The following is a 144179-nucleotide window of genomic DNA, read 5'->3' as shown; positions in this document are numbered from 1 at the left end:
TTCATATTCATAACTTCTAGCTTCCTTCCAAGAATGTTGCTCATTCCACCACCCTCCTGACAGCACATTTCACCAGTTTTCCATCTGACTGTATAATTTCTCACCAAAATTCCATTTTCAAGGCATCCTGCCACTGAGATCCAGCAGTTCTCCACGGGTTTTTGGTTTATCTGTTTGAGAATTTAAATTCTTAGTTTGTTTGACTGTTTTTAAAATGTTTGTTTGTTTGTTTTCCCATTCTGTTCTTGTGTTTGTTATGACTAAAGCCAGTCAAATGCCATTTCTAATGTTTTTAATATGTCAGCTGTGGCTTTCTGAACACAGTGTTTGTGCCACCACATATTTTGTAATATATTTCCAAGTAATATGCTGGTATTTTGCTAAAATTCTCCTAGGTAGTAATGCTTACATTAACAGAGAACTGTTACTTAACATGCTGTGCAAGATAAACATTTCATGCAACTGAATTATCAATCTTGGGGCTATTTCATTACCTAAGCAGTTAAGTAGGAAATTTGGATTTTGTAATATGAGGTTCATATATACTTTTGCACTGAAAAAACCGAGGCATTTTGTGATATATTGTGCAGAGACAAGCCTTGAGCAGCAGAAATGCTCTCTTACTACCTGACACAAATATTTGTGATATGTTTTTATTATGCTTTTCAAAATGAAAATGACTGTAGAGGTTATTGGTCTCTTCTGCAATCTTGAACTTCTTGGCATGACACAGTAGTTACTTGTAACTCACTACTCTCCCTGACTGGAGATTTTCAGAGCTCATCAGGGCTCATTTACATTGTGACATCCCTCTGAGACTTGACCCTCACTCCTGTTTTACATCTTGTTCAGCCTTTGAGGACCCTTGTTCATTCTGCATGCAATTCTGATGCCAAAATCAAGGAACTTCTTAGACATATAAGAAGTAACATTTCTTTAATTAGTGTGTGGCTAGATGGAGGGATCATTTCCAAAGTCCATCTGCCCCAATGGAAAGCTTTTGTGACTATTTATACATGAGCTTTCACACCTACCTAATGCAATTATTTCTTCTGTCTGTCTCGTGTTCATGCGCTATGACTCCTTGAAATATTTATGTACTTGTACCTGTACAAATAGTCTGGGGTCTTTCAAACCCCCTCTTCAAATTATCTTTTATGGGCAACAAGGCCACTCACACCTGTAATCCTAGCTTGCTTTCTTATCTATGTTCATTTTACATACTTAGTGAAGGAAAAGTTTGAAAACAACCTGTAAGAAGAACAATATGACCTGTGACAAAACCACTATGCCTTGTCACAAAACCAATATAATCCACACTGTGAGAGATTCATGAGAACTAACTGATATGTGAGAAAAACAAAGCCTGGATGTAGAAATGCTAGGCTGAGGTAATAAAACAGGCTCAAGGCCTGATTTTTAAGGTGACAGTTCCACAGGTCAGGTATCACTCTGTGGTTCTGTTTGTGAGAGAAACTTTTTTGTTGTGAAGTAGACATCACACTTGTCATACCCCATAGCTGCCAATGCATTTTTCACTTTATTGAGGATTTAAGTGAGTTTGGGTATGTGTCTTCCTTAATGTTTGTAGACCATCAAAAAAATTAGAGTCTTTAGAAAGTAGTTCTGGTAGACATTTCAAACACTAACCAAGCCATCTAACCCATGAGGAGGATGGCTGAGTATATGTAACTTCTGGAAGAGGTATGTCTAACTTACTGTGATAAGAATAATAAAGGAAATTCAGATTCATCTCACTTTCTGAAGTCCTTCAGAAGTGGTATTTGTTGTTTTAATCTGTTACCTGGAATTTTGTCTTCATATGCAGGAGGTGAGCAGCAGTGCTGAGCAATTTTTCCTTTGTGATTTCATTTAGCAGTACTCTACCCATAGCTCCTTCCCATTCTTGTAATATAGGTAATGGTCAGCTACAACTCACTTAAACCCCCATTTTGTTCAAGATGTTATTAAGTCCTAAACCATAACAAACTGCAATACTTCTCTCCTATACCAGTGTAACATTTAGTGCAAAGGCTAATCTGCCTGCTCCCCCAACACAAAAGTGAGGGGAACAGTAACATACACAACTCAGGGCTGAGACAGAGAGAGAGGAGTTTAATACAACATGAGATATTATAAGCACAATGTATAATAACTTTAGCTAATAATCTAATTAATCTATAATACAACGCAGTTCTAATAAGCTAATAATACAATGCATGATTACCTTAGCTTAGCCTATTTCCAGAAGCAGCAGAGTAAAATACAGGAAGACCCCAGAACAAACCAGAAAGCCAAATCTAGCACCTACCTGACTCCCACTCCATGCCTGCAGAAAGGAGCCCCCAGACAAGAATCCAGAACCCAGAAGCAGCAACCATAACAGGAAGCCTTCCATGTTGCAATCTAAACTTCAGCCCCATAATACTTTGCTCCAGTTAGCGCTTTCATTTTTGCAGCTGGCATGACTGCAGCATGGTATGAATAACAGCAGCAGATTCAACTCAGTCCATGACAACCAGTGACAGATGCTTTAATTTCAGTAAGGGTTATGTGTGCACTGATGGCATAGAAGGAATAAAAGTATGTCTTGGCCAAGGCCGTTTGGGAAGTCAAGGACAGAGATAGGAGCTTTATTCTGTGCTGTGGTAGACTCTTACATGGTCACATAAATAATAATAATCTAAATATTCAATATTACTGGTTTATTTTCTTGTCTCATTCACTGAATCTCTAGCTTTAACTGACTTTAGATACTGGTATTAGATATTTCATCCTTTATCAGCAGTTGGCTTCCTCAGAGAAACTTTTGTTTGTTTTTCCAAATTCAAAGCCTGGAATTCTTGTGGGACCACAGAGAGCAATAGTTCCTTCTTCCTCTCCTGGGCAGTAGCTATTTGGATTTAGGGCTCTCCTCTTTGGTTGCAGTATGTCAAAACAATGTGTCACCACATGTGATACCTGGTCTAACTACACAAGGCAAAGTTTTTTGATGGCCCTTGATGGTTCTCAATAGCTTCCTTTCTTGAGCTCCACCAGAACTGTTCTTGGCAGATGGGAGGAGATAAGTTCTACAGAGGTGGAATTCTTTATTTTCTTGCTTTAAGCCTGCAAATCATCATCAGAGGCCAGCCCACACCCAAAGGGCCCATAGCATTACATCTGCTACAGAAACCTTTTGTGAGTGCACACCAACCACCAAAGAACTTGGACTAACCCCATGAAAACACTGCTGGATCCCAGGGTGGTGATAAGTTTCCCTCTTCTCTTCTCTCCTTTTCCTTCCTATTTCTCTCTTCTCTTGTCTAATGAAGCATCTTTCACATAATGCTGCTTGGATCAAGTAAACATAACTCATCTGCTGTTTGGTGTCAGTTCAGCTTAATTTACTCCAAGAGAATTTCCAAATGCAGCACTATCTGCAAGGGTTGCCTCATGAAATTGGGTTGTGACACTGCATACATCCATGCTTTTGTCAACTTCCTCTGCCCTACTTCGATCTTAACCCATTAGACACATTTGATGTTACTAGGCTAGGACTTGTAATTGGAAAATCCTTGTAAATCATAATTTTTGCACATCTACTGGACCTTCTCCTATTGTACAAATAATCTTGGAAGCTGACTATGTATGCCTGGAAAATTGCAAAGTGAATATGAAAACTTAATTTCAAAGAGTCTGCCAATATCAGCAGATACTTCCTCCACTACTGTGCTGTGAAACCTGCTTTATACTGCTTACCCTGTAGGTCAAAAAAGAACTGGAAAAGATCCAAAGGGGCCAGGCAATTTCTAGGCAAAATGTAATAACATATCTGGAGAAAAGTTATTAACTGATGTTCAGAAATACCTGCTCTCTGTTTCAGTGCTTCCACCAAAAAAAGTGCTTTAGTTGGGGTTTTATACATGTGATTTTTGAGGGATTAAAAAGGTTTTTATTAGGATGTTTCATTCTGAGAGTTTTTTCTTACTAGGATGAGAACTTTTCAGGTATTGTACCGAAATATTGATCAGATTCTTATTACCATTCTGTGTTACTTTCATCATCTGGGGGAGGATTTGTGTGGAAAGGAAAGAAAAAATGAAAAATGAACTTGGTCCATTGATGTACTTTGTATGTTCTGCATTGAAATGGAAGCAGTCCCAGATGGGCTTCTAAAATTATTCTGGTACCAGCATCAAACTGGTACCAGATTAGGTTCCAATCATTTCACTAGGCAGCACATTTCATTGGACATCAGGACCTACTTGCATTAGAAAAGAACAGAAATATAAAAACGTTAAAGTAGAAACTAATAACAAAATATGGCAATCTTCATTATCGATATAGACAGTGAGATTGAGTGTACTCCCTGCAAATTTGCAGATCACATCAATATGAGTGGTGCAGTTGATTTGCTTGAGAGACCGTATGGACAAACTTGAGGAGTGGGCAATTGTGAAGCTCATGAAGTTCAACAAGGCCAAATGCAAGGTCTTGCACATGGTCAGGGAAATCTCCAATATCAATAGACAATGGAGAATAAAGATATTGAGAGTAGCCCTATGGAGAAGGACTTGAGGGTATTTGTGGATGAATAACTGGATATGAGCTGCCAATGTGCACTTGCAGCCCAGAAGGCCAACCATATCCTTGGCTGCATCAAAAGTAGCCTGGCCAGCAGGTTGAGGACAAGGTTTCCACCCCTCTGCTTCAGATGAGACTCCACATGGACTATTGTGTCCAGCTTTGATAGCTTCAGCACAGGAAAAACATGGACCTATTGAAGCAGGTGTAGAGAAGGGCCATGGAAATGATCAGAGGGATAGAATACCTCCAATGAAGAAAGGCTGAGAGGGCTGGGATTGTTCAGCCACAAGAAGAGAAGGCTCCACGAAGACCATATTTCAGTCTTCTGGTACTTAAAGAAGGCTTTTATGATAGGGACAGATGTTTTAGCAGGGCCTGGGGAAATGGTTTTACACTGAGAAATACTGGAACAGGTTGCCCAGATAGTTCTGGTAGATAGTTCATCTCTGGAAACATTCAAGGTCAGGACTCTGAGCAGCCTGAGCTAGTTCAAGGTGTCCCTGCATGTGGCAAGGAGGTTGCACTAGATGATCTTCTCAAGGAGACCCAAACTGTTGGTTTTTGGTATAAGAGGTATAACGACTATGCATACCCAACTAGATGTTTACTTTTAACAATTCCTAATTAATTTAACAGAAGTTTAAGCATTAAGCACATCAGAGGATTATTCCTGCAAATTCAATACCAGCTGCTCTATATTTTCCCTTTGATATTCTGAAAACAACATGATTTGTCATTTTTAGTGGCTTATTATTTTAGAAGATCCATATTTTTCATTAATCAGTGTTAGAGCAAGACACTAATCAAAAAAGTATCTGAGATTAATATAAGAAAAATGGAAATAAGCATCTCTGTGATAAAGACCTCAAAATGTCTTGGGATGCAAATAAAACAAAACATAAGAAGAATCTGCATAATCTCCTGCAAGCATTATCCAGGCAGAGAAAACCCATTGTTCTCACATAATCTGACATGATGAGTTTTAAAACAGTTCAAGAGATGACAAGATAGCTGGACATTTAAAAACACGGCTCCAGTCTACAAATAACCATGTTTATTTTATATCATTGTTTGCCAAGCAATTGAATGAAAAGGCCTTCATTAGACAGTAGAAGAAATGTGAAATTTTAATTAATGGGAAAATCTTCTATGTATATGAAACAGAAACCTGTTGAAAGAACCTCTGCCAGTTAACAGTTGCAGGAACTCTTGTCTCTCAGAGATTCCTAAATTCTTTCTCTCAGAGATTCCTAAATTCTTTCTTTCATTTGAAATTGTTACCTGATTGTAGTAGCTTATATTGAAATCTAGTCTGTCAGTGTGAATGAAACTTTGGTGTGCAAGAAGGCATTTTGATCTGCATAAACATGGCAAGAAACCAATGCAACAGTAACCAAGTAACTCTCACAATGCAATTAAAAAAAAAAAAATCTTTCAATCATGTTTTGAGCCACACAAATAAACTTGTCTTTATGGTTAAAAAGGAAAAAAAAACCCCACACTACTTTTTTTCTTTTGTAGCTAAACCCATTTTTTAAAAGAAATAATTATTAGGCTCTTTCTTAAATAGCTCAATACTATATATATCTATATAGCTATATATCTATGTCTATACCTATCTATCTATCTATCTATCTATAAACAAATATATAAAGTAAGCCTCTCCACTGCAAGCAGCAATATTTTCTTATTCAGAAAAGCTTGTTTTGCAATCTTGGATTCGTGAAGTGGTGGATAGAAGAGCACCATTTTCAATAAGCAAAATAATCAGGAGTTATTAATGTAGCTTCAGACATGCAGCATGTAGATAGAGACATCAAGAGTACAAATAACCATCTTCTCAGAATTTTCTGGAAATTACCATGTTGTGTTGGGGGTTTCACCACTATCTTTAGGCAGACATTCATCTGAATTTTCATGCAGGCTCATAAAACTTGAAGTTAATAAAATTTCTTGTACACTAGTGATTTAGTCCTTAGCTACAATCTCATCACACAGTGTAAATGAAGAATAGCAGGATTTGTGATGTGACTGGAAGACGTCCAAAAACCGTTGTTCCTGAGGATCCAGCGGCTGGCATTCAGTCTACTCTGGGTCTCTGTTGTACAAATAATACCCTAGTGGGGCAATAGGGAAAGCTCCACTGCTGGACACAAGCCATTCTAAATACATACTGAATTCTGGGACTCTAATTAAATATCCCATAATGGTATTGGTAGCAGCAAAATGTTAATTTCCACATTCTGGCTATCCAATCCTCTTTCATACCTTTTTCTCAAAAGGTTGGATCAGCTGCTCACATTGTTTGCTTCATTAGTTTGAGGGTAAAATTTATTCCTCTTTTAGTTATCAGCTATATTTTTAAGTGATGATTTATGAGAAAGGTTAATGTAAGAACAAGTAAATTACTGCCAGAGGAAAACAGAGTCCTTCCAGAGATGGAGCTCGATGTCTTTGTCAGTTGTTGTTTGGTTTGGTTTGTTTGTTTTTCATTTTGTTTGTTTGTTTTAACTGAAGCTAGAAGCATACATAGATGTAAACACACAATCTAAACTCATTGGAAAAGATCAGGATTAAGTGCTCAGAATTTAGGAAACACCTTTGGGAGTGTCTGTGCAACAAGCCCTAGGTGCACATGCAGTATGATTACAAAGGGTTGATAATTTTCCAGGATATAATTAGCAACATAGTGTCAGAAAGTGCTGATGCTTCAAAATTAAAAAGCTTTGTAGAGCCCTGTCAGACTGAATACAATTAAGGCAAAATGCTGTCAGAAAAGTTTCTGCCCTCTTCACAGACAGTCTTATAGGAGCCTGGGATCAAACTTCTGAAAAATCTATGACTGGCACACTGTGCAGTTTGTCTCAGTGCCTACATCCCCAGGCCTGTCTGTCATTTCCTTGTTTCTTCATACCAGACACAAGGGTCCCATGGTTGCACTGCAGGGCACCCTGAGCCCATACCTACAAAAGCTTTAGCTTAAATGGGAGGGTATAGGACTGTCTCTATATGAAAACAAGAGTCTTAACAGCTCAGGCTTCCAGTGCTTAGAATTCTAGGGGTCATCTTCGTATCTCTCTTGGGATCAATATATTTCCAAATGTCTTTTAAGCTTTGACATTAAATGCTATTTTCTTGCCTCTTAGATCTTCTCATTCTTTGGAATTCTGAAAATTCTCATTTTTTTAGAAAGAAGCAGTTATTTTGTTGTTTTAAAGACTGATTCTTCACCATCTTCAAATATGACAATCTTAAATCATGTTATCCTTTACTATTTTTTTCAGTCTTATTTAGTGCAAAGGATAGATGGCAAGTACTTATTGAAATAGTACTTGATATTTGTTTCATGCTCAGTCATTTGGTTATGGCCCCTTAGATATTTACTGCATGTTACAGTGAAGAAAGAATTAGTATGCTCAGAGGTTTTTCATCACTGAATCTAAATGTTTCTCAGAGTGATTTTTTTTTTATTATTATGTAAACATCGAATAGTTGATACAAGCATGGCCCTTTCCTGTCTTTCATGTGTCTGGCTTCCTAATCCTTTTTTAATATATATGGTGCATGTGCTTCAGAATTCAAATGCAGAATAGATGTACTTTTCTTGCTTTGCAGAATGTCATTAGAGTAGACTAATCAGCATAAAATACTAAATAGGCTATCAGACTACCCAAAATTAATGGTAAGGTTTTTACTTATGTAAATACAGATCAAATACTGCTGGAAATCTAAATATTTTCAAGCAAATAGGAAATACAAGCTCCTACTGGGCCTAGAAAAAATATACATTATTAAAAAAGTTCCCCAATAGGCCTTACAAAAAAGGTATTTTAATTTTCCTTTTCTCTGTTAGTCCCCTTCACTGTAGAGAACAGAATTGTTGTTAAGGTACAGGTGGGCCAGCCCATAATTCAAAAGCTGGTATGGCTCTGATGAGATTAATTTATATTTCTATATGTTGGCGCAATGTTAGGTAATGTATCTTAGAAGGCAGGTGATTGTCCTTGGAGGAACTTTTTATAGAGCAATGCAATGGAAACCAGAATATATAAAATGGCCTTTGTAACTAAAAGACTTTTAATTTTTTTTTGACTATTTTTTCCTCCAGATTCTCAAAAATGTTGGGAAAATAATTTTCATAGGGAAAAAAACAATTCATATGTAAGAAGATACAACATCATCCAAGTAAAGACAAATATAGAAATGCAGGTTCCTTTCATTCTTCTGTTAGGCTTCAATTCCAAATTTAGGTAAGGAAAGGAGTAGAGTGAAGATACGAAGTTAACAGAAAACAGTCTCAGATATTCAAGGTAGAATCAAGCCTGCTATTCACTGGTGCTTTAATCTGTCTTTAAGAAATTCATGTTCCTGTTTTGGTAATACACATTACCAACTTCCAAACTTTTCAGTCCAGTGGGATGGTCTTTAGCCATGTGTCTGTAATGGATAGGCAGACAGGGCATATAAACACACAATTTGTGACACATTAGTGTCTCATTTTCAGATATGATGAAATATGCTACTGTCATTGGCTCCTATTTGGCACTGCTGAAGCTTAGCACCCCTCTGTCCAGTCATCATTTTGGGTGTTCCAAGTCATCTCTGTGGTAATGTTGGTAAGAGTATCTGCCTATAAGCACCCAACCATTCTCCCCTTGAAACTTCTAGCTAGTCCCTGTACCTGTCCTTCAGGATGATTATTTTCTTGCTTTTATTTTTTGGTACTTTAGGTTACCTTAGGTTCTAGTTTCAAGCTTTAGATAAAAATGAAATACCTCAGCATGGTATTCCCATTTCTTAGCAGATTTTGGAATATTACAGTAAGTTCTTTTCTTAATACAGTCTTGCATATGTGTGCATATACTTATTGCAGCATATCAATGAGTTAACTGAAAGCATCTTTCCTGAGTGTTTGAAGTCAAAATCCAGCTCTATATATGAATCTTCATGAACTGCATTTGTCTTCACTGGGATTCTTTTGATATTGTCTTCCATTTTCTTAGCTGTGTTGAGTCGTTCTGGTAGTCTTCATTTTCCCTATTAGATTTGCATGATTAGACTCAATTAGTCTAAATATTATTGCATTTTTTACCTGCTCTTACAAGTCAGCAGTAAACATTCACCATTGTGATTCCCCTGAGAGTCATGGGCTTCTGCATTTTAACCTGCTTATCTTGCTTTCTCCTGACCTGTCATGGCTCTTTTTGTGTCGCCTAGTATCTGCAGTATCTTCCCTGCTACCTCTCAAGCAGAATGATCATTAAACTATGTAGACTACTGAACGTGCAACATGCTTTGCAGTTTATAACCCCAGAGACCGTGATGTTCAGATCTGGTAGCAGCAAATCTCCAAGGCCCATGTTTCTGAATTTAAGAGCAGATAATATAGGTACAAGATGGTGCAAGAAGATGACGCATTACACAGCCTTCTGCAAAAGCAAATAAACAAACACATATGACAACCCCTCCAGCATTCCATGTCCCCAGTTCCTAAGTGACATGGAAAAAAGATTTAGTGGTTCTTCAAACTAAGCAGCTTCAAAGACTGCCAGGAACTCATTAAAATCAGGGAACTGTGGCAGTGAGAAGTGACAGAGGTGAACGCAGCAAGGGGTAAGAGCCTGTAGAAATGAATTTACAGGTGGGTGAAGTATGAACTATTAATAGACCTCTGAGAGAGGGAGATGTGATCTTTGAAATTAATTCTTTCAGAAAAAAAAAAAAAAAGGAGAGAGCTGGTATAAATATGTATATAACATTTGACTTTAAAACATGCTTTGTCAGCACTAGATATCAAACTGCTTCAGGTGTTTAGTGTTTCTTTAGAAATTTTTTTTGTCGCTATAAGGTTCATTTTAAAATTATGTTGTATTTTTTTCTTACAAAACATTTGCACTTTCAGTTAAGGAGGGAATTTAAATTGCTGACAATTAGCTTAATTAAAGTGAAACCCTGAAAATTTCCCTGTTGAGCCTTGTGAAACACAGATGGGTTTAAAAGACAGGATTAGAAACAAGTACTCAAAACACCCAGAAAATGTGACTGTCAAGGGAACCTCTGTAGCCCAGCAAGACAAAGTCCTGCACAGGCTACAGCTCATGTTTTAAAGTGCTGCAAATCTTTGAAGCACATTCAAAGTAGCTACAGAGCAAATCAGGCTTATCAAACCTAAAGGAGAGATCTTTGTTAGAAAGAAATAGTGAATCTATCCTGGGAAGGCCGAAAGGGGACTTACATTTGTGATGTGAAGAATAGTTCTGTAAAATACCAGATCTCTAAGTTTTGTAGACTTAAATATCATAGTATTTTAATTTTTCCATTCATGTTCTCCCATTAAAGGGAGGTGATGTTAAAAAAAAAAAAGACTAAGCAGTTGAATGGACAAAGAAATTTTCAAAAGGATTACAGCTGAGATCATCAGTAAGAATTGAAACCAGCAAATGGTTTGAGGTTAAAATGAGACAAACTGGGCTTAGAAGTCACAAAAAGGTGCTTGTCAAATATGCAATTATTGAACTGCCAAAGCTGTGGGTTTCCTCATTGCAGGTGGACAGCCAGCCATTGCAGAAGTGATTAAAAAACTCCAGAAAACCAGGTGTCCAAGAGCAGTCTATAAACAAAAGCTGTGTCATGGGCTTTGTGAGGAAGCAATGTCCTCATACTGCTGACGTTATGACAGCTGTACTGGGATAATAAAATGAACTGAATTAAAAAATTCTACCCACAAAGTATGGCCAGCATAGATTGACCAGCCACAAGGAGGCAGCTAATTGTTTTCTTTTTCTCAGCATGTTAATTATTTTCTTCACTATTTGGGCTACAGAATAAGACTTGAATTGAAATTCAGCTTTCCAACACTTCCATTTCAGGGATTTTCTACGGAGTTAGTAGGGCATGCATCTTTTTGTAGTATTTTCTCAGTTTTTTTCATTTTTTGACTCACAGAAGTACTCACTTCAGATAAACAAATTGTGAAATCTAGCTTGCATTCTCATCTAAAAGCAGTTGAGAATGCTGTTCCAGCCAGGTTCATCAAGAACTTGGATAGCAAGATGTAAGTAGATTATTTGCAGCTAACCTTTGGCAGAAAATGAAATGAGCTTTGGTGGCCAACACTCAAAACGTTAACTGGGATGTAGTTGAGACTGCAGCAATTACTCATCACCTTCATTAGTTCATCTACCAAGAGGTAAAATCTTACTGATATGTAAGAGTGAGAACTGTAGTTTGGCTCATGTGATATTGCAGATGGATTTGACACATGCAGCTACTACTACTGTAGTTTTACAATGCAAAATACAATCTCTTTGGAGACGGAGTTTTAGACATAAATGTTTTGACTAATTAAGTCTAATTGTGTCAGCCTGAGATGGCTGATTAGTATAATATGCACAACTGTAAGCAGAAGACTGTACAGGATCTCCAAGGGTTCACAGTAATTAAGTGTAAAGTATGAATGAGAGGACTTTCAGGCAGGGGAGGGAATGCAAGTTACTATAATAAAAATCTGAGGCAAGGCAATTCAAATTCATTACCTCTGTAAGAGCTGGTGGCATGCTGGGCCTATATAGTCTCTGTGTGTACTGATTATGAGATACAAAGAAATCTTTTCGGTCTGAAACCAAACATTGTCAAGCATACACGGAACAAGGAAGCAGTACCTGGCAGATGACGAGAGGGAAAAGGACCATAGCTTCTCCTGTTTATAATCTATGTTAATGAAGAAATCACCTTGCAGTTGGAGTAATTAGGAAATACTGTTATACAACTGGACTAAATTTGCTGAGACTGGTGAGGTTTCTCTTTCTGCTCCCCACAGTGCAGCTTGTGCCTCAACCGGGCATCAGATACAGAGGACTAAAGTGGCTGTGGTACAGAGTAAGGGTAATGTTTCACATAGTTGCTCATTTATATTCTGGCTTTTAACAAATTTAAGAATATGCTTACTGAAGGTATATGTGTCAGATTTCAGAATTATTCCTGTAGCTGACAAAATAATCTGTTTGTAAAGGGGGAGGCAATTTCTCCTGAGCAGAGAAGGAATGAAAAAGAATCCAACCCATGATTGCCTCCAACTCCCAAGTATGGTGTTATTCAATCTGATTAATACAAGCATTGTAGTTCACTGCACAGAGGTTTGACACCCAGACAAGCTGCCTTGCTTTGTTGAAGGCTGTGCTATTTTGTTTTGTTGATTTTAACTTGATACTGAGGCTAATAGACAGATGGCCAAATGGCAATGCTAATGAGCCATTGCTCTGAAAAGTCAGTGAGAATTAATTACAGAAGTTTTCTTTGGTTTGAATATACAAAAACAGATTCTGCTGCTTGATATGTCTGGTGCAAGTGTCATGTATCTGCATAAATTATTATATTTTGAAGTGATCTTTAAATGCAAGCCTACAGGTGAACTCTTTACAAAATATTTTTGTTTTCTAGGGTGATATAGAACAAAAAAGCTCTGAGAACTGTCTCTCTCAAAAAATCCTGATGTACAAACACACTTGTTTTGGTCTCTGCGTGAGTCTATATAAACTGTTCAGACTTTTCTAAGGGCTCTTGTGTCTAACCATTATGTCATCTTTCATCCTCTACTACGAACTCTGCACACCTTCTATTTTAGTTTGTCTTGTAAGCTCTGAAGACATGGTAGCTTTCAAAAAAGAAGCAATGCTAATGGAAGGCACTTTGGGGGACTGCATTTATTCCAATAACCTTCATGTTTTCCACATCATGCTGTAAAATGTACATCACCTGTAATATATTTCTAAATGTTAGACTGTGAGAATTTTTGCATGCAAACAGTGAGATCAGCCTGGACCACCTCCAGAAAAACTGGTGTTTCTCAGTGTGAAGAATTCTCTATTTCAGAGCTAAGATGGACTAGCTAAAGTTGCACAGGTTTGGCTCATTCCATGAAAAATGTGAGTGGAAGTGTAACAGTGTGAGAGCTGAAATCCCCTCCCACACTGACATTAAAACCATCACAGGGAAACAAGCAACTCTGCTATATTTCCTGAAAAGGAATTAAAGACTGTCAAGAGTATTAACGAAAAATTTTAACACAACAAACCAACCCACCAGCCAAACAAAAAAACAACCCCCCCCACCGAACAAACAAACAAAACCACAGAGGAATTCTTGTTCTCAATGTATATGAAATATCACCTCAAGTCAGCAATTGATAACCTTTCTCAATATAAATACATAAAAAGAAGTCATGGCAGATGATTCAGATCTTAGCAAAAAGTGATAGGCATAAGAAAAAAAAATTATTTAAACTTTGATCCTCTTAGTTTTCCACTTCTGTTTTTATAACAAAATCTGAGGAGAAAAGGTATTGAAAGGATGAAGTGTTTCTTTTGGCCACCTAATTTTTTAAGGAAAGACCAACATCTTAAAGCATCACCTATTTCTCTGTAGCTGACAAGAGTCTTCAACAACTGGAACTTGAATAAGTTCACCTACATTTCCACTCCAATGTTTTGCTTGTACCCTGGGTTTGCAATATGCTGGGCAGAACATCATGGACTTGATATTAATTAATGCGTCAGGGCCCTGCTTCAGAGAATAACATCTCACTTAAATATCTACATGTCCAATTCCTTTATTTATTAGTTCATTTAACTGAAGTATAGAAGTAATGTATATTTTACTTGCATCATTTCACCACTGAGCATCTGATGGCTGTGCATACTCACAAATACAATATTTGTCACTCAGTGGCATTATACTCACTACACAGTGTAACAGAAAACATTCATGTAAAACTTTCCAGTTGTCTTTATACAAGGTTTATAGTCAGGTTGGCTTCTGTTACAAGAAATAATTCATATAATGGCGAGCTCCTTCTAGATAAAAATTATTAAACAAAGTTTCTCAGAGACAGGATGCTAGGGCTTGAGTATTTTGGTAGAAGAGAATGAATATGACATCAATAGACCAGGATATATGCAGTTGTATTATGTGGCTTGTTGTATATATGCAGGGCTTATGTGGCAAGGTTTTGGTAGAAGTGAGGCTGCAGATGTGGATTTTGGGAGAATGTGCTAGAAGTTGCCCCCACGTCAGACAGAGCCAGTTTCAGCTAACTCCAAGACTAACCTGCCACTAGCCAAGGCTGAGAACGTCAACATATTTGATAATGCCTCTGAGGTCACGTATTTAAGAAAGGATAAATAATGCTGTACAGCAGCAGCCAGGAGAGAGGAGTAAGAATATGTGAGAGAAACAATGTTGCACCAAGGTCAGTAAAGAAGGAGGGGGAAGGGGTGCTCCAGGTACTGGAGAAGGAGTTACCCTGCGGCCCTTGGTGAAGACCATGCTGAGGCAGATTGTTCCCCTGCAACTCATGGAGGTTCAGAGTGGAGCAAATATTCACACTGCAGCCCTTGGAAGATACTGCACCAGATCAGATGGATGAGACCTGAAGGAAGGTGCAGCAGGGGAGAGCCTGCACTGAAGCAGTGCAGGCTGTGAACTGTGCTTTATGGAGAAGAGCACAGCAGAGCAGGCTTACTGGCAAGACTTGTGACCCCATGGGGGATGCACACTGGAGTAGTCCATTCAAGGAACTACTGAAGAGAGTCCAATGGAGGACCACAAGAATAACTAGGGGACTGGACCATCTCTTTTACAAGGAGAGGCTGAGAGCCCTGGAAAAGAAAAGACTGAGAAGGGATCTTATAGATGTGTATAAATAGCTAAAGTGTCATGAGAATGGAGCTGGGCTCTTTTCAGTGGTGGCTAGTGATAGGACAAGGGGCAACAACTACAAACTAGAAGGTTTCACTTGAATGTAACGAGAAACTTCTTTATTTTGAGGATGATGGAGCACTGGACAGGCTGCCCAGAGAAGTTACAGCGTCTTCTCTAGAAACTTGCAAAATCCACCTGGATGCATTCCTGTGCAACCTGATCTAGGTATACCTACAATAGCAGGGGAGTTGGACTAGATAATCTTCAGAGGTCCTTTCCAACCCCTACCCTTCTGTAATTCTATGGCTCTATGATTCCTGGAGAGCTGTATACTTTGTAAAAAGACCCATGCTGTACCAATTCTTGATGAACTGCAGCGATGAGAAAGACCCATGCTAAACAAGGTAATGAAAGACCATTTCTATTGAAGGACCACATGTTGAAGGAGGGGAAGAATGTGAGGAGAAAGGAGCATCAGATACAAAGTATTATGAACTGAATACAACTGCCATTCCCTGTTCCCATGCACTGCCTGGTGCAGAAGGAAGTAGAAGAGTTGGGACTAAAGTTGAGTCTGGGAAAACGGAGGGGTGGACGGAAGGTGATTTTATATTTGTTCTTATTTCTCATTATCCTACTCTGATTAATTGGCAAGAAATCAAATTAATTTCCCTACTCTGAGTCTATTTTGTACTTGATGGTGAGTGATCTCCTTGTCCTTATCTTGACCAACAAGCTTTTTGTTATGTTTTCCTCTCCCTGTCAGGTTGAGAAGGTGAAGTGATAGAGTGGCTTGGTGGGCACCTGGGGTGTACTTAATGGTGGGAGTGAGGGTAAATCTTAGCACTATGCAGCTGGAAGTGTCTGAGTTGTTATGGAATGGGCTGTGCTGTCTCATTTTCTGATGAAAAGTTTGCTAGAAATATTTTTACTGTTGTAAAATAAGGGGAATTTAGAACATATTACCAGTTATACTTCAGAGAAACTATCTGCTTCATTGCCTCCTGGATGAATATATTTTCCCTGTAGTAGTTTCCAGAGACCTGATTCTGACTAAGAGGCTATTGTATTACATTGTGTTATGAAGGGTGACATTTCCTACTGGGAGGAAGTGACATTTAAAGATCCCAGTCCTGCAGAAATCTACACTTGTGCTTTATTTTTTAGACCACTTAAGTGAGACTGACTTCATAAAGTTAAAAAGGTGGAGAAGTCCCTGAGGACCACAGTGTACTTCAGCAATTATTGAATAAAAGTTCAAAAGGCATTAACAGGCCATAACCTAGGCAACAGTAGTGGTAAAGTAATTGTGGTGTGCCTGGCTCATCTGAAAGTTTTGGAAGCCCATGCTTCTGGCAACAGCTTCTGCTGAGAGAAGACTTTGAGTGCTGGGATCATAAGCAATGTTGTAACTGTCGCATGGCAGCATGTGAGAATCACTGACTGATGCAAAAAGTTCTAAGGATATAAAAGTTAAAATTGACCTTGGGAATGATATGTGTCTTCACAGGAAGATGCCAACCAGACCTTTTCTACATCGTCATTGTAAGGGATTTTCTATAATTAGAATAAAGCTGCCACAAAAATATTTTTAAAGCTGTTTCAAAATACTTGTTATATACCCTTTATTCTGCATCTCTCTCAGGCTTCCTTATCATTTAATCAGTCACAGCAAGCACAAGAAAGACAGATAAACTTTATCTATGAATGCATTTTGGTGATCTACAATATGTAATTTTTCTTCATATATGTAAGTGTCAACATCTCCTGTCTGTTACCTTAGGATCCACTGAGCCCAGAAGAATTTTCAGATTTGCAAGGGTTTGGTACATCTACATTTATCCCTGATCATTCATGAGATACTAGATGTGAAGTCTGTCATTCATCCAAGTGTTTAGTATTTCCTATGTTGCAATGTCTGTTAGTAATCTGTAATTAAATGAGTTATTGAGACTACTTGGATGTCCAAAAACAGTGTCTGGAAGAATGCCAGCACACTGCTTCTGTCCTCTCTGTCCTGGATTAAGAGACTGAAGTGAATGATTTAGACTTAATTTCTTCCTGAGGCAAGTGTCTTCCGAAGTGTAAAATTGATGCAGCTACCAGCTCAGTATGTTGAACCAGGCATGCCTGAGGCTAACCCATCTTCTAGCCAATCTCAGATTTAGTGAACACAAAGGTGTCTGTAAGTCAGCTTCTTTCCATTGGCTAGACGGAGATAAAGATATAGCTCCAAATATGTGGTGGTCATGTCAGGAAGTTATGCCTTTTTCTGTGATATGAATATAATGGACACGGTGCCACCTATGCTAGGTCTAGAGTATATCCCAGACAAATATGGCAGAGAGGCCATGTGACCGTGGTGAAACTGTTGGAGATCCTCTTCATCTGCTCAACACATTTTAGTTCTTCCAATGAATGTGTTGAAACAACATTTCACAGAACTGTCACTGCCAAATGTGTGGACAGAAGGTATTCATAAAGCGTGTGGCAGCTGAATATAGTTCAAGAATCACTGACTATTCCTTAACAGGTATTTCATACAGACACTTCCAGGACCTCTGCTATTGAGGAGGTAAATATCAATGAGGTGAAAGTGCAATTATCATTCATTTGATAGAAAGTCTTATGTTACATATACTTTAAACCAATGGCCCCTTGGGCTGCTCAAGGCAAAATTGTAAACGCTATTTAGAAGATAAGAGGGAACTTCGTAACCATGAAGGAAGGATTATTTTGGTCTGTCTGGAGCAGATGGAGGTTTAGATTTCTTACAAAATCAGTGAGGGGCAGTTGATATATGAGGGGCATATGATATATGATATATGAGTTGATATATTTGCATGCCTTTTCCGTGGATTTAGGGTGTACCTGAATGCTAACATGCCTGATTTGCGTGGAACAATATCTGAGACTTCTTCAAGGAAAAGCATTTACTTTATTAATAATATTACTGTTAAACTGCTGTATCTCCAGTGGCAAGTATGTGTATCAAAAATGCTACTGGATATTTGACTGCATAAATGCAATTAATGCAAGATCATCTTAAATAATTTGGGGGAAAACTGATAAAATTCAGACTGCAGCTAAATGTGCAACAGTTGAAGGGAGTCCGAACATCATAGCTGCTGTCTGTGTTATTGACATACAAGAAGTGAAAGCGTGAAATACCTGTCATTGAGTTTCCAGCAATTGCAGATAACTGCATGAGAGTGTAGTCCAGTATAGTTTCTGAAACATTCGTTCCAAGTCACAGACTTGTCTTCACATGCTAGGACATGTAAGACATACCTAGAAAACTATGTTAAAAATTAAGATGCATTCCCAGGATGTTAGGGTCACTACAACTATAATAAGTAGAAGAGTGAACATGTGTCATGGATTATTTAAAAATGGGAACTGAAGGGGGGGTGAGACAAGTCTGCAAGGATTCTACATGCAATCTAAAGGTTTTGATGAGAGAAAAACAACAATCTTATCTCAGTATTAATTATATTAAATAAATCTTCATTGGAATTGTTTTTAAGGAACTTTTCATTAAAGAGTCATCAAGCTTTAATTTTGTGGGAATGTTCTTTAACACAGTGCTTTTGTAGAAGGAATTATTGGAAAGGGAAATCTAAGGGAGTAATAGCCAAGCTTGTTCTTTGTCATGGTTCTGTAAGAAATAATTGCTAATTAGCTATCTTTTTCATTCTAGAATGTATATCAGGATGCAAAGAAAATACATTTAATTCACTGTATTCTGATTTAATCTTTATCAGTGCATGTTGACATTTTCATCTCCCAAATCCTCTGAAAATTCTTGATGCATAAAAAGGTGATCATACAAATAAGATGCTTTTACATGGCATTGAAAACTACTTGGTAATTTATTTTAGTCACATCTACTCTTTGTTACTGTGAACTTATATATTATCAGGGAAAAAGGTTTCCTTATAAAGCAGGTAATTCCCACCTGAAATCATGGAAAAAAGCTTGTGAAACTCATGTTGGTTTATCTTCTCATAAAAAGCGGAACAAGAAGAATTTTCTTAGGTCAGGTAAACATTCATTGTGACCCATTGGTTATTCACTCTTTATGATTGTTCTCTGAGCAAAAAAACTAAAATGAGTTTGAAAAAAAATGTTGAGCCTCAAATAGAAGCAGATCCAAACATCAAAATTCTGATCAAAGGAAATACCACTGATACATCACTTTCCAACCTCAATCGGAAATTATCTAGATCTGAATCTGTATTCACTAAATATTGGAAGTAATTATTTAATTGAGTAGTTTAAAGACATATCTAAAAAGCACTACTGTGGACACTGTTCTCAGTAAACATCCAGTGAACAAGTTTTGGTAAGGTAGTCTGCCTTGTGACTTACCATTGAGACATGACACTTTTATATATCTCTTATTTTCAGAACTTTTGAAAAACTAAGGCTTTAATTTATTCTCTGGTACAAGAAATATCCTATACTCATGGCACTTGCAATTCTTTCTGAAGCCTTTGCTGTTCTCTTATATGTGCTGGTGCTGCTTTTTACAGCTCCATTAGGCCTTTTGAGGAAGTGTAACACAGGATGAACTGTAGTAGCAGCATGAGTCAATAGTAGAGATGTATTTGAAGACAAGATTTATTGACAATCAGAACAAATGGCCACATCAGTCTTGGCATTTTATATCATATCAACCACACTTAATTCCAAAGCCTTAGAAATTGAGCAAAGGCAAGTATATTTGTTGTCATGACCACCATCTCAGGCAATGTTGGCTGTTCCCTGACAGACACTGGTAAAGTAGCAGGAGACTATCTTATTATCATTAATGTTTTCCACATCTCAGCACACCTTGTGCAGTGTTGTAGAGACCAGGCATTATATGTTGAACTCAATCTTGCTCTTGTTAAAGCCCACATAAGAAAGGAGAGTGGCTTTGGAGATTGACACACTATTAAAGATTAAATGAAAAGTGCAGAAATACACCTAATGGATCATATCATAGAAAGGGGGAGGGAAGGACAGGAAAGGAGGAAACAATGGTTCAGCTTCCCAACTAATTGCAGTTAGCAGGCAAAACATCAGGAGTTTGCTGCTTCTATACTTGTACAGAGAAAGAAGATATAGAACAGGGAAGGGAAAAAATGCCAAAGGAATTACCTGTAAAGGAGAGGAAGGATGCAAATGCAGATTTCATAGGTTACAAGGGAGTGAGAGAAAGAGGGGGAGTTGAGAGGTAGAGGGAAAGAAGAGGGAGAGGGAAAAGAAGAGGGAGGAAGGGAGGAATTCATCTGCTGCATCAGCTGTTTAAAACAGTGCAGGAAGAAAGCTTTGGAAAGGGATGACTAGAGGTAGAGATCTTGAAGTAATTACGTGCCCTCCCTACCCATATATGTAAACACCTTCCTTTCAGAAAGTGACATTTATATACAGGTTCTTTTGCTTGGCTTATTATTAAGTAAGCCACTGGTGCATGCTGATATACCACAGTGATGTGACTTGTAATTAGCACAAGAGATCATCTCCTTAGTTTTCTCTAAAGGCTGTTTTGAAAGTAGAACACTATTATTAAAATTTATTATAGTATTTCTAACGATGCTTACCTTTTTTGAAAAATTCCTGGCATGTCTCTCCTATCCTAGTTGTTATGCCTTTTTTGTTGGATGGACTTTTCATTCATTTTACCTATCTTTCCTCCTTGATAATGTGAAGAAGAGGTAATTTTTAAAGTCATTAGATGCCTTAGGACTAATTATTTGGGAGAAGTTCCCCTCTTGGTGTTGACAATAATGCTTAGAAGCTTGTTTTTTTCCCAGAATTAATAATTCCTGAAGAATGTCCAAGTACAGTAGATTTTACAGCCTTATCCTTATGCTTAGGATAGTAACATACCTCTTTCTCCAGATACCATTAGGATAGTAACATGCCATTTCTCCAGATAAAATTCCTAACTTCAGTCATTCTCCAGTTTTAGATTCCTGGCTGATGACAATGCAGTTTCAACTGAAAACAGGTCATGTCCTACATGAGATGAGTGCTCCAGCCAGTCAGCACGTACGGGAAAGGTGAACAGTACCAGTAGCATCTAGCACTTCTGTTACTCCTATCACATCATTAGGTGCCTTGACATTTTCATACCATACACACGTCATACCTTAAGGATTCAGTGAGGGGCATCTGAGCTCCAGGTACAGCAACATTTGAACCCTGTGCTTGGTGTTACCTGCTGGCTAGCAGTGCAGAGATGTCTGATTTTCTACACTGGCTGAAAGAGGCCTGATTTATCAGTTCAGAACTCCCAAATTGTTTTTTAGGCACTGAATTATTTGTTGGGCACATTTTGTCTCCTATATCTGGCTTTACAAGCCATTTAGAGAAGATGGATATTTGTGGAAAAAAAAGTTATATGAGAAATTCAAGGTTTTTGAGGTTCAGTGGAACAGTGCCCAGAGACCAAGCAGTATACAGATGCAGAAATTTCTAATATGAAAGAAAACAAATGAAATGAGGTCATTCCCTGTAAAGAGCTTTTTTTGTAGGTAAACTAGTTAATCACAGACCATAAAAGAATCCCTTCTGCACTCATTAACCAGGCCCAGGCCTAGATAAACCTTTATATTTCATTTTATTGAAACCTACTGATTTTTCCATTTCTTCCTGCTGTCAATGACATCTATGCCCTCTTATAACCTTGTTTACTTCTTCTGACAAGTGCTCTCTGCTTTGCCAATCAGCTTCTTTTTAACTGTCTGCTTTTTCAGTTCTAGCAGAAAGTCAGCCTGTGTATGGAAATCATTAAATGAGTTCTTTCTTTTGTTTCCTTTTTTTTCCCCTGCTCTTTCTTTGACATGAAGAAGGCTCTAGCAAAAATGTCAAAACTTCAACCAATTTATTTACTCATTTATAAAAATTCAAATACAAAGAATACATTATATGAAGTAGCTAAAATTACCATAATAATAAAGAAATATATACAGACATCTCCCCCTTGCAGGTTTCTTTCAAGGTTCTGTAGTCTGTGGAGCTGATTGTTGCCAAGGCAAAGGTTTGTCACCTTCTATGTAATTTTTTCCTATGTTTGATTTTGTACAGTAATTGCAGCTGTTGAATTTCTGTATCTTCTCTATCATAGGCTTCTTGGGAATCAATATAATATATTGCTGCATTTCTGCCAGCTCTTAAAAATTTTGATCTATTTTTATTTTCAATGCTAAATTTTATTTCTCAAGTGACTGTGAACATGAAGGTATGTGACAAGTCATTTTTGAGAACAGCTACATTAATCCAGTTTTATGCCTTTGTTTACTTCTTAAGTGGTCTTTTTTTGTTAGTTTGTTTTTTCTCCCTCTCTCTCTGAACTCTTTAATAAAATTACATGTTCAAGGCAAGGACTGTTGTGGACTCAACCTTGAGGGCTCTGGCATCTCAGTTTGTGTTTACCCCAACAGAAGCTGAGAGTGCAAGTTGTCGTTTAAGATTACAGTTGAACAGCCCAGGCAGTTTAAGAGATCTACTGACTGTTCCTGTTATTCGAGACAACACATGCACCAGGGAGACAACAGGGAAGTAATGTAACTCGAGTACCTAGAGATGTAGAAGTAAGCCTGTGTAGAAGGATAAACTAGGATTAGAGTGCTGCAAGTGTGCAAAGGAGATTTTTGAGTATATATTAAATTCTATTTTGCTTGGCTTTCTTGTTTGCTCATTTCCCCATGATTTACTTAAAATGATGTTGCCACAGTATACACATCTGCAAGCTAAAACTTCTCCAGGAAAGTGTAGTTTAGATGAAAATGGAGTCCTCCAATATCTTACAATTTATTGTTTTAATCGATAGCATTTACGTATCATACAAAACTTAATCAGCAGGCTGGGTTGATTAAAATATGGTCTTTTGTAATATTAAATCTAAATCATTCCTTTTGAGACAGGGGTCTTCCTTGAAATATATTTTCCTGATTAATTTCACTGAGATACAGGTTTGAAATTCACTTTATCACATCTAAGTAAAGTAGTCCTAACTCTGGAGCTCTTGGCTGCTCCAGGTCAAGGGAAGAATTGTATCTTTCTTCTCTCTACTTTGACCTTCATTTCTATTCTTGTTGAAGACAGACTATTATTGCCATAGAGATTTTCCATTTTGAGAAACTGGCATTTTCCATTTGTCAGGAAATTTCTGACAAACACTGAGTGATATATCTTTCTCACATGCCTGAACTCTTCATGAAATTCACTGGTGGCTTTGGCTACTATGCGAGGAATGCAACTTGGAGTTAAGTCTTAGATTTTTTTCCAGGGAACATCAGCATTCAGTTTCAGCTTGACTGTGCCAGCTTTTGAGTTGGCAGCACATATGAAAGCCTTCCCACTGAAATTAAGTGTGTAGGTTCAGGTAATATTTATTCACCATAAACCTTATTTCTTCTTTCTCTTCTGGTAGTTATATGAATAGAAATAAATGCAGTGCCTTCTGATAATGTCAGAATAGACTTTTATTTTACAATTCTGTCATCATAAAAAAAGAAGTTGTGATTTTTTGTTTGTTTGGGATTTTTGCTTATTTGTCTGTCCATATAGTGAAGCAGAAATTTGTTAACAACTTGGTGGGGTTTTGGGGTTTGGTTGGTTGGTTTGTTTTTTAATTGAGGAATTTGTCCCATACCTTTTTTATGGCTATAAGAAGAAGACAAGTACTGGAACCGCAAAGTCCCGATAGCATAAACAATAATGAAGATTTAACTCAATTCTGATTCTTATTGTGCATGTTCATCTGCAATATGCCTGATGAACACAGCACCTTCGAGAAAGCCTATGCCTGTAGTGCTTTTTACCTACAATGCAAGGGTACATAATAGTGATTTGAGATGGTCTTACAGGATTTTGAGCCCCACATCCGTTACCCCAAAATTTCCAAGAATAAAAAGGATACAATGGAGAGCAAGAGAACTTTTGTGTGGTAAAAATCATGCCTCTATGTATGAGACATTCTGATTACCCAGGTCTTTTTCTTCCACAATCTTTCAGTCTACAGAAGGTTAAATAACAAAGGATTATGTCTCTCTTCTTCATCTAACAGTCTGTTACTCTTTCTCTTTCGTTACTTTCTGAAGCAGAAGGGAAAATATTTCTTTTCTATCTTGAAATGTTTTTCTTGTTCTTCTGAACTTTGATTTCTTGAGATAAATGATAAATGAAGAAATCACTGCTAAGTTTTTCAGAAACAGATTGAGGTGCATGTAAAAGGACTTTCTAAAGTCAGGTTCCTCTCTATGTAAATAATGCTACACCTTCTAAAAGCCTATCTTTTCAAATTAGAGAAAGCTGAACACAATTGCTTAGGAGATATTGTAAAATGTAAAGGTACAATTTATGCTGGGAAAAGTTACTGTACTGATCTGGGACAAAGAGAGTACCAGTTGACTGAACAGGCGAATGACCTACTGCAACAATGGACAGCACTGAATTCTTTGTGCCTTATGTTAAGCAAGATTCATCACTAATAGAAAATAATCATGGCAACCAGGAGAGAGATCATTCTAAACTATGCAAGAAGCGAGCAAAAGGAGGAGCTGGAATGAAAACGATTGATCACAAATCAATATTTTGCAGTCAACTCTTTCCAAAGAATATGTCTTCATGAATGCCAAAACTATGACCCCCGTTGTGGGGGACTCACAGAATTCACTGCCAATGATTCCAACTCCTGAAAAGAAATCTCAAAACATCCCTGTGGTTACCAGACACAGCTTGAGAAACAGCACAAGTAAACAGGCAAGTCTGTGTATGCTGCCATCCATGCCTGCAGGCACAAATGAAATTTTCAGTATGAATTACCAATAGGCCTTTTTTTTCGCTTTTAATTGGGAATATGTATGGCATTCTTCCAAGTCTGCAGATGATAAGATTTGTCCTTCTACTTTGATTATTTAATTTGTAATGTGCTCATGCCAGTCTCTTCCTGACTCCCACTTAGTACTGAAGAATTTGAGATACAGGAAATTGTGTGCTTGTTTATTTAAATGTTCCACTGCAAGTACAGACTTTAGTCCAATGAGATTCTGACCTTCCAGTGTAAAAGGGGAATTTATTTGGCTTAATTTAGAGTTACGTTTGCTTAATCCTCTGAAAATCATTATGATTTCAATATCCAAGAGAGAGAGAAAAAAAAAAAAGGGAAAAATTATTTCTGAAAGTGCCATATGTACTTGCATCACTAACTTGTCCTGTAGCCTTTTCTGAGATGGATATTTAGTGTAACTCATTAGAGCTACTCTAAATGTTGTTTGCTAAGGATCTGTGTTGGTGGAGAACTTCTCCTCCAAACAGGAAATTAATTGCTAGGAGCAGGAATGAACTGAACAAGGAGGGAGACAGCTTAAGAGAACAGAATCTTCTCCCCTGTTTACACAGCCTGATGTGGAGCATGTTTTGTCTGGTGAGAAGAGGGAAGAAAAGCTGTTCTTGAAGTGGTTCCCTAACAGCATCATGATCACACACTGTTTTTGGATGGGGGTGGACACTGACAGCTCTTGATACCCCAATATCCCCCCGATAGAACTCCAGATGAAATAGCAAGGGTTATACATCGGTGGTTCAGCACAGAACATGAGCTGTCAAAGTATATGCACTCTAACTTAGTGGCTGTTTCAAATGTTCTCATCACAGGCTAACAGAATGTACCACACATCGGAGCCTGGTTTAGTCTGAGCACCTCTGTGGTTTGAAGACAAAGCCTAAATTGCTTGTATTTCATACTTAGAATTATCCCTGCAGCAATACTGAAGGTGATAGTAAGGTAGATAATTCAGAAGCATTTAAAAATCAAAAGTCATAATCTAAGAAATCATTATTCTATGGTTTATCAATAATAACACAAAAACTAACACAACTTTACATTATGACTCTGAGTCTTTAACATTGTTTCTTTTAATGCGTTTGAACTCTTTCCCTCCTTGAGACTGTATATGAAAATTTCCTCTTTATTTTTAATTGAACTTGAGATTTCAGCTAATAGCCCACCTCTTGCAGTAATGTGAGAAGCATTTTCAAGTGTCATTTGACTTAAAACGAACATGATGTTTGGGAAAAAAGCAAAACAAAACCAAACCAAACACAAACAAGACAAACTACTTGAAGAAAAGTCTAGCTGTCTTCTGAAATTCCAACTCTGTGTTCTAGCAGGAACAGTGGGAGCACAAGAGCACCCTAATTACTAAAAAAGAAAAAATAATTTGATAATTTCTGAATAATACTGGTTTGTATAGAGTGTCAGTTAGGTTATTTCTTGTTCCGTGCAGTAGCGGATTTACATGAAATAGTGCAGAAATATTCTTTATTTTCTGCAGAAAATTTGAAAAAGTGTTAAAAGGCAGCTTAAAAGAAATCTGCATATTGAAACCAGTAAATGGTCTAAGAGCCTGACCCAGGGTTCTGGAGTCCCTGCTTATGGGAGGGAGCAGCTGGGAAGGAAGGATTCTTTGTCATTCATCTGGGGAAGAGATTTGTCTTAGAAAAGTTTCTATGATCTATACACCACTGATATCTGTCATGTATGAAAACATCCTCAGCAATGTGGTCTGGCAGAGAAATGCTTAATGAAAGGCATGAAACTAAACAACCTACTTATATGAATAAGTGCTATTCAGAGACATAGTTGTTGAACTCTGGGAGGCAGAAGTCATAGCATGAAAGTTAATGATGCTCTGTGCATTTGCTTTCTTGTGGTTGCAGGACAAATACTCCATATGTTTCTCAGGAAACGTGCTACCCATGGTGACTGAATCCTGGCTTCAGCTGATTTGTCACCATGCTGAAATACAAACATACTGAAGACAGAACTGCTCCCATCACGTATGAAGCATTGTAATTCATCAGAGAAGATTAGTCATGCAGGTTCTGTATTCCAGTTACCTTACAAAAAGAAACAAAAAGGATAAGAGCCCAATGCCTGTACTTTCCTGTGTGTTCTGATTGAATCAGAAATCGCAATGTGAGGGCAACAGATCTACTTTTCAAGCTAATGTTCTACTGATGTGATAGCTAGAAGTTTTGAGATAAGTTATCTCTCCCCAGCATCTAAATGTTTGCAGAACCTGAATGTCTAAGCACTTGTATAAAATGTACAAAACTCCTGGTCAGTTCTTGAGCCAAAAAGCTCAGAGTTGCCTAGTTTCCACTGGAGGCTTCAGCATGACATTAAAAGCATCCCACAAGTTTTCTCCAGCAATTTGATCTGGACCAACCAGCACAAGCACTGGCCAGCTCTTACTGTCAGGTTCTCAATGAATTCAGAAATCAGACTGGGGTTTTTTGTTGTTGTTGTTTTGGGGTTTTTTTTGGTGGTCTGAAGATCTGGATGCTTGAAACTTTGGCTTAAAATTAAGATGCAAACTAAAGTTTTGTTACCTGTGCAAAAATAGCTAAAAGACTATTTTATGTATGGTTCTCCAGGGAGCCTTTAGTTTATAAAAGCCAGGTCCCCATAAGTAACTCAACTCAACTCAAACTCTAGCTTACTGTATCTAAGCAGAAGCTACCACTACTATACTACATTGAAAAATCAATCACAGCAGCCAAATAAAATGTTTTTTTTGAGATCCTTCCTTTCCATAGGGAAAAAAAAACCAAACAAACAAACAAAAAAAAAAAAACAACCCAAGAAGTGAAAACTAATTGGGTATTATTTCCCTTACAAGAGAATTTAAAATAAATGTTACATATATAATGCAAGAAAAAGTGTTAAGCTAAAATAGAAAAAAACTGTAACAAAGGACCATCTTCAAGATGATACATCCAGTGGATCATACATCCAGTGTGAGGCACACCAGTCCTAGACTAATTTCGTGTATCCCTGATTTTTCCCAGCAACATCTCAATATATTAAGTGTATCTATGTGATTGAGAGTCAAAAATGGCTTATGTTATGTGCATGAGTATTGGACATGTACGACATTTGTGTGCAACTGGCCCTGGAAACCTTCACAGGCGGTTGTCAAGCAATTCAGTATAATCTAGGATACTGAAAATGCACTTGTGTAAAAAGGCTTTTAAGGAGACAAGTACAAGACAGAAAAAAACTTAGCTATTTAAATATATATGGTAATGTGTTCAGATAGTCAGATAATGAGAATTTGGATATTAGTGGTACTTCTGGGTAGCATGTAAGACATACATGCCCTTACAAAGAAGGAGCTGGAGGGCAGGAAAGCTAACTGAGGGTCTCTAATGACTAAGTTTAGGGAACTAAATAACAATAAAAGTCTGTCAGGACCCTCTTCATGGCATTTATGTGTAAATTCTTTTTGTAGTGATCCATATACTAAAGGTCTTTTTAAACATGTTTTTCTTTTCATACAACACCATATCATAACAACACATAGGTCTACAGAGAAAAGGATGGTTCTATATATTTTTAATTACATCATACTTACTGGATTATGTTTAGCCAGAAAGTGAAGAAGTAATTTTCAGTTTGACAAAGTAAAATACTTTGTTATGTGATTTGCTTTAATATTATTTTCACATATTGTTCTCTTCTTAGGATATTTAAATTAGCCTAGGAAGTATGAAGCCTCAGAGTTTAAATTTAGTTAGTTTAGTTGGTTTTCCCCCTGTTTTAAAATTCTAAATTCTTTGACAATTTATATGAATAATCTGTAATGTTTACAGTTCAGCATTGAAATGGCAACCAAATAATTAAGGGAAAGAAACAGAAGGAATATGAATGAAAATCAAAATACAGATCCTGAATTCTTGGAATGCACTATTCCATTGAGCTGCTGGGGAAGATGTGATTTCTGGATGGATCCAACAGTTCAATATTAGTTGAACCAAGAATTTACATCTTATGAGAAGACACACATGGGGAGGTGATATTGCACCATTCTGAAAAAGGAAAAGATGGCTTTGCCTAGAATAGGCTCAAAAAGAGGACGTGACAGACATCACTAGAAATGTAAGCTTGAGAGTTCACTTCTGAGTAGCAGGGAACTCGAGCAAGCTCCTTGTGACTGACCAGTTATAGAATACATGTGATATGCATAATGACACCAAAACCACAGAATGATAAGATGAAATACTTCCTTGCAATTTAATGAGTGAAGGCTATCTTTATACACTTGAGATAAAGAAAAGCTCAAAAAAGGTGTGTAATATACAGCACAATTAGTATAAAATCCTAACATCTAGGAGTGTGCCATCAAAACAAAAAGTCTTTCCACAAAAAGTGAGTTTTCAAATTTTTCAGCTGTCTGAAGAGAGCTATATGAAACAATCAGTAACTCAGTCACACGATTGATTAATTCCATGTTTAACAAGTGGACCTGTTAAAACAAATATTAACAACTCCTTATTAATCAATTCTTTATTGCAATATTTTTATTTGGTAGGACAAAATACTTAGATCTCAAAGGAAAAAGTCAATGGATATCCATTTCTGAGAATGGCTGTATTGCAGTTCTGTGACAGTGGTTAAAGAAATTATATAAATAATTTTCCATAAAAATGTTTATGTTCACATTCTGTCATGGCAAAACTGCATTTTTCACTGCAGAAAAAAGAAAAGTCAAGAACTCGTTTTGAATTTCAAAATTTAAAGTAATCTGTGAAGGAAAAAGTATGTTTTCTTCTTTAAAAAACATAAGATTCATGAAGGGAGGAAACCTACTCTTGGAGAACTGCTTCGGAAAATGTGTCTTTACTATTCAGAGAATATTGTTTCTTGCTTTTAAATATTTATTGAAGTGCTGAACTTCCGAATTGTTCAAGCTTCACTGAAAATATTATTATAGATAGTACTTATTTTAGTGCTGTCTAATTTTTCAGTGGTTTTGTGAAGAGTTTGTAGACTTTTGTCCATATTTTTCAAAATTGTGCAGAATCCCAGATAAAAAAACCTTATGTAAACACGTTTAATTATTTTTAGGAATACCTTTTCTCCCCTAGGAATGGAGTTGCAATTATAGTTTAACCCAAAATATTGGGTTAAATGAGGGCTTATTCAGGCATTTACTCTGCACCTCTTCACCTTTGTGTGTAGCCCACAGTAGTTAAATACAGAACTTCAGTAGCTACTGGTGTTATCTGATTTTTTGCTAACAAAGAAACTAATGTAATTTAAGTTTTTAATCCAAATATGTCTAGTGCCTTCTTAAATGAATTAATTGCAGGACTCCATGTAGATCCATGTATTCTGATCATGAGGTTTGTTTGATAGCCTATCTGTATATTTGTACGAGGGGGTCACTTTTGTAGGTTCACTTGCATGGACATGAGCTTGCACTTCCATCAATAGATGGAAATAATTCCAGAGTATATCAAAGCAGGATTTTTTCCCCCCACTATTGGCACTTATTTGTAGATTGATGCAGGAAAAACAGAAAAGGAAAGAGAAGAGAAGAGAAGAGAAGAGAAGAGAAGAGAAGAGAAGAGAAGAGAAGAGAAGAGAAGAGAAGAGAAGAGAAGAGAAGAGAAGAGAAGAGAAGAGAAGAGAAAGAAAAGAGAAGAAAAAGAGAAAAGAAAAAAGAAAAGAGAAGAAAAGAGAAGAAAAGAAAAGAAAAGAAAAGAAAAGAAAAGAAAAGAAAAGAAAAGAAAAGAAAAGAAAAGAAAAGAAAAGAAAAGAAAAGAGAAAGAGAAGAGAAAGAGAAGAGAAGAGAAGAAAAGAAAAGAAAAGAAAAGAAAAGAAAAGAAAAGAAAAGAAAAGAAAAGAAAAGAAAAGAAAAGAAAAGAAAAGAAAAGAAAAGAAAAGAAAAGAAAAGAAAAGAAAAGAAAAGAAAAGAAAAGAAAAGAAAAGAAAGAAAAGAAAAGAAGAAAAGAGAAAAGAAAAGAAAAGAAAAGAAAAGAAAAGAAAAGAAAAGAAAAGAAAAGAAAAGAAAAGAAAAGAAAAGAAAAGAAAAGAAAAGAAAAGAAAAGAAAAGAAAAGAAAAGAAAAGAAAAGAAAAGAAAAGAGAAAAGAAAAAAAAGAAAAGAAAAGAAAAGAGAAGATAAAAGAGAAAAGAAAAGAAGGATGGAACTTTTAATGGGACTTTACTTTTTTAATTACTGTCTGTTGCTCCTTGGAAAATATTTTGTCATTTGCTAGGGACTGCAAGATGTAAAAACACATTGCCTCTTCTTGGGTAAATTCATCAGAGTTTTGCAAATGAGCATCAGGTTCACTATTGAACAGAAATTGAAGTTGTCAGAGCAATGCACTTAGGAATTGGTTATGGAAAGTAAGACAATTTTATCTTTAATGAATATTATGCCATCATTGGCTTTGTTGTCGTGGGACAGAGAAATCACCTTTAGCAGATTACACAGTTAAACCAATTTACATAATAACATCATATGCATTAAAAATACATTGCCCTTGTGGAAGCAGGGTTCAACTGTTGGAGAGATAAAAATAACTACTACTAACTGGCATTTCCAATCTACACAGATCAGCAGGGATCACAGAATGCTCTTGGACATCAGCTTTAGTAGATTTCAGCACTAAGCCAATTTTCTGAAACACATTATACACTTTGAAAGAGTTTGCTTTTTGAACCGCGCATGTCTTTCTCAGGAGGCGAGTTCAAATATGTTTTATTCTGTTAAAACTTTTCCTCCTAGCTCAGATCACAAGGGATCATGTAATCCTATGAAAAATGGTCATTATGGGGGAAACCTGATCAGTAAACTCATATTCCTAAATAGGCTTGTACGTTTGACTTGGGGCGTGTGTATGCACTTCTCTGTAGGAAGTTGTGACTTGTTTCAAGTGTTTAAGTGAGTCAGCATAAAGGACACTACAATGGCCTTGCATTAAACACTTTAAAGATGTGTTTTGGTTGATGACCATCTTTCTCAAAGAAGGATTTTCTTTCACTTGTGGATCATTGCTCTCCCAACACCAAGAGAAACGGATCCTGGAGTAAGTTAAGGACTGACTTCATTAAGTTATTTGGAATTCTTTATGGTTTCGTTTTTTTTCTTTTTTTATGACGATTGGAAATTATATGATTCCATTCCTCTATAAGAACCCCTAAGAATAGAATTCAAAGTGGTCTGCCCAGTTACCAGCAGAGGGGCTAGAGGAGCAAACACATGCAAGGATTTAGTCAATACATTTCTAAGAGGAGTTACCCAGAAGCATCTCACCTCAGCCTACTTTGCGAATAGATTTCAGTAGCCCATGGCAACATTTTTACATAGATTCTTATAATGAAAAATTGTCAATTAGACTAGAATAAGTGATAGGTGTTTTCAGGATTTGGGCTGTGTTACATATCTCCCAGAATACTGAGCAGGAAAAAATTTGGAAAGCTTTAAAAAATTACTGACAGATAAGAGCTAACAGAAAACGTGCTGCTTGGAGTCTATTTTAACCTTATGTTATTGAGTTAATACTGAAATTGTTGCCTAATGGAGACAGGTAGGGAACACACTTTCTCACAGAGACAGCAATAGACCCTCTCACCCAAGGAGGGATATGAAAATGTTCCATAATTTTGCAGGCTCTTCTGAAATAAAGCTTATATATCCAGCAACAGATTTTAATAGCTTTCTTCTGTACAGTCTTTGTTTTGCTTTTGCCAGTCCTTGATGCTTAAGGCTCTTCATTACTATAGACCTGGCTGTGTAGACCCTCAGGGTGTTACCACTTTTCCCATTCTGTTACCGTTCCTTCTATGGGGTCCCCATCCTTCCACTATTTTTGCGCACTTTTGCCTTAAACCACTTCACCAGGCTGTGAATGTGACATAAATTCTCACCTGACCTGGGACTGGTGAGCTCCGACACAAGGATGTCATAGAAGTTAATGAGCAAGCTTCCCATTAAGAGAAGAATCAATCAGGAAAAAATCACAGCATTGTCACAGGTGCTGGCAGGCAAGCTCTCTTGGACCTTGTTGAAATGCTATGGAAAGTAACATTTCTAATGTTATGTAGTACTTCAAGACAAGATTGTTTATTATGAAGTTCAGGTCAGTTTACTAATCTCTCTACCATGAATCAATGATGGTTAGAAAATAATCTCTATCTGTAGTAATATACACTAAAATGTGGGAAAAAATTTAATGTCTTGTTTCAAACATTATTTTAATTGAAAAAAAATGGAAAATTTGTATTCAAGGAGGTGTCTGCTTTTTCAGATGAGGAGTCTTTTGTGTATTTTTTTAAAAAATTATGGCATGTACAAAGGAATTGTGACTGTTAGCTCATTTGTTTAAAAATTCGTAAACTAGAATTTATTTCTTTTTGCTTACCAACAATCACATTATGTAGGTAGAGTATTTTATACCTTGCAACAGAAATGGAAAATAAAACATAGAAGCTTACATTTATCAAAAAAGTCAGTGGAAAAGAATTGGCTAGCTCAACTACATATCAAGGTCAGAAGTAATTTCTTCATTTTAAGCATGATTCTGTGATTGCATCACCTGACCACACAACAGTATGTATGTGTAATTATTTGCATTTAATTACCTTCTTTCTAGTAGGATTGCAAGCACAAAACTATCCTGTGAAATCTGATTCCAAAGTTTTTTACATGGTATTTATTCTAGTCTGGCTATTGAAGTATGTGGATTTCAGGATTTAGCTTCTTCAAATTCATCAGCAGGTTTAATTTTGTATTTATTTTTTTTAACCATAATGTTTGAACAAGCTGGTCACCTGCCATTCCTACACTATCAAAAAGACTGTAGTCAAACCTTGAATGCTCTCAGCCCTCTTGTACAAGAGAAGAATTTTGAATTAAATTTGCAGTGAGTTGTAAATTCATAACATCATTTTCTACTGCTCAGACTCAGTCTGTCTTGCAAAATGCTTTTGTGAAAGAAATGTTATCTGAAGTGAAGCAAATGAATTATTTCCTTCAGATTTGTCCTGGCTAAGAAGTTTAAAAGAGTTTGGGGGTATTCCTTTGAAATAGTATTCTAAGTGTACTAACTATTTATACATGTCCTAGATTTTTCTAGCAGTGTTCCTGGTACAGAAATATATAGAAATTGTGAGAGCTAAATGTTCATTAATCAAAGAAATCTGATGAAGCTCTTTATCTTTCAAATCAGAAGATGGAAATGTGAGCTCTAGAAAGTAAACTTCAGAAAATGAAAGACTATACAAAATGAACAGTGGTGAAAGAGTTTGTTGTAAGCTTAATGTTGTATTTGAAAGCAGCCTGGTCATACAAAGTGTGATGGATTACTGGACTCAGCTTCTACTTTAATGTCTTACTGTTTGATACTTATGATTGGTGAAACTGCTGAGAAACTGAAGACCTTTTTAATTAGATAAAAGGAGTCGCACACTATGATCTATACCTATAATATTATACTCTGTAGGGTTGCATAAGAAGCCTCTTTGTTATTTTTTGAAATCAGACTTCTGAATTTGTTTGTGTTTTCATTCAGGCTCCAGAGAATTGCACAATTTTTCATTGTTTCAATCAGGTGCTGTGTGATTCTTGCAACATGAAAACATGGCACAGCTTATAGCAGCTTTCCTGTCTTTGAAAATGTGGTGGCCCATGTTCAGCAGACAATACTTGGTTAAATATTTTAAATACATTTAAATAAATAAATACATCAAGGGTGATTTTTCATAAAGGCAGAGACAGATAGTCTCTGTCTAACAAGCCTGCCCTAGATTTTCCACCTGCTATATTAGTCCAAGTTGTGACGTCCTTTATTTTCTTTGAGCTCCCCAACTGAAGAGGGTTTTGTGCCAAGATCCTCTCTTGACCCAGAGCCCTATTAGAGGACTAAGGAAAATAATTGGATCAAAGACATAGCCAAGAAGAATTAAGACATCAGCTTGTGAGCCCATTAAAATGTCAGGCATTATCTCACCCAAATGATAAGAGAAGGCTGAAATGCAACCTTTAATCTGTTAATCATTAATTTCAGAAAATGAGTCAACAGTTTCCAGCATGTCTGCTTGGAAACAAACCTACTTGATTGGCCCTAGGCAAACCATTTTAGTGGAGTACATCTTTCCTGTATGATGTAGCTCTCTACCAATTTAGCTGGTGATCACATTGCCCTCTAATTGCTTCAATCAGCAACATAAACACCAGTTCACCATTGCTCACTCAGGGTTACCCATTACTCCCATCCAGGCACTGCAGCAGCTGAGTGTGTCCCTTTTGTCCTAAATCAGGTTGCTATAGGAAGAATGGTTTCTGAGAGGCATGTTTGCTTCAACAGGAGGGAGGGAAATTAATCATTGCATTAATATGACTTGTGAAAGGCCAGAACACTTGTGGCACCTGGGAGTTTAACAGCATGAAGAAAATGTGTTCATAGCTCTGTAAATACCACGGTGTGTATTTGTATTTCAAGTGCAGGTTTTATTTCTAAAATCCGTTGCAATCTAAATTTTGAATCAGCATTCAAGACTGGGAGGTTTACTCTGTCCTCATACCTGCCAAGTCTTCCTTTCCCTTAACACTTCTGTTCCTTCATTGCTTCAGTTTAGACTTGAACGGGAAAAAAAACGAACAAAAAGTATCTTCACCACTATTATTAGGCATTTTCCTTAGCAAATCTGGAATATATGCCCATGATGAGCAACTGGCAAATGGTGAGCAAAGGCAATGAAAATCAATGTATTGCAGTGCTTGGTGACCCAGCATTTAAGCACTATTCTCCAGTGCAGTGGAGCTTCAATAAAATCCAAACATTGCTAGCAGACTTTGGAAACTCAGGATCCTGAATGCAAAATAGGAGGCAGGACAAGGAGGTAACGTGTTAGCGTGTGTGTATGAGTGTCACACAAAAATTCCAAAGTCTTGACAGCCATAGTATTTATCACTATGTCAATACTGCAAAAATTATACTTGTGATTGTTGGTTTGTATTATGACAAGATTTTACACTAAACTCTGATCAGAGATTGACACAGTATTCTAAGACAAATATACCAGCCAATACTTTTCTGGTAACAGTCTAATTTCACACAATGTATTTGTTATACTCTTTCATTTTTAAGGCACATTATGATTAAAATGGAACAAAAAGGTTGAAACAATTTTACCTACTATTATTATAATAACACTGCTGTGTTGTGAATGCTTTTTGGGCATGCTTCCAAAGTTGAATTTATAATTCTATCCAAGTTTTGTTGTAAAAAAAGAGAAATGTTTATTGGGGAATTAAAAAAAAATAAAGGCGTAAAAATACACTATAGATACAAATTCCAGCAAAAAATATCTGTGGAAAAGCTGTGTTCTAGGAAGATTTGCTGTATGTACATATTAAATTCAATAAATCATCTACGTTTGTTACATCTACACTTAGTTTCTCAATGAAATACATGAAATTATTCCCATTCTCTTGCTGTGAAGTGCCAGTGTCTTGACCTCCACTCCAATACAACCACCTAATTTCTGCAGGTGAATAATTTTGCTGAGTGTTTGCAATACTTGTGAACTCTTGTCATAGGCAACTAATTGAGAGGGGGAATGTGGTCAAACAAAAAGAGAGACTAACTTCTCAAAAACTTTGTATTTGATCATTTCATCTGGTGGTGATGAAACACTATATTCTCAAGATTTTCTCAACTACCTTTCTGAGGTAAAGCCTACACAGGAAAGGATCAATCTGTTTGGAGTCTATAAAACCTCTGAAATAGAGAATTAAGCAATCTCTCCCTTCAATCCATAACATAGAAGAGTTCTTCCTGTTTTGAGAATAGTATACTTTGTCCTTAATTCTTGCAGTGTTTTCTGGATCAAACAAGTCTGGTCACATCTTGTACATTGGATCTCTAAAGATGAAGGATCTAAGGCATTCAAGAGTGCTCTGAACCTATCATTTCCAAACACTGTCCACATCTCTCAGCAGTTCCTTAGTTGCTTTCACTTCTCTAGCCGAGTGCCACAATGATTGGAAGACCTTCCTCCTTTGAACAAAGACTGACTACATCTTTCTAAGAGAGTTGTGAACATTAGTCTGATAAATCACACAACAATGTTTTTTGTTTATTATAATGTAATTATTCAATTTTGTAGGTTTTAAGATCTGGATAATCAGTGATAATCAATGTCTGCTAAGATTTATTCCTCATTGGGCTTATCATGAAATGTAATGATGAAGAAAGTATAATAGCATTCTATTAATCCATTCACAGTCTGTATAAACACTTGCTTGCCCTGTTTGCTGCCCTTTCACAGAATCACAGAATGTTAGAGGTTAGAAGGGACCTCCAGAGATCATCAAGTCCGACTCCCCTGCCAAAAGCAGGATCACCTAGGACAGCCTGCACTGGAATGCATCAAGATGGGTTTTGAAAACCTCCAGAGAAGGAGACTCCACAACCTCTCTGGGCAGCCTATTCCAGCACTCCATCTCCCTCACCATAAAGAAGTTTCTCCTCATGTTGAAGTGAAACCTTCTATGTTCAAGTTTTTGTCAATTGCTCCTTATATTACTACTGCACACCACCAAAAAGAGATTGGCCCTCTCCACTTGACACCCACCTCTAGGATATTTATAGACATTGATGAGATCCCCACTCTTCTAATACACATGCAAAAGTCAAATGTAGCATCTACCTGTTTTCTGTGTACAAGTCTCTATCCAGAAAAGTGACATTGGATTTCATAGGAATCCCAGGTAAGATGAATTAAATATAGCTATTTCCATAGTAAGACAAAACAGAATTAAAATGCAAGCCACAAACAGTCCTTCTGCAGTTCCCATACTTCACAATCCTCAAGGACACAAAGAGTGTCAGAGGACAAAATACAGGGAAAAACAAATGTTTATACATTCAAATGAAAATCTTATTTTAATTGAATAATATTTTTATTTATTTGTTAGGATGTGTTTTCTTATTTGTTTGTTTGTTTGTAGCTGAAGAGTCATACTAAAGCCTTGCTTTCAGCATGGCTATGATGTGAATACAGTTGTAAGATTTATTTTATTCCTGTTCCTCCAGTCCTTCAAGCAGACCACAAAGTCAAAGCTGAATTATACTTCCTTACTATCTTCTTCCTTGCTGCTACAACTCAGAAGAAGGCAGGATCACAGCTCTGCTTTTCCTGATTTAGACATAGTCTAATCTGACAAGATAGATACACTCAGTAACCAGGGTAAGCAACACCACCATCATTTTTCTGTATGCTCTGTCATCCTGTTCTACCTCTCTTACCTGTTATCTCTGTTGGACAAGGCAGCTCTGCAGAGTCCTATTGTGTGTTTGACTTTATTTGTGCAACAAAATGATACTCTTAGAAAGATAAAACTTTAATTATTCTTAGTTTTGGGAAAATGACTATGTCATATACAATATCAGTTATGGAAGTAGGTAGGTCAGTGCTGATCATAGCAAGCTTGGATTTTTATGTTTGAACATATGTCAAAATCTCTTCTCCCTGTGAGATGCAATTTTTTCCTATCTCTCAGCAGTCTTGAGTATTAAAAATCAGTCATCAGGTATAGTGGTCATTATGTTTTAGTGAATCTTGGGCTATCTTTAGTGACACTTCTGTTTTAATATTTTGCCATTATGCATAATGTGCTGTAGAGATGTTAATCCTAAATCAGATTGAATAACAAGATGTATGGCTAGGGAAAAGAAGGAACTCAAAAACACCATGGTAGTTACACATTCATTTTTTTTTATATGCATAAAACATAGTGAAACTGTTAAGCATTCAAAATACAGAAAACATACAGTTAGCAAAAGTTAACTAGGGGAGAAGGGGGGAAAAAGAGATGTCTCTTGTTGAATATAACACTGTCCTTCTAAGCAAGAACAATGAGGCAATGACGTTTTAGTTGCTCCACGAGTACATGTTACAGCGATGATCTGCATCCATACTCTCATAAGAACACCACCCTATATTGTTATCTCTTGGGCAGGCATAGTTTTGTTTTAGGTAGGTGTGTTGCTATAGCTACCCTTCACAATTAAGGAAATTTTCTGAAGCTGGGCATTTTTACCCATTCAAGCTGTAAGCGAAACAAAACCTTGTTTATGCCACTAACCCTTTGTTCCCTCCCCCATCCCCAAAGAAAACTACCCTATTTTGTTCTCTATTGCATTCATTGTCATGTGAGATGACATATGATGGTAGCTCATAGAGTCCCCTTCCAGACAGAAAAGTAGATAAGAAACTATGCACAATGAAGCCATTATTATTCTTCAAATATGTGTGACAATCATAAAACTCACAACAATAAACCAAAATTTGTTTTGACTGTTAATTATTTTGCTCTCAGCCTCCAGCTCTCCAGTTGCCTAAGGGCTCCAGGCTACTGGAAGGATCCATAGGCCTGCAGTTACAACTATGGCATTTTCCCTAATATGGCCTATCTGGGCAGAGTGGGGGTAACATGTTTCCAAGTACCCTGAAGTGGGAAAAACGATAGCTGCACTTAGTAGCACTGTCAATGATAAAATCTCTTCAGCAGGGTACCAGCAGAGATTAGCATAGGCACTTCTGTGGCCTTCTGGGTATAAAAATTCACCTCCCTAAAACAAGCATCTCAGCTGAAACTGCAAAGCCTTGTGCTTCATTTACTAGGTGCTGAAAAGTCTTCTCACTGTTAAATGTTTTGCTGCCAAACTTCTGCAGTTCCCTTGGACAATACAAGGCAGAAGAGAGGCTGTAGGGCAGGGTTAAATACACTCTTTCACAACACTTAGCAGCCTTCAGGCATGTGCATCAACAGGTTGTACATGGGCACTAACAATGCAATAAGGTGGTTGCCAAGGTTACCACAACTTGTCACAAAACCACAAAACAAAAGTGAAGAGACCATGCTGCCCAGCATAATTCTGTCAAAAGCTTTGCTTCATTTGATGACAGGCAAAGGCACAACTTTGACAGGCATGCAAAAAAGAGAGCTGCATTGTAGCACGTGGCTTAGTGTAGAAGGCTACTGAGCTATAGTTTTGAAAAACACCAAATACTCATCCCTACAAGTGAGACCACAGCTATTGGATCCCAGAATGGAACTGTCTCTGTTGGAAAAACCATTCTTTAAAAAAAGTGAAAAGTCCTAAACTACAGAGATGAAGTCCAGAAATCCATAACTGGAAAAGTTAATGTTGCAATCTCCTTTCTTTTATTCCCCTTCCTTTTCTTTTCTTAAAAAGCCTTAAAAATGCCATTTTTATTTTGCAAACAATAATTGCATTTGCAGTTGGTTGCAGTGCAAGGTTAAAATGGATGTCCTCTAGAAGGCAGTCAAAAAGATATAAGCCTTCATAGAAAGAAGCCTCTTTCTTTATCCATCATTGCCACCATATTACATAAGAGTAGGGAAAGGACCTCTTAATTCTCTCAAGACAACAACCCTCTGATACTGACTTCAGAAATTTAGGAATAAAGTGTCAAAGAAATTGTCCCCTAATAGCAGTTTAGTAAAATCTCCAATTGAGTCCAGACTGCTGAATCACCAGTTACCTCTGTAAAGCACTGAATTAGGCCAGTAAATACAATTCTCTCCACTGACTTTGAGGGGACCTACAATGACTATCTTGCAGGCCTACAGAGCAGACATCTAAACCTGAGTGATGTGTATCCCACACTAAGATTTTAGAAGATTAGTAAAATCTTGTTCATAAGGTAATTTTATATCTGCCAGACCATTATATCATACCTATTTCTGTAGCTTACAGAAAAGTATAGGGTTTATTTTGTACATAAATTTTTGTCCCAGGTGGGAGTTCAAATTATCTGTTTATTTTTCAGAACTTGGAGGAGACAAGGGTAAGAATGGGTAAATGGCTTTCTGTTTCCTTTATGTATCTTTCCTTTAGATATCTTGGGCCTCTTTCTCCCTGTGCTGTCATAACCTGATAACACTGATTCATTTTTTTTCAGGTGTTTCTGGAACAGATGTAAATATTGCATAACCTAAGGGAAATATGCCATTCACTTTCTACAGATGTCTGTTTAACTGACAGAAAAAAGAATAGCAGTATCTGACTTTTTACAAAAATTAATTAAATCCAAGAGTGACACTGAAAACTCCTTTTATTCCTAAGGCTTCACAAAAGAACTTTCCCTCTCAGTACTAACAATTGTGCCTAGTATAATATTTTTCTTTATTTTTCTGCAAGCAATAGTTAACATGATAGATGAATGCATGAAAAAGGAGAGAAAACTATGCTCTCAGAAAGTCTGATGAACAATATAATCGCTCTATGCCTGCAGGAAAAGAAACTCTGTGAAGTTCCTTTTCTATTGTAGGCGTATTTACTTGCAGCAGATTCAGTAGCTTTATTTTTCCTTTATTTTTCTTTCTGAACTTGGGAATTGTTGAAGCTGGGAATGTGACTGAGAGATAGCAGTGCACAAAATACAGAGGCATGCAAAACTTCCTGCATTTGAAGCTCCCCAGAGGTCTTTGTCAGAGACTTCTATCTGGGAAAAAAGTAACAAAAAAGATTGTGTCTATACTACCTTGAAGGTCAAACTGGTCATGCACAGGTAGATTTTCTGAGGGGGCTGATATATTTCTTCCCTGCTTGATAATACGTGAGATAGCTTCTTGAGATGGTGCAGCTAAGGTATTTCTGAAAGCTCAGCCATTATCTCTAAACAGCTGTGCAGCACTGTTGTAGGTATTAATCCTGTGGAATAAGTTCATACATGCCCAACATAGTTCATCAGTGCGTCACACACCTTGAACCTAAAGACTTTCCACAGGAGACAGTTGCTTATTTTCAAAGCAAATATTACGCACTGTTCGTACTATTCCACCTTCCGTTTGACTATGACTACAGGAGCAGATCTGTTAAAATGCTGCTTCTACTTGACAGATGTATCTTGATGTGGCACACTGGGATTAAAAGAGTAATTAGAAATATATCGAAGAGGAAAAAATTACCATGGTATGGATGGGAATAGAATCACAGAATTAACCAAGTTGGAAAAGACCTTTGAGATCATTAAGTCCAACCTATCACCCAACACCATCTAATAACTAAACCATGGCACCAAGTGCCTCATCCAGTCTTATTTTAAACACTTCCAGGGATGGAAACTCCGTCACCTCCCTGAGCAGCCCATTCCAATGGTCAATCACTCTTTTTGTGAAGAATTTCTTCCTAACATCCAGTTTAAACCTTCCCTGGCACAGTTTGAGACTGTGTCCTCTTGTTTTGTCACTGATTGCCTGGGAGAAGAGACCAACCCCCATCTGGCTACAGCCTCCCTTCAGGCAGTTGTAGACAGCAATAAGGTCTCCCCTGAGCCTCCTCTTCTCCAGGATAAACACCCCCAGCTCCCTCAGCCACTCCTCATAGGGCTTGTGCTCCAGACCCCTCACCAGCTTCGTTGCCCTTCTCTGGACACGTTTGAACAGCTCAACATCTTTCTCGAACTGAGGGGCCCAGAACTGGACACAGTACTCAAGGTGTGGACTAACCAGTGCTGAGTACAGGGGCACAATGACTTCCCTACTCCTGCTGGCCGCACTGTTCCTGATGCAAGCCAGGATGCCATTGGCCTTTTTGGCCACCTGGGCACACTGCTGCTCATGTTCAGCCTACTGTCAACCAGTACCCCCTGGCTGCTCTCCAGCCACTCTATCCCCAGCCTGTAGCGCTGCATGGAGTTGTGGTGGCCAATGTGTAGAACCTGGCACTTAGACTTGTTGAATCTCATACCATTGGACTCTGCCCATCTCACCAGCCTGTCAAAGTCCCTCTGCAGAGCCCTCCTACGCTCTAACAGATCAACATCTGCTCCCAGCTTGGTGTCACCTGCAAACTTACTGATGATGGACTCAATCCCCTCATCCAGATCATCAATAAAGATATTGAACAGGATCAGGACCAACACTGATCCCTGGGAGACATCACTAGTGACAGGCTGCCAGCTGGATGTGGCACCATTCACCACCACTCTCTGGGCCCAGACCTCCAGCCACTTCTTAACCCAGCAGAGAGTACACCTGTCCAAGCCATGGGCTGACAGCTTGGCCAGGAGTTTGCTATGGGGGATGGTGTCAAAGGTCTTGGTGAAGTCCAAGTAGACTACATCCACAGCCTGCCCCACATCCACCAGGCGGGTCACCAGGTCATAGAAGGTGATCAGGTTGGTCAGGCAGGACCTGTCCCTCCTAAATCTATGCTGGAAATAGTAGGCTCAAAGGCCACATCTATGCTAGTAAATCAATCAGAGCCAAGGAACATCTCCACACATCAGCCTGCTACTGTCTCTAAGTGGTTGGATTGGTCCCTGATGTGGTTTTCAGATGTGGTTATCAGACCACACCAGCTCAGATGTATCAGGGAGTCAGAACATGTCAAGAGCCGTTCCCTAGAGACATGTTGGATGAAGCCATCCAGTTTTGGAGAGTGAGTTCAGTATCATGAAACTGCCTCGTCTTGGTGACAGAGTTGTGCCTCAGGCACATCTATTTAGCAACATAGACTTAGTCAATGTGTATGCATAAAAAGTGCTTGGTTTCTAGTGTTCCTTGCAGTGGTTTAATGTGGCAATGCCTCTTCCAGATGGTAGATACAATGTTGCTCAGTACTCTTAACCAACCCTAGTTAGGAGAAGAGAAAAGTTCTGGTATAAATCAGTTCTGCCAGTGCTTGACAGGCAGCTTGCCCAGGAGGAGAAACAGAGAGATTAGAGACATTACTGTGATGATGTTTCTGCTTTGGAATTACAATAGTGGCAAATTATCAAATTTATATCGTGCCATAACTGCAGCATAGGCTGGTTGAAAGTAGATTTTCGTATTCTTTGCCCATTGATAGTAGAGAGGGAACCGTTCTTTTGATCAGCACAAGAGAACTTCCTTTATTTTTATCATTCCATTTAACATAAAAAAAAAAAGCAGATGGATTCTTCCAACCAGAAAGTTGTTCCCAAATAAGGCGCCTTTTTTTTTTTTTGTCTCAAAAGATGTGTATGTGATTATTTTGCTCAGCTGTTTTCTGATCCTATTGTTTATGTGCACATTTAACTGAACATGTTAACTTTTAGTTGATCTCAGCCACATCTGAATTTGTGGACTATTGCAAAAGAGCACAGTATAAACTAAGGGATTGGCACAGAATTTGAAGAGGCCTTCTGCAGAGAGCTTGGATGCAACTTTGACTAATAACAGGAGCTACTGCACTGCCTTCATCCTCTTAATACTGTTATTAACACCCATCCAAGGATGGTATTATATTGCAGATAGATAAGACAGATCATGAACTCAAGAGAAGGATGAAGGTCACTGAAGAGACTTTTTTTTTTAATAAATAAATAATCATGGACTTAAAAATTCTTGCTGGAAAACTAGAGCAATTCTCTGGAAAACAAAGACCAACTGTGGCTGTTGAAAGATATGCCTAAGTGTGAATTTACTGATTCACCCCCTTGTGATACACCGGTGTATGCAGGTACTTCTCTTCTGCTCTGTTTTTATCTACGTTTTTAATTTGCTACTCTAGACACTTGATTTTATTCTTTTTAGATTTTTTGTGGGAATGATAAATTAATAATTGTAAACCCAGTGCAGTTCTAAAACTCCCAGGGGAAAAATGCGTTTTAGTACTGAGGTTCTAAGAAACCCAGTGACAAAACCTATTTCATTTTGCATATACTATTTGAATATGCAGCAAACATCTTCAAAGAAAAAATCAAAAATATGTTTTTGAAAAATACACAGAAAAAATGATATGATTGTCCACTGTTCCAGCCTCAGTATTCTAACTAGGTTTTTCATGGACCTTTTGAAGATCTATGTAAATTGGCTCCTGAATTCAGGGTTGTGATATATGCTGACTGGTGAATGTCTGCATCTTATTTAAGCAGCATTGAAAGGCTGAATCTGAAACAAACCATGAATTAGTGCTGTCATTTATCAGTTTATTATCTCTCACAACACAATTTTTAACTCAGTGAATAGCCACCTGTTTTCATTTATTAAACATGCAAGACAACCTAATGTTGCTAGTTCTAAATGTTAGTCCTTTAGGACTATTTCAGACATGACACCTTCTAACACTACAGAAAAAGGTATTAAAAATCTTTTTTTTTTTTTGTGGGGTACTAATTTTTATTCCTTTGCACAGAATAAGTGACTTAAGAGGAGAAAGTATCGGAAAATTTAAAGGAATATAATAAAAATCTGGGTGTCATAGTTAAGCAGTTTGCACCTGGGATTGCTTCAGGAATGTATGATCTACATATGTGTGTTAAAAAAAGAAGCTATATTTACTTGAATAATTACAGGAATACATGGCCCTTTCGAAGCCCAAGAGCTACCAGCCAATCTGATAAATGCCAGCTTCTGAAAAACAAGGTCTTTTCACTACATAAGTATTTAAAGACAATTTTCAAGTGATAGCCAACAAGGCTGAAGTGTTTTTGGAAGTGCCTACAAATGTTTATTCATGGCTGCTGTGCTCGCTCCATAGCTGTGCAGGGAAAGCAGCTTATACATACGCAAATAGCACTGTGTGAGAAATTACCTGATTGGCATTTCAAATCACGGTGTCTCGGCAGTTATGCGAGGTGTTCAATCGCCTCTGTTGGAAAATTTATCCTTAAAACACATTTTTATAAAAAATAAGAGTATCCCTTAGTGTCCTCTGTCAAACCTTGCTTTCTTCCAAGATTCTTTTTCATATGTTACTTGACTGAGATAATTCTTGTGGAGAAGTAATTGTGTTACAATTGCAGGGCGTATATTTCTTTTGATGTAGGAACCCTTTACAGTGAAATACGTTAAACATAAATGACAGTATAATCCAGCCTTGGTAGCAATAAATTATTAATTTTTTTCTTGAGTACCTGGATTCTAACAATTGAACAACTTTCCTTCTTCCTACAGAAGTCTCTGCAGTTTCCCATCCATTTTGGAACAGTTTCTTGGTTTTAATTTTATAATAAGAAAGACAGTTATTTTTTTTCAACGTAATGTAAAATTATCTTGCCAGTTTATATCTTTATGCTCTCAGTTTATGACATGCAGAGATTAGAGAATATTACATCCAGAGTGGGGTTCATCTCACAATGTCACATATCTAAAATTAAGGTACCTGTACTCAGTGGACAATTTTGCCTCTATGAAGCTGCCCTCATTCAGTTCTCTAGAGCCATTTGAGGCACCATGAGGTATCAATGATATAATGTGCTTCTGACACACAAAGCAAAAGACCAGTGGGAGCAAAAGACCTTAGAAACAGCTAGACTCCAGGAAGAATATCCTATCCTTGATATCTACTTGCAGGCAACTGAATCGAATTTATCTACGATGAAGGCAATGAAATCTGTGAAGGGGCTTAGCTGACTGAAGATGTGTCTAGGTTTCTCTGAACAAGTAGTCATTTTTTTATATGCCATGGCTGTATTGACCCTATCTTCAGTGATTGTAATGGTTATTTAAGCCTCTTCACAACACCTCTAGGCAAGGAAAAGTATTTCTTTTTTTCCTCACATAGCTGAAATCCACCCACAATGCATTGGCAAATCATCTCCAAAATGAAGCTGTGGGGTAAGATATGCATGCAAAGAAATACATATTGGTGACCATCCCTGTAGATGCTTTCCTTTTCTTAATTGTATTCCAGCATTTGTTCTTTACTTGTAGCTCAACTAACTTCAGCAGTCAAGCACAAAGGATGAAGTAATCATCAATTTCCTTGACAGTGTGTATGTATATGCATACCCATTCTCAGTTTCTCATAGAAATAAGGACTTACTTCTATTCTTGGTGCTGTTACATTATATTTGGCTACAGCTCAGATGAAGCCTGATCCAAATGGTGTCCATGTCTCAAGTTCTTCATATCCAGCTTTTTATTCAGAGTCATTGAAAGTCAATTAGAAAGAGTACTCAAACTACTCTTACAGAGACATTGTCATGGAAACCTCTCTTCTTCAGCCAAATAACTCAGTGAATTATTACTATTACTATTGTTAATAGTTTTATATAAAGTATTTTTATTCACAGACGTCAAAGTACAATAAGAAGTTAGCTAAGCTATATCATGGAATGAGTCATGGAAAAAAAATTATTTAATTATTTTCACCTCTCTTTCTTCAGTTTATTAGTATTCTGCAAAGTCCCGTAGCTTCTAAGTTATTTTATACCATGTTCACACCTAAACACTCGTAGCTTTACTTTCATTAGTTATGGGAGCTTCAATTACTAAGTCTGTGAGTCCAAGAAGACTATGCCTATTATCTTGAAGATCTTACTCCAACAACTTAAGCCTCAAAGATCACACCACAGACATTGGTGTGGATTTATGTACATGGAGAAAACTTGTGGCAACAGTTGTATGGAATCATAGAATCAAAGAATGGCTTGAGTGGAAAGGGCCTTAAAGATCATGTACTTCCAACCCTCCTGCCATAGGCAGGGACACCTCCCACTAGACCAGGTTGCTCAAAGCCTCATCCAATCTCAGTCTTAAGTACTTCCAGGGATGAGGTTTCCACCACTTCTCTTCCACAGCCTGTTCCAGTCTTCCACCACCCTCACAGTAAGGAACTTTCTCCTAATATCCAATCTAAATGTACCCTGCTCTACTTTCAAACCTTTGCCCCTCATCCTATTACCACAGGCCCTTACCAGAAGTCCCTCTCCAGCTTTTCTATAGGCCCTATTCAGGTAGTGGAAGACCACTATAAGGTCTCCCTGGAGTCGTCTTCTCTCCAGGCTCAACAACACAAACTGTCTCAGCCTGTGTTCATAGGAGAGCTACTCCAACCCTCTGATGATGTTTGTGGCCCTCTTCTGGATCTGCTTCAGCAGGTCCATGTCCTTCCTGTGTTGAGGACTCCAGAACTGGACAAAGTACTCCAGGCGAAGTCTCACCACAGCAGAGGAGAGTGGCAGGATCTTCTCTCTTGATCTGCTGGCCACACTTCTTTTGATGCAGCCTAGGATATGGTTGGCCTTCTGGGCTGCAAGTGCACATTGCTGTCTCATATCCAGCTTCTCATCCACCAGTCTCACATTGATAATGAGGATTGCCCCAACACAGGTGCAGGACCTTGCATTTTGCATCTTTGAACCTCATGAAGTTCAGCCCACAGCTCCAGCCTGTCAAAGCCTCTCTGGATGGCATCGCATCCCTCATTCACATCAACTTCACCACTCAGCTTGGTATCGTCAGCAAATGTGATAAGGGTGCACTTAATCTTGCTGTCTATAACATTGATGAAGATACTGAACAGCACCCCATCCCAATATGGATTCTTGAGGGATACAACTTGTCACCCATCTCCATCGTGATATGTAGTCGTTGACTACTATCCTTTGGATGCACCCATCCAGCCAGTTCCTGGCCAGTCCACCCATCAAATACATATCTCTGCAGTTTAGAGAGAAGGATGTTGTGGGGAACTATGTCAAAGACTTTACAGAAGTTCACATAGATGACAGTCATTGGTCTTCCCTTGTCCACTGATGTAGCTACTCCATTGTAGAAAGCCACTAGACTGGTGATGCAAGACTTGTCCTTGGTGAAACCATGATAGCTGTCTTGAATCATGTCCCTGTCCTCCATAGATTCTAGGAGAATCTGTTCCATGATCTTCCTGGGAAGAGAGGTAAAACTGGCAGGTCAGTAATTTCCAGGGTCCTCCTTTCTATCATTTTTAAAAATGGGCAAAATATTTCCTTTCTTCCAGTCATCAGGGACTTCACCTGACTGCCATGACTTTTCAAATATCATGGAACCTTCTGAGTGTTTCATTCATGATGTGTTGTATGAAAGATATTTCTTGGGAATCATCAGGGGATGTTTTGGAGACTTTTTGATGTCACGGACAAGATCAAAGACAATTTAACAGGAGTGGCCAATGCAGACAGTTTGGCAGTGTCAGAGCTGTGAAGATCCCTCTTGATGTGATGACAGAAGAGGTGCAGGGAGAAAGAGTCAGAGTTATTTCAGCAGCATGTCTTTAGCAGTACAAGGACTGTAAAGTGTCCCCTCAGCAAATTTCGAGCTTTTTCACCAATCTGGCTTCATTTTCAGTGGGTAACACTCTTGGGTAAAGGTCATCAACTTTGCTCCTGAAAAGAATACCTTTTTTTTTACAGCTGTTGCAAGCAGAGATATCTCTCTATGAAAAGGGATCCTGCCCACACCAGAGGAAGCTAGCAGACTGTGTGAAAAACATACCAAAGGAGTCACTATCAGAGTCTAAGGACTGGGTAAATCAAAAGGCAGTAAGTTTTCTCCACTACACAGAGAAGGAGGAATTACTTCAAGGTCTTATAGAAATTACAAATAATTGCTCTAAATCATTTTTCCATGGTCGAGCTGTGGCAGTATTATCTTCTCTGTTCTCAGTCTATTACATTTTTAATTCTGAGCTCATGTTCAGGATCTCTTCAAATGGCAAAGCACCTGCTACCTGCCTACATGACAAATGAAGCACCACCATCTTAAAACAAGCTGAGCTCATATGATGAGATTTGCTGGGCAAATGCAATGAGCCCTTCATTGTAAAATCTCCTTCTTCTCATTAGTTTGTTTTATTTAGCTCCATGAATCTGAGACTGAAATTTGTAAGGTGGGAGCTCTTGTGTAAGTATCAGTATAGTTGCTTCTCTTCACTCTTGCACACAAAAGTACGCCAAAGTGCTTTTGGAGGAAATCTTGTTGTCTGAGGCAGAGGCATCACATCCTGGGTTTTGGGGGTACTTTTTTGTTGAATTTGAGATTTCATAATCTGTGTGGTGGATCTATGGGGCATACTGTTAAATTATTCAGGAGCTTGTTGGATCTTACATTGAATTTCAACATACACAGGTTATTTTAATGTAGGTGAACATAAGGCTTCCATGAAAATTTACATTTTGACATTAGATTAATTTATATGAGACTGAAGAAAAATGTCTTATTAGCATAAATTCAAACCTGAAAATCATGATCCTAAAACAGAGCTAGGAAGTCACCTTTCATGCAGCCACACTACTATACAGTTAGTAGCCACTATCTAAGTGAAGTAAGTGAATCATTGCTTTGTTCAATAATGGCAAATGAATATTGTTTTTCCATTTTGGCTATGCAGGCCAACCTTTCCAAACAAAAAAAAGGTAAGATAACCACTCCGATTTTACACACACTGCTGACAGAATGGTGTGGTTCCAGCCCTCATGATATTGCTGAGCAACTACTCATTGGAGAGATAACTCCTATTTCACCACATCACAGATTGGTTTGGGTGGGAAAGATCATCTAGTCCAAACCCCTGCAAAGATCAGTGACATCTTCAGCCAGACCAGGTTGCTCAAAGCCTCATCCAGTCTGGTCTTGAAGCCACCCAACCTAGAGATGTTATGGGATAGCTTCTAAGGACTCAGGAGAGTGTGGATCTCTTGTAGGTTCCATGTCATGTCTGCCAGCCCTTCATGAAAGGGCTTTTCCCCATGTTGGCCTTCCCAGGAGAGCACTGAAGGTGCCTCAACTGCTTTATTGAACATCTTTTTAGGGAACAGGATGATAGATGATAGATAAAAGTTAGTCATAACTTGTGTAGTCTCTATACTATTTTTATAAAGGTAAACCCCTTTTCCCTCAGTTTTCCAATGGAAGCCACAGAGCAAGACTCAGCCTACACCTGAATCCTACCCAGGACTATCCAATGACAAATTTATTATGTGGTAGCAGAACAGAGAAGGTTGTAAAGATGTGAAAGCTCAACTCTTCAGGAAACTACCTGAAATCTAGTAAAATATTAACCTTTTGGTATTCCACATGACTGGTAATTCTTTTTTCCTTGGTAGAGTGCTTTGTATCAAGATGAAACCTTGGAAATACTCTGTCATAATGGCCTTTATTTGCTGTAGGTTTCTAGAAGTATAGATAAAAATTAGGTTGAAAGGGAGCCCTGGAGATCATTGAGTCCAATATCTTGCTCAAAGGATACCGAAATTAGAATTTAGGTGAGGTTGCTCAGAGCCATGACAAGTTTTAAAAACTGCAGGTGGACATTCCAGATTGATGGAATGATCAGATTTTTCACTCATATAATTCATATCTCAGGTAACTTGCTTTCCTTTAAAAGTATTTCTCATTGGGGATAAGTGCTCAGATAACTCTTCTGTTTTTTAATGACACAAAATCAGAGGAATAAGCTAGGGAAATCAGAGGTTGACAAGTCAACAGGTCCTGAGGAAGAAAATGTGAAAAGGTGGCAGGGGCAGGCAGAAACCCAACAAAATATAAAAAATACTGCAGTCAAGAATATCTCTCACCTCATTTCCCATCCCTAACTCCTTTCCCATTGATCATTTTTGAGTGAATTTACAGAGCATAGTGACTATGGGAGTTACTGAGGCAAGTTTGGAACCCCAATGAAGAAGAGCAGAGGGAGGGAGTGGAACCTGCCAGCACAGGGATCAGCTCCCACTGCTGGTACTCAGGGAGAGAAAAAGGGTATAGTGACTGCAATGAAGAAGTGGTGCAGTTACCCACAAAGCCTGTCTGTCCAGAGTGTGGATCTGGGAGCTATGACTGTGAAGGACATCATCATTGGAATTAGAGGAGTTACAAACCTTAATAGGAACCTTTAAAGAGTCACCTTGAGGAAAAAAAATGTTTTTGAAGCTGAGAGTGAAAGAGCTGGTATGATATTAAAGAAAGGAATCACATGGGAAGGAAAAATTATTTCCCATTTAGTTAAGCAGATGCCAGGAGCTGACCCTAACTGAACTTCTGAGTGCTTCCATGTTTGACCACTATTTGATCACTCTGTATAAATAATCTTATTTGAATTTATAAAAGGCAATAAACTCTGAAACTCCGTCCTTAACATCCGTCTCCTGCTGAGCATTTTTATTTCCTCCCACATGGCACTTTGGATCAAATCACTTTGGAAAAGATGAGCAATAATATCTGGGCATGACGATAAAGAAAGAGATGCCTGTTCAGGACTGTGGGGTTTTGTTAAAAAATAGACATATTGGCTACTGTGAGACTCAAGAAAGCTCTAAATGGTCTGCAGAGGCTTTTGAAGAGTGTATAAACATGAAAAAAGGGCAGTGATTTTATTTAGTGATCTAGAAATAATTCAGTGGTACAGATGAATCATGTTACTTTGGCTGTAAGAGGAGTAGAGGGGGGTCTGACGAAGGAAGTATGAAATCAAAACTCTTCTGCACTGAGTTTTACTGATCTGAAGAAATACTCTTTCAAAACAGGTAGAAAGCAAGTTTATGTGCTACTTTTGCTATAGTTTTGTGTGTTTTTAGTCCCAGAAAAAAAAAAAAACACCCACACAGTAGTGTTTGCTTATAATTTTGGATAATTTAGAGTTCAGTTAGGCAGTATTTGGTAATTTTATTCTCAAGACAATGATCTTTACTCCCCCAAAGCTGCTAATTATTAGCCAAATATTAACTAACTCTTACCAAATGAACTCATTCTAATATTTCAGTTAGTACAACTAACATTATTTTCTAATTTTCTCATCTTTGTTTTTGTAAATGCAATGACTGTTTCCAGTCCTCCCTTTTTACAGTGGTTAATATATACAGAACAAATGCATTACCATTTCTATAGGAAGTATGAGATAATAGCAAGATTCTCTGAGATGTGCCTTCTGACTCATATGATGGAATAATCTCACATAACTTTATCACTTTAATAGTTGGTTAATTAATTGTGTATTCTACCTCTAGAGTCACTGGATGAACCTAGCCAGTTTCAGTAGACAATTAATCAAAATTAATCTAATCCATTTTAGACACTTATTCTAGGATGAAATTATTGTCTTTAGCAGTACCTCTGAGAATAGAGGGATTCAATATTTCAGCCTTTCAGATATCTAAATTCAGCTGAGGAGAATCCCTCCTTAGAGCCTATTTTGTCTTTTTATTTTATTTTTCTTCACACTTTCCCATGTTACGCCTCAAATTTTACACTTGAAATCATTTCAAGCAGAAGAAAGTGTATCCATGCTAACATGCTTTTTTTGCATGCACAGTCATGACAGCCCAATGTGTCTATGCTCTCCTTTCAAGAGTTATTTAGGTCATACAATAAGCTGCAAGGGAAAATGGGAGCATCAGATCAGAACTTGTCACTACAAATATTTATGTGAATAAAGCATAAATTTTGACATGTGCTAACTCTTCAACTCTTGCTTTGCAGGAGCTTATTCTTTATTTTTCTTTACCTTTACACATATTTTTCAATGTTATTTCAGTCCTCACATTCAATAGATAGGGCAGAAGAGATGGCAGAGGTAACTATTGCTTTTCTTTCCACTGCCATGGTATTTTTGAGCATTTGTGAACACTCACATGTAACTTTCTCTGCCTGATAGCAGGGTCAGTGTTAGCTTTTGCCAGCTCATCTATCTTGCTGCCTTGCTTTTGCACAACAATGGGGGTTTCATACTATTGTCCTTTTCCCCCACCCTTGCTATTCATCATGAAGGTGGAAATAATGGCCCTAATGACTATCCAGTCCCTCCCCTGCTTCCCCCCTCGATGCTCAATGTGACTCTTTCATTCTCTTGACCATGGAGACACAAAAATATCTTAAAGGCAAGTAACTGTCCACTCCTAAACTCACTTCATTTTGATTCTCTCCCTTTTCTTCTTCCATCCTTGCCCCGGAGGGGGGAAAATTACAGTGAAAAAACCAGCAACCAAGTCCAGTGAGTTTCCATCATTCAGGATGATCTTGAACTAGGCAATTCCCCTCCCCCACCTCTTATTATTCATTTCATTTGGATGATTAAATAAAGCAGAAAAGGTTATTTTGTTGGAAAAGAGCCTGCATTAATTGTATAAAAGCTGTCACTCTTCCGTTTTGGCTTAGTTTCCTCTCTGGCTCTTGGTATCTAACTGCAATTCCTCTTTCACTGAATTTCTAGCTTCAGGCACCTTTCCAGTCCCCAAGATCTGTATCTTTTTTGCTTTTCAAAAGTGAGCACAACATCGCTGAATGTGGAGCCATTCCCCTGGCTGTTAAGCCTTCACAGTTGTTTTGATATTGTCAACTTGATGGAAACTGCTTTCTGTTTCCTCTCAAGTCTGCCTAGGCAGTGGGAGGTGCCTACAGCTGGGGAACTCAGAGGTAACACACTTCATACAGATATTTCCTTCATGTGAGAATAAGGGTGATCCTTCTCTAAGGAAATGCATGTCCTTGTCTATGAGAAGTGAAAGACTGTATGGATTGTTTGGTTGACCACCACTGTCTCCTAATTTTCTTGCAAGACTGTTGTTTTGCAACTGTTCCTGCCTTCTCCATTAACTCTGTTCAGCAGGGTCAGTCTTTTTTTTTTTTTTTACAATTATGTCCTGAACTCTTTAAAACAAATGCATTAGTAAATGTAAAGACATTAAGTGAGAAGCCACTTAATTTTGAATTACTGAACATTTTTAAAGTGCAAAATATCAAACCAAAAGAGTTTAGATAGTAACATAACACTTTCACTCTCTTAGAGCAGAAGGGAACTTTTGTTTCCTAGCTTACCAAAGCTTTGGAAATTACATTTTGGAGGAGGAAAATTTGATCTGGCTCCTTTGTTCCACTCAAATCATAATGATACCATTAGAAATTAATAAAAAATATTTTTCAGAGGTATTTTAATAGCAATATAAATCATGTGGTAGATATTGACTAGTATTGTTGATTTCATTAGATTATTTGCACTTTAAAGTCACAGACTATTTAAGAGGGAGGTGGCATAGAAAAAAATATATGCTCTTCCATCCCCAAAAATTTTGTACAAGAAGCAGATACATTGTATAGGAGAAAAATGAACAAACAAAAATGAGAAAAACAAGCTAAAAAATCATGGATTTTTTCAGGATAGTAGTTTTGATTGCTTTTTCTATTTGCCAGTTTCATGGTGAAGGAGAGCTATATAAGCTTGATGACACTGAAAAACATCCTCCTTGATTAGAACAGAAAGATTAATTGCTCTTAAGAAGTGCAAGCTATATGAAAGAACACCACTGCTTCTGGGTTTTCCTGTTGCTTCACAACATAATCTTAATTTTATTTGGTGTTATAATGACACTTCTGCAAAACATATTGATATGTGACATCCTTTCAATATATTGAATTTTGAATATATTAATATTGACGTTTATGGGTTCACTGTTACATGTAATGGGATGTAGATAGTGCCTTATTATATCAATGAAGGCAAAGACCCTTCCATAACTTTCTCAATTGCTTGACATATTGCCTCTGGCCATGGAGTTGTTTGAAGTGCCAAAATACAATCTATAGGTGGGTCAATCAAGCATGCTAATATGCTGCATTCCCATATAGAGTAGCTGCACTTAGCCTGAGAGCAAATTGTTTTTGATGATGTTGTACTTTGACACAATATAAACTTACTTACCATCCCTCTTGACAGAGAGAGATGTCTGCTTGCCTGCTTCATGGCATGTTCTTGATGTTGGGATTGGACAGAGGGCATTTGAAGGATTGTTGTGGTCTGTGAAGGCAGAGAGGGGAGCAGCTCAGCCACACTTCCTTTCAATCACTTCCCTGTTACTGAAGTGCAGGACAAGGGGTTATGGCAAGAGAGCAGAGCCTAGGGGACCCACAAACCACTTTTTGTTTTGAAGGCAGTGGTGAACAGAAACATGCTCTTCAGTTTTTGGTCACTGGGACTACAGCAGATCTATTCTGAGAATGAAACTAAGCAAATTTATTTAACTCATGTCTTACTATGGATTTGTGGTTTGTGAGGTAATTTAAAGGAGAAAAAACATAATTGAAACATTTTCCCAAACTTTTGACAGTGTAAAAAAACAAGTGATGAAAATGTAATTTCTACCTTGCACAGAATTTTAAATTCTGGAGATTTAAATATATATTTCTCAAATAAAATTACATTGAAATAAAATTCAAAAAAGACTATTCAAAATATTTTAATCTAGTTTACAGAGAGCAAGTTAGAGAGAATGAATACAAATTTCAATTAATTCAAAGATGTCATTTTAAAAAACATTTTTGAATGAAATTTTTCTGTATTGGGGACTCAGTTAACTATCAAGCAAACTGAAATTGTGGTCTAATGACTCTTATACTGCATTTTTTCTGTTAACTACATTTATATAATAAGATTACTCAGAAAAATTCAACCTAACCAAAGGTGATCTATTCTAAGTTCTCTTAATTTTGATGTTTGCTTTTAATATTTAAAACTTATTTTCTTTGGAGACTGACAGTCTGAATAAATAAAACTGGCTGCTCAAGAGTTTGCTTCCAACTGTCCAGTAGTTTGGTTTTGAAATTTTCTCTTTTATTTTTTTCACAATTTTCATAGTTTTCCCAGTCTAAGAATTCGAGTTACAACCATGTGTTTGACTTCATTTATTAAGGACATGACCAAGATTAATAAAGTGCTGGACAAGCTACAACTGATAAGAATTTTGAAAGCTTCACTGTAAAATTGAATGAAGTGGAGATAGAAATTGAAGACATGGAGATAACAATTGATGGACAGAGTCTATTCCAACTGAGAATACCAAAAGAGATGGTACAATGCTGTGAAATTGAATTGATCAACTGGAAAATAAGGTTAGGGTAAGAAACATCGGTGTGAGGGCTGGAGAAGCTGAACTAATCTTTTCTGAGAGGATTATGAGGGTCAGAAAGTGTTTGTGTTCCAGGTTTTTAACATATACCATACATGGCCTCTCATAGCTCTAGCATCTTCAGTTAGATGACACACTGACATGGCATTTGTATAGTGTTGACTCTTCCAGCCTCCAGTAGATGAACTGAAGGTTAAAATGAGTCTGAGAATCTAAAATTATAAATAGCATCCTTTTAAGCAATTTGAAATGGTGAAATTCAAACTAATTGAGGCCTATTGGATGAACCAGAATTTTGGCAATGGAGTTCTAACAGAGTATTTAACACCATTTTTTCAGGAAAAGCCTGTACCTGACTCTAAAGAAAGCCAGAATAAGAACAATTCCTTACCTTACACATTTCTGTGATGTGTCAAAGTTTGTTAGAATTAACTTGCCAAAGCTTTAGGTCCATGTGCTCCTGCTGCCTCCACACATGCAGAGCGTATAAATAAGAACATGAGCTGTATACAGACTGTGAAAAATGGCTTTGATTCATCCTCTGAAAGGTTTCTTTTCAATAATGTAGATTGTCATTGCCTTTCCTCTTAATTCTTAACTGCTACTGCCACTGAGCTCATTTAGCTGAATTTATAAGATGTGATAAGTTAATACTACATTTATTATCATAATTAGCATGTCTGATTAATCTTGCTTATTCTGGAAAGTCATGTAAGTTTCTTACTGGAGGGCACACATTCTAGTTTTAATATATGTATAAAACAGCTGACCCAAAGGCTGGAAGTAATTAATCTGGACTAAAGTTGTCCATGGCAAATTAAATATAGATATGCTGGGATGGTTTCAATATTCAGTGTGGACTGCGGCAGGATGAAGGTAGTGTCAAGTCAGAGGGCATGGTGATTGCTAAAGCTGTACACATCAATCCAACACCACCCAATGAGGTTCTAAACACATTACTTTAAAGTTTGTCTGAATTGTTGAGGATAATTTTTTTTGTTTATGCCCAAACTCACTTAAGCACCCCTGCACTGGCTGAAATTTACTAAGAAAAAAGATCCAACAGCACCAAATTTGAACATAAAGAAAGAACTAATATAGAACTGCTCAGTAGCTATGTGTTTGTGCTTCTCCTTATGAGTGAATTGCTCTCTAACAAGCCTACCTAGACTAGCAAATATAAAACAAAAAAGGATAAATAGCAATATGAAGAAAAGCAGACCCAAATAGTAACTACAAGGAAGTTTTGGTGTGTTTTTTTATTACTGTGTTGTTATGAAGAGTGAGTTACCTGAGCTATGTGGTGGCTTCTGCTCTATGTGTTTTGAACGTGTGTGTTTCACTCATTTTTGGTTTGTTGTTTTTTTTTTTTTTTTGGGGGTGGTGGTGGGAGTGGGAGTCTCGTAGAAAACATAAACAAACTGCTTACTGTCTCATTGATATTTGTTTTATTTTTATGATAGGAATTGTTTGACAGCACCTATTACTTAATTTAATTTTAATTGGTTTGTTTGCTGTTTGCTTGTGAAAATTGGAATTCTTATGCTCAAATAGTTGTCTTAGCAATTTGCTGAAGTTACAAAATACACCAGCACCAATATTGGGAAGCTTTTGAAACTGTCATGTCCTAGAGAATGCTTTCCATGTTTTTTCTGCTCCCCATTTTAAAGTATCAGTTTACACATGCTCACTAAATTATTTTAGTGATGGTTTTATCTGTATTTGTTTATCTGTATTCTTGTTAAAGATTGAAAATGTCTCCAGATGATGATCTTACAGCCCAAGAAATTTGGATTGACTGTGGTAGTAGACATCAAAACCCTCACTCAGGTAACTCCCTTTTCTTGCTACACAGAGGATATAGCTGTAGATCTTGCACATGTAATATCACATAAAAACCACAAGTTATTATCTGGGAAGAGAATTTCCACTAAAGATCCCTAAAAACTTGCTTCTAGTGCCCAGTGGAGAAGAACTGGCTACATGGACATTGTACTTCAACTCCAGTTGACAGCTGATGCCAACTGTTGTTCCCTAGGGCTCAGTATTGGGGCCTGTTCTCTTTAATATCTTTATCATTGATCTGGATGAGTGCACCTTCAGTAAATTTGCAGGTAACATCAAGTAGGGAGGGAGTGCTGTTCTTCTTGAAAGTAGGAATGCTCTGCAGAGAAATCTAAACAGGATGGATGGATGGGCTGAGGCCAATTAAATGAGATTCAACAAGGCAAAGTACCAGGTCCTGCTCTTGGGTCACAACAATCCTATGCAACACTACAGGCTTGAGGCAGAGTGGCTGGAAAGCTGCCTGGCTGAAAATGACTTTGGGGTGTCTGCCAGCCAGCTAAACATGAGCCAGCAGTGTGGCCAGGAAAGCCATCGGCATCTTGGCTTGTATCAGGAACGCTGTGGCCAGCAGGAGTAGGAAAGTGATGGTGTACCTGTACTCTGCACTGGTGAGGCCACACCTCGAATACTGTCTTCAGTTTGGGGCTGCTCACTACGAAAAAAGACATTGAGGTGCTGGAGCAACTCCAGAGAAGGACAATGAAGCGGATTAAGAATCTCTTTCCAAGTGAGACTGACTGGCCTGTCATTCCCCATTCTTCTCTTTTCAAAAATAAGGATTAAGTTTTCTTTTTCTGGTCAGTAAAAACTTCACTCAACTACCACAGCTTCTCAAATATGGTGGGGATTTGCTTAGCGGTTTCAACTGGCAATTCCTTCAGGGCTCACAGATCTCTATCATCAGGCCTCATGGACTCGTTCACCTTCAGGTTCCTTAGATGGTCTAGAAAATTATCTTCTGTGATGGGCTATTCTTTATTCTCCCAGTTGATTTTGCCTTCTGTCTTCTGCAAATGAAAAACAAGGCAAAAATGTTTTTGGGTACCACATCCTTCTCCATATCCTGGATAATCAGGTCTCCCATTTCATTCTGGAGAGGCCCCACCTTTTGCATAATCTATTCATAGTATTCAGTATTACACATCTTTCCCTCAACAGCCAAAGAGAAAGAGCTAATAAAAGTAGCACAACACTGTAGAACAAAAACATAATGTGTTAGATTAGTTCTTAACAGTCCATTTACCTTCAGATTTTTTTGTAAGATGGCAGTATTTTAGCAGAATGCTTTAACTGAATGCTGGAATTTTGTGCTGTGAACTGTGAAATATTCATTTTAAATATTTAGTGCTCCATTGAAAAAAAAATGTTGGTAAGTGTGTTTTAGAAATTGTAAGTTCAAATAATCAACTCTGCCTCTTTATCAAGGAATGAACTTTTGCAAAAGCAGAAAAATCTGTTGTGCAGCTGCCAGGATGCTGAACATGGCACTTGTGTGAAATGGAAGCCTGCAGTGACACTCCAGCTCTGTCAGGCTCCTAGCCCCTTAATTCATTGTGATTTGGCACTGTGAGGAATTTCCAGTATTTTCTGAATGAGAAAGCACACAGTATTATAGGGTCATGTTTCACCCCTTGTTATATTTGTGTCAGCACTTCACTCAGCTTAGATGAAGACAGTATGAGATACATTATATATGCCAGGGGTTATGTCAAATCCTTGATGCAAACGCAGTTTTTAATTCAAGAGCCTTTGGCAGCGATGTTGCTATTTCAGAATATTCAGATCACTAATAGTGACCCTACTAAGATTTCAAGGTTTGGGATCTCCAGTGTGACACCAGAGATGGCCCCTGCTCCCATCTCTGAGGAAGGTCATGAGCTGAAAGGAGACATCATGTAAGGGAGAAAACGCACTTTGAGTTTGCTGTTGCTGTGTAGGAAATCCTGGCTGCTGCAGTGTACCTCCTCTGCACATGCAGTGGGCCTGGGAACGGAGGAGTGTAATTCGATGTTGGTATTCTTTGATAAGTGTAATGCTACTCTGGTGAGACAGTGAAGGCTGTTGCTCTAAGGCTATGCCTCAGGCCAAACTTCTGTGGTTGCTCCTCAGTCAAAATGCTAAGAGAAAGCCACATATATTGCTCACCACCAGTCACACCAGACTGAGCTATCGGTGTCCTTCTTGTGCCAGTCATCCAGGATATAGTTTCTCTTCCTCTTATAGAAGCCAAAAGTTGTTCTCTTTGGGATTTAATGCATTCAAATTACAAATAAATCATAAATGTTAGGTATACATGAGGTTTTCACTGCTTGGTGCGTTTGTTTGGCAGCAGAATATTCATAATATCCCTCTTTTAATCTACTTGGGTTAGGAACTACAATGGCCTATAGTTAAAAAGCAAAAGACCTATAGTTAAAAAGCAAAAGACCTACAGTTAAAAAGCATTGCCTAAGCCATTCCTTATGAAAATAGCAATAAAAATCTTTGTAAGTGATAAAGTCTTATTGGTTTGATAAGCAGCAAATTAATCTAATTAGACATAATGGAAATGCATCTTTCACCCTTGGAACAGTTAAAAGGTGAAAAATTTGTGCACAGCCTCTTAGAGAAAGGATCAAAGCAAACTTATTAGTAAATGGAATGGAGCTTATAAAATTCAGTGGCAGTGCGTAACTTGACCCAAATATTTATTGAGTTCCTCATGCGTTGTCTGTGCCTCTCTTTCCTTCCTTCTTTTCTCCACAAATGATGTGTGTTATGTGTTATTTTAAAGAGTTATCGTAAATAATGAATGAGTAATTCTGATGCTAAAGGACTTCCAGTCTACTTTTAGGTGTAAAATTGAAATATAAGTAGTTCAGGTAAAATCACATGAGCCAAGGTTCATTTCACCTAGCTTTAGGCACTGACACAATGGACATGGACTCCAAAACAATACAACATTAGCTAGAGTGAATGAAGAAAGGGTTATTTGCAGAAAGTGATCTAGACCTTAGGTGGGGTGGGTGATGATAGGATAAATCTAGCTCTTTCCATAGACTGTATAAGAAGACTGAAGTCCTAATGTTTTATTTAAGCATTTAAAGTAAGGCAATCCAAGTACTCTGATCTAAGTTAATTTTGGCGTGCATGCATGTCTCTGTTCACATACCCTGATCCTCAAAATACTAAATCATCATTGAATACAATGTAATGTAATTAATATTTTCCCAGTGGAGGAGAGCTGCTAGTTGAGAAAATATGAGAAGGGGGGGGGGGGGGGACGGGGGGTTATTTTTGTTTGGTTTTTTTTTTTTTTTTTACTTAAAATCCTCTTTTGAAGAATAGAAGAATGTCAGATGTGAAGCAGAATGTAAGTATGCAAGGACTTTCTCAAAATGTTGAGAGACAAGCATTTCCACATGCAAATCTCAAACTAGCATGATTCGTAGGTGAAGTTACCAGCTGTCACTATTCATGTTTCTATTCTTCCATTTAAGAATTTTCTGTTTAAAAAAAGTTTTGAAAAAGGCATGCTCTATATGCCACTGAAATGGAACTGCTCAACCAGCAGAACTTAACATATGACAAAAAGCAGAACTGTGCAGAGGAATGGGTTACCTGGTCACTTCTGTGTATCTAATGTCCACAACAATGCTATATATTAAAAGTGGCTTCCTTTTTTTAGTGTATTTATTTACATTTTCAATGCAAATACACAGATTTTGCAGTCTTAACAGTGTTGCCTATATATTTATACTTTACCTTTAATCTAAACATTGCAGGAAATATTTCTCTTATTTCTATGCCTGAACACATATGTGTAGGTGGTGTAATGAAAAGAGGCATTTGTCAGTTTTGTCCATTTTAGGCATACATTTTTGTTTGTCATAAATCATTACGTCATCATAGACTTTACTGTTGATGGAAGCTGTTTACGTCACTTGGTTTGGGATTTTTTGTGGTTTGTTTTGTTTTTCCAATGAGTTATTGTCTGCATCTAAGAGTATCCATTGTAATTTTACTTTGTATGTATATATGTCACCAACCATTCTGATTGAAAAGCCAGAGCACTCAATTTTAAACCTACGGGGTTTTTTTTAATGTTTTATGGTATTTGACTATGATATTAATCTTCAACATTTCTAATTTTCTTATTCTAAGTAGCAGAAATTTCTGCCTTCAGTTACACCACAGATGAAGAACAAATGGATGTTAAAATCACAGAATGGAATCACAGAATGCCTTGTGTGGTCCAGCCTCCCCTGCAGTAGCAGAGACATCCTCACCAAGATCATGTTGCTCAGAGCCCCATCTAGCCTGACCTTCACTGGGCAACCTGTTCCAGTGTTCCACCACCTGCATAGTAAAGAACTTCTTCCTAATGTCCAATCTAAATCTACCTTTCTGCAGTTTAAAACCAGCTGCCCTTAGTCCTATTGTTATATGCCTTTGTAAATAGTCCCTCCCCAGCTTTCTTGCAGACCCCCTTCAGGTACTGGAAGGCCTCTATAAGATCACACCAGAGCCTTCCCTTCTTCAGGCTGAACAACCTCAACTCAGAATGGTTATTGTCACATTTGGCCTTAAACTGAAGACACATGGTTTCTTCTGTGGAGCTCCTGAAGTGCAATAGGTATCTTTGCCATTGGATTTATTCTGAAAAAAAAAACAAACAAACAAAAACAAACAAACAAACAAAAAAAAACCCCAGAGAAATTGTCTTACAGAGAAATTGTAAGTTCACTCTGGTAAAGTGAAATAGCTGTAAAGTCATGTGGAAAAACTCTTAGCAGAGGATTTTTCACCTAATTCTGAAGTTTTGAAAGAGAAAAATATTCTAAACCTTGTGATAGATTCTATATAGAATGGATAAATTAAGTGTTATTTGGATTACAGTTTAATCTGTCTTTTCCATAGAGACCTCTGCAGGACCTATCAGGTGAAGAAATGTTCAGTGTACTTCTGCCACTGAAAGTCAGGTCTCAGCTTGGGCAGCTGGTACTGTGGGGAAAAAAAAAAGTCACAAGATGGATACACAAGAGAGACAAAACATGAAGTATTTGTCCCGTCAACCATGCCTAAGAAGAATCTTGCATGACATTTGAAACAAAATAATGCAAGAATAATGACAAAAGCTTTGATGAAATTTGCATGGAAGAAAAACTCCTCATTTTTGTGATGATGTGCAACTATCTCAATAAGCTGTGTATGTAAACATACTGGATTGAAAAATTTCTCACCAACCTCAAACTTTAGCCAGCTTTCTTTTACAGTAGCTTTCCTGATGGTGAATTTCCATATCACTAGAGCTTGCTCTAGTTTCAACACATAATAAAGGCTTCCTTGTTCATATTGGGTCATTTCTGGCAATGTTGTAAGTTGCATAATACTTATTACAAAAAAATAGAAATAATTTTCTCATGGAAAACAGTACCCCAAGGAACATAATTTGCTGAAGTTAGATTTATCTGTAGTCTTTCCTCCCTGCAAACTAAAAATGTTACAGTTTCCTACAAACATCTGAAAATTACCCTTCTGCAAGGAAAAAGCTTCATAAGAAAGTGGTTATAAACCTTGTATAATGTACTAAAATGCTGGTAAATGCTTTCTGAAGTGTAGAATTTTTATGTTCTGAGTATGCTATAAGTTCTTTCAGCCTCTAGGTAGAGATTCCATTTTAGCAGGGCTACCACAGAACACAATAAGGAAATTCTAGAGGTAATCAGGGCTCTAGGCTGTCACACAAAATGACAATCATGAAGTAGAGTCAACTAGACCAATGTGAGGGAGTTAGGGTTGAGTAAATTTGGAGTGCCAAAATAAGTTACTTGAAGGAAGGTAGGAAAGTACTTTAGGAAGTACTATAGAGAGCAGTGGCTGTGCAGCAGTAATGGGAAAGAAAACGAGTGATGACAAAACAGTTCAGAACATATAAAACAGATGTATCCCCAGGAGCACATTAAAAGGGGGGGGGATAAATAAGGAAAGAAATAAAGGACATTTTTTTCCACTTGGCCAAAGAAAATTAATAACTAAAGAAGTGGGCTAAGTATACATGAAGAAGGAAACTACAAGTGAAGAGAAATTTCTGTGTGGTAGGTTTTTATCTGCTACTCTGACAGCTACATTTTCAATTGACAGTATTCTCTTCCCTTGCAGTGGCAACTATTCCTACCTCTGCTAGGAAATTTGGTGTGGCTAAGTGGCACCAGATCTCTCCACATCTTCAGGCCTGTCCTGCAGCTGTTTATGTGGAAGGTAAGGATTCATTGCAACTGGCATCCAACACTGCCTGTGAGAGATCCAGGGATTGGCTTTTAGGCTCCAGATCATCTGCCTATCCCTGTCTCTAAGGCACTTCCCTGGTCAGACAGATTCCACAATTCCTGGGCGAGCTCCCCAGAATGACAGTTGAAGGCCAGGTATGATACTGACATCTTATATGGCATTACATCTACTCTTGAGTGAGCAGCACTCCCCATTCAAGTCCACAGGGACCAGCATAATTTTAGAAATGCTTAAGTAAGACTTGAAAGCTTTGTACCAAGCTTCTCTAGCACATATTATTATGAGGCTATCATGGTTCTTTGTCGGTTTTGAAGTAAGCTGTTAGGTTTTGGAGTTCTACCATAGTTATATCTGAAACTTTATATCGAGAGACAGGAAAGAAAGTATTCGAAGAAGAAAAATGTTCCTGATAAACTCTGCTAGGAAGTCGTCCTGTCTGTAGCACCCACAGCAGTTCTATTGTTCTGACTCCTCATGTTTTAAGGAGATAAACAGTAAAAGTTAATGGGAATTCTTTGCTACCCTGAACTTCAGAGATTTACAGATGCTTTTCCGAAAAACATTTACTGGCGAGACAAAGAAGGTGAAGATCATACCCTCTTTAGCACCACTGACAGATAGATATACTCTTTCCTTTCTCCTCTTATTTTTCCTCATTCCTCAGTATCATGCAGCCCTGAACTTTCTAAATAAGTTCATCCACTTCATTTTTTTTTTTTCTTCTCACTCCCTTCTCAAGAAGAGTACCTAAAAATAGATTTGCTGATGATGGAGCTTTAAGGTGCAATTTAATTTAAGGTGCATCCAGAAAGGGGACGGGGCAAAGAGAACAGGTAGCATCAATAGGGCAGAAGCTGCAGTGAAAAGAAATATGACTTTTAGCTTCATTAGCTTATAAGAGGGAAAAAGTCAAATACACTGTATAGGAAAGGTCTCGTTTCCAAATAGCAAACCAGTAACTGAGTACTGGAATTAAAGAACATCTCCTTGATAAGAATTGAGTAGGAATCTTAAAAGGGGTTTGAAAACATTAAAAAAAAAAAAAAAAGGAAGCAGATGTGGCTGGCAACAGTTATTTCCTTTTAGCTGCAGTTGAAGATTTGCTTACTATTTGGCATTCATACTCAGCTCAGTGTTCTGCTGTGCTGCTGTAGGTTTTTTTCCTCACTACCTGAAAAAACCTGTACAATAAGAAGCATTCTGAGTAATCTCATTTGCCCCAAAGAAGTAACAAATCCTTAAAGATATATGAATCCTCTTTCACATTTGTCATAGGGAAAGCTAAAATGACTGATTGAAACAAAGCTGGGTGGGAAATGATCATGCAGTAGCTACTCTGATGGCTGATGAACACCCGGTAAGATGTACAATCCAGAGCACAGTAACTGAATTATCTGCATAGCAATCTTCAGTTTTGCTCTGTTTCATTGGTAAATGAGACTGATCCACTGTCTGTTGAGGTCATATAACTCCAGGTCCTAAATATGGAGTAATTTCATGGAAATTAGTTAATTTTACTAGAGATTTTCAGTGGAAAAAGGAAGTGAAAAATGTTGCCTTGTAAATTTTGTGAATCAGGCTGCCAGATATATCATGAATTGTAAATGCAAACCCGTCATTTATGAGCATCCACTTAAACAAAATGCCAAATTAGTTTGTGTCTCAGCCATAGCTGTCCTTTTTCTTTGACTGTTTCTTTGACTCTCTCTTTGTTTGCCAGGCACTAAGAAAATATTGAGCCAAAGAACCTTGAGTTTAGTATTTTTGATGTTATATCTTTCTGTTCCCTTTTTATTCTCTGATTGTTGAGTTTATTGGTGGCAATGTTGCTAAGCAGGAAATAATCATATAATGCACCTGACATAAATGTCTGGCTTGGTAGAGGAGTGGAGAATTAAACATAATTGAAAGTAGGGGTTTTTAATTCCATAGGTAGAAATAGGAAGAAAATAATTTGGACTCACACACATTTTTATTTTATTAGCTTTTATTCTATGTGATATATTCTAAATTAAAAGCATTTCTGAAGACGGTACTGTAATGTTCCCAGCTGCATCTATAGCTCGTATAACACAGTTATTGAAAAATCTTGCCTGGATAGAGATTATTACCATTGTTTCAGAAGCTATGTCATTGTGCAGTCATGGGATTAAATGTTTCAAGTATGTATGTGCAGAAATGCTGTGGTTAATAATGAGGAAGACAGTTTCTCTGATTTTAAAAAGCCCCTAACTGCAGGGAAACCAAACCTCTATCTCTTGAAGTTTTTCACAGAAAGCACCAAAACTTAAGAAATATTTCATCTTACAAGGATGAGGGCCACATGACAAAGTGTGTATGTGTGTGTGTGTGTGTATATATATATATATAAACACACATACACAATGTATGTATGTATAAACATATGTATATACAAAAATATACACATACATATTGTACATACGTATTTCCATATATCTCTCAAAAATTATTTCTGTTTCAACAGTGGCAAAAAGACTTGTAGAAAAGCAGCATCCACCAAGCCCAAGTAGTAAGAGAAGCTGCAATTATTTATTATGGCTTTTTCCTCACCTGAGTTTTATTTTGTATTCCAGCTCAGGCTGTATTTGCTTTCTGGCTTGCATTTTCATGCCAAGTAATTAAAATGGGCTAGTAAGGCATAAGTCAGATTCACAGTCTGAGGGCCAGATTCTTCTTATCCCTTCAACAGCTTCTCAGGGTGGTTCCTTTTCCCTCTGTACTGGTTTGGGGCCAGACAGATCGTCTCTTGCCCCGAAAGGGACAAAAGAATGAGACTCACACAAACGGATTGGAGAGTGATGGAGAGTTTAAATGGAAAAGCAATTGGTGAAGCTACAGAGAACTACAAGCTACAAAGCATAGTGGCAAAGAGTATCCCAAAGCGTACAGAACCCCTCACAGAATTCCCAAAGCTTCCCAATCCTTCCCTTCTTCCCACCTGAGGGTAAACCCAAACCCCCCAGGGCTCTTTCTTCCCCCTCCCGCTGCTAGGCAAGTCTCAGGCTGGCCAGGTCTGAGACTGCCCCCCCCTCCATTCTCCTTCTGGCATTAGGCCTAGACAGGCCTAAGAGGCCTTGAGGATACTCCCCCGGCATTACCCGATAAGAGAGGACATCTCCCATGGGAGCAGAGAGGGAAGAAAGAGGAAGAGAATGACTCTGCAGATGGCTTTATAGGGCGCAGGGTTTATGGGTAGAAATACGTCGTTTCCTGTGTCCACTCCTGTGGGTGGGCACCCAGGACACCAGAGGTGTATCTCATGCGGCAGTGGCAGGGGGCACCCAGCCTAAGCTGCCACACCCTCTTTCAATTTAGACTTACCAAAAACTAGGCAGTGCTCAGAAAGAAACAAGAGGTGCTTTTACCATCACTTCATGGCCAGGACAAGGAGAGGATTCAGCAAGGGCAGAAGGCAGTTCTCTCTTCCCATGGGCACAAGGGCAGCAGCAGGGGCAAATGCAGCTGAAGGGTAAGCAAGCTGTCATAGGGGCTGCTCCACTGTGGGATGGAATAGTACCAGGAGTAGACACTAACCTCAGCAGAGTGTGAAGAGAAAGGTTATGCTTCTGGAAAAAGTGATAGAGAATTAAACTGCACCTTAAAGCATCCTTGGGGTGCTTACATGCAGGGAAGTGGAGGAATGCAGGCAGAGATCCTGTCAGTGTTCACCGCTGTATTCTAGTGTCTGATATCTTGTGCAATGTGCATGATATGATATGGCCCAGGACTGGGTAAAGGTGAGCTGAGCAAAGCAGACATGGTGCTTCCTTACTAATGAAATACTCCTTTGTAGGTGGGTGCTATTTTTCTTCAAAGCTCTTTAAGCTTTTTCACATTGTTTTTATCCTTTCAGAATCTTTTACTTAAGTAACAGAACCTTAGATTTGGCGTTTTTCAGGAAAATGTATCTTCATGATTCAAAAAATTTTCTTCAGCAAGTCAAAATAAATGTCCTTTATTTGTGTAGGCTGGAAATTTTTTTTGCCAACAAAAGCAATTTGATTTTGCTGGTAACTCTGGAAGGCTGCTACTGAGAGAGCAGAAAGTGAATATTAAACATTCATCAAGCAAAGATTTGAAGGCCCACATCTAAAACAAACAAATTATAATCTGATAATTAAAGCATGCAATGTGTGCGTGGTGATGGTGGGCTGACCCTGTTGCAGTCAGTTTTTCACTCCTTACCAGACTTAATTTCACAAATATATTATCTTTTTGGACATTTTGGCCCAACAAAATAGCTCAACATGGTTACAAGTGCAAAGTATCCCCAAGGCAATCATCCAGAAAGAAATGAGCAGAGGAAGCTGTGATCTGGACTTCGGCCATCCAGTCAACCATGGCAGAGCAGTACTGAAAATACTTATTGGTAAGATACTTATTCAACAATAGAAGACTTCATATGACAGCAAACTAGTGACAGATCAAAGGTGTGCAACAACAGTGGCTCAGTATGCATTTTAAAAAGGGAGTTAGTCTTTGCTGTTAACTTGCATTTCCTTTGTGCTGAATGAATGAACGGTTTCAGAGAGTAGAACTCAGCAATAACATTTCTAGCCCATTAAGAGATGGGAATGTTTTTTTATAATATGCCTAGCCTTCTTTTGTAGACAGTATCTACTAAGACTTTCGTCATATCAGTTTGTTCATTGAAACTATTTGTTTTAAGGTTAACATTCATTTTATAAGGCAGGATTTCAGATTTAAATAGGAGACAATCATCAAGCTTCCACAGATAAAACATAAATATATTCTCAGATAATTAATTTTAAAAAATCTTAAAATACTTCTATGTCAGGTTAAAAAAATCTTACTAAATTCTACAAAGCTATTCTAGAGAGATTTCCAGTGTAGAGAGCTTTCCAGATATTTTTAGAGGAATAAGGAGGAGCTAGGAAAATAACTTCTTATTAAACATTATAATTTCTATGAAATAACAGTATTTACTTACAGCAGGCTGTGGTTCAGGAGTCCTTCCTAAAACCAGTATAATATGGTTTGGTGACATGATATTATAACCCTAGAGCAATGAAATGCTAATACAAGACAGCTTTTATTTTTTAATTTTAAAAGTAATTTTAGAGCTTTTTATTTATCAGTATTATGAGTAGCGTATGAGAAAGCCTTATAAAGGTTGCATTTAACTGTAGATTTGGTTTCCTTAAAAACCTGAAACATGTAATTCCTTGGTGGTATTCTTATTTTGTCAATCCTTTATACAACGTAGGCTGTCCAGCACTAGCATGACCTTTGTCAGGAATCAACGATCTCAGGCTAATAGCCAAATAACATTTAGTTCACTAAGAATATTCAATCAAGATTGTTATGCATCTTCCCATTTAGGAAGAGCTTTTTAAAAGAGCTTTTATGACAGATACGGCTTAAGCAGACAAACCAAAACAAACAAAAAGAAAGCAGACTTTATTATGTATTGTACATGTTAGAATGATTGGCTATTCCAAAACCCCAAACCACTGTTGTGTAACTTTCCTCCACATTCCCCATGCCATTCTCAGTTCTCAGTTCTCATAGCAAGTGGATGCCTACTGCTAAGATTAAATGGTGACTTCACTGGAACAGGAAGCCCAGAGAGGTTGTGGAGTCTCCTTATGTACAGACTTTCAAAATCCACCTGGATATATTCCCATGTGGCCTGTCCTAGGCTATCCTACTTTGACAGGGCAGTTGGACTCAACGATCTCCAGAAATCCCTTCCAACACCTACCACTCTACGATTCTATGATCCTATGTAAATTCCTTAGGTGATTTAGACAGCAATGTGACATCAGCAAAGTGGCTCAGGAAACGTCTCAAAAAGTGGTATAGGGAAAGGAAACCCTCCTTACCAGAAAACTGTATTGTAGCTTTTATTAACTTTAAGAATTTGCATGACTGACTTGTTGCCCTGCATGGTAAGCCCTGAGCATCCAACACTGATATGATGGTTTCTATAAAAGAACAGCCACACTTACAGAGTGCAAAATCTCAGTATGCATAAGTGGATTTAAATGAGGATGCAGCAGTTGGGAAGAATTTAATACTCCAACATGCATTATGCATTGAGATTATATGTGTGTGTGTATATATATATATATACTTATATTCAGCACGTGCAGCTAGCCCTTAGTACCAAATCTTACGAGTTCTGTTACTCGTACCCAGCAGACACTAAAAGGCTGTGGTTATATTTCTACAACTGAAGGTATTGTATCTCACAATGTGATTTAATTCCAGCTTCAAGCTGCTTATATTCAGGAGTGACAAAGCATATATCAACTTCAAAACATATAATCCACCTACTGTCTTCTCTTCAGAAGAATTACACTGGAATGGCAGGCATCTCATATGACCACATTAGGACTGAAAATCTGGTAAACAGCACAGATATCAGCACCTACAACTTCTTAGCATAAACTAGCAATACTTTTTTTCCCTCATCTATAGATGGACTATCTATCTGAAACATTTAAATAATATTTGTGTAGTAATATCCAATTATAGGTTAGAGGATAATATTGTGTTTTTCTGCTGCTCACAAATTATTACAAACACCTAAAGATTTTGCCCACAAGGATTTGAAAATTTGGCTGGAAACTGCTAGAAACTAATAGCCTTTTCCTATCCCTGCTATTTAAAAAATGAAACCAAACAAACCAAGTTTAACCAAACTGTAAATCTTTGAGAAGCATGACTTACTCGTGCTTAAATATTTCTTTTTGGTGCCTGACAGGACCACACACTGAATGACACTGCACATGCTCTGCCCTCTCATAGTGTTTATGTATCAGCTGAAGCAAGATTACTCCATTTTACAAAAGTAAGGCTCAGCTATTTTCCAGTGATTTCTCCTCCTTTCAGTTGTTTGCTACTGTGATGTCCTGTGATATTCTTGTCCTAATGATGTTCTGATGATACTGTGATATTCTGTCTATCTGGGGATGTCTGACAAGGGGAAAGTTAAACTCGCATGACTTTAGTCACTGCTAACACAAGCAGTAAAGCTTTGTGCTATAGTACTGAAAGAATCAGTCCTCATGATAATTGATAGAAAGTTTAAAACATTCATGTTCTAATACTTTTTAAAGTGGTTCATTTAAAAATTAATGGTGGAAAAAATAATTTTCAGTTGCAATAGTATAGCCAAGAGTATTCATTCACAAACCTTCTGTTTCATTTAGAAGGAATTGTAGAGGCAATGTAGAAAATAACAGTAGGGAATTGCCTAAAGAGAAACCACTGTCTTTTAGTTAAGACATCCAAACACTACCCTGAAGAATTAGATTCTGTTTGTGTCTGTCCCTCAGAGCACATCTTTGAAATGTGATTACTTAATTAAAAGCCAGCATCATAATTCAAAATTACAGAAGGGTAGAACTACAGATATAGAAGGAATCAAAGCATGTCTACATTGCTGATCATCTACTGGGCAGTGTTGTAATGAAAATTCTTTAAGATAGACATAGTATTTCTCGTCACAGATGGTTTTTCTGATGGCATTACTACATATTCTGTGGCACATAAACTAAAATTGATAAAAGTAAATAGTGGAAAGCTAGACCAACATTTTTTATTGAGCATAGAATTTAGTTTGTAAATTAAGTCATTTAAATGTAGATGTCTCCTTGTCCATTAGGTGTCTCGTTTCTTGTCAAAGTTAATGTAGTTTCAGTTAACACAGTCAATGGATCATAGAGAGCAATCAACTCATCCTAAAGCAAAGGTCCAGTACTTCTGTAAATATTAATGCCATCCAAGATGCTCTAAGATATCACACCCAGTTCCACCTCCTGGCTTTCCTAGAAGTCCTGACTTATACCTGCCAGAGCAGGGTACTTCAAACAGTATCTGGAAATCTTGCTATGAATGTACATTATTACAGTGCTTGCCATGAAATGTCTACTAAAGTGTAGCAAATTCTGGACTGTCAGCTATAAAATTTTTTTAATGTAGTATAGGTTAGATAAAAGTCGGTCTTTCATTAATGAAGAAAGGATTTTAATTTCCTATATCAAGATATATTGTCACAAGAAATTGGAAAACATTAACTTCTCTGTCTAAAATAAAATAAAATACTGGTCTAACAAGAATGGTAGACTCAGAAAATACCATAAGAAAAGACACAAACAAAGAAGGAAGAAATATTATCATGAGACACCATTTAATCCATGCCTTAGGGTGAAATAGCTATTGAAAAGCATAACAGAATAAAACAAATGATCTGATGGCTTCATTCCATACTTGTTACATGTCTAATACAATTATAATTCTTGAAAATAAATTATTTTAAAATAGAAATATATATATTATTAACAATATTTGAAATTATGAAAACATTTTAAACAATTTCAAGCTATTCCCATTATTACTACACAATATAGCCCTTTTTGCATGGAATAAAGTAATAATACTTGTTACATGAAAAGCAGAGCTTAATTGTGATGGAGACAATCTGGGTGTATAGCACAAATCAATATGAGTTGTACCACTTTTTACCCTTTTGATGCGATCTCAGATCCTGCCCAGACTTTTTTGCCTTCTAATTCCCCTGTGCATGGAGAAGTCCTGCTGAAGCCAGGGTGCTTTTTCAGCAGTCTGGGGTTCTCAGCTTTTTCTTTATTGACAGTTAAGAGCATTAAGACTGTAAAGTGAATTTTTACTCACTGGTTAACATTATTTACCCTTTTATTTACCCCAGTAAATTTAGAGACTTCAGAGGAAAGTCCTGTTGCTTTAAGTATTTTTGTATTAAGAAATTAATATGGTTTCCAGGCCTTACAGTGAGAGATAAAAGGTAAGAAGGTGAATAAATTATAAGTGCTTTAGTCAAAGACTTCCAAAGGACAGTGATATGGTTGAGAACATTAGTAGTTTATTGGATGGATGGCCACATCCAAAGAGTTACAGTTAATGGCTCAGTGTTGGGGTGAAAAGCAGTAGCAAGTGGTGTCCCTCAAGGGTCTGTGCTGGGACCAGTACTCCTTAGTATCTTTATCAGTGACATAGTGGGATTGAGGGCACTCTCAGCAGGTTTACAGATTACACTAAACTAAGTGGTGCAGTTCATTTGCTTGAGGGATGGTATGCCATCTAGAGGCAACTGGATCATCTTGAGGAGTGAGCCCATGTGAACTTCATGAAGTTCAACAAGACCACGTGCTAGGTCCTGCATATGGATCAAGGCACTCTTAGGACATCTCCAATATTGATACAGACTGGTCGTTAAATGGATTGAAAGCAGCCCTGCAGAGAAGGATTTGGGGATACTGGCAGAAGAAAAGCTGAACTTGAGATGAGAATGTGCACTCACTGCCAAGAAGGCCAACTGTATCTTGGGCTGCATCAAAAGAAGCATGGCCAGCCGGACAAAGGAGACTTTGTTCCTTTACTCACTCTTGTATGACTCCACTTGGAATACCTGCATTCAACTCTGGAGTCACCGGCACAGGAAGGACTCCTGCTGGAGTGGGTCCAGAGGAGAGCCGTAAAAATGATCAGAAGGTTGTAACACCTTCAATGAAGAAATGCTGAGAGGGATGATGTTGTCTAGCCTGGAGAAGAGAAGGTCCCAAAGATAACTTATTGTGGTCTTTCAAGACTTAACAGGCAGCTTACAGAGAAAGGATTTTCTGTCAAAGTCTGTAGTGACAGAACAAGGGGCAATGGTTTTAATCTGAAATCAGATAGATTTAAACTGGACATAAAGAAGAAATATTTTTGTGGAGAGAATGATAAAATACAAGTTGCCCAGAGAAGTTGTGTATGTCCCATCACTGGAAGCATTCAAGGCCAGGCTGGATGGGGCTTTGAGCAACCTAATGAAAGATTTCACTAGCAACCTAGTGAAAGGTGTCCATGCCCTCTTCAGAGGTCTGTTCCAAGCCAAATCATTCTATGATTTTGTGAGAACAAACCACAAATTTCCTGACTCATCATTCAGCCAGGATGCTTACTGACCATCTCCTTAGAAAGAACAAAAATGAAGGGGACAAAATCTCTTTTAAGGATAGATCAGGGTTTTATGAGTCAGAGAAATTAGTCCATCTACGAAGCAGAAGTGTTCTATCCACATGTAGAAAAGAAATACTGTGATAGTGGGAAGCAGGCAGTAAGGTAAAGAAGTTATTGTGCCCACTTACAGCTTAGAGGTGTCTTTATAATTTTCAATGATACACAAACTTTTTGCTCTTCCGTAGCTTTTTCTTTTTTTTAGAGACTTGAATTTAAAATATAACTTAAACAAATCTCATCCTTTAACCTCTGTTTAGCCTGAATAAATATCAAGTCACTGCTGGACATAGAAACAAATATTTTAAATCAGTGACTGAAACGCTCTTAGGTGAATGAGTCATCATTTTCACATTGGAATATGTTTTCCCTTTATACAAAGGCAAGAAAATTGTTCTAAGACAAAAAAGATTTAGAAAGTGTTATGTTTCCAAGTCAATAACTGATACATACTGTTGGTTTCTTGAGGAGGAATTAATCCTGCCTATCTTTCAATATCTGCAGTAATAATGTTTACTTCTGAGCTGTCATCAGGTTCCACTGGTACTCAATGAAAAGAAGTCAGCACTTTTAGGGCATGATTCATCCACCATATTTTAGGTGTTCTTTGGATGAGAGGCAATGCCCCCTACATTTGATCACATAAATCTTAATATGTTACTGAAGAAGGGCCAAGAGGCTTATTAGAAGTTAGTGGGAGCAACTAAGCACTGCAAATAAAAACTGCTAATAATTTAGTCATTATTGTGATAACATAGTATCACTTGTAGAAGGGATGCTGAAAATTGAAAAGAGATTTTTAAAAGCCATCATAAGGATTAAAAGTGAAGAAAAAAAAACACTTCATGGTGAGACTTTAGACAACCTCAATCTCTCCAGTTTTCTAGAAGAAAGTTTAAAAATTGACTCGTTCAAGAAAAGAAATAAAGAAAATTGTAATAGCTGGTCATCAGGCATGCTACTATATAAAATATAATATCCTCTGTCTAGAGCTGAAGTAAGCCAAAGTTCAGGCATTTTGACTGAATGAAACCCCCAAATTCAAATTTATTAGTAAAGAAAAATCCAAGAAGTAGGATTTCAATTTTTTATAGTATAACATAAAATCTAAATTTCTAGTGAAGATGTTTCAAAACATGAAGGTTTTAAATGTGTCTTCCTGAAGCTTTTCTCTGACCTGAATCAAGACCATAACACTCTACAGCATTTTGTGAAGCACTTTGATTTCATCAGGAGCACTTTATTTGGAGGAATTATTCTGTCAACATTGTTTGCAAATTAGGTTTACTAATTGACCACAGGAACAGCTTACTAATGATACAATCGATTCTTTGTCACTTTAATTCTTTAGGTCTCTTCTGGATGTGTTTCTGAAATATCTGTCATAGTGTAATCAAAAAATATGGTTTTGGTGCAGGGATGATTAGGTGAAACTGCAGAATCTGAGTTATTCAAAAGGACAGACTAGATAACCATAACTGTTCTCTGTGACCTCATAGGCTATTCATCTTATGCATAGGCCTTCTGCATTTGATTTTAAATATGCTTGGCACTGTTAGACAGCAATGGAGGTTATTAAATATATAGCTGAAATTTAAAATTCTATTCTTTATGCTATTACTGTTGCTGATCATTTCAAGCAGTGTCACCTCATCTGAAATTTCCCCAGAGATGCTAGCCTAGAGGTAAATGGTTGGAAAAGGGGAGATATGGAACAAGGATCAAAGTTTTTATGGATTTGTGGTCAACTGTGAAGGTAGTGTTAGGAATTCCTGTGCAACCTCATCTCAGGAATGTGGATTTCCACTGATAAATGTTTCTCTCACCTGTCGCTTGTTTGCCATTGATAAATGGTATCAAATACAGGAGCTTTTAGGGGACAGGAACCAAACTAGCCTTAGGATGTAAAGAAGCAGTTTAAGTTACACTTATAAATGTTAGCTTGCCTACAGGTTTGATGTACCCCACCTGAACAAAGACCTCATTTTCCCCTATGTACCACTTACAATTATTTGCACTCAGTCAACATCAGTTCAAATAAAGGACTCCCAAATAGGGAAAATCAATTCAGAATCTAACTTGAGCAAGCAGAGGGAAATAGGCATGGATGTGAACTACAGGGTGGTTTGGCCCATTATCTTCCTTGCATCTCATTATTCACCTTTCACTTATCTACCCTGAGTCCTTTGTAAAAAAGCAACCTCTGCAGACTTGATTTCAATTTACCATCCCTAACATTTGGTTAACATTCTCTATGTTGCACTATTATTCCACTCCAGTTTTTCTCCCACATGCTGCTCATCAACCCAATTTATTGACTCATAGTGTTACTAAGGAGATGCTTATCAAGCAGAATAAACATCCGTGCTTGCCAACTGGTACTGTGTAAATTGGCTTTGCTTCAGTGTCCAGCCATATTTTAACAAACCCTTGATGGTGCCTCAAAACCCTTTGCTCTGTGTCTGGATTTGCCAGCAGGTCCATCTCTAGTGGTGCAAAAGAGTTTTGTATTTTCAAAACTTTTTTTAAGCCTAATTTCGGTACATGGGGTTTGTCGTACTTGATCCCCAGACCACCTCATTGTAGGCTCTAGCAAAACATTTTGCAAAACTTCTTGTTACTATGCCATCCAAGATCATTAAAATTTTTCACTGATGCACATATGTAAATGTATTTCAACACAATTTCTATTGCCAGATTGACCTGGCAACCAAGTGTTGCATTAGAGCTGAGTAGTTGTGCATTACTGAAGTACCTCAGCAAATTAAGGAACCCTTTCTTTCTCTAGTATATTGGTGGAATGTTGCTGCAAAGTTTCAGAAGTATTGTGTGTATTGATTGTATAGCTACTGTTCCCAGACACTTCAATATCAAACTTGTAAACTCTGAGTATAAAAAGTGCAAATCAATGAGTGGTGCACTCTGCCATATTTTGTATGCACTCTGGGCATGTCAGATTTTTTTGATAGCTCAGTGCCCCAGCTCTGCCATGCAGCAAGAAATCATATCATAATATTGAGGGTCGTCTAGTGCTTGCTCACTTTCCTATTTTGATACTTCAGTGCTCCATTAAGACACAATTACTAAATTCTTCACAAATCAGAGCACACAAAGTTCACTGGCACCACAGGGCTGTAACAAGCCCTTTCCTCTCTCCCTTTTTCTTTCGTTCTTGTAACACAGCTGTTTATACAGAAGGGAGACAATGCTGAGTTTGTTAACAGCTGGCAGTTAGTAGTAATTTATTGTGGAAAGTGTCTTGAAATGGCCCAGTCTCCTTGACGATGAAAAACCAAAAGGCTATGTTGCTTTCAAAATCTTGTTTTGGGACTAGAAGTGGAGCTTGAAGCTGTGCCAATTCCAAGCTCATGAAAGCTGCATAGAGAGAAGGGAGCCAATTCCTCAGCTCCTGCTTAAAGGAAAATGAGCTTTGTGAGACAGGATTTACTTCCACATATTAACATCAGTATATTGTTCTCCACCGGCACTCATCAAAATAACCTTTCTAGGACTTGGCACATCTCTTTTCCTGTGTTTTGAAACGATGAGATTAACTTGACTTCCCCTGATGCTCTGGGCCTCCACACTTTTCATTCCATCTATTTTTGGTTCTTTTGATCAAGAGATAGAGGAGGATAGATTAATGGTGGCATATAGTAGATAAGTGAACATTGGCTTAAGTATTCCAGGGAGAAAAGAAGGAAAAGGTTCTGTAGAGATGTCCCAGAATAAAGGTTCATGGAGAAAAGGGGTGTAAGGAAGGAGAAAATGTGGGTAAAACTATTCAAGCACAAATGCATTCACATGGAGTGAGAATGTTAGCTTATTGAGAAATAATTCTTCCAAACTAGTTTGATGCATCAATATGGCTCTGCCTGCCTTTTACTGCAAAAACTCTTCTGAAAATGGTTTCTTCCCAAAACAATTTTCTAGCATTACAGAGGAGACACTGGTGGTGTAAAATTAGACCAATGTTTTGCCAGCACTTCAGAGTACATTTTCCTGTATTCTCTGCTTCCCAGCCAGGATGCTGAGAAATGCCATGGTGCTTGGGAGAGCACTCCTGACTCAGGGGCTGGAGTGGGGCATCGACCACATTTATCCCTCAGTCACAGAAGAGGCAGCCACAGATGGCAGCTCCACAGTTCGTGCAAATGGTAGGGAGAGATTCATTTTCTGAAGGACTACAGAGGCAAGCAACTGAGCAGGTTTCAGAGGAAACTACTGTTAAGTCACAGAGATGATAGGAGGAGCACACTGGAACTGAAATTGCAAAGTAACAAGGATCAGTGTTCACACAGATGTTACACGGTTTATTCACTGTATTTTAATAGGACAGGTTTTGAGCAAATAAGTTTACTGTACATTGTATAAAGATATGATGAGGAGCAAACTTGTGAAATTTTAAAATAATACTTGGGTCCTGAGAGAATCATTTAAAGATTAAAGAGTAAAAGGAGAATAGATACTAATGACTACGTATTTAAAGATATTAAAAACCAGTTTGATTATTTTTTCTGTGTTTCACCCAGTAACTTGTTATTGTGAAATACAGGCTTCTAAAGGCAGTCCTTCTGCATTCCTCCACTCTATATAGCAGAAATAACACATTACTGCCTCCAGGTGGGTCTCACACTATCTCAGATGAATAATCTTAGTGTAACTAAGAGCTTCCATTGAGGAATAAACTTCTGTGAAAGAACATTGAGTCTTCTGTCATCCCATTTTATTTCTCACACTTTTCCCTTCACCACCTCTTCTTGTGTTTCCCTGTTAACAAAAGCAGACCAGACAGGTTGAGCAGGTTACTCAGAAAGTGCTTTATGGCACCATGACACAGTCATGGACCATACATCACCCAGTACAAAGGCCTTATCTCATCACATAATAAGCTCCAAGGCACTCTCTGTAGGGGCTGTCAGCTTATGCCACCAGCTGTGTGAGTGTTCTTTGCTGTGAGATGCAAAATCCTCATGTACCAAAAGGAACTGCAGGCTCTGTTCTAGTCTGTGCCTTCTTTATAGATCCTACATTTCAGAGCCTCAGAAAAACATTTTGTTTCATTCTAATTTTTAAATATGTGTTTGTGCACCTGGCTTGTCTCAAGACGTTCATTCACATTTCTGCTCCCTGTTCTTGCTTACCGCAGTATGTTTGTTTTTATTAACTGCTACTTATTAACTATACCTCATCCTTCCCTCTTGTGTGTTTAACATTTAAACTCATCTCTTCCAGATTGCACAGCTGGAATTCTTCTGGCTATTAGATACTAAGTAATTTATCAATCAGTCAATGAATCAATCATTTTTATTATCCTGGTATGTAAATGTGGTGCTTTAGATCTCTAAGTACTTATTTGCCCCCCAATGCAGTGGAATGAAAAAGGTAAATTAAACTCAAACCAATCAAAGCAGCTGAAGTACAAAATTACTCTTTTCAAGTCCTCAAAGGAGGACTTTAGCAGGTAGAAAAGGAGCAGAGGTGGGGGCTTTGCAATGTTAACACCCAGAAATAGCAGAGAGATTTTGCAGTCATTTTCCCCAGTATCTGATGCAGGACCACATTTTTCACTGGGTAGTTTTAATGACAGACAGGCTAATATTTCTTTACCAAATAAATCCACACTTGGCTTTTTGTCCTTAGCCACACCATGACACATTTAAGTTGCATTTCATGTATCCTCAAATTTTGTTCTCTAAATCACTTATCATCTTTCAAAAAATAGTTTAAGATCTTGTTCTGTCTTCAAAGGTGCTGGTTTTACCCATGTGTTTACCAGTAGTGAATTCAGTGATATCTCCTTTTCACTGGAGTGAATATAAGACACTTGGACCTGGAGGCCACAAAATATCTGACAAAGTATCAGCTCACGAAAGCAATTTGTTGCAATATCATACAGAATAAATCATGGCTGACGTATCTGCTGGAATGATTTTTAAAGGAAATAATTCATAAAGCTGATAGGTGTGAAACAGTGAACATAATCTACATCGACTGGCAAAAAAACAAAGCTGTTCTTCAGAGAAGACTGAAAGAGGGGATTAGCAGCAAGCTCAGAGAGCATCATTCTGATCAGGATAAAGATCTGTTTAAGGGCTTTGTTCTGGTGATATCACTGCTGTGGGAGGGAACAGCTCAGAAAGATGATAAAGGGAGAATTGTACAGCTTTATTTTGCTGCCCACTTACAAACAACTTCATCATGCCGACAGGATCTCCACTGCAGCCAAGCATCACTCTAATAATGCATATTTTCCTGCTCACTTTGTTCTTGTGTGTCATAGCAATAGATGGCTATATGAAGCATCTGGCAATTTGGGATTATTGTAGAAATAAAGAAAAAACAAACAAACAAATAAATAAACAAAACCCAAAAAACTCAAAACAAAGAAAAAAATAAGGTAAGTTTTAGATCTCAAGGCCTCTCTGTAAATTATATCAAGGAAATATGGTAGGCTGGAAGAGCAATTAGAATTCAGATGTCAAAAGACCAGCTTCAGGCATCATTTAAATTAACACTAGAAACACCTAGATAGGTGAGGGTGCAAATGAATCACTGGGCCACAATCCCTTCGCTCTTCTACTGCTGTAGATCTGAGGTTTTATTTCGCAGAAAATTGATAAGGGAAGAAATAAGCTCAGCGAGAAACTCTTTGAGTGTTACTTGAGTGTCAGAGATCAAAGACAAATTGGAGCATAATGCTGCTTGTGTGACAAGAGGAAGAACAGAAATGAACATCAATTACTTTATTTCTCAGCAAAAGACCATTAGGACACGTTCTAGCTTATATGAGTCTCTAGGGAAAAAAAAAAAAAATCAAGGCTTAGACACACTACCATGCCTAGCTAGGGCTATCTTAGTTTGACAGAGACTTCAAAAGCAGAAGGGGCACAAAGATATGTGCAAGAATGATGGCAAGACTCAAAGGGATGAATCGCAAATGGAAGCTGGAACAACTGTCACTGTAATATACTCAGCCACTGTGTCATGGACTAAAGTCATAAAGTAGTAAGGACAAAAATATAAAATATCAATTAAATACTGTAAATGAGATAACCAGTTCAGAAAACTATTTTGAAAGCTCTTATACTACTAGTGAAAATACCTTGACAGATGCACAAAGGCACCTAGGGATGAATGCATTATACATTATGAATTCAGGACTCCTATTATAACCCACATAATCACTTTTTCACTTGCTCATGTGTTGTGCATTTGTGATTTGTTGCCAAGATATTACAATGAGAGGAACCCAAAATTTTAGCTAGCCTTTTCACTTTGAAGAGCTTGTCTGCTGTTTTTACTCTTTCCATGCTGCCGAACCTCTGCAATGCAGCCTTTTCAGCAGCGTATGCTGCAAACAGACTATCAGCACTCTTTTTTAAAACTGTTATATTTCAGTATCTTTTACTAGAAAAATGAAAACAACAAAAGTCATCTCAATGAATTAATTTCAAACAGCATAAAAAATCAGCACTGGATTTACAATAGTGACATAAATATCAGAATCTGACGAACAACATAAAAATCCCCCAAAAGTTTAAGCAGTTCTGAGGAGGTTCTACTTCTACAGTTTGGCTGATTGTCCAGGGTAGAAATTGTCATCTTCCTCTGGCAACATCTCTAATCCTTTCTTAGTGAGGGCACAACACAGTAGAAGCAATAAGTATAATACATAGGACAAGACTACACTTTCTATTGAAAGTTGATCTTTGAGATGTCACAGAAGGCACACAGCCATTGAGGGAAAACGTATATTTGCCGACATATGACCACAAGTCAGTCCTGCACTGCAGCCAGCTGCAGCTAACATCCCCCAGGCAAATGCTATGACATCAGGAAGAAAAATCAGTACAGAGAATAAATTGACTTATCTGCCCATGATCCACTGTGAGAAGATGCATTTTCCCTCTTCAGCACTGGGAGATTTGATCGTTCTGAAAGTACCTCCTCATAAACAGCACTGTCAACATCACAGCAGTATGCATCATCATTTTGAATACTGTATGGACCTCTCCTGGATATGGCTTAAGCACAATAGTGCAGCACTTATTATCGATCTATTTCATTTATGTCCAGTCAAGCTAAAGAAGAAATGGTAATGACTTTTTTTTTTTTAGCTCATAGTCTTTTAATTTTACCTCTGGTGTCTAAATAATCCAACGTTACCTTTGTTTAGGGATAAATAAAACATATTGAAATCTATCAGAGTGAGGAACCTAATATGTCTAATTTGTTTCTAAACAAATTTCAAAAGACAAACGCTATTCAAGAGGAAAACACTGTTCAAATTTAAAATGTTTAAGATGAACAACTGCATGTCTCCCAATATTTTTTGTTTGTTTTGACAAAATCAGGAAGTTAATAATAAGGGTAGCAAACTTTTTTTTCTGGAAAATAGCTTAATTTTTGTGCTATGGGAGCTATCAATGTCTTGACATGCTTGGTGAAGTTAATTTAGAAGGTGGGATTCGTGTCACTGAATGTCCATTTTCAGTTGTAAGCTGGTCATTCTAAGTACTCTATATCATCACTAGAAATCAAAAAGCAATTTTAGGATATGATTGATATGATGTTTTTAAGGGACCTACATTCAAAGGAAATTAACTGAACCATAGACATCTCCATTATTTATAAAAGGAACACAGACAATAAAGAGTAAACACCTTCTTCAGAAACAGAATGAATTTCAGTTTCTTGTTCTTCATGCTTTATATGAGACAAACATCTCATAAAGTTCCAAAATGCAACCATTTCCAAATAAGAGCATCCTTATTATAACAACAACAACAAAATAACAACAACAACAACAACAACAATAATAATAATAATAATAATAATAATAATAATAATAATAATAATATGAGGTGGATCCCAAATTGTTTTTATAGTAGGGAAATATCCCTATTATGTTTTTGCTGAGAATGTTATGACTACATTCAACCATGATGGTCATGTATAAGGTCAGTACTGGAGGCAGACACAGAAACCAGATCTCCTGCTTTCTCATGTTCTCTTTCAGCTCGACAAGGTTTCCCTTAGCTGGTACATTCTATTTGTGAGATTTAACTTTGTAGCTCTAGTTATCTTTCTGAACTTTCCTGAATGTCTCCATAGGCAAGCTCTGAGGGAAGATTTTCTGCTTTTCCTGCTATAGTTTAGAGCCATGAATAAAGCTGCTTAGGACAAGGAACTACAGGTGCAAGCCAGAATACAGGAAGTTCCATCTTAACATGAGGAGACACTTTTTACAGTGGGGGTGGTGGAGCACTGGAACAGGACACCCAGAGAGGTTGTGGAGTCTCCTTCCCCAGCCTTCCTGTAGGTGCCCTTGAGATACTGACATGCAGCTGTAAGGTCTCCCTGGAGCCTTCTTCTGACTGAACAGCCCAAATTCTCTCAGCCTATCTTCATAGGAGAGTTGATCCAGCTCTCTGATCATCTTCATGGCCCTCCTCTGGACTTGCTCCAGCACCTCAATGTCTGTCTTCTAGTGCAGCATCCAAAACTGAGCACAGTATTCAAGGTGCAGTATCATCAGTGCCAAGTACAGGGGGACAATCACTTCCCTAGTTCTGCTGGCCACATTTATGATACAAGCCAGGATGCTGCCTCATATTCAGGTGTCAGCCAGCATCCCTGAGTCCTTTTCTGTCAGGCAGTTTTCCAGCCACTCTTCCCCAGATCTGTAGCATTGCATGGGGTAGTTGTGATGCAAGTGCTGGATCTGGCACTTGGCCTTGTTTGATCTGATATAACTGGATTCTGCCCAGCCAGCCAGCCTGTCCAGATTCCTCTGCAGAGCCTTCCTACTCTCAAACAGATTGGCACTTCCTCCCAGCTTAGCGTCACCTGCAAACTTACTGAGAGTGTACTCATTCCCCTCATCCAGCTAACTGATAAATTTAATAAAGAGAATCTGCCCCAATACAGGGTCCTGAGGAACATCTCTTGTGAGCAGCTACCAACTAGATTTAATTCCATTCACCACAAGTCTCAGGGTTTGGCTATCCAGCCGGTTTTTTACACAGCAAAGTGTCCACCTGTCCAAGTCATAAGCAGACAGTTCTTTTCCAGGAGAATCCTGTGATAAATAGTGTCAAAGGCTTTACTAAAGCCCAGGTAAACAACATTAACAGCCTTTCCCTCTTCCACTAAATGGGTCACCTTTTCATAGGAGGAAAGCAGGACTGTCAAGCAGGATTTGCTTTTCATAAACCCACACTGAGTAGGTACTGTATGTGCTGCATGATGATACTCAAGATAATCTTCTCCATAACCTTCTCTGGCACTGAGGTCTCGTTGACAGGCTTGTAGTTTCCTAAATCATTCTTCCAACTCTTCTAGATGGATGTCACATTTGCAAATTTCATGGCTAATAAATGATGGATGATAAATGACGGAAAGTGGCTTGGTGAGCACTTGTGCCAGCTCCTTCAGTACCCTTGGGTGGATCCTATCTGGCCCCATAGACACCTGTGTATATGAGGGTTTCTGAGTTGGAGAACTTGACACAGATGAGAAGCAGTTCTCTGAGATATAAAGCTTCACAATCTATGCCAAAGAGATTATAGGTATTTACAATGTACACCAATTTTAGTGCAGTGAAAGAAATTCTGTTCTGCTGCATAGATATACAAACTCCACTAAAGTCAGCAGTACTCCAAAAAAACCCCAATGTGCAGAAGAGACACACATAGAATAAATGATATTTATGTTCTGCCTTTCAAAGCTCCTTACTGATCAAAGACCATGGAATTAGTGGTCTAAAGACAGACAGCTAATGTCAACCTCCAACCAACCAATGCCTGAAGATGGTGGAGGCTGCACTAGAGCAAAAAATACACTTTAGACTCTTACCCTACTGAGGCAGCAGCTGGAGGCTTGGAGGGCACCCTACAGCATTTCACCTGCTGTGAGGGGTCTGTGCTTGGGCAACTGGGTCCCTCATGACAGGCACTCCACTGAACAAGATATCAATGAGGCCTACTATGGACAGCCGGAAGTAACCTCAAGATCACACGACCTCGTACTCATGGGTGATGTCAGTCACCCTGAGATTTGTTGGGGAGTCCACACAGATAGGCATACTCAGTCCATAAGACTCTTGCAACACATTGATAATAACTTCCTGGTGGCGGAGGATCCAAGAAGGAGACATGTGCTGCTGGACCTTGTGTTAGCAAACAGAGGTCTGGCTGGGGACATGTAGGTTGGGAGCAGCCTTGGCAACAGTGGCCGTGACATGATAAGAGTTTAGTATCCCAGAAGGAAGAAGAAGGGCAGTAAGTAGGATTGGTGCTCTGGAGTTCAGGAGGGCTCACCTTGTCCTCTTCAAAGACCTGCTTGGAGGAATCCCATGGGCCAAAACTCTGGAAGGCAAGGGCCCAAGAGAGCTGACTAGTTTTCAAACATCACTTCCTTTGAGAAAAAAAAATAGTAGAGAAGGAAGGAGACATGTACAGACAAGCAAGGAGCTGCTAAAAAAAAAATGTCGTGCAAGAAAGAATTTTATGGCGTGTGGAAAAAGGGACCAATTGTGTCACAGAGGCACCCACAACAAGTCAAAGGAGTTTGAACCGTTAATTTGAGCAAGCTGAGCAGCAACATACTATTGAAGTTTGTCTTAACTTGTAGGTTTTATTCCCTTCTATCCTCATCAAAATATGGGAAACTCAGAAACACAAATAGAAAAACCTGTGAAATAATATTACTTCTAAGAAAAGCAAGAAAGCAAAGTAATATTTCCAGAATCACTGTCTTGAGACTATACATATAATACTACATTTTTTTTAATATCATCCTATATAAAACTGTTGAAAAAATGTGGATTAGATTATAAAATGATATGCTTATCAAGTTAAAGAGTGAAAGTGATGGAGAAGTTACAGTGTCTCCTTTTAGCTTCTTCCAGTGATTTATTACACCACTGTTTAAAAAAAGAATCTGATGATGCATGATAATATGTCTTTTCTGTGGAAAAGCAATATAAGATGCATAAATTAAATCTAAAATAAAGAAATAGCAGTGAGAATTCATGGATTTAGAAGGTCCCATTCTACAAAATGCCAGGCTTGTTTCCCAAGATGGTAAGTACATTTTGTTAATTGTAATGCCCATGGGGAATCATAGCAACTGCTAGTTCTTCAGAATAGATTTATAAAGCATGCCTAATGTAATTGTCCCTTTAAAAAGTTTTGATGGGAAGATGACAAAGTAATTGTATTTGCAAACCACATCAGTTTGGAACTTAAGGTGAAACCTAAGGTGATTAGGTAGGTCACTGACTTTTGCACTCATCTGCTATAGCAGTGTTACAAAGACTGGATAATAATCTGGCTTCTATAACGATAGGAAACAGTCAAAAGATACAACTTCTTTGCACTACAAATATCTCACAAACTGTTGAGCACACAAGTCAAATGTTCTGACATGATTCTTTGTGCTGTTCAGCTGAGACAATAACTTTTTCCATAAAAATGGCCTTGTGGACGTATTATTACTCACTTTTCTTGTTGCTTGTAACAGTCAGAAGTTTAAATTATTCAGGAGCCATTCAAAGTTTTTTGACTAACCATACTTCTGTTGTTGTGTAGTATAAGTTTCAGCTGTCTACTGAAATTCTGAAATCTTCTTAACAACTACCAACACTATCATCTCCTGAAGGATGGATAATTTTTTTCTGTTTTGTTTCTTTTTCTGCTGAGCAACACTCATGTTGTTATATATCCGTACGGTATAGAATTCTGCTGTAAAAGACAGTCTAATGTCAATGATCACTTCAGCACATACTAAGTTAGATTTTTCTATTATATTATGCTTTAGCAGATGGCTTGCTGCTTGAAGACCCAGATATGAGGTTTGTTTGCATTATTAACATGGCCATGACACAACAAAGAGGTCACTTGGAAATATTATATGGCCAAAGAGATAAGCAATGAGTAATAGCAGTGCATAACAGCTTCATGATATCTGTAATATCTTTACAGAAGGGAGTTCTAAACTCTGCTCTCAAAAAATATTCAGCTAAGTTATATTCAAAAGTTGGCCACACACAGAAGCCAGAATGGGAGCAGAATGCAGACTGCTGCTGAGGGATTCTGCTTGCTGTTTTGGCTACTTTAGTCTTGCATTTTTACAGAATCTGTGAGCGGCCTCTTTATACTCCATAATTTAGTGCTTACAGGTCATAGGCCTTCATTGTGAAGCAAGGTCTGAAACATGACTTTCTGTTTTCAGTGAAGTGATCTTTCTAGATGGATGGTATTACATGAAAAACTGATTCCTCATCTCCAAACTGATGCATCCTGCTTTGCTTTTCCATAAAAGTCAATGCACCAGAGGCAAAAATACCAAGATAAAGTTTCCAAGTGTAAATATGATTGTTCACAGATCTGACTCATGTGTGCAAGCCCTGGACAGAAGATTGAGTTCAAATGCAGAAACTCTAGGAGTTTTCTCCACCCCTCCTCAAGCTGGCCTCTGAATCCTGTTACACAACTGATGCTTAATTCAAAGATGTATAAATCCTGTACTGTCTCTGTCTCAAATGCATTAATAACCAACAATAACACGAAGAAGTTAGAACTTGTTCTACACTGTTCTGGCTCTTATTATGGTCATTTCATTTTATGAAAGAGACAGTAGAAGTGAAGGAAGACAAGGAATTGCTACTATTAGTACAAGTAGCATTTTAGAGTGAATTTGGTTTAAGAGTGTTTTATATTCACAAGCACAAAGGATGATCTAAGGTGCTTGCAGTGCATTCAGTCTGGGTTGTTTGGAAAAATTACCTCTAAAGGGTAAATAAATACAACAGTGACCCAAGGAAGCACAAGGCAAAGCATCTGCCTGAAGACGACATGGTTTGTGAGAAGCACAGCTTGGTCACTGCCTCATTAGCAAGGCAATTGGAAACAAACAAACAAAACCAACACACACACAATAACTGCAGTGAAGAAAACTGAGCTATTAGTTGCTGCTTACTATGTATCTTCTGCTCATCTCTAAGGAGTTACTTTGGCAGTCATGGAACTGGAGAGGAAAAGAAACAGCAATGACAATAAGAATAATACAACAAGAAAAGAAGCAGATGTCACATCCTCCTTTGCAATTTATGACCAATTACAGGATTTCCATAGTCTCCATGAGGCAATTAAAGAGTTATACTTCAGTGACCAATTAATATTCACTTGACATCATCACTTTACCAACATCTCAGAAAAACAGCCTTATTGTCCCTTGTCTGAAGTAATCACATTACAACACAGCAACCATCAAAAAAAAAACCCCAACCAACCAATAAAAGCCAAACCAAACAAAACAAACAACCAACCAAACAAAACAGAGAATGGAAGCTGTCTTGATTAGGAAGGATATTTTCTCTCAGTATCTCTAAAAACACAGAAACACTGGAAAATAAAAAGGCTCTACTTAGTAGAGTACAGTAGGGACATTTCTATGATGTAAACATTATTTGGAAAAACAAACAAACAAAACCTCAAAATTGTAAGCATCAGAGGCAAACTCTGACACTGCAGCTTAGCTAGTAAATGCTTTCAGCTATATTCTGGAGAGCAGGGGAGAGGCACATCCTGAGTAAATCACACTATAATTCATTTCAAAAGTATTGATTTGCACTTAATTAAGAAAAATTCACAAGTCAAAATTTATTAGTCTTTGCCCAACAACATCCTGTTGAGGTGCATGATAACTTGTCCTCCAAATACTGGAAAACAAGACCAAAAAAGCAATGGACATAGATTAATTACACTGTAACAATTAATTGTACTAATTTATAAACTATCAGCAGTAATTTTTCCTTTCCTTATAATTTGTTTGTTTCCCTTTTGGAAGTGTCCTTCAGTCAACTTGATTGTGTCCATCTCTCTCTGCTTAGCCTGGGGGGCTTCTGCTGTGAGCAATACCACTAGGCACTGAACTCTATGCAGAATGGGATGCACAGAATGGAATGCAGAGCCCAGTAAGAGCATTTACAGATCATGGCAGCATGAGCTAGACAGAACAGCACCTATTCACATCCTGTCTTAATGTCTGTGAGTCTCCCAGCAGACAAGAACCAAAATCCCACTTTCCACCAACACCTGAAGTTTAGTTTCCAGAAGGTGAATTTTTGTTCACAAAAGCCCTAGTAAGACAATCTGAGGCTGCTGAAAGGCCTTAATTGCCTATTATTTACTAATTAGTGGGCTACTGATGTTCTCAGGTTGCCTGGGTTACAGTTAGGTTAGTGTTATTGCAGGGTACTGCCAGGTTACTGTTTCTGCCAAGAACAATCCCCATTTTGAAAAAGCAGAGCCTCATAGTGCCTAGCTCCTATTTAATTCAACCAGGTCATACCAGTGAATCACCTCTGTGTCAGTTCAAAAGGTAATAAGTACTTACAGCTCTGACTCAGTGCAAAACTCAGATGATTTCAGGTCTTCTCTCTTTTGTGTGGTTGACTTAAGGTATCTCCCAGAGGACACTCAGAGGGGAGTGCTGCAATCACCGATGCAGAGGTAGGGCTGGGTTGTGGGTCTTATCAATGCATGTTGAAATTGTGCATCACAAAGAAAAACAGCAGAGGGTCAAATTGAGGGAACAGGAGAGTGATGCAAATGGGAAAGCAAAACCTGCAGAGCAAGGCAGTCCCTGGCAGAGGTGACTCCAGCCCACTGCTTTGATTGGTTTTGCATTTCATCCAACGGACGTCTAACCAAAAGTGCATAAGGCATCCAAGATAAATGGGATTTTGTCAATGGATGAGTTTTGAGAGGGAGTTAATGATTAAGCCACAGATTTATGCCCTTCCTTGCTTGTGAACTCTTAACTCTTTTTCTGACTCCAAAAATGTTTCATTCTCTGCTGTGAAGTACCATGGCTTTCATGTGAGCTGTGGAAGTCAGTTCCTCGTCCTGTCTTTCCTTTCTTTCTCTCCCACACTTTTACCTAGTTTAAAAGCTCAGAGCTCTAGGGCACCATTCTGGTAAAGAAGAGACATGGGTAATGGCATGGGCATTTCTATAAAACTGAGTCCTACTTCGGTTGAAAAATTCACGTGGAAAGAATGAAGCAGTTATCTCTACCCAGGGGCTGAAGGAGCCATTAAAACAGTTTCTGCTAACATCGCATTGCAGCACCATTCCTAAATCCATGAGAGAGGTGAGATTTCAGTTCAGTTCAGTACTGATGTAGTTTGAGTAGTGTATAAAAATTTGAGCTTGGTAGAGAAAACAGAGCCTAGAAAGAAGAAAGTTCTCCACAATGAAAAGAAGTCTGTGTACTTGGCTCTGTTAATTCACGGGTAAAGCAGAGACAGTACAGAGGAAAAGAAAAAATAAGCTTCATTTGACTGTGTTATTTCTATGCATTTCCAGTAAGGCACTGAATTATTAATTACCATTTTATGTGCTGGATGTCATGTTGTAGACTTGGCTGCAGATATTAGTATTAAATCACAGGATCGCAGGATGTTAGGGGTTGGAGGGGACCTCCAAAGGTCATTGAGTCCAACACCTTGCCAGAGCAGGTCCCTAGAATCTAGCACAGATCACACAGAAACACATCTACATGGTTTAAAAAAAACCCAGGTGAACAAAAGAAAATACCTCCAGAGAAACCACAGAAAACAGGATGGAAGACACAGAAGCAGCAGACCTTACCAAGCAAGGAACCAAGCACCTCAGTCCTTGAATATCAATCACTGTGCATAATAAAATCATCATCATCTTCCCTCAGTGCATGCAAGGTTCCAGAATAAGTGTCTGTCTTGGGTTCTGCTAGGGTAGGATTAAGTTTTGGGTTCTTTCACAAGAAGCTGGAACAGAACACCCAAGACAGCTAGCGGAGCCAGCTAATGGGTATTCAATACCATGATGACATCAAGCCTGCTATGTGACAAAAGAGCTGGCCAGGGGCATTTTTTTTTTTTTTTAAATTTCATTTTCTCTTTCATTTTCCTGCTATCTGTTTTTCTGGAGTCCAGAAAGGCAGGGAGAGGCATCTCACAGTATCTCCTTGTATTGTTCTTTTAAACTCTCTGTATCTCCACCCACAGGGCTTTGGTTTTTTTAATCCAAATTCTTCTTCCTGTCCCACCAGAGGTTGTAATGGGGTGTGGGACAGTTTTGTGAGCATCTGTATAGAGCTCAGCTTCAGGCTGGGTCTAAACCATGACAGCGACCAAATTAGCTCCTGAAGGAGCAAGTGAAAGACATAAAAAGCTTTCTATACAGAAAGAAAGAAAAGGAGGATTCAGAGACAAAACTTAAGGCACTTTTTTTTTTTTTTAAATGTTTCCAATTCCTGACAAAATTGTTCATACAGAGTGTATTCTCTGGTAATAGGAAAAGGTAAAAACATCTAAGGGCAGAGTTGTAGCTAATTTAAATGGTCGCTGGTTTCAAGCAGAGACTCAGTGTTTGCCTCACTCCTATATCTTTGAATACCTTTATATTCAAATAAGCATTTAGTTGATATTAGTTTTTCTTTTTCTTCATAACACTTCATAAGTTTGTTTCATTGCTTTCTTTATTACAAAGAAACAAATTCTCTCTTATTTTTTTAATAAGTTATTTTTCTTTAGAGAAGAGCTGTGAAGAGCAAGAGGAGAAACAGATTGGCAACACTTGTCAGTGCTCATCTTCCTTTATTAGCTGTTTGGGGCCCTGTTTTCTGTTTTATCTTCCTTTAAATGCTCTAGGGTTCCAAAAGAAGCTTTAATCATGACTACACTACCAGGGTTTGGGCAGAAAAGCCACACAAGTCTGAATTTTGATGCTGTGCTGAACTTCCTAACATTTCGTGAGGTAGTTCTGTGTGATGTCAATATAGTAACTCATAAAAAGTTCTTCAGTATCTTTCCACCTTCAACTTCCAAAAAGAAAGTATAAAAATTTTGAATGTTAGTGACCTCCCAAGATGCTATTCTCATCAGAAAGTATTGGCACTGTGCAACGGCCACTTTATCGTGCTGAAGCATGAGGTAGAGATGACATAATTCTTTCAATGAGTTGCAAGTTTTAAATGCCTAAGTATTTAACATGTTAAAAAAACCCAAAAACTATTGAACTCAAGTAATCCATTTAAGAAGTGCAAACATCATAACTTGGAGTTCCTAAAATATTTCAGCATAGTTTTCAGAAACAACCAAACCAACCAAACCAAACCAAACCAAAACACCCAACCAACCAGCCAACCAAACAACACAAAAAAAGTGAAAAAAAAATTAAGAAATCCCTTAACTGAGATTTGGTCAGTGTTTTTACCATGATCTCAGTGTGTTTTGCACTGTGTAGCTGTGAATGTACTGTCTCTTTGTCCTCTTGCTTTGCAAGAAGAAATCAGTGTTATGCAAGTAACAACACAATATGTGAATGCTTGTCTTCATAAGGACTGTCAGCTTGCTCACTTAGGTTTAAACTGTTGGCTTTCCATGTATAATAGGTGTAGTGAATCAATGAACAGATGAAGAGTGTTCTGCATCATGGAATCATAGAATGCACTGGGTTGGAAGGGACCTCTAGAGGTCATCCAGTCCAATGCCCCTGCAGTAAGCAGGGACATCCTCAACTAGACAGGTTGTTCAGTACCCCATCAAGCCTTGAATGTCTCCAGGGATGAGGTCTCCACCACCCTAAAATCACATAAAATAAATGACAAGTCAAGATAAATGAGAAACCAAGATCAGTAAATATTAGCATAGTTACAGTACAAGTCTAATGTGACATGAAATCGTATCAGTAGACAGTGACTCACAGATATACCTAACTAAACTGAAAAATCACGGATAAAAGAACCAAATGCACAAAGTGAGATGTTGATAGCTTATGTTTCTACAAAACCAGATATGAGCACCTTGAATATGTAAAAGTACTTGTATACACTTGAAAAACACATTTATCCCTATGTATGGAAAACCAACTAAATAACCTACTTTATGGATCTTTCCATGGTGTAGAAGGATTTTGATAGAAAGGTGAAAAAAGTGAAAGCTGGTGGAAATGAAGATGCATGAAATGGCTTCAAAATGCTAGGGGAAAAAAAAAGAAAAAAACAAACTGAAACAAAAAAAGCCTTGCCTGTCCTGAGAAGTGTGGCAGCAACAGATATTCAAGAGACAAGATATTAGAGGATGTGTGGCGTATTAAGAATGTAGGAAGAATGTAATGGGATGGGTGAGAGGATGACGTAAGAGGACATGAAGGGAGATGGCAGAGGGGAGGTTTCCTGATAGAGCAATGATGAGAAACTTTTACATCAAAGAGAAAGGGGGAAGCAAAGGCAAGACGCTGTATAGAGAGATGAGGACCAGATGACATTATTAATATAGCTATGAACTTTCTTTCTTGGAATATTCTCAGCTCTCTGAGAGTTCCTTTCACAGGCTGAAAATAGTTTGGGTTTACTCCTGTATGGTATGAATATAATGGATTCATTCTGTGAGCACAAATAAAGAAAATGATTAACAGGTTGGAGAAACATGTTAAAACACAGTGGTTAAAAAATAACAACAAGGAGTCAGAATGTGACTTCCAACTAGTTTTGACTTCATATCATCTCACACAGGCTCATTTTCAATCATTCTTTGTGCATTTAGGAAGCTTGGATTCTTAACTGACTCTAGTTAGCAAAGTATTAAAGTTAGGAAGTGGTCTTCAACTGATAGCAACAATTTGGCAGTGAGGTGAGTTGTGCGGTGTGCTGTGTTCCCCTGCCTTCTCCATGCTAGCTGTAGCAGAAAACCAAGAGCCATGGCTGCTACTGTAAGTGCCTCAGTCATGAGCCTGATTTTAGATGTTGTGAACTCAGACTAAGGGAACGTCAGTGACTTTCTTTATTGGTGACTGCAAAGAACTGTGACTTCTCAACACTCAGCTTTGTAGCGACCACAGATCTACTCAGTCAAAGCCTTTGTCACAAAGTGGTGTGAATTTTAAAAACAAATCTAGTACAACAGCACACATTTGCAAGGTCCCCTCCCTACTGCTTAAATGGAGGAATAAAACTTGGGTGGATTACACTTAGGGAATCTGGAATAAAATCAAAACACAGACTAACAAAGGGAACTCAGTATTCACACACAACCAGGATAGATCTGATTATTTTTCTCACTAAATTTAGAATGATGACCACACTAGCCTCACCAGTGTATTAAAGAGCTTTTTTAAATGTACCATATTGCCTTCAGTGATGCTTTCTGTCTCATACACCTCTTCTTTACACATTATTTTTCCTCTTTCTCTTCTGGTATAGCAGTTGTTTGGTAATTACTGACTCACTAAGTAAGGCCATATATTTAAGTGCTGGCATGTAATTCTTCAGCACAGTATTATATTTATTTCTATTTCAAACACAGTAATAGACATATGATCTGTATTTAACAGCTTCCAGCTTGGAGGAAGTAGGCCAGGAACGTGAGGGAAATAAAGTATAACAAAGGAATCCATGTTAAATTGCTAATTACCTGGCACTGTATGTTTTCAGCTTAATATAAAAATGTGATGGTATTCCCAAATAATTCATAAAGCCTTAGGCAAACAAGTTATTCCTGTAATACTGCAGCATAATTGAAAGTGATGAAGTGGAAGAGTGGAGATGTTTATTTCAGAATAACTGTGTTAAAATAAAATGCCAAAGGACAGAGGAAAACACTGGAGATATTGAAAGGAGTGAAGAAAAGAAAAAACAACATGTTCCAGAATAATCAGAATCACAAACACATAGCAACAACTTATTTTATGTTAAATTACTCCTAAGAAACTAATTAACCAATGAACCTGTGCTTGTGAAGTTTCTTGGTTTGGATGCATATTCAGCTGCCATAAATGCCTTTGCAAAAGCACAGCTTGCTTTGCACTGGAAAGGATTAGTTTATCAGATCTCATTCAGTCCCAAAACATTAAAACTCATCAGGGCAAATTCTGTCCTCAGGTACATGCCTGAATGTCTTTTCAAGAGAGCTTGCATTGCAAGAAAAACTTTAGAAGAATAAATACTTTCTTATTCCTCTTCCAGTGAGCTTGAGCAGAAAGTAGAACCACAAAAATGATTAAGAGAGTGGAACATCTTCCTTATGAGGAGAGACTGAGGGAGTTGGGTCTCTTTAGCTTGGAGAAGAGACTAAGGGGTGACCTCATTAATCTTTATAAATATGTAAAGGTGAGTGCCAAGAGGATGGAGCCAGGCTCTTCTCAGTGATGCTCAATGACAGAACAAGGGGCAATGGGTGGAAGCTGAGGCATAGGAAGTTCTACGGAAACAGGAGGAAAAATTTTTCACTGTGAGGGTGACAGAACAATCTGCCCAGGGGGGTTGTGGATTCTCCCTCTCTGGAGATATTCAAAACCTGCCTGGATGCATTCCTGTGTGACCTGGTATAGGCAATCCTGCTCTGGCAGGGAGGTTAGACTGGATGATCTTTCAAGGTCCCTTCCGGCCCCTAACATTCTGTGATTCTGTGTATCTTCCTTCTTGAAATGCTGCAGTGATGCTGATGGGAGCTGTAAGATACATATTATAAACCAGAATTTGGTTCTTTGTTAGTGGGTCCATGTGGGTAATAAGAGATGATTATAAAGATGTTCTTTCTCCAGAATTGGAAATAACTAAAGATATTAATTCTCAAACTTTTATGTGTCAAGCATATCGTATTTACATGCATTGATCTACTGAGCAGGACCTTTGTCACCCTCAAAAACTTGGGGGAACCATAGCAACTGCAGACTATTGTCATTCATTTGAGACATCTTGGTTATCTTTAGTTTTTTCTTTTAATGATAATGAAAATCCCCTGAGGAAAGGTCAATGTAGGTTGGGAAGGAAAAGCAAAGAAAGCACCATGAAGGAGCTGGGATGCTAAGCTACAGCTGGGTCACGGGTTGGCTCATAGACACCAAGTAGTTGGCTGCTGTTAATGGGAGTCAACCAGCTTGTAGAGGTTGCAGAGAGCTCTCCAGATTTGTGTAGGCTAGCTTTTAATTTCATTTCCTTCTTTGTCCTGTCTTTCAGTTAATCAGCAGTGACCCAGGTGCTTGGAGTCTTTTCAATAGGTCAGTGACCAATATTCTACAGGAAATCACAGTAAAGTAGCGTAGCTCCTGCACTGGTGTTCCAGGTCACTTGTGTAATGTTGGCTTCTGCTATTCTGCATCACACAAAGACAAGTTTTCAAGTTTTCTCTAATGAAGTTGCACAAGAGAGAACAAATAGCCCCCCTTTTAGATATCTTGTAGCAAAGAAGAACAAAAGGAGGAGGATGGGGCAGCCTTGGTTGTGAGGATGCACTATGCTGAGGAAGGAGGAGGAAGAGAAATTATCTCTCTCCCCTTTGTTCCTGTATTAGATGTCAAAAAGTAGCTACTGCACTTCCTGTCCTGCATCTCACTGCTGAAAGCGAACTTGTAGGATGTAATAGTTCTTTTTAATAATATTTGTGTATCTAAAATTAAACTGAGGCTGGAGAGTCAAAGCAGAGAAGGGATTAAAGAGAAACATTTCTTACGACTGCCTCTCTCCTGTTGCATTTTCTGAAGGGGTATAGGAGAAACTCTCCAAATTATCTAGCTTTTCACTTTCATAGCTGATTTCTTTGACAAGAAGAGGTCAGAACTTTTTTCTGGTTTGTATTACTGCATTGAAGAAAACTAGTAGAGCTTCTAGCCCAAGATACTTATGTTGTTTTCTGCATCTTCAGTTATTAGAGTTAAGCAAACTCATAAAAGGATTTCAGCATTTGAATGGGAGTTTCATGCATGACTAATAAACCCTCCAATCTTAAGATTTAATAAAGGAAAAATTACTCAGTAATTTGCTCACATGGGAACTGGTGAGAGGGAATTTGCTGAATCAGCACTGAAAGCCACAAATTTTGTAGCACAAAACAGAATCCTCCCCCCCACCCCCCACTTTTTTTTCTTTTTTTGTCAGCGATGTGTGGTCAGTAAATAATACATAAAGAATGAGGGATATGTTTTAAACTGCACCCTGTTACAAAAAATAGAGCTGTCAAGATGGATTGCTGGTGCTGGCTGGGGGAGGGCATTAGCAAAAGATTCTTGTTGAATGATTTGTAAACAAAAATGTTAAAGCAACAGTTGTGTAAAAGAGCAATGATGATGTTAAAATAATTGGTAACATTCACTATAGTTATGAGCTCCCTTATAGTCATTACTTTCAGCTGTGACAGATGAGGATAATGGCACTGCTGAGACCTTGGTGTTTGCTTGTTGCTGAAGCTGTGTATTCAAATGAATTTTTAGCACCAAAACTGAGTTGTTGGGTTTTTTTTAAATACAATTTGCTGAGCTGTAGCCAAAGTCTCAGGAATAAATGACTAACTATTCTGTCACCATAGTGGCAAATGCCATTGCTTGTTACTCATAGACCATTTGACCTCTGTCTTAGTCCTAATAAAGCTGATATTGACCAGAAAGAAAAAAAAAAAAAAACAACATTTTTCCTTGATGTATAACACATCATGATGATCAGAAGGCTGAAGCACCTCTTCTGTGCGGACAAGCTGAAGGAATTGGAGCTGTTCAGCCTGGAGAGGAGAAGGATCTCGGGAGACCTCATAGCTACATTTCAGTATCTGAAGGGGATCTACAAGAAAGCTAGGGAAGGACTGTTTAGAGGGACTTGTAGCAACAGAACATGGGACAATGGTTTTAAACTGGAGCAGGGTAGATTTAGGTTAGACATAAAGAAGAAGTCCTTCACAATGAGAGTGGTAGAATACTGGAACAGGTTGCCCAGGGATGTGGTTGACAGGGCATCCCTGGAGACCTTCAAGATCAGACTTGATGTGGCCCTGGGCAGCCTGATCTGTTTGGAGGTGTCCCTGCTCACTGCAGGGGGTTGGACAAGATGAGCTTCGAGGGTCTCTTCCAACTCAATACAATCTGTGAACACTATATCTGCAGTGAAAAAACATGGTGATACGTACCCAGTGGCTGCTCAGGTTGGAGGAGGAGATATTCTGAAGTGCTCTTCAGGCAAATAGAGTCCTGACTCTCAAACTGGTTAGTGCTTAATGACTATTGAGGGGAACCTCTTTTGCCCCCACTTCCCACTTTTCCTCTATATCCCAAGGCTACAAAGAATGATATGGGATGACAGCTCTATCCCTGATGTCTTAGTTCAGGAAAAAAATTCTATCCTATGTATAGAATTTCCAGTGAGCAGAATCACAGTTAGTCTTTAAAACTGATATGGCCTGAGTGGATTTAATTGACATCAAGGAAAAAAAGGGGTTCTGCTTGTTTTATGTCAAGCTTCTCCAACTTTTCCACAAAGGTGCTAGTCTGCTATTACTTATAAAGGATAAAGAAAGTTGTCATAGATTTCTGAATAAATTCAACAAGGGAATGTAAAATATAGGTATTTTTTGGGAGGTTATGAGTTAAACAAGTACAAGGATTGGTCTGAACACAATAATGATTTAATGACATTGACTGACCTGTGGTAAATTACAGCCTCCATTCCCTACCCTAGGAAAGTGCAGGGCAAGACTTCTCCAAGGAGATTTTTGAGTGATCAATGAATCAGAGTTTGCAGATACTACTTCACCAGTGTCCTAGTATTTACCAAAAGGACATTTTCCAAGCTGCTAGAAAAATGCTTATGGTATATTACACTGAGATGAGAATCTCCTCCTGAGACTGTTATTTTCCAAATTTGATTATTTATGCCGCTAAAATAACTCCTTCAATGTAAATTAGTAAGCAAAAAGTTGAGGTCACTTTACATCAGCTGTAAATACCTGTCTTCTGAGAAAAATACAATGTGAAGGATATCTATGGTTTGAAAACATAATCAGCTTTTCCTTCAAAAGGACTTAATTCTTATCTAATTTGTAACCAAAAATATTTTCCTCATAGGCAATGGCACATTATGAGTACTCAATTTCTTTTAGAAATAATTTGCTTTAATTGATACCTTATTTAATACGAAAACGTTATGAGATTTTAGCATTTTCAGGGGGAGGGGGGTCTGCAATTTTCTTATTTCCAAATTAGAAACATATGAATACCCTAATTTGGAACTAAAGTGAATACAAGCTGAGGTCTTTATTCCTTCAAAATAAAAAGGCAGCTCTACTAATTTTCAATAAAATTCAGTGACTAATATTAGTATGACTCCAAATACAAGGGAACGGTGCTGTAAATAACACTGTATTTTATTAAACCAGAGGGGAAAAAAGCCTTGACATTCTACGAAACACCAACTAGAAGAAGAGCTTGGGAACTCTGGTATCTGACAGCTTATGCATCCAATTACTGATATGTCACCAGAAATATGTGGGAATAAAGTAATGAGATGGCAGTTTCTGTAACAAAGGGTAACGTTGTCTTCTTACATCTGGATCACAGTTTCATGCTATGTCTAAATCTACATTTTCCTGTTAACCCTTTACAGTCACATAGATCACCAGACCAAACCAGAGTGCAGTAATAGAGACACAATGAAATTACTAAGCACTAATGACCAATCTTATAGCTACAGAGGACCTTATTACTGTATTGATATTGCCTTCACAGAAATACATGTTGCTTTAAGGGAAGTACTCAACATATTCTGATCTGAAATTGAAACTATAGTCTGACCCAAAAAAAATTACATTAAGGGAGAGAGATTTTTCTTGCTTTACTGCTTTAGAAACCTCTTTTTTTTTCTAGTCACATAAGCTATTTGTGATGGATTTTCCTTAGAAACTTGCTCAATATTCAGTTGCTCTTCTCAAATTTAAAATAGAACAGGCGAAGCATTTAAAAGTGGTATGACACCAGATACTCAATTCAAACACAAACTCAGTTTTTCCAGAAGAAAAAAAAATCTCCATGTAGTGAAGTTTGAAGCTGCCCAGTTCCGGTCAGAATTTCAAATCCAAAGGCCCATCCACTGCAAAGAAAAATGTCTTCATGTGCCAAATCCTTTTTTTTTTTTTTTTGCAAGACACCATCCCAACCCATGCTCTCCATCAGTGTTTTAGATACACAACCAGCTAAGATGCCTGACAGAAAAAGAAAATAGAAGAGTCCTAAAGTAGATTAGCTCTCTTTATGGCTTCCCACTTTCTACTTAGTCAAACCCCAGGCCATCACATTCATTAAGAAATGAAAGTGAAGTAGCCAACAGGAGGTGAGAATGCCCTAAAAGGCCACGGTCACAACACCACATTGAAGACCTCTGGGCTAAGACCATGAACTTTTTTGGCATGCCAGAAGGAAACATCTATAGGGATGAAAGTTATTTTTTTTGAAGAAAGATGATGGGTCTAGTGAAGGAAGATATTTGTGGTTTTGCAAGTTTATACATCTTCCAAAGGATGAGATCATGAATGTATGATGAGATGGACAGTGTTGTCAGGTACCTAAGTTGAGGCATTTTGTGCAGTACTGCCCAGTGCCTTTCTGAAGGCTCACAGCACCACTCCAGTTACACGTGTGGGGGAAGCAGTGCATTTCACAAGTACATTTCATGGATTGGGTCACTCAGATTTTCTGCTTTCTTACGCCCATGAAGAAATATCCCCTTCTGAGTTACCAGCAGTTTCCACAGCACTTTTGGCCCACTCTTGCAAGGTCTCTTCCTGCTGTCCAAGTAGCACACTTGGAGTTACCTTTGCAAAGATTATGGTATTAGATTTCTAAGATAAAAACGCGGTTTAGTGTTTCCAAAGTAATAGTATAATGTGAGTCAAGGCAGAGGATCTTGGCCAAATCAGAGAGCTCTGGCACAGAAGGCACAGCCATCTGGGCCATGGGCCATTTCACTGCCCCATGCTACTGCCTCTTCTTCCTGGGTCTGGCTCTGAGTCTGTATCTCTTTCCCTCACTGACTTCATTGTGAGTTGGAATATACTCTAAACACATTTATTTCAGCTTTGGAATCAAGTAAACTGTTAAGATGTCTTTGAATTAACAGGTGTGTATACAAGGAAATCCTGGGGTGGAGTTCAGACTGCAAACAACAAAATCAGAGTTCTTTACAGATTACATCATTTTTGTAGCAGTAAGAAGTGATGTTAAGAAATCCCCCTGCAGAATTTAACTGTATTTTTTCATGTTATGTCAGAAAAGCTGCAGATGTAAGAAGCTGAATATTTTCAGAGTGTTTGTGTATTACGTTTCATCTGCACTACTACAAACATCCTGCATATATCAAATATTCCCTAGTATGTTTTTTGGGGTTGCTTAGAGGAATTATTTCAGATTGTCCTTTCAGTGAAATCTTAAAATATTTGAAGAAGTAATTACAGATTTCCAGAATTAAATTTTCTTCACCAATTATGTGTCTGACAATCTCAAGCAATTAATTTATTCATTAAAATTCAATAATGATTTCTCCTATGGCTTTCACTAGCAGTACTGATATACATTATTAAGCATCACTAATTTCCATGACGAACAATGAAGCACAATTTATTAGCATCTAGAATTACTGCACTATACTTTTCTGCATTCTTTTCAAGAGATTACAAAAAAGGAAAGTTGATCAGTCTGGATTAAGTTTACCTCTTTTCAGGCCTTACAATATTTTGCTACATAAGCAAAGTGTTAAATGGACACTCTGAAAGGTTCTTAAACTGTTTTAATCAGTGTGTTCTAGTTAGGATGAGTGTTAAAATCCTTAGTACATGTAAAGTTTCTTAGCTGTTAAATTCCTAGATCATTTTTGCATTATAAATAACATTTTAAAGTGATTCAAACTTCAGTTTAAAATTAAAATGATTGTCTGAAGTGTTTGAAATATTTTTGCTGCTTTATTGTTTGTCTGTTCATCTGTTGCTATTTCTTTTAGGGGTTTCTAGGGCATCCTGCAAGGAATGCACAATACACTGCAATTTGAAACTCTCAGGGACATCACAGTCATCCTCAGGAGTGTAACAAAACAACCACTTACTTTGCCTATTCTCATACCTAGGGTAGATCAAATACTCCTGTATGTTTGAGCTGGGACACACAATGCACAAGTATTAGTATTCAAATTAATGATTTATTTCTGCTTCTGCATACAGTGGTGAAGATCTTTGCCAATGGGCAGGGCTTCTATCACTGTACAGCCTGTGAAAACACAAACTCTGTCCTACAAATGCCACTGTGTGCAAACTCTGGATACCAATCTATTGCTACAATTATAACAGTGTCACTAAGTGCTTAAATGGTTTCCTGGCCTATTTTGCTGTCAGGATTTGGCACACAATACAGTCAATTATTCAGCTAATAGATTAATTCCTTAATGGAATCACAAAGCAAGAGGATTATGAACATCCAGAATTCTTTTCCTTTTCTGCCTAGTCAAGACAGATCAAGTCATGCTTTTAAATGTATTCTGCTTCTGCTAGACATTTAGGTCAAAGCAATTGTTTACATTATGTAATTATTTTGAAATATGCTGAATTGCTAGTCAAATTTTCCACAGCCAGGAACTGAGGGCCAAATTCATTGACCTTGCCTGCAAAGATGTTACCCAAGGGTAAATTTTACCTATTACAATTCAGGCTGAGTATGAACGACAACCTATAGCACATTACAGCTTCAGACACAGATGTGTATTCCTTGGGGATGCATCAGTAATCTGGATTCCCAATTCAGAAGTGAAAGCATCCAAATTACCATTCTACAACAGCTGTGTCTGAACTATTTGCAGCAGATTGCTCATTGGAATCAGGGCAGGTTAAAAGATGAATCACTAAGATCTATCTTCCTTGATTGGCACTACAGAACTTTTTAACTTCAAAACATCATATTAAGTCAGAAAACCCAAAAATATGCTGGTTTAATTTTGTGTTGTCTGAAAACTAGAAACAGAATTTTGAATATTGTTCTTCTGGATTAAAATAGTTGGGTGTTTTGTTTACATCATGTAGATGTCCATTTTCACAATGTTCTGTCAGGATCTAGGATATTTAAGTAGAGTAAATTGGTCCTGCAAGTGTAAGGCTCTAGATGTACATGTGATTGGATGAAAAAAAGAATCAATATTAAACATTTCTTCTCTACAGTTGTCATTATTAGACATGTAACAAAAATTACAGTTCTGTTTTTGTTACTAGTGTCAGGATATTCACGCTTTTAATTTCTTATTAATGCCGTACTCCATGTAAAAAGAAATGGTTTCAAAAGCTGTCTTTGTCACTTCCATTCATCCAGCTCTTTTTGCTGCAAGTCTAAGAAAGGATATGTTGGTAAGTGGTTCATTGCAATGTCTTTTAAAAGGGAACAAGACCTTGTATATTTCTGGTGACAAAAAATAATAACTTTTGACTTATTGTTCCATATATAAATACTAATACACCAGGAACTACCACAAGCTATCAGAAGCTCTTTGTTAAAGACTAGCTCACTGCTATGTCACAGATTGTGTAGTCTTGGCTGTACTTGGCTGAATCCAGAACACATAACGACTAACCTCTCCAGCAGTCTTTCTGAAAGTGACTCTTATTTCAGTGGTAGAACACCTAATCACCTTTACAGCCCTGAATTGCTATGCTATACAGTTGGCATGGGGACTGCCATTATGAACACCATCGAGGTGAGAGTGTCTACATTAAATTGGGCAACACAGAAAGATAGAAGGACCACTTCCTAAATCCTAAGCCATCAAGTACTTATCTGAAAAGTGTAAGGTATGAATTAAACTCAGAATAGACCGAGTTACACTTTTCTATGTTGACAGACACTGCAGTCTGGTTGCCTGATAGAATGTTTTCATCAATAGAGATTGCCAAGCACATATACTGAGTGAGAGTAAATAATACTGACAGTAACTTACACACACACCACACACCACCCCACCCCACCCCCCGAAAATAATTCTCCTGTTTTGGAGTGGGAATATAGTGTTGGGATTTTCACAATAGATATTAGAAAGTAGAGTCTGTTTGTCTGATGGGAAAGATAAAACAACAACAGTAAAACCCCAAACCAAAACTATCAGTAAGCAGAAACTATCCATAATTTTGGTGGTGGTTTTATTTGTTTGTGGTTTGTTTGTTTTGTTTGGGGTTTTTTTTTGGGGGGCGGGGGGTTGGTTTGAGGGGAGGAGAGGGGTTTGTGGGGTTTGTTTGTTTATGATTTGTTGTGGTGGTGGTTGGTTTTGTTTGTTTGCAACTTTCCTTTCAAATAACATAAACTTTTTTTTAATCATTCTTCCTAATAGACTTCTAGAAATTAAATACCGTTTGACTTACAGAGAGATTAAATGATAGGAGGGGAATTTTACAAATAAGGGAGTTACACAAGGCATTCTACTCAAGCATCCTTAATTTATTGACCTGCATCTTTGGTGTACCAGGTCACCTTGAATTTCAGTGACTTAGAAAATTCTGAAGAATCAATATTTGCAAAGACATGAATTTGCTCTCAAGCAACGACCTGGATGCATGCACAACAAGAAAATCCAGTGTTGCTTTGCTGATCTTTCATCAACAAGAGATATCAGCAATCACATTCTTTGGTAAAAGTTCTCTAAAACAAAAAAAAAATTCAATTGAACAGGAAATTATTGGAAATGTTTTTGGCCTTTAACTTGAAGCTGAAGAAAAATGCCATATGAGGGAAAATATTGCTTATGTACGAGAAGAGGAAAAATGTGTGTGAAAAGTTGTAAAAGTGATAGCAGATACAGACAGATCTATTTAGTATCCCAAAAATAAAAGATGCAAAACATTGGATTAAAGAGTCTGTTTTGTATTAAGCATGGTTGATTTATTTTGCATTTACAGCTTTCTATAATGCCATGTTGTTGATGATGTAACTTTTACTTTGCTTTTTGCACCTTTATTGAATAGGAGAGGCTGCAAGACATACTTTGTGACAGTACCAATTAAAGCTGCTCCCTGAAGAATTTTGCTGGAAAAGCTGTTGATCAACAGGCTGATGCAGTATACAAAAGCTTCATGTTACATGTCTGCAGCCACCTTTATTGGCACAAAAAACCACTGAGGACGTTCTTATGTTACCACTTTAGTCACAAAGTATGTTCTGAAGTGCTTTAAAAATCTCAACGGGAGAACACTTGTATACTAAAAGATCTGTGAATTCCTCTCTCAGGGCTCCTCAGGAGTGTTAACTATTCCAGTTTCAGAAAGATAGGCAAAGATAGGCACTCTCATCTTACTATGGGTTAAATACATGGAGATCAGTTCTATTTTCTCATCTGGTGCAGACAGTTTATCCAGAAGCCAAAACTCTTCATTAGGCTTCTTGGCTCTGCTATGCTAACAGAGGCTCAAATCACAATTCCTAATGCAGCCACTCTTGAGATATGTGGACTTCTAATTTAGGATTCAGAACCACATCCTGATACATACTTTCGATATTCTCCCCACCCTTAGTTATTCTAAGGGTTAGAAGCAAGAAGTGACAAGGTTAAGCATGAAACTGCCCAAATCAATTTGATTTTTGGAGGAATTTCTTGCCATATAGAAATTCTCCAAAGTGACTCAAATCAGACACATAATTCTTGATAATCTTCTGATGTTTTCCAGTGGAAAAGAAGATCAGGGTACAGTAATTTCCAGATATGTTTATGGTGTATGAAGAAAAGAAAAATGAACAAGAATAAATACTGCCTAAGTCTGAGCTGTATAGAGGCTGGACAATTGGGGAGCTCTCCAGACCACACATCTTGCATTTGCAGGCAGGTTGCAATAAGCCTGAAATCTGTTCACTGTAAATCCCATCTGCCTTTGTGGCAGGTAGAATTGGTGCATATTCAGGCTGGATGTCAAGAGTGATTCTGCACAGCCCTCCATGGCCTCTCCTCTGTGCAGCACCATGGCAGCAGTTTCCACAGCTGTTCCAAAGCTATCTCTGTATGGGAAAAAATTGCTTTTCATTATGTTCTAAACCTCCTGATTTATCTCCAGGTTTTTTTTCAGGGACACTCCAGCTGGGTCAGCTTAAAGCCTGCCCTGCAGTCTACTTTGCAGATAGATAATGCAGCTGGGAAACAAATACAACATTGAGACAGCACTCAAGATGGACACAGACATAGCCTAGCCTAAAACTGTGGGTTAAATAGACACTGTCTGCATTCTGCAGAATGAAAGACAGTGTATTGGCTACTAAATTGGTACTACGAAGCTAATTTGTAGTCAGATGGCATCATCTTTAGTGTGCTGTAGACTATGAGGTGTGATTAGAGGAAGGTTTCTGTAACACTGTTGGCACTGGAATATAAGCTGCTTCAATTCCACCAGCCTTGGGAAAGTCACATTTTTAAGAACATGGGTGGTAATTAGAACCAGGATATTATTTTCTTAAATCTAAGCTAAACTTAAATCTAATCTTGTAATCTTGAGCTCCTTCTAAAGAAAATTATGTGTAATGGACTAGAAGTCTAAAATAGGTCAGATGACTCTTTCATGAAATTTGTCTAAATATAAGAGGTGCACAGGAAGAATAGCTAATATACCTGTTTTTACAGTGTCTAAAGTTGAGGGAAAATCACCATAAACGTCACTAACAAGTATAGCGGGTCTGTAAATTGCCATTTTTGCCACTGATAGACTGTACTTCAGTTTCCTATTATGGCTCTCTTTTTTCAATCATTTACCTTGAGATTACAAAAAAAAAAAAAAAAATCACCAAATAAACCCCACCAAAATAACCAAACTCGGATGGCAGCTCTTTATTACTAGGTGCACCTACAGTTTATAAGAAGGTTTCCAATCAAGGTTTCTAATTGCTGCTGTGCCACAAAAGATACCCATAGAACTTAGAGTAATTATTTTCTTGATATTGTTTTAATTAGCAACATAAACATAAAAAAGACCTACTGTTTCTTTGTTGTTGGTTTGTTTGTTTGTTGGTATGCCTAGCTTCAGTGGATGCCTTTTTTCTTGATAAGCTCTTAAATGCAAGAATACTCTTGTCTTTCCAAGGTGATGAAGCATCATAAACACACAGCATATGGTACAAAGCAAAAAGTTAACAAAAAACCTAATTCAGTTGAAAGAAAAAGCAATATATAATTTATCAGTTATAGAATACAAGACCCAACTTCCAGGGTGGGGAGTTTTGTAAACCTGACTCACATCTCCATTAAGATGTGTGTGCTTTGCAGGATAATCTTCAGCAGTGGATAAAATGCTCAGAGGTCTCTGTTGCATGTATTGTTCAATGGCGAGATCTCTATAAACTCACAGATGTGTGTTTTAATGGCTGTTGCACTGGGCATCCTATTCATATCCCTTGTGAATCCCACTAAAGATTGCAGGGCTGCCTCTGAAATGAAGTTTTTTTTGCTAAATCTCACAGACACTTTCCATTATAGGTGTATGTGCACAGACATACAGAGACAGCATATTGCTTGCCATAAAGATTTCAATCCCCAGCCCCTATAGCTCCTATACTGGACCAAGGCCTAGATTATCTGGAATTAACAGCTGATAGAAAAATTATTAACACTTTGCATTTATTAGTATTTCCTTAAAGAAAAATAACACGATTTATATTTTTAAGTTCCTAATTAACATGTACAGTCAATGTAAGTCCTTACATCCATTTTGTGATGCTAATCACAGTGTACGCTTCTGTGTCCAATAGGAACAGAGGGTCACAAAATAAAGTGTGCACAGGTGCTCATGATGGGGTAGTACCTTTAAGACACATTCCTTTCATTTTCTATCCTGAGATGGAGTTGAGCTGTAAATATTTATTGTTGTTTGTAGCAGGCTGTGATCTAGGAGCACAAGCCATAATTCACGGCATAGAGTATGTTGTATAGAGAGCTATAGTGGAGATCCTGCAGTAAAGAGGAGCATTTCCAGTTTCAGACTAAGACAAGAATACAAATAAAGTGTTCTATCTGAACACTCACAAACTCAAATGCACATTATTTCCCTTTCCAAATACAGCATTTCTCTCAGCATTTATCTTAAAATGGAAATACAAAAGACTGAAACCTTTCCCAAGGCAACCTTGAGAAAATGAAAAGGACAATTCATAGCATTCACAGTACTGTACTTAAATGAAGAGTATCTCCTGTGTGGCTCTGCTTCTTGCCTAGAATTCTGACTGTGCAGATATTATTTGAATTTTGTACTGGAATTTTGAATGTCGGGTACATGGTTGTGCCATTTCCTTCCTCTAGTTGCTACTAGGGAAAGTTGGAAATATGGATCTGAAGATGTTCATTTCACCTCCTCAAAATTACATCAAATTATGTAAAAACCATGAAAATAAAGGGGTTTATTATTTTCAACTTCAGTGACTTGTCAATCTAACCCAAAAATGCCATTTAAAAATAAATTGTCCCTTTACCCGAAAAATCAGTGTTAATGCATAAACCAAAGCCCAAGCCAAATGGCACCATCTTTTTCTAATATGTTCTGTGCACAAGATGTCAAGGAGGCTTGTGGTCCTGGTGATCCCTGTCATTCTAATGAACCATTAAATTCTGTAACTAATGGGCATACATTACAAAGCCAGCTGTAAGGTGTTGTGAGGTTAATAAAATTCTCTACTCTAAAGGGCTAGACATTATTCAGATCATAAAAGCACCCTGTGTTACAATAATAAGGGTTAAACAAATAAAATGCAAAAAGCACCTTGAATGCAATCTAAATACAACTGACTTCTAGGCAGGAGCTAACTTGTAATTGATGACAATTCCCTTTAAGTATTTTTTCCATAATTCTTCTATGCCGGAGAGCTTATTGCACCTTCATTTGAAATGCCTAGTCTCAGATCTACTGCTGACAGTACGTTGGCATATAGAGGCTGAGAAAGTCTTTTCCAGCAAGTGCTTTGTAGATTTCTAATGGAATGTAGGAAAATGTGGCTTTTCAAGAGCCTACAGTCAAAAGTCATTCCACAAAATCTATGAGACTGTGAAAGAATAAGGAAAATACCATCATCCATATTCATGAAAACACATTAACCCACTTACCTGGAGCATTCAATTATTTCCCTATTTGTGGATAATATGTGTGTTATAAATGTCAAGACTGATTTCAAAAGTCAGTAAATTGCCTTTTTATGTCCTGGTATTAAACAGTATCCTGCATGCATGTCTGTCACTCCAAAATAGTTTAGTTTTCTCCTATCATAAAAGCTGAATCTATTGTATTCCAGTACATGGATAGGAAAAGGTAATTCACAGGATTCTGTTGAACAGTTAACAGCACAAATACTTTATTTTAATAATTCAGAATAATGAACAAATGTTTGGAGATGCCAGAAGAGACTGGTATAGTCACAGTCAGTTTGACAGTGATTGAGGGAAGGAGGGCTTGCAGTTATTGTGTGTAGTAGTACAGAGAGAGCACTGACAAATACTTCTGTGATGTTTACAAATTCAAATGAGCAAGACATATTTATAATGTTTTCCATTATATATCTAGAAACTGCTGGTTAAATATTACATTCATGTCATACAAAATATTTTTCTGTTAAAATATTTTGGGTAGAAAATTTGAAAGTTGAGAAAAAACATGGGAAACTCTTAAGTAAGGGACAAAGAAAGTTGGTGTTGGCTGCATACCTACTGGAAAGCTTTGGGTTTTAAGATAAATTTCAAACGACTCAAACATCATATTTGCAAGCACCTTTACTATCCTGTGACACATCTGTGTAGTCATTATACATAAACCTGGATGCCAATCATAGGCTATGCTTTGCTTTAACAAGTGAGAAAATTATTTTGGCAGCTACATTACTGATCCAAATAACATTACCTCTCTGTGTCTCTGGTTAAATTTCCATGGAGGCTTGCACAGAAAAATAGCAATGAAATGAGCTAATTTCCCCACATAAATAGAGATGATTGGAAAATGTTCTGTCAAAAATGTGTTAATCACAAAATGTCCTTTTTTCTCCTTATATGGAAATTTTAATTTCAGTTGACTCCTTCCCTCCATGTTTTTCAAAGAAATAAGAGACAAAAAGTATGTGTGCAGGTTCCATTTGTTTGCTTGGTTTGTTTTGTGATTTTGTTCAGTTTTGTTTTTAAATAATATTTTCATTTCAGATTTCATAAACAAATTCTGGCAATTTTTAATTTTTTTTTAATCCTATGAAAATGTTATATCATTCCAGCAACTGCACATCTCATTGTAACCTGAAGAAATTTTTAACAGATTCTTTTCAGTGTTCTTTTCCCTCTTGTATGAGAATGATTTTTTCTTTTAGTAGGCAACTAACAACCATAGGCAGATGATTTTTTGCAAGGCAGGCTATAATGACAACACAGCAGTAGCTGAATACTGTGGTTTGGTAGATTATTTATGTGCTTAGATTTCAGAGTTAAAATATTGATTATGCAAACTGAGGGCTTTTTTAAGATTCTATCCCCCACTTCAACAATCTTACCTGGTAAGAAAGAATAATGACATTTCTTTGGTTTTCATTTTTAAGCTTCTGTCTGAGACTCCCTTTAATGCTTCATAAGATTGTTTAAAAATACTGATATTTTCACTGAAACCAAAGAAAGGACATGGTAAGAAAATCTTTTATGTGTGCTGTTATGAGGTAGCTCTTCCACATTTTCTTTCAGTGTAGTATATGGAGAGAAGTAACCATGATACAACTCAGAATAAGGCTTTTTATAGAAGCAGATTTATTTTTTTTTTCTGATAATACAACGTTTCTAGGCTATTTGTGAATTCTTAAACAAAAAACACTTAGAACAAGTCATATGTTCACAGGACCCTGCTTTTCTCGTATCAGTTTTGTGCTAGTGTAATGTACTAGCAACATTAAACCACTCAAAAGAGATCAAGGCCTTCCTTTTTTTCAGATATAGCCATGTAGAAAAATACAGTTTGTGTTTCAAATACAGTGATCTAGGATAAATTAAAAGTAGTTTTGCTGATGAGGAGATATTTATGTTATAAAAAAACTGATACTTTAGTTAAGCGAAGAGCTTACACTGTCCTTCAGTGTCTAACTCCAGCTTCCTCAGCCGGGGAAGAAACAGTTTGGATAAATTCTAGTGTGAGGTGTCCCTGCCCATGGCAGGGGGGGTTGGAACTAGATGATCCTTGTGGTCCCTTCCAACCCTGACTAATTCTATGATTCTATAATCTGGTTCTGATATCTGGACTGAGTTTATCTTACCTGAGGTTTTAACCAATCTACTTCAATTTGGATAGACTTCCATTCCCTGTCTGAAAAACAGAGGCAATAACAGGTGTCTTCAAGGACAGTGTTTGTGAAGCCATTCCAATTATAAAATATTCAGATTTTAAAATAATTATTACAGTTTACAATCCAATAATATTAAAACATTGACTCTGCAAGAATTAAATATTTTTCTGAGCTAAGACTCTTCTGTGAGCATCTTAGAAACTCCCACTACCAAACAAAAACAACAAACATGTCCCTTGAGATAAACATGTCCCTTGAGGATCATTAAGGGAATCATTTTTTCACAGCTTATCGTAAAATATTTTTTTCCTTCCTACATCACCTGCCACTGTTTTTTTTTCCTGGCCTTTTCTTGACCATGAACATTTAAAGGACAAGAACTTGTATTAGGGTAATAGATACTGTAACACAGGAATTGATATACTTCCAAATTGTGGTTGGGTTATGGGGTACTTATATGTACTCTGGCTTTAAACCAATCACTTTCAGCAGCTAGCCATAGCTATATACAAGTCACATTGAACTGAACATTCAAATATTTGCCTTAATTATGAGTAGACTTTGAGATCTATTCTGGGTATGACCAAAACTGAGAACTGCACCATAATCACTTCCCTGCCTTAATCATGATCAGAATACCTTGGAAAATCAAAGACCCATATAATATGCCTATTACTATTTTCCACCTTCACAGATTGTCCCGAATCAATGCAGACATATCAACACCACCATCTCAGTTTCACAAATACTATGACAATTAACTCAGCCACAGCCCCATGAGGCTACATGGAGACAGCTGATACCAGGAAATGGCGCAGGCACATCAGCACAGCAGAATGTCTGAGCTAATAAGTTATGCCAGAAAAATTTTTCTTGGTCCTTTTTATTTGCAGACCAAGTAATTTACCTACAAATAGTCAAGACTTGACTGTACTGTCATTTTAGGTACATCTACATCAACATCAGCTGCAGCAGTGATTTTGCATGTTGCTTAGCAGCAGGCAGGTGAATTTGCTCTCAAATAGCATAAACTGTTTCAGTCTTAGTTCACATTCTGTACCTCCAATGACTATTTCTGTGATGACAAAAGCTTCTTCTTGACTACTAGGAAGGACTGGGTTCTTAAAACAGTAGACTGTTTTATTTTCAGTGGGTGATACATTCATTCTCTCTGACCCTTTGTCAGTGTTCTCCATAGTTAAATAATTGTAGTTTTAAAGGATGAACAGATTTGGTAGGAACAAATCCAGAGTCTGATACACAATTGATGGTCTTCTTTGTGCTCAGATTCTAGACAGTGGATTAAAGATGCAAGTAGACCAACTAATATCTAGACAATGTATGGAGAACAGCAACTTTGACAGGCCATTACATACCTACGGACCAAAGGGAATTATGAAGGTCTCCTAAATAAACAAGTCTTTTTCCATCACAAAGATTGGAAAAAGTCTTCCCTTTCCTGGCTTGGACTTTTACAGCAAAATAGAAACAGAACATACATTATTTTGTACTGTAAAGCAATGGACAAGTTACATACCTGCAAATCTCCACATGGGGTTTTACAGATGGAAGCACTGGATGAAGCATTAGTGGATGAATCATTAGTGGATGAAGGATTGGTGGATGAAGCATCATTGGATACCAGACTTTCAAGACATATGTCAGGAAGACTTCCTTAGGTTAGGTTAGTGAACAACATTTCATAATTAATGTCTTCTGATGGTTTAAATAACCACTCGTATGACTATTAGAATATTAGAAGTCAGGATTTCCCTACTCAGCAGGGGAGAGTAACCCTGACTGTAGTAGAATGGGCAAATGTTAGTAAAAATTTCCTACTATGTCCACATCCTTACAGGTCTTTTTCTTGACACTGTAAATTATATTGAACTTCTCACTTCATTTGGCCTTAATTCTGACTTAGTCTTCTGTCAAGAAAAAGACAAAACTCTCCAAATAATAAAATATTAAAACAGTAACAAGGACATCTCATCTTAGAATTTCCTGGGTATTAATAATGACATAGGAAAATGGCCTAAACTGGTGTCTAGAACTGTAAACCCTTCCTAGACAGTTATTTATTTCCAGGAAATGTCTGGCACCTTGAGACTTATTGCTCTAACAAATTACTCCACTAAATATTTCTCTACTGGTCATTTTTTTATCAATCTGAAGATGTAGGTTTGTGTAATCTGCAATTGTTTATGGTATACAATTATTCAAAGGCAGGATATTTCATTTCATGTTCACTAATTATGATTCTACTTCTCAGCACACATACTTCATACCAAAAATATGCCAACATAAAGAATAGAAACAGCAGATGAAAATAAGATATCATCTACTGTTATCAAATGTTTCATTGGACTTTATCAAACAATGATAATGTTGGTAAACTGCTTTTCAAAACCATGTTTCTGTTTTTATCACAAAATGCACTTCTATTTCTTTTGTTTCATGTAAGGAATAGAGAACTGAATGTAGAAAATGGCAAGAATACAGTGAAGACAGTAGGTATTTTCCTCATAGCTCTTGAGATTTCAGACCTTCAGCTTTGTTAACTCCATTCTGGAACTAGACTTTGTCTCTCAGTGATAAAATATTTAATGATAGAGAAAGAGTTCTAGTTTTCTATCTATCTTTCTCTTTCAAAGCAGGAGGAGGGAGCTATGCCAGGTGGCAGGTGAACACGCAGTCAGAAGGTGTTGGGAGTCTGACAGTTCTCTCTGGTGTCCTTAGCCAATGAAAACTACTCTAAACTGCTAGTAAGATGAACCAAGAGTTTTGCCACGAATAGAGAAGGTTGGAAAGTTTGTGTAGAGTCTCTTTCGGATCCGCTCTTACCCCACTCTAACGTGATTCAGTTATTTCCAAACAAGACTTCATTCTGAGCAGATGCATCTGAACAATATTGAATTGGCACCTTATCAGAATGCAAGAATATCATAGGCTGGAAAGAATGATGGTTGGATTAAGAGCTCAGCTGTGATAGTTTGAAATGACTTGATTTCCAGGTGGCAGTGTTTAGAAAGGTCACCTTTCAGAATGAAGCACTCAGCCATGGCTTGACTGTCTGATTACTTACATCTGAACTAATTTAAAGCTGTATCTCCAGCTTTGTATGACTGTCCTAACAAGCAACTCTTTAGGCTGTGGTTCCATGCACGGAAATGTTTCATTACATCCTAGAAATAGAATGCCCAAGTTGAAAGAACTCGATAGGCTAATAAAGCACTAGACTGGGAGAAAAGCCCTCACCATTCTCCTAATGGTAATTTATGGTTTTTACAAATGTTGTCTCATCCCAATAATATGAATAGACTTTGAAGAGCAACAGAAACAGATATCCTCTTCTCTCTTAGCTGAATGCTTTACCTGTTTGTACACTAAATCATGCTCCTTAACACTAGTTCTCTGTGTCCAGCTTCATGACAGTTGATTTCTTTTTCAGCCACAAGAGGACACATAGAAAAATGCTTTCTAACGTAGACTGATGTTCTGAAAATTCTTCTGAGAGGAACATGAATGAATTCTCAGAGGAATAATTCTCCAAGTTTTCATGAAGAACGTTGCTAAATTATATAATGCAACAGAGAAAGTGCCTACTCTTTCGAGAACATTTTGAAAGAAAACAGAGACAACCCTGTGTATTTTGAAAAGGGTATGGTCCTGGAGGTGTGCTTAGCTAGTATCAAAAAAATGAATATTAGATAGCTCTTAGCTTTGCATAATCATAACAGTTACAGAGCTATTCACCTCTGTAAAAGTTAGGATTCTGCCAACATAGTTTCTATGAGAATTTAAGCTCAAAACCTGCCTTGACTGGAGACTTTTGGTACATCCAAGGCAGTCAAAAAGGAGTTGGAATACTTGTGTTCTGGATAAAGACAAATAAATGGTGCCTGATTTCTACATTTGATGCTTAAGATAATACAATTTTATTGCAGCACCTTTTAAAATTATCGCTTAATGAGTGCCAAGAGAAGTAACCTCCTGTAAGTACTCTCTGATGCATGAGAGTCATCATTTCTCCATGATTCCTCTCTCAGTGGGAAAGAACTGAACAAATTCAGTGTGGTATATCATGAGTGGATAGCATAATGGACTGATATTTAAGAGAATTGCTCTAATTCTTGATTGTCTATTAAAGTCCTGAATGACTTTGAGCTATCACCATTTTAGATGGATTTTCTGTTAGCATTAAGCTAAAACTCTCTTTGGTGCAACTCTATTCTTTATAATTACAACTATTTCCTAAGTAATAAAGTGTCACAGACACCACTCTACAAATTTAATAACTCATGTAAGATGTAATCTGCTAGTGCATCTGCTATGATTCCACAATGGTCTGGTCTGCTTTGGAATTAGAAACAGATGCTGTATTATGTTAGAAGGGAAAATCTAGCTAGTAGAGACTAGAGTAGAAAACCCCCAGGATTCTTTACCATTACCATCTGCTTTTTAAAACAGATATTGGATATTGGTTTTGTCCTTAAAGGTATCTTCTTCTGAAATATTTTAAATTACTAGAGTTTATACCTCCAACATTCTGAACAACTTTAGGCATAGGTTAGTAGTCAGTCTAGTATTTTAGTTTAAATAAGCAAACACTCTGGTATGAGTTTCTGCAAATCATGAGAGTGGGAAGAGACTTTGAGTGAGTCATTTGTAGTAGCTCATTCTCCTGAGTCATGGTAGAACTGATGTAAATATTACTTTGTGGTCCCAGGACTAGCTGCAAATGTTTCAAATTAGTTTACTTTAGTCAGTTTCCTTGCAATTGATTCTTCTGCCAAAAACAATTATTAAGCATCCTCTAACAGTTTATCACATTCTCCCATACCACAACACAACTGCCTTTCTTTATCACATTCTCCCATACCACAACACAACTGCCTTTCTTACCCTCTTCTAACAAAAGATAATAGCTTGTGATGTAAGATTTCTTTCCTAAAAAATTGCATTGTTTGCATTGTGTTTTTTTTTTTTTACAATTTATTTTATAGTGTGTTCACATTCTCTCACTGTTTTGCTCCCTCATCCCACCCTTATGGATCAAGTTTTTAAATATCTCAGTTATTACTTCAAGTAAGCCAAAGAGCACAATTATACAGGTGTTCCCATCAACCACAATGTACTGCAATAATCCTATTGATACAACCTAATCCAGGAACAGCTTTTTTTACAATTCCTGATTTATCCTAAATTTATGTTTGCTCTGTTCTTTACCCACTCCTTGATGAACCCAATTCAACCCTCTTCCTGAACTGCTCTTGATTACTATCCCATGTGTGAATTTATTTCCATTTATCTTTACTGAAACTCCTCACTGATTTTAGATACTTGATCCAGTCTAAGAAGAATATTTCATGTTTTAATCCTAACCTCCAAAAAATTTAGGTGCATTTCAATGTTTACTTTCATGTATAAATGCTATATATGCTTTACAACACTGTCCAAGTTCTCAGTGAAGTTCTGCTATATTTCGGAGTCAGAACTACTTTACTACATTAAATTTGCGATTGGAACATCAGAATTAATTTATTTGGTTTCTTAGAAAAGTCCATGCAAAAATGCAGGATTTCCATCTAATTCTTGTATGCCCCATAACTATATAAAAATTTCTGATTTTCCCTAGCAAGTGTCTTCAGGATCAAAGCAGTCAGTTAGATATTTATCCCTCCCAATGTCTTGAATTAACTTATCAAAATGCTCCTGCTGTACTAAAGACTTCTACATTATTACTTCCTCTCTCCTCATAGTGCACTAAAGACTGAAATCAGTTTCTTATTCCCTGCAGTACTCTATTTACCCCCCACTCAAAGACAAAATTATCTCTGCCTCTAAAAATTTTCTTTGTCTAAAAAATATTCTCACTCCTCTCGTTGCGTCTGCCTTATTGAATAGTCAATTGATTTAAAACAAAGTAAAAAGAAGGACCCTATGATAGATTGTTCTTTTTCAACTTCCAAAAAAATTACTTCTGAAACCCACTGAGACAGCAACTGACTTCAGATAAAGAATATCTCAGATGTATGTGTCTCTTTCCTCTTACCTATACCAACATACAGACTGAGGTCCAGTACCAATTTTCCATAAAATAATGTCTTGATCATCTTCCCAACTCTAGTTTTATTGGTTGTCTTCTCTGGGAGTGTTACTTAAATATTTCTGAAGTCAGAAATGTTCAGGGTTGCAGGGGTAGGATCTATCAACAACAAACTGCAGGCCACCTGACAAAAGTTCCTGTAGCGTGTTAACTGGATCTTTTGTGGCAAAGAGAAATAAAGTACTTCCTTACTCCAGCCTCCAAAAAAAAAGACAAAAACAAAAAACCCACCCCAAATAAAAACCCAAACATAACACAAAACAAAAAAACACAGGCAAACAAACAAAACCACAACCCCAAAAAATAACAAAAAAAAAAAAAAGGAAGAAAAAGAACATGAACTGGTCTACATAGAAAGTGATAAAAGCAGAGAAAGCAGAGACCCTCCTCCCTGAGAAATGACAGTGGGTAGGCACGCATAGCTGAGCAATTTACTCAGTGATGGACTGAAGTGCATTACTGCTCTCAAAAAGTAAGGTGAATGCTGAATTAGTCTGTTCCTTGGCCAGCCCCTTCAGTAAGGCTTTTCACAAACCAAACTGTAATATTAGAGAATATCTCTTCAGAAAGATTCCTACTGTGACCACAACAAATAAAGACATCTGACCACAGACATCTGCCAGAGGTAACCAGAAAGTTTAGTATGGGTAAAGCAATTGCCAATGCATCTGTTCTGTTCACTAAATATAAAGCCTTGAGGATCTAGCTCCCAGAGACATTTTGCTGATATAAAGATATTGCAATACTGACCTTAATTATATTAATTTCAGGGGAAAATTCAGCTGTAAATATTATAGGACAAATTGTACCTTGACATATACCTGTGGTGACTCTACTGAATTCAGCTACAGCTCTAACTTGTAGGGTATGACTGTACATCTTGTTACACAGTTATAGCAGTACTATTCTGATCCCCGCAGAGGAACTTCTGTTAAGTAGTTCATAAGCAATGACTAATAATCATGTTCAGACTGTGAAACTCCTTTTGCATGGACATTCCTAGGAGCAAAGCCAGAAGGCTCTTGAACCACATGGAGTACACAATTTCATACAGAAGGCATCATACACACAACCTCTGTTTGAGCTGAAACACTTTGCTCAGCATTACAGCCTACAGGATGCTGAAGCAGTACAGCCAATGTCATAAAGGACATTAACAATGTCCTTTAGTCCATAATGATACTAAAGGAAACCCTACTAAAGTAATATTGGGGAAAGAAGGGAGAACCTGGTGAGATTTGGCAGGCACATGCACAGAATAATTAGCAGAGATCCAAGCTGAAGAGAGTCCCCACTGCTGCATCTCAGACAATGCTGTGAATCTTACCTTTAACCAATTATATTTGCCTGGAGACAAAGTGATTCAAACCTAACAGCAGATGTTACTAAGTGAATAGTGACTGAGTGTCCTAATAATTATTTGCTCAAGGAGCAGCTCCCTGGATTTTTGGTAGCAGGCAAACCCAGCATGGTACAACTAAATAATTATATGTTAACGACTACGATAATTTAAGATTAGACAAGAGCTGGAGGACAATATTCAAGCAGGTTGAAAATCTGTTCAGTTGAACAAATTAATTAACAACTCTGTTGATGGATTGTGTTTCTCTTACTAGTTGTATACCTGAAGGGCATATTTATCTGTTTTCTTATTTTAAGGATATAGTGCTCATCTTAGTATGTTTAAATGACCTCATGCAAATATATGCAGGTTTCAGATGATTACAGTGTTATGAGGAAATAATAAAGGTGCAGCATTTTTATGTCACTGCCTCTGGACTTATCTGCACAATTTCATTTGACATATAGACAGAGAGGAATTTAAACAGTATTTTGTTTAACCTTCTTATGTAAGACTGGACATAGATGACTGAACAGCACTTCATTTCTAACATACAGAAGATCTAAATAATTAATTTTTCCTCCCTCTTCTGAATGAATTGTCAGTAACACTTAACAGGTAGGATCATAAAATTGGAGAAGGGACTATCCTAGTATAATAATTTAATGTGACAGTACAATCTATTTAGATGATCTTTTCTGCTACATTCTCCACTTTAAACATTGATGGACACAATTAAAAAGATGGACATTTTTAAACAAAGCTTATAAATTAGTGAGAACTTTGTTGGACGTAGGTAGGCCAGATGACATCTTTCATCAACACCATAAATCTGCTGTATCTTTTAAAGTCTGTGGATTTATATATATATATATATATATATATATATACACACATACACATATATATACGTACATATATACATATATATATTGGTTCTTACTCACAGGTTGTAAAAACATTGTTTTTAAGGCTCTTCAAGTCTTAAAAAAAATTGTTTCCAAAGCTTGCTATTTTTATCCTATATTCTTCCTTCACTTTCATCCCTCAGAATGCCTTGGATATCTTAGGGGGCAGTTAATTTGTCTGTACCACACCACCACCTGGCAAAATAATGTGTGGCATATGGCCTAATAGCCTATGAACACACAAAGGCATTTGGTGTTGGATGAAAAATCCATTTTAAATTCTTGTGTAAATTAGTGGTGAGGGGATGTGATTTTCCAGTTCACATACACATCTCCAATAACAAATTGCAGTTTAAAGGCTATGGAGTATCTACCATAACAAAAACTGTCTTCCTCACACTGTCTTCATCTGCTAATCAGCTGACCGAGCTCACTAATATGGATAATTTTCATACGTATGGGTAAAAAAAAAAAGAAAAAGAAAAAGAAAAAGAACCAGCCTCATATTAAAGCATGCTTTTCCAAACAGCTTTCATTTTTACATGACACACAATACATGTGCTGTGTGAAATAGCAGTGCCTAGCTAGTATGCGTCCTAGTCTAATGGTCACATTTAATCTAAATGTTTCTTTTAGTGAAAGGAAATAAAAGTGAGAGGGATGTGTTCCTTCTGTCCTGATTTCTTTCCTAGGACACCTGAACGAACTTCATGCATAGACATTGTTTCCCTTCTAAATTCCTTCAAGTAACCCTTATTATGTGAATCATTAATATTATATGCTTGTTTGATCCCAGGACAAATTCTCTTCTGTTTGGAACAGGCAGTGGCAAATAATAGTTCACCTTTTGTTTTGGCTTTACTTTTAAATTATTCACATTGTAAACACAGGTAATTCATTGCTAAAGTTAGACAATTTGAAAACAACTTGAAGCAGATATCATCAATTTAAAAGCTAAACAACACTGGCCTGGTAGTCAGAGATAAAGTGCTTCACCATCTTGTCTTTGCTTGGAATGTTTAAAAAAAAAGGAACTGAACTTCTTATTTAGACACTAATTTACATCTCCTGAGTTGGAATTGCTGGTGTGTTCAAACTTCTCTTAGGAGATGGATTTTACAACCTGTACTCACCTCTGTCAGGGTAATCACAGTGGGTTTGGATGAAAGGCTGACCTGGGACTCAGGCTGCTTCTCATTTTGTAGGCTGGCTTTCAAATCCTTTGAAGAAGTTACCTCACCACAGGTAGGAGATGAGAAATTTGAAGAGTTGTTACACACTGTCAATATAGATAGAAGGCTGGTGGAAAGCTATTGGGCACAGCAGGGCATAACGAGAAATTCACTCATAGCTCAGTGATTTTTTTCATGCAGTCCATAGAGCTGCTGCAACCTCACAGTCAGGGCCACATTCTTCAAAGTTTCTGTCTTTGATTTAGAAATAAAAATGCCAACAAGGCACACTATTTTTCGAATCATACAGCAATGTATCCTTACACGAAGAATATAGTATTAAAAAGTAAAGCTTAAGAAGACTCCTTATTCCTTCAGTCCTCTCTGCTTCCACGCAGTTCTTTTCCTGGCTTTTTCTTTCCAACATTTTCTGTAGTATTAGCTTCTCTTACTTCCTCCTTTCCTACGTTGTAGTTCACTGCAAAGGTTTTGCTTTAACCTGACATTCTTGATGTAGCGTTCTATCTGTCTTTTGCTTTGGACATCTGTCTTTTGTGTTCCTTCCTCGCTTTAATGTTCAGCTTCACAAATTTTATTTTCCTACTCAAACTCAGGTTTTAGCTGCAGCTCAAACCACTGCAGCCATCCAAGTCCATGTACATTCTGCTTCTTGCCTAGTAGGTCACCTTTTGTTATTAGCTTGAATACATCCATTAGGACTGTACTAAAGGCATCAAATTTGTTCCACTCAGTTGGCAGGAGAAGACAACCCTGTAGGCACAAAAACCAACGTGTTAATTGAAGAGATAAAGTTCATGGCCAGTAGAGACTGAAGTGGGAAGTCAAGGGAACAGGACAGTTTTGCTGGTTGATTCTTTTAAATTGGGAAAGTTATTTTTTTCCTGTTTTGATGGCAGATGCTTTATGATTTTTTTAAAAATCTTTTACATTTTGACTTTTTAAAACCAGATATTATCCAAGTATCTCATCAGGAAAGATGTATTTCAAAGATCAGCTGGGCATTTTCACCCATCCAGTGCCCTGGAAAAGAGAATACTGGCATACTTCTTAATCTCCCTTGCTCTTGATTTATGTCATGTTTTCAGTGTCTGGAGACTGTTTACTGAACTGTATTTTGCTAATCAGTAGATTTGCAGTTCCTTCCTCTCTTTAATGGCATGAAAATCCCATACATTAATGTCAGTACATCCCAAAAGAGGCATTGAAGTCAGGGGCCTAGCCTGCTTGCTTGGGCTATTTGTCTGATCTGGTCAGTAGTCAATTCAGTCAGTGGTTCTCAGGAAATATTTGTTCATGGCATAGGCCTGGACTCAGACAAAATGTGTCCTTTTTATCCAGGGCTCTTTGACCACTCATATAGTACAAATCTTCATTAATTGCTCAGATGAACATTTTCTTCCTTCTTCTGTCATTTCTGGCTCATTAGTAGCTGTCCTTCTCCAGGGCTTTGAAGAAGAGAATATGGTTTGCGTTCAGCCCTGTTTTAAAGCAATACAACTGTGGACAGTTGCTGAAGAAGCTTTCTAAACAGCTTTCAGGAGAGCTGCGAATATCAGACCAAATTGTGGCTGATAGCAACAAAGGGTTTTCCTTGGATTTATAACCGCTCTATCTAGGCTGTTTTCATTAAAAAAAAAAAAAAGAAAGAAAGAAAGAAAGAAAAGTGAAAATACTTTCATAATTATATGTGGAAAAAAAGAATAGTGACTGACTTTGAACTAAGATACAACTTCAAAGACCAGGAACTTCTTATGGTATTGAAATGTCATTTTCCTGGTGATATAGGAGCTGTTGTCTCCTGCATTGCTGTAAACTGCCATTCTTATACCCCCAAAGGTATACTAATCAATTCTTAAACAGTCTTGCATCATCCCTGTTTTAGATGTCTGAACTACTGAGTGATCTTTGTAGCAGACACATCTGAAAAAGTGGCATTCACAACACTTATACATAATTTACAGTATAATTCTTTACACTTATCTAGCACCTTTCAGATCAAGATTCCAAAACTCCTTGCAAATATTAATTAATGCATCTTTCCAGTGCTGCTTGCAGATAGGAGATTTTAGTATTCTTCAGGAAAGACAATGGTCAGGAAAAACAAACAAACAAACAAACAAACAAACAAAAAACCAACAAAAAAAAGAATGTAACTTTAAGTAAGTCACTGTTGCTCTATATCTCTATTTTCATAAGCAAAATTGAGACAAAATAATAAAGTAATGCACAGAAATGTTATTAACAATCATTAATATAGCTTTCAAGAGAAGTTTGAATACTTTTAGTGCAAAATATTACTCTTAATGTGGATAAACAGGTGTATAAACTTAGGAAGGCCCCAGCTCTTGCATTCAGCTACCAACCTAACACACATGAGGGTCTTGACCAAAGACTCAGCAGTACAGAGGGATGCATATCAAACCTTTCCTGTTCTGCATTGCTTACAGCAGGAATTTAAGGGCCATATTGTGTATTTCTATTTTTAATTTTTTTTGGTCTTCTTTGAAAATCAGAGAGCTGACATGAAAACTTGTGATTTTATGTGTTTCTGAGAGCATTTTGACATTTAATCAAGTCTTGCTGCTCCCAGCTCCCTTTATTATGATAATATATTATACCAAATTGGAGATGGCAAGAAGAAAATTACATAGATGGTGTCTTAATGCATTAAACTAAGTCCTGCTCTTACTGAAGCCCATGGCAACACTCCCATTATTTGCTTGATGCTGATGTATTCTAAGCTGCATCATACAGCAAAGAGAAGCCAGTAACACAGTACTGACTATATTAAAATCTTAGTGGTATAAGGAACTTGAACTCCTTAGTGCTATGCTGTTTGAATTTGTTATTTGATGCCTTGTTAAAATAGTCTCCTTGTCTATTCTTAAACAGAGCTATTCCTATGTCACCTCCCATTGACTCAAATATTTAATTGTGACTTTTCATTTGAAAAGGATCCCGTTTTTCACAATTCTCTTTCACTGGGCTGGTGAATAAAGGAAACTTTTTAACTTGAATGAGTCTCCCTTCAGCATTGCTGAGTTTTTGTAAAAGCATCTAAAGGCAATATTTTTTCACATTGGTTAAACTTTCTTCCAAATTTTTGTGTTTTCAGTTCCAGCTGAATGCTTGTCTACAAAGGTACACAGTCACTTTTGTTTTAAAAAGTAAGTAAAATACAATGGAATTTATTTCTCATTACCTCATTGGGAAACAAATTAAGAATAATCTTTCTAAGATTATTTTATACTTTTTATTACTTAAAATTCAAATTGCTCATCTTCTAGTGCATTAACCAATGACAGCTTTTCTCATCATAATTCTGGTCTGGAATGCATATGTTATGTTTATCACTGAATCTAATTGGCAATATCACTGTAATGAATTAAAGAAAGGAGAAACAAACCAGAATGCTGAATTGTTTCTGGATACAAACCTGCTTTTATTATTAGTGTTGAATCATTATATGAACATCATCAAAATATTTAAATGCTTTACAAGATTTTTATATCAATCTGATAGTCAATATAACTCCTACAATAAAGGTGAACATGTGGCTATTCAGTATGCTGTTACTAAATCTGTACAAATAAAGCTATATACAAATTCTTTGTATTTAGCATTATTTATATTTGTATATAATAACATAACTTGTTAATGAGCATAACTTCTGTGACTCAGTTGCTTCTGTGGTTTATGACTTCTTGCATCTCACATTGTCGGAGGCCAGCATTTACAATTTTCCCCAAAACAACTTTACTTTTGAGAGATCCTACCTTTGTGCAAGATGGGGTTCAAACCATATAATAAAAATAGGACTCACAGCCATCTGGGGCTTTCACCTTGTTTGCTTACTCTCCATGCTTGATGGAGTACTTCACCAAAATCCAGTGGGACAACTTGCTGCTCATGGCTTACCATGACACAAAGGGTCTCAAAACTAGAGTAACTAAGATGCTACATGGGGGTTGGACCCTGGGGGTACAAGCCTCTTTCCACAGGCTCTTTGAGGCTTTCCTGGCTCCCTGGGCTCTGCTGGTATCTTTCACTGCTAATGGTGGTATCTTGTGGAGCCTTCCAGATACTAGGGCATAATCCTACATGTATTAAAACTGCATCTACCCTACACAGTAACACACTTTTGGTTTGGATCATGCATGGGTGAATGCCACCTCCATGTAAGATTTGAGCTGGCTGTGTACATTTATGCTGATTTTATGCCAGTTAGAAAAGAAAATAAAAAGCCTGATCTGGCATAAACTTAGAGAGATGCAGACAGATAATACTTGATCTGGCATGCAGCCTGCCAATAAGGAGTTTTATTAGTATTTTAAAATAAAATTGAGTCAGCAAAGTAAATATATACTAAATCAGTGTCTTTCACCCCATGCCTGCTAGGTTTTTGATTCTGCAGCAGGACAGGTATGACTTCATGTTGGATACAAAGGGCAGCAAGGACCATATGCATATGTGTACAGTTCAGAAGTAAGTCAGAGGCTGTAAGTGTTCTGTAACTGATTTTATCGCCCAAATCAGTCACTAATATATATTTTTCTAGGAGGCAGACTTCTGAGATGTCTTTCCGGAGACTTTCATGGACACACACTGGAGCTGCTGAACTCAGTATCATTGCCATGCCTTTATAGTTGTACCAAATCAAAGTTTCCATTGCTTGCTTTCTCATTACTATAGTACAACGAATGAACATTGTTTTAAAAGTCCTAATCTCCTCCAAAGTGCAATTTTCTTCCAGCAAGGACAAAGCTTGTTACTGATACTACTGTTTCACACCAAATGAGACAGAGTTTTTTTTTTTATTTGCTATCTTTATCCTCAAACATTTTTAAACACCCTCCTGAATTCTAATGCTGATAATTCTTAAAACAAAATATTTGCACTCACAGACAGATAAGAAGACACAGAAACATCCATGCTTTCAAATTATTTAATCATAATGTGACTGTTGACTTTGGTGATTATTTACTTGGCTTTTAAAATTTTAAAATCTATTCCAAGGTACAGGACTTTGCAAAAAGTAATTATGACTTTCACAACAGAGAGAATCTGAAATTGTGTTCAGAAACTTTTCTAACTTCTTATTACAATTTCTTTCTTAATGCAATCTCTGTCCCACATCCTTTAGCTGACAACACTGAATGCAGATATTTTCAATTCAAAGTAAGTTCTAGGCACCTGACCTGAATTATTCAGGTAAGTAATGTTTGAAGTCACTTGCTAGGACAGAGTGATCTAATAGAGTTAAGGTATGTCCATTTATAAAACACATAAGAAAAGGCAGTGTGCAAATTAATTACTAGGCTTCTGAGCCTCTGTGAACAGTTATTTTTATAGTGATGTTAAAATTTATGCGATTTTCTTATTTTTCCACATGTAAGATCTTTATTAGAGAACTGGAGGGAGAAGAGAAAAAATACCAATGTGTTTGTCTTTCACCAATTCAAGTCTCTTTGACTTTACTGATACCATAAAATGTCAACATGTTCTAAAAATGGTCTGTTGTTAATATATTGTATGATGCATACACAAATTTATTAGACTCTGGTTGGATTCTGAAATTAGCATAGAAAAGAGTTCCTCTTCAGACTCCTTTTTTTCATGTTCTTACCCATTTCTGAGTAGCTTAGAAAAACAAGGCTGAAAGAGACCTCAAATGATCAGCTACCCAGCGGCTGGCCAAAGGCACAGTCTGTTACACCTAGGTCAGTCCTGAACTGGTGTTTTGTATAAGGTGTGGCAAAGACCTCTAATGATGAAAACTCCTAAGCCTCCCCAGGTTGTCTGGTAAGGCATCTAGAATTAATTGCAGTGAACTTCAAACTGAGTCAGATGTTGTGGAATTGGCTCTGGACTGAAATCTCCAAAGTGTTTCAGTGTAGAACAACCAGCTGTGTCAGGGCTCTGAGTAACCTTCTCAGTTCTGCTCTTGGATTCCATATGTGCAAGGCTGAGAAACACTTGCATTGCCAGCAGTGAAAGTATTTTCATTCCCCACCACTTTTACACATACAGCCTCTCTTGTTTCTACCATAGCTAGCATAACACCTCTCCTCCTCTGTTTACTGATCTTCCCTTTAGATCCATCACAAATAGCTGGGGGAAGAAAACAAAATTACATCCTGTAATCCTGTGTCAGGCTGCCAGACATTGCTTTGTACATGAACAACAGAATGAGTCATAAGAAAAGGAAAGGCTACAGAGAATCTGAGCCCACATTTCTAAGATGTACCTTATGGCTGCCCTATTCAGCAGGTATAAGCATAGATAGATAGATAGATAGATAGATAGATAGATAGATAGATAGATAGATAGATAGATAGATAGAGTGACCATATATATTTTCTTTCCCAGTACTGGAGCTGAGTTGTAACAAACATAATTTAGAAATTCTTGTGGTTTGCCTGAGTTAGAGCCTACACTCCATGCTGTCATAGAAATGGCAGTCGGTGTTTCAGATTCACATCAGTGCTGTGGGTTGGGAAAACCTGCAGTACCAAGTCTGTAATCCAGGGGTACACTTTCCCCAGATTTTTTGACAGCTAAGATTTGGAGTTGTGACTTGGGATTCTCAATTGGCCCAGTCTCTTAAGGGTGATAATATTTGCCTCTTGGAGGTCATCAGAACACCAAATGCCCCCAGTAATGAAGTATGCATCTCAGTGTTTTCCCCCTCTCCGAAGTGCAATGATCTTCCAGCTGGACCTCCAGCACCTACCAATACCTCTGCTTATTGCTTATTCACAATGATCCCATGGGAACTGATTGCAATGTTGTTTCTTCTTAAATTGAGTGCTGATTGAGGTGAAATAGAGAGCAGCTAATGACCTGAGCCAGGTACACCATCCTTTTCCCCTGCCTCTCCTCATTTAGCCATCTTAATCAGCCATATCAGGGAAAGGGAATCTTTCTCTGTGCACATAAGAAATGTTAAATAGCAAAGATTAAGGTCAAGCAGGCCCACATGTCCATCAGCCCTTTATTACTGATTTTGATATTTGAGATCTTTTACAGAAGATCTTTTAAAAAAATGAAAGAAAAAAATAAAGAAGATAGTATTTAAATTATTAAAGCCATTGGCTGAGGTTTTCAAAGGATTATACTCTGAGGCAGGAGAAACCCATGAGATGTATTCACTTTAAATAATTCTAGTATTCCAATTAGGAAAGCTGTGAGCTTTTTGTTTCTTACCTGCCTGAAGACATAGAAGTTTTTAAAAAAATCCCTATGATTCTGATTACAGACTTTTATATTTACTCCTAAGGCAACACCTACGTAATACAGTTGTTTGCAGTTGTCTTTGCTAGCAATAGATGGTAAGAAATGAATCAGAATTGTTCAGTAAGTCCAGAAAGCTATCTGGTAGAGAGGGACTGTATGAAACTATCAGCAATTTCAGAGCAGGAGAACCAAGTGCTCCAAAAAAACCCTGAGGAACAATTTCCTTGTTGCATGCTACTTCATCCTTGAAGCAGGATTAATGCCATTTTTCAGGAAAACCAAACTACAAAGGATGAGAATAAGCAGCAACATGGATCATGTCAGAGATACTTTGTTCTTAATGGGAGCATAGAAATATTTAATACTAAGGTTAAAAAAAGAAGCAAATATTTTTGCATTTATTAGGAATTCTATAGATTAACACATTTTCCCTGTTTCATATATGTTTTGTTGGAGAAAGACTGTGGCTTTCTAAGTGCTTCTAGAATCTGTTGAGGCTTCACTTCTAACTGGAGTCTTTCAATATTATAAAAGTCCCATTGATTATTTTTCTGTTATCATTATTACAATTTCTGCTGCATTATTATATTACTGCATATCACCACAGATTATTGGATATTATGTTCACAATGTATCATTGTAGCATAAGTATCAATAATAATAAATAGTAATAATATGCACAAAATTAGTATTAACATTAATGCTGATGTTAATAATATGTTCTAAGTGTGAAATAACAAACAAATTGTTATCAATAAGAAAATGCTTTGTGTGCCAGAGCTACATCCTTGGAGTGGTTAATCAGTCACAAGATTTCTAATGCTGACCAAATTCAAGCTGCTTTTAGAGAAATACAACTTTAAGTATGCAAACAAAATGAAATAATTGGAGGTGACATACTATAGCAGATAATATGCAGATGTCAGCCTACAAATTATTGTTAGGAAAGAAATTAGTCTGTATGATCAATGATAGGACATTTATTTTTCTGACATCTTTCCAGAGTCAGACTATTTTAAACAAAGATTTGGTCATTAAGATTGCCCTTGGAGTTTAAGTATACATTTTTTTTTCCATTTATGATGAAATACCCATGCAAGGAAATCTTATCTTTTCAATTATTTCCCTATGCAAAGGTTTTCACAGGGAAATGCAGTCTATCAATCATTTTCTAAATTAAAAAATGTTTGTACTGATATATATTTTGGTTGCAAATGTCTATGCATCTAGTGTAAGTTTTGTTTGAAAACAAGCACTACAGTAAAATGAACCAAACTAGTAAAGTCTTCAGTACTGAGAATTTTAGCAGAGCATGATAAACTAGCTACAAAAAAGTTCTGCTACACAAAAATACATTGATACACAATCTCTTTGTGCCACAGCTGATTGATGTCTGTCATGCATAATAGGCCTGGGTGAGCTGCTCTCCTGTCTGGAGTTCTGTAACTTTGCTTTAAAAACTGTACCCAGCAGAGCACATGGATTTCTGGCAGCTCTTATAGGATGGAAGAATTCTTCCATCAGCAGCATCATTGTTGATATAAAAAAGTGCTAAATATCAATGAGTTAATAATTTAAAGAACAATTTTTTGTTTGTTTTTTAATGCCTTCATCTTGCTAAAATGTCCTTGATCTTGCCTCATGAACATGAGTGGCAGTTCTGTTGCTGATTTTGCAAGGAACAGATTCAGGCAATCAGCAGCAGGAGAGAATCAAACATTCATACTACTGAGATGTCAATGTTTTGCTTTTCTATCAAAGTGGGGGTTTTTTAGTTTGTTTTAGTTTAGGGGTTTTTTTTTTGTCTTGCTTTACTTAAGAAAACCACTTAAGCATATTTAACTATGTATTTGGGTCTCATTGATTTTTAATGATAGTCAGTTATGTGTTTAAACACTTTGGGAATGATAGTCTATAGTAAGAATTATAAATGGAAAAATGAGTTGAACAAGTGAAAATGAATAGCTATGCCTATATGAGGTAAAAGTAAATAGTTCTCTGACCTGCATTTATGTCTTTTCAGCATTATCAACATGTTGATAGTATCTAAGTATGGGTTTTTTTCTACATCATTAAAAAAAATCAAAATTAACTTTAATGAGGTAAGAAATTTAAGGAAGAGTGTTTTTCATTAAGTATAACTCTCCTGCATGGTTGGATCAGCCTCTGATATATTTAAATACTACATGGTTTTGTTCTGCCCAAAAGGTCTAATTCAAGAAAACAACAAACATCCTATTATTTTGTTGCATGGTGAAGCTTTTAATTAATTAAAATGTGTGCTCTTTAGGATATTGAATTTAATATATGTTTTAGTAAATAATTGGAAGGGGGGAAGTAGAGTGGTTATAGTTCTGAAATTGTACATGTGCTACAGAGTAATATGTACTATCCAAACTACCAGATCTCAATGTATAAAAAACAAGCATATCAGCGTAATTATTGCAGTTTATCTCAGTTTTAATGAGAAAATAAATATAATAATACATTAGAAGAAAGAAGGTTGACAGGTGTATTAACAAATGGGCTTATGGATAAACAGATGCCCTTTTATTTTCAGCAGGGAGTTATAATAACAAAAATAAAGTTAACAAATACATAGCCACAATCACACATTCTCAAACAATATGAAAATATCTTAAAACACAACCTTCGTCTATCTGAAACCATTAAGAATAGCTGTAGTACAAAAGAAAATTATGGAATTTTTATGCCATTTTCAGTAACGGTTATATGTGCTATTCATACAGAAAATAGTCTCTGTACCACAGTAGCCAGCCAGTGTTGAAAATTTAGTCAAAGCAATGACACAAAATATGTGATTTTTCCAGTGCAACAAGTGATTTATGATAGACCACAGGGCCAGCTGTGGTACAGGAACAGCAGAAGACACACATGTGACTGTATTTCAAGAACATAGGTAAGATTTGGATTGAACATGCCAGCTCTGCAATGTTGAAGACAGACTGTAAATATAAAAGGAATGTGCTGCAGCTTTAGCTCACAGGATGGGAGGTTGTTAACACCTAGGTCTGTACCTGAGCTAAGCTGCAACTAAGAACTGAGCATGACACATATCAGGTCACCAAAATTATTACCTAGTCTTGTAGTTAGACATGCATTTAAGAGGCATGTTATCTCTATCTTTTTCACACAATAGTTTAGTGTAGATCAATGTTGGGGTTTGCATCGCAAGGTTATGGTAGCAGGGGAGGGACTACAAGGGTGGTTCCTGCAAAGAAGCTGCTGGAAGCTTCACTATGTCATATAAAGCCAGTGCCAGCTGGCTCCAAGATGTACCTACCACTAGCCATGGCAGAACCCACCAGGGACAATGGTAGTGCCTCTGTGAAAACATATTTAAGAATTACTGTCTGCATGACAGTAATTGCAGTGGGAGTGAGAACATGTAAGAGGAACAACTCTGCAGACACCAGGATCAGTGAAGAAGGAGGGGGAGGTGTTCCAGGTGTCAATGAAGAGATTCCCCTGCATCTAGCTCATAGTGAAGACCGTGGTGAGGTAGGTGGATGCTCAAAGAAGGCTGTGACCCTATAGGAAGCCCATGCTGGACCAAGCACTTGGCAGCTGCTGTGGACTCATGGAGAGAGCAGCCCACACTGGTGCAGATTTGCTGGCAGGATTTGTGACTGCATGGGGGACCCATGTGAAGCAGGATATTTGTTTCCCTCTAGAAGGGATCCACACTAGAGTACTTCATTGAAGAACTATATCCCATGGGAAGGCTTCACATTGGACAAGTTCATGGAAGACTGTCTTCCAAGGGATGGATACCATGCTGGAGCAGGAGAAGAACACAAGGAGTCCTCCTCCTGAGGAGAAAGGAATGGCAAAGACAAAGTGATGAACTTACCACAACCCCAATTCCCCATCCCCCAGTGATGCTCAGAGGGGGTAGGTAGAGAAAATTGGCAACAAAGTTAAGCTCAAGAAGAAGGAAGTAGTGGAGGAAGGTGGTTTAGTTTTATTTCTCATTACTCTTGTCTGATTTGTTAATAAATTACTTTCCTCAAGTCAAGTCTGTTTTACTCATGACAGTTATTAGTGAATGATCTCTCCCTGTCCTTGTCTCAACCCAGGAGCCTTCTTTTATATTTTCTTCTCCCCATCCCACCATGGGAGAGGAGTGGCTGCATGGTGCTTAGATGCCAGCTGAGCCTAAACCACAACCGTCTTCCAAGATAGATGAGTGCAGAATATGCTTCATCATCAAAGAATGTAAATGCATTAAATTGTTGGAAGAGCAATCAGAAAAGTTGTAGCCATGAATTTAAATTATTTACTTCAGTCTTTTTTCTCATTAACAGGAATTTGACTTATTTGATCTCTGTAGCATCATTTATTATGTTCAGTAAAAGGACAAAACCCTTCTCTTTTTTTTCTGTAAAAAGTCAAAGTTTTTAGCCAGAGATTTCCACTTTATGTCCAACAATGCCCAAATCTAGATGCCTAGAAAGAATATATATATAGATGAAATTTTCTGTGCGAGTCAAAAAGATACATGTTATTTGAAGAGCCAGCTAAAGTCTTTCTCTACTGTTTAATGGAATTTTTTAATGTATTTTGCTTCCTTTTTCCTGCAGCTACATAGGGAGTTAGGAATTTGCTTATCTAGACAGATTTAATAAATGTTATGGAAAATCTAAAGAGACATATTAGAGAAAGAATATAGCAAGTAAGTAGTTTATTTGGTTAAAAAGAACCAAGGCATTCACAGTGTCTGCAGCTTGAACAGATCTTTGATGACCTCAGCAATTTCTGTGGTAGACATTATCTATGATCTTTTAAAGAGAAGCCTTTCACTGGAAAGTTGTCTTGGGAGAAAACAGAATACTATAAATTTCAAGGAAAGACTTCGTTTATTTTTTCTTAAATAGCCTTTTAAATCTATCTTCTGAAATCAACAAAACTTATGTCACTCCTTGAATATGTGCACTTGCCCACATATTCACTTCTCCCAGCAGCCAATGTTCCATCCTTTAATCCATATAACAATTTAAATCAAATTAGAGCAACAAAGCTATGAAAATAAGTTATAAATGGGAGTGATCTTATTGATTTGGACTGCCATCTTAGTTCATCTTATTAGACACTAGAAAATGTATACTGATTAGGTGACCTAATAAAAGTTCTGCTCACAGAATAGGCTTCAGATGGAGTTTGCAACCAGCCAGGTACAGCTGTATTTTCTATTGCTGGTTTCTTTTTAGCTCTACATTGGGTTGTCTCTCCTAGTGGCCAGTGCTGGCACTCCAGGGTCCTTGGCCATTCCTGGTCATCTGCTTTATCCACCACTAAGTATTAGCATCTCTAGAGTCCTCCTCTCCCACTATTCAAGAGCTCCAGCAGCTTCAGTCATGCAGCTTGTCTCAGATACCCTTACTGAAACAAGGTGGCAAGTAACAAGAACAGCAATTGTGTGTTATGTTACCAAAGGGATGAAGCCATTCAACAGCCCAATGATGTATTCATTTCTCTCTTATATGCTTGTAAGTTCTTATGACACCATACTAGGTGTATTGTTGTATGAAGCATTGTAGAAATGAACTGTTTCTTTTGCAGATTCATTAACTTCAGTATTAGTCACCACCAACATTATGTCCCGTAACACATTTGTTTGGAGACTTCTTAATCTGTTTTCTACATCTTTACTTTTGTGGCTACCTTAAATCAGGGGTCATATGGGCAAAGCACAGTGATCCTGTTTAGACATGAGGATTTTCAGCTACCTACTTCATTCATACACTTTACATCCCACTACTTCAATGTGGGATCTCAGGATTCCTGTTTTCCTGTTTTCACATAATCTACTTCAAATATGTCTTGACCAGATACTTGTAGATTTTGCTCAAGTCTAACTATGTATAAGCCATATATGTATGTCTAGTGGTTTAAAAATCAAATTGTGTAAGAATCTTCAACATTTGTGATGAGAAATAATGCCCCATAGTAGCACTGTGTATGATGTTAATACACACCAGCTTGGCACACATGATGCTAGATTTAAAGAGAGATGTCACAACTAAATACGTGTCCATGCTTGAAGTCTTCATGGAAGGGTACCATCAAGAGAAAAAATAAATTAGGTTTATGTTGAAAGACACGTGAAACATGAATTCTCCTGCCATGCCTTTAGTATGGCTTTCAAAAGCCATACTAATACTGATGTGTTTCATGAAATATCTATTGAGCAATTATGAATTAATATCAACATGGATGCTCCATTTCTCTTTCATTCTTGGCAAATGAGCATGTAGATGTCTGAAGACTGATTATATGAAATCACAGAGACTTGTGGAACCTGAAAACACTGTTTACATACTGCTATCCACAATTCTGTTGTGATCCATAAGGTCATAAATCAATATGGAGCCATTTTCTGGGGTCAGACAACTCAGATCTTTCCGATATTTTTAAGTGTCAACCTCTTCTCTTGCAATTCAGTAGAGGGAATTAACTGGTAAGATCAATGAAGGTGACTGCTACAGCACGGGGCTGGGACTCTTGTATGGGAAGTGAGATACAAGAAATTAAACACAAGACTGAAGGTTACATTTGTTTGGACCACTTCTGCAGTACCTGCATCATAAATATTAAAACATTTCATTATTATATAAGTGTACTATAAATGTGTATATAAACATTTCTTCTATAAACGTTCAAAGGCATTGTAGCTGTGGACACTTAAAGACTTTTCAAGGAATGAAAACGAAACACATGGGAATGTGTACCATCCTGTGACACACAATATGAGGCCTTGTGTGACACATTACTGTTGAAACTGATGTTTTAAATTGTTTATTGATATTTTGAACAGTTGCAGTTGTTCTATTTGCATTATGAAGACTAAGCGAAAGTAGTGACCTGCAGAACCTTACTGTTGCATATTTCACTAAGCAGCAACACAATTCAGGCATGAGAAAATGATAGTCTCATCCCACCTTTCAGCAAAGAGACAGCAATTTAGCACTGTGGTAATGCTTCATATCACAAAAATACTACTACAGTGGTAAAAAATACTACACTTTACTTTCATGATATTTTTGTCTGCTTTTCCCTGTTCTAGTTATGCTATCAATCCGAAACAATTAATTGTGGATTACTACTGAACTAAGAAAAGTTTCAAATCCATAATAAGACACAAGTGTATGGATATATTCCTCCACCTTCAAAGAATGACAAGGAACAGAAAGAATTCCTCACTGTGGCATTAATTTTTCAGCATATCTATGTGTGTCAAAGAATCTCTGGCAACAGAGAAATCCACTGCATATATACAGGTTTACTCTTTCTTTAAATGAATGAAAACCCCACAGCTATTGAGTGGGGTTTTTTAAGGTAAAGGGGATAAGGGCAGGCAGTGGACAATCTCTCCTGCTGCAGCTCTCCTACTTGATCAATGCCATCTGATAAATAAACCTGAACCTTACATTTTTAGTTTCCAGATTAATACCCTTGCCATTGGGTTCTGAAATTATCCGTTTTGTATTCATTGAGTATGACTACAAGGTAGACTGTGAAAGAGTCCTGGTGTGGATGTGCCCACATTCTTACATTTCAAAGCCAGCACCTATGGCTTACTTCAGACATACTCCTTGTGGACCCAGAAGAAAATTAGCCTGTTATTAGGGGGAAGCTAATTCACTACAAAGGAAAGACCATGAGCAGAGTGGTGTAAGCACAGCATGGACAACCTGGAAACTAGCAGTTTTGCAGCAAAACAGATATAAAAGTGAAATGACAGGGTAGAGGCATTTAGTGGATTTTTACACCAAGTAACAGTATCAACAAGAGAGAATGTGAGGAACTCTTTGAATTCCCGTAGTTCTTTGTTTAGATTAGTTACCAAATGTTTAAAGGCAGGTCTATCCCTTTAAATGGGACAAGCAGCAAATAAAAACCCACATCTCAAAGATTAGTCATTAGATTAATGGATGTTGTGAGGTAATACTTGGTTTTTCTCTGTAACACATAGCCCAGGATTTGCACAATTACCTCAAGATGTTTTGAAATTGTATGCCCTTTCATGAAAAGGCACCTGCCTGATAGGTATGTTTAAACACAAAGACACGAGCTGCAATATTCAGTGATGCAAAAAAACCTGTGTGGACTTTGCCTAAGGCAATATCTTTGACCTAGATTTCTTGTCTTTGGTTTTCAGACAAATTATAATTTAATATTCATCAGCTCTTGCATGCTGAGTTGTTAGCTGGGGCCAGTATCACCTATAAATAACTTCAAATAAGTAAGCATAACAAGATAGGAACAACTGTGGTCAAAACAGAAATGGTGAACGTTTGAACTGCAGAAATAAATAAAATGAGGTATCTATCTAGTAGCTCTGCTGCAGAAATTTAATAGTCATGGCAATGACTGATGCCATGATAGACCTGAGCTGACAATTTTCTGTCAGGAAGCTATTAGTCTGCCTCAAATTATTCCAGACTAATAAGCACATTAATATTTGTTGCTCATTTATCTATGTCTCCAGGTTAACATAAAAGAAAGAAAGAAAGAAAGAAAGAAAGAAAGAAAGAAAGAAAGAAAGAAAGAAAGAAAGAAAGAAAGAAAGAAAGAAAGAAAGAAAGAAAGAAAGAAAGAAAGAAAGAAAGAAAGAGAGAAAGAGAGAAAGAGAGAAAGAGAGAAAGAGAGAAAGAGAGAAAGAAAGAAAGAAAGAAAGAAAGAAAGAAAGAAAGAAAGAAAGAAAGAAAGAAAGAAAGAAAGAAAGAAAGAAAGAAAGAAAGAAAGAAAGAAAGAAAGAAAGAAAGAAAGAAAGAAAGAAAGAAATAAAGAAAGAAAGAAAGAAAGAAAGAAAGAGAAAGAAAGAAAGAATTATTAAAAAGTAAAGACAAAATGCCTAAGTAGTTCTGTTTGGCTGGAAGAATGCTATCTCCTGTTTCTTTTTTACTTTAGGAAATAATTCTTATTATTAGTCATTTAAAAGACAACCTCCTTTTTATTTCCTTGGCACCATACCTTTGTAGCTTTGAGGTCAAAGGGGTAGAAGGCTGTGGCAAATGAATCCAAGCAACTATCCTGGCAACTTGTCATGGGGAAGAAATGGATTGTGGCAAGGCGTCTGCAGAATTTCCCTAAGGCCATCATGATACAGAAGCTTAAAAATGACATACAATTTTGCAGCCTCCAAGTGATCACTTAGATTAGGTTAACAGAAAGATTGTTCCTTGTAACAACGAGAACAACAAATGGCAACTACGAAAATATTGGTGCTTCAGCACAAAAACACTTACTTAAATTATGTTTAGTCACCCCCTCCCAAGGAGGAGAGAAAACCTTTTAGCACTCTTAAAAGTGAAAGACGGACAGAACTGTCTAGAGCCAAATGTTTCAGAGACAGAGGCAATGTGTGAAATACCCCTCACCAGCTCAGCCAGTGCTTCAATTCCCAGCCTCTGCTCTGCCTATTGCTACGGGGTTGAGCAGGCTGCTAATCCTGCTGTTCCTTTGTTCTCGGGAAGATGATGCTTTTATGATGCAAATGAAGGTCGACTGAAAACCATTGCACCGGTCTTGCTCCTGACCACCTGCACTTCCAAGACTTTCGATCTCCTGGATGTAAAATGTATTCAGTTTTACATGCTGCTCCTGGAGACTATGACAAGGTAATTGCTTCTCTGCCGACATCTCCTGTACAAGTTAGTACAGCCTAAAGAGGAGTCAGAGATGATTGAGAGCCTATTTTCACCAAGACCCTAGCATATGTTAAGTACAGCAACTGCAGAATTACTCAGCTTGTTTGGCCAGAAGTGTTCTTTTTCCCCTAAACCAAATCTCCATGTTTTGGGGGTAGGGTAAGGAGAAGACCCTAACAGAGATGTAAACTGAAAGGCACAACCTACTTTTTTTCCCTTGCTGTGGTTTATCATATCCACACCATAGAAACAGTGTTTCTGCTTTTGACAAAGTGCTTTACTGTGCCTGCAGTAAATTGCCATCAGCAGGAGCTGCAAGCCTGTGCTGCCTGAAAATATTGTGCTGTGCAACACCCTGGCAGTACTGCCAGGAGATGCAGCAGGGTCTTTATCAGGTGCTTCAAGGAGAACGGGTTCCGATGTGGAGTTGTGGTTGTAGCCACCTAGACACCCTGCAAAGGACTTTTGGAGCTGATTCTTCAGTACATGAAAGTTTTTCTACATTAGAACAACCTTGGAGTAATATTCCTACGGTGTACACCCATACAGCTGAGATCAGCCTAAGTTCTATTATTAGCTGAAATGATAGCTGAAATGTAGTAAATTCTATCTTTAAGAGAGTAGACTGTAGATTATGTAATGTTCTATAAAGAGTGAATGCTCATGATGAATTTATATTAACTCACTTACTGAAAGTTAGAGCTTTTTTTGCCATTAGTAAATGGATTAGTAAATGGATGTTGCCTTTCAGCAAACAATCTCCTGCATCAAACAAGAAAAGTTACTGTTGAGCTCCATCTTAAAAACTTAATTTAGAAGTAGAAAAAAAATACACAGAAAATGGATGAAGAAAAAAAATCAGGACTGTCTTTGAGTTGGTATCTTTAAACTCAGAAAGAATACTTTGACTAAACTACAATGATGTGCCACCCTGAGATCACTTAGAAGGCACATGCTAAATGGAGCAACATGCACAGGACATTTTTTTGTGCATTTGTATGAAGATTGTGGCAGGAGGAGGAAGGAACTACTGGTGATTTTCTTGCATTGTCATTAAACCCCATATGTCAATACCCAGTAATGAGCTTGTGGATCCTTAGGTTAGAAAACTGTTCAGCATCAGAAACTGTGTGTGAAAGCAATCAAGTCAAGTGTTCAGTTATTCTGAAATAACCTGAGCCAGCTCTAATAAAATAACTAGATTTATTTGAACACGTACCATCAAAATTATGAAAGGTCTGTTGAGGCTACAGGGTTACTGTTTTCTTTATGAACATAATCAAAACTGGAAGCAAACAGAAATACGGGAGTTTCCATCTTGACTGCACAATTTGATCTGCTTCTACTATTCAAAACTGAAAGAGGACTTCTGCTTTGGAGTAACTGGATGAAAATGTAGGAGGAGAAGGGGCATACATGACTCATTAATGTTTATAAATATGTAAAGTGAGTGCCAAGAGGACAGAGTCCGATACTTCTCAGTGATGCCCAATGACAGTACGAGGGGCAATGGGTGGAAGCTGAGGCATAGAAAGATCCATGGAAATATGAGGAAAAAAATGTCACTGTGAGGGTGATGGAACACTGGAACAGGCTGCCCAGGGGGGTTGTGGAGTCTCCTTCTCTGGAGATAGTGGAAAACCTGCCTGGATGTGTTCCAGTATGACCTGGAATAGGTGATCCTGCTCTGGCAGGGGAGTTGGACTGTTGAGGTCCCTTCCAGCCCCTAACATTCTTTGATGACTTGTTATACATTAGGCCTACTTTATCACCTTTCTCTCTTTGCATTTTTATGCCCTTTACTATTAGCTCTAATGTAAAGCAAGAGACATTCATGTTTCCTATATAATATATATTAAATGACTTAGCATATTTATTATAGCACGTACAAAAAATTTCAAACCTTACCTCAAATTCATCTTCTGTATTTGAATAAAGAAGCTTTCTCTAGAGGCAAACATAAATCTTACTTCAAAATGTCGTTCCTGATCGAGTGATTGTTAGGAATATGTCAGGATGGAATTAGTTTTTCCCTTAATTAAGACTCATCTTTTAATACCTTGAGGTTGACACTAATATTTGATTGAGATGCCAGAATCAACAGAACCGTTTTTCCTCTTCAGCATAGTCAAAAGCCTGACAACCAGCCAGTGGCTTTGGGGTAGAGCAGGTCAGGTATGCTATAATGAATCAGACCTTGATGTTTCAAATACTACTCTGCTAACACAGCGTATTTCACTTAAATTACCTCACATTTAATTTCCGCTCTGTTCAAGATTAGTTCCAAGGGACTCTCTTCTGTGTTTTTGACAGGTTCATCCCAAGACAGTCTTTTGCATCTGGCTGCTGAACAGAAGAAGCCCACAGTAACAACTCCAGATTCTGATAGCTTTTGACATACTAGCAGACAGACTTCTTTATTTTTTGGCTTTTATACTGAGTTATTTCCAGTTAAGACCCAAACTACATATGTCCATGGTCATGCAGCCAGATGGAAGTGTTTATTGGCTTCTTTAACTCAACTTACACTCATTGAACCCAAGATCTGATTAAATATGGGTCTCTGTGAGTGCACAGAGGACAGCACAAACAAAATTCTCCAGAGGATGAGAAAAAGAAAGATGAAGAATCAAATGAAAGTAGATGACAGAAAAAAAAAATACAACACAATAGCAACAAAATCAAAACAAACCCAAAAAACCCCACATCAAACAGAAAAGAAGAATAAGACATTTTAAAAATTGTTAAGCAGTATTACTGTGATTGACAGTAAAACAAATACTATTCTGTAATTGGGGACTGGTGCACTGAAAGCAGAAAGAGGTAGATTTTGGGTGTGTTTCAACTGGCTGGCTACCTTCTGGTAGGGGCAACATAAACCCACAGTTCTGCATTCTATTATATGATTTGCAGTGTTCAAATCTCTATCTTTGTCTGTGAATGTAGTTTCTAGCTGTAGACATTTGCAAATTCTGATTTCTGCTGTAGTGACTTCATGGGGAGTATTCAAAGCTAAGTCCTCTAACCCTCAAAGAGTTAATGGTGACTTTATTTCTTTCTTTTAATTTACCAAAAAGAGGTTAAAACAAGTCAAGCCCTGCAGGCGGTGGAACCTTCAGGATTTGAACACGCACAGTGCTGCCTTGTGCAGGATGAGGACAGCCTGAAACAGACAGTGAGAAGGCACAAACTGCCCCTATTCATCTCAAACCAGGCCCTGCTAGAGTAAGTGCTACCATGGTTAACCATTTCAGCACCAAATAGAGACAGAAGGAAAGCAGGTTAGCTCTTCATGCAGGCCTGCATGTTTGGAGAAAAAATGACAAATATTCTCTCTGGGCTTTTGGGGTTCTATTACCAAGGTCACTGGCTCAATCCTCAGCAGCAGTGTGGAGGTCTGTATTGGTGTCGAGGATTCAGTGTCCAATCTACTTTAACCTCGGGAAGCTAAGAAATAGTTACAATTACAGAATTCTATCCCAAAAGGTAGAAGTCAAGCCAATTCACATCTGAAATTCTCTTCTTCTGCCTCCTTTGTTTCTCTTCTATTGTCAAAATCCAAAGGATATGAAAGAAGGATGTCCTAAGGAGGAATTACTAGTTTAAGAGATTGGCTACCCCTTAAAGCTCTTTCAAAAAGCCAGTGCTATGCACACCTCTCAAAACGTGACACGACTTACCACCAAATTGTCACCAACTACCAGGAGGCTGGATCCAGATGTATTGCATTGTTTGTGAGAGATCCTTGTCCCTTCAACTTGCAGATACAGATTCAAACAGTGTCATCCATACACAGACATAGCCTATATCATAGCTAAATCAGCAACTAATGTTAACTCCCATCTTAATAACACAAGCCTTAATCTAAGTAAATGACTGATGTTTGTTAAATTAAGTCCTGAATGAGAAATAGTTGGTTCAGAGGTCACAAAGTCATCTTACTATCTACAAGAGGATACTTAATAGATGAAAATATAGACTCAGTAGAGAATCATATAAAATAAAGACATCTGAGCCAGCATTATCTCATGTAGGAACCTCCTGTGTTTTGGCAAGGGGACAGTGCTGTTTTTCTGTTGGCAGAGCCTCATGATTTCCATGCAGGTGAGCCAGTTTTAAGTCAGGAATTCATGCTGTAATGGTGATACTCTGGTCACAGGTCTCATATGGATTGATGAGATTTCTTTTTAGTTCTGCTAGGTTAGAGAAAGAAAGACTGCAGCTTCCTTATTTGTAAATACTTTCCACTGGGAGAAGCTTTCCAGTGAAAAGATTGTGCAAAATGAATAAGACTTACTTACAAACTCAATTTAAAATAATTGATCATCAGAAAAACAAAAGAGAATTTTCCTTTGCTTAGGGGAGAGTTAGTAAATGGAATAAGACATTGAAAGGATTGATAAGAACAGTTAGTAGAAATAGTTTCTAAATAGAGGAAGGAAAGAATTTATAAGAAAAAATGTGAAGTATAACAGCTGGCTACAGTTACAGATGGGATACCTTCTTTCTTAAGCTTTTGTGTTCCCTGGACAACACTAAGAACACTAAACAGATTTTTTTTTTTTTTCTGGCACATTTATATATATATATATGAAATTGAGTTAGAAGCACATCTCAGGGAAGAATTTAGTTCTCAGGTATAACAGCTAACAGGCAAAAATCCATTTCTTCACTTAAATAGTTGTATTGTCTTGGGTAAGGATTATCACATGCACATCCAGCTGCTATTAGATCATTTTATTCCAGGCTATATGTATTCTGGAGCCCTTTGTGACAGTTACAAAACTCAACCAGAAGCTATTGTTGAACTGAATGTACTCCCTATCTCTTTATAGAGATTCTGCTGTCAAGACCATAATGATTGAAAATAAAACAAAACAACAAACAGCTCTTGCTTCACCATCCCAGACTTCAGAGTTTATTCCATTATAATCTGTTCCAGATTAAGTTAGTAATGACCATGTTTCTAATGTGAGTATTTTGGCCTCCTTTCTTGAAGAACAATTGGCTAAATTCACTGTGGATATAAATGAAGATGTTTCATGTAAGCTAAGGATGGAATTTTTCTAATTAGATAGAAGAACGAATGCTTATGGAGTTTCTTTTGCATTTTGTATCAGAAAAAAAAATAAGCCCCACCACTTAGTAATCACACTCACAAAAAGCCAGGGAACAAAACAAAATATTTCCCTCTAGCTATAAATGATCTAATACCTCAATTAATAATGCTGCCATTAGCACATTTATTAAAAGCTCTAAACTGAGAGTTCTGTAACTCTGACAGATCAGATTTCCAGTTCAAGAAAAGCCCCATGAACATGTTAATTCAGGATAATAACATCTTATACTTCTCAGTAATAAGAAGCTGTGATGCAAAACCAAAGCTATAGTGCACAAGGACAGAAATCTTAGACCTCATCCTTGAAAGAGGCTGGAGTAGCTCCAGGCATGTGAATCCTGGCACTTCAGGTGAGGAGACATAGGGAATGTATCATCAGCAGGAGACATAGCACTGGCTCTCAGTGCTGTCATGGACATGATGTAAATGCCAGGGAGTCTTTGAACCAACTTTCACTGCATGAAAGCCAAAACCTGAACCTACAAAACTATTACAAGGAAAGCAAGTAGCCTGCATTTCAGGGGTTAAAGGCAGTACATGGCTGAATAAAGATCTCCCCCTGCTCCCCCCTTACCCCAGATGTTCGATGAAGCTTTAGTCCTCAACAGGAGTCAGTGTTTCTGTAGGAGAGATGTTT

This window comes from Indicator indicator, chromosome 3 (genome assembly GCF_027791375.1).
Source record: "Indicator indicator isolate 239-I01 chromosome 3, UM_Iind_1.1, whole genome shotgun sequence".
NCBI lineage: Eukaryota > Metazoa > Chordata > Aves > Piciformes > Indicatoridae > Indicator > Indicator indicator.
This window is presented reverse-complemented; position numbering follows the sequence as displayed.